Here is a 141,894-nt window from a genome sequence, read left to right as displayed (position 1 = left end):
ATTCCAGAGAGACTTTATTTTGTGTGTGGGAACACTAAGGAGGACAGAAGAATGTTTTCGTTTGATAATTAGCTTCACTTAGCCATTCCACAATGTGGATATTATTCAATAATTATGTTGTATAAAATAAATGCACAATACGTCTACATGTTCATTAAATACAGAAATTAATTTTTAGTAAAATGTTCCTAGAAGGCCAGGCATCAAGTCATGCCTGTAATCCTGGCTACTGAGGATGCTGAGATCTGAAGATTGTGGTTCAAAGCCAGCTCAGGCAGGAAAACGCCCTAAGACTCTTATCTCCAATTAACCACCAAGAAGTCAGATGTGGAGCTGTGGCTCAAGTGATAGAGTGCTACCCTTGAGCACCAAAGCTCAGGAACAGCACCCAGGCCCTGGGTCCAAACCTCAGGACTGCACAAATACTGTCCTTCACTTCTTTCCAAAGTCTTACAGCATATCACAGGATTCTTTTTTTTTTTAAAGCAATATGACAAAGTCATATCCTCCCAAGAAATGCTGCCAACTGGCCTTGGAGACAATAATCACAAAAGTTTCATTTCACAATAAAGCTCATATGGTAACCCTAACAGGTATGGCTCAAGAGGTGCTGCCTAGACAGCACCAGACTCACCAAGAAAATGTAAATGAAAATGTTAGGGGGCTGGGAAGGTGGCTCAGTGGTAGAGCGCTTGCTTCGCATGCATGAGACCCTGGGTTCGATTCCTCAGCACCACATAAGCAGAAAAGCCAGAAGTGGCACTGTGGCTCAAGTGGTGGAGTGCTAGACTTGACCTGAAGAGCTGAGGGACAGTGTTGAGGCCCAGAGTTGAGACCCCACAACCAAAAACAAAAACAAAAAAAAAGTTGGGAGGCGGGTGCCAGTGGCTCATGCTTATAAGCCAACCCAATTCAAACAGAAAAGTCTGTGGGACTCTTATCTCCAGTTAAGCAGCAAAAAGCTGAAGTGTAACTTAGTGGCTCATGCTTATAAGCCAACCCAATTCAAACAGAAAAGTCTGTGGGACTCTTATCTCCAGTTAAGCAGCAAAAAGCTGAAGTGTAACTTGGGCTCAAGTGGTAGAGTATTAGCCCCGAACAAGACAGTTAAGAGAAGCTGGGGTGCTGATGGCCCATGTTTGTAATACCACTGGAGATACTGGTTCAAAGCCAGCTTGGTTAGGAAAAAGTTCGTGAGGCTCTAATCTCCAATTAATCACTCAAAAAAGCTGCAAGTGGAGCTGTGGCTCAAGTGGTAGAGCACTAATGTTGAGGGGAAAAAAACTTAGGGACAGAGCCTAGGCCAATATATGTAATTGCTCATTTAAAATGTTTTATATATAGACACACATAGACACACACACACACACACACACACACACACACAATTGTTCCTCTGAAATTTGTATTTATCTAGCTGTTCTTTTTCTTAGCTAAATCAAGCAGCTCTATCCTGTGAGGACTTGGATGCCCTTAAAAGTTTGAAACCTGATTTGGTCCCTCTTCGTATATGGATGAACGCATATTGCATTGTTCATTTTCTATTCCTCCTTGATTTCCTTGCTGCCCACTCTCACCTGAAGCACACTTGAATGCCACTTAGCTGGGCTTCTCTTACAGATAATATTGTGCGGGGCAGGAGGGCGGCTGGACAATGTCCCTTTCTTTTCCAATATACCAAATTTATGATACTATAAGTGAATAAACTGATGGCTGCCTGAATCCTACCCACTATTAGTCTTTACATTTTGCCACTACTTTGACTATATCAGTTAGGTTTAGGTGGAATGCAAATTCTAGTTTTACAAACCTACAAGTGCCCAAAGCAAGAATTACTTCATGCCAAGAGAATGGCAAAAGATTATTTCTTTTTTTGTATATGCTATTTTAAATCTACCAGGATGCCCTTGACATAACTATTTAGATGAGGGCTGCGAATATGGCTTGGTAGATAGCTTGCCTACCATGCATGAAGCCATGGGTTCGATTCCTTAGTACAACACAAGCAGAAAAAGCCAGAAGTGGTGCTGTGGCTCAAATGGTAGAGTGCTAGCCTTGAGCAAAAGAAGCTCAGGGACAGTGCCCAGTTCAAGCCCCAGGACTGGCAAAAACAAAAACAAAAACAAGTATTTAGATGAATTCAAAGTCAAAGATAAAAGAAAATTCAGCCTTAAAAGCCAGTTGCTGGTGGCTCTTGCCTAAGCCTCGTTACTCAGGAGGTTGAGATCTCAACTATTAAGAAGATGAATTCAAAGTCAAAGCTAAAAAGACTTGGCCTTAAAAGACAGGAGCCAGTGGCTCACACCTGTAATCCTTGCTACTCAGGAGGCTGAGATTTGAGCCCAGTTTAAAGCCATCCCAGGAAGAAAACACTCTGAGACTCTCATCTCCAAGTTACCAGCAAAAAGCTGGAAGTGAATCTCTGGTTCATGGATAAAACATCAGTCTTAAGCAAAAAAACTAAGAGACAACACCATGGTCCTAAGTACAAGCCCCAGTACTGGCACAAAAACAAACAGAAGAAGAATACTCAGCCTTCGATAACTAAAGCTTAAACTACAGAAGTTTTTATTTTTAAGACAGGATAAATAACATCAACACACCCAAATACCAAAGCAAGAATTCACGCTATTTTATAAAAGACAAAACTGCAGTCAGGTATCAATTAAAAACCAGAACCACTGCGAAATGACCACTGTTTGGGGTGACACTGTCTATGTGCTTGTCTCAGGTATGCTGTGGCTGCATCCGTGTGGAAAGGCATGACAAGAGTGAAGCAATGCAGGTGAAATGGCAAGTGGTCAAACTTCGAGACCCTTTTCTCCACTTGAATGTGCTTGCTTTCTGCTTTTAAAAATCAGCAGGTCATTTTACAAAGAACCTTAATATCAAAGAATACTTTCAAAAGGCTAAAAGACATTTAAGGTCATAGCTAAAGTTGTACAGTGAAGTCTGGAGCGGGGAGATTAGGTTGTCAAAAGCCAGATTTCACACAATGGCAGGCACACGTGCTTGTGATAGAAAAGAAGACACTGATCTTAATAGAGGCTGGTCTTTTTCATAATACGTAGGAATTCTTGCTCATTGACCTCTCCGTCTCCATCCCGGTCAGCTTCATCAATCATTTCCTGGATGACAGTAAGGATTAAGCTTAGATTAATTCACAAACTAAACTAAAAGATGATTATGGAATAGGCATCTAAAAATGCTACGTGGAGAGATGATTATAGTTCACCAAATGTGGATCTGCCACCTTTTATAATAACTCACTTCCAGAAAAATTAGTGTAAACCATGTCATACAGATCAATTTGAAGCAAGCCCCCAAATCACTTTAACAGGAGGGATTTCTGAAACCTCAAATAAGTTCATTTGCAAATTTATGCATTTTTCTGGAAGCAGGGCTTAGGTTTGTGTGTCTTACAAAGCAGAATTAAGTTGTCAGCTGAAGGACAAGTGGACTGTAGCTTTCCTTCAAAGAGACACTGTCAGTTCAGAAAGTGTAATTCACAAAAGCTCAAAGGCAAGAATTCTGAGCTGTACATCAAGGCATTACAGACCTGCAGCTCCTCATCAGTCAGGTTTTCACCCAACTCCTTGGCCACCCGCTTCAGATTTTTGAAAGATATCTTCCCAGTTTCATCGTCATCAAACAACTTGAAAGCTTTCAGGATTTCTTCTTTAGTATCTTTCTCAGACTTGAACAAGTGAAACACAAAAATCCTGAGTAGTGAACAGCAGTTACTCATGGCCTACAGTGGCTCCTCCCACTCCAACCCCTCCATCCTCTCATTGTCAACGGGTAGCTCAGGTGTAGACTGGGACAAATGTTCAGAAGCCTGGTAAGTCAGGTTGTCCACTCCATGCTAACATTTTCTCCCTCTCTACTGACTGTCCCTATCCAGGAGGAACAGGTATGTGCTTGATGCATAAGCATCCAGTGTTTAGAAATAGGAATGAGGGCTCATTTTTTTTTGGGGGGGGGTGTGGACCAAAGTACCATGGGGGAAAGGCAGGCCTCTTGCAACTACTGCATCATGGCAAACCAGGGTTTTGCTTTTCAGTGTGCAGCATTAGATATCACTAAGTATTATTAGGTATTACTAGGTGTGTCCACTAGCTGCCTCTCTATGTCTTTCTCTTATTCAGAAATTTCCTGAGTTCTGAAGCCAAGAAGAGACATGCAGAAGAATTACTTTCTTGGATGTACTCCCTATCATATCCCCAGTCCTCTATGAGCACACAGTCTCAGTGATGGCCGTCATGATATAGGTCACAGGAGAGCAAATATCATCCACGGTAGAATAGGAGGTCAAAGTCAAAATTATGCAAACCCAGCGGTTAATCAGGAACTATGGGCACAGAAATGGAGGGACAAAGGGTGAACAAATGCAGCAGTGGTACTCACTGGAAAATGACAATTTGTGGGTAAGGGTGGGAGGGAAAAAACTGGGAGACAGTGAGGGAAGGGGTGACATTGTCCAAAAAGAAATGTACTCATGACCTGACATGTAACTGTAACCCCTCTATGTATCACCTTTACAATAACAATCAAAAAAGAAAAAATGAAGGGCTCTGTCTAAAAGACTATATAAAACAAAAGATAGTAGAATTTTTTTATAATATAGAAAAGTAGGCAGAGTTATAATTGGGGAAAAACACATTTAAGTGGATGAAGCTGGGATCCTGTTTGAGCAGAGAGGAAGCAGGGAGGGAACAGAGCAGGTGTTTTCCTTTTTTGTGTATATACCAGTACTGGGGATTAAATTTAGGGCCTCCAGCTTTCCCTTCACTTTTTACTTCTGGCTGGAACTCTATCACTTGAACCACAACTTCCACTTCCAGCTTTTTACTAGGTAACTGGAGATCAGAGTCTCACCAACTATTCTGTCCACATTGGCTTCACACTGTGATCCTCAGATCTCAGCCTCCTAAGTAGCTAGGATTACCAGTTACCAGTGCCTGGCTTACTTATTCAATTGCAGAGAACTGCTGTGAGCAATTCTGAGTTCTATACTGCGGCATTACAGCTTGCAGCTCATCAGTCACATCTGTGCCTCACTTTGCTAACTTACCATTTTCTGAGTCATCACAGTCAAGAAGTCACTGAAGTTCATTTTTCCTGTCCCTTCTTTATCAATTTCACTTATCATTTTCTTGATTTCTTCTTTCTTGGGCTCAAAACCAAGGGCCCTCATTGCCACCTACAATGAAAACATATCCCTCTGATAAGTACATGTAATTCAAGTAGGAGTAAAACTGACCATGGAGGATATAAACCCAGAATCTGATAAAATGATAAAAACAGGTGGGGAATGCCCTAACACTGATCGAATTTGGTGCTTGTAATCCAGTTTAATACTCTGAGGTTAGTAAAGACAGGAGAACAGCACAGTACATGTCCCATGGTTACTTTCTACAGGGAGGAGAGTGAGAACAGTGCAGGAAGACAAGGAGAAGACAGAGGAAAGGAAAGGCAGTAGAGTAGGAATGTGTATAGCTTGCCTTTAGTTCTTTCACATCAATGGTACCAGTTCCATCAGCATCAAAGAGATCGAAGGCTTCCCGGATTTCCTGTTTTTGCTCTTCAGTAAGCTCTGGTTTGGGACTCATCCTTTTACGCTGGGCACTTGATGTCACGTTTGTCTTCTTAAAATTGGAAGCCTTTTGACATAATACAAACATATGAGGAGAAAATAACCTAATATAGTCCTTATTTATTTATTTACCCAGTCCTGGGGCTTGAATTCTAGGCGTGGGCACTGTCCCTGAGCTTCTTTTGCTCAAGGCTAGCATTCTACCGGTTGAGCTCCAATGCCACTTCTGGCCTTTTCTGTTTATGTGGTAGTGAGGAATCGAACCAGGGCATCATGCATGCAAAGGCAAGCACTCTACTACTAAGCCACACTCCCAGCCCCTAGTCCATATTTTATGACAGTTAACAACATCCATATGTATTTTTAAAAGAATGCTTACTGACTAATTTCAAATGTTTGCTAAACAAGAGGGATAGCAGGTTTTACAATGAGTCCACAAATCTCGATTTCTCTGGATTTTTTAAATTATTGTTTTCAGAAACAAGGGGATCCCTTACTGTTTTTGAAAAACATCCCGAAGGAGAGCTAGCCACGGGACCAATTGTAGATAACTAACTGGAGAGAACAACTCTTCTTGAATATGGGGGTTCTAGTTCTGGAAAAGTCCTTGCAATGCCCACTCCGTGTTCTATTTACCATAAAGAAATCTGACTTTCCAATTACTTTAAAACTTGGCCAAAAGCTACTGACAGGTAAGTCAGCATCAAGGAATAAAATCCAATCTGGTTAGTGCCCTCAAGTCTTCTCCATTAAGTTTAAAGCATCTCGTAAGTGACCGTATGTAAATTGCAAAGTACACTTAACCACAGAACATTAAAAAAAAAAAAAAACTCCCTCTCAGCTCTGTACGAAAACTTAAGGCAGAGGGAGGCAGCCCAGAGGCCAGGATCTCAGTGGGATCCCGGCCTAAGGGGAACTTAAGTCTTCTGCGAGGGGGTTGGGTAGGCCAGGAGAGTCCGAGGGGCCGCTGGGGGATAGACTGTGGGTATACGGAAGACAGTGGCTAAGTGTAGGCCCACCAGAGTGTTTGGCGTTTGTAGTTTCTACCCTCCCCTTCCGGGATAGAGCCCAAAGGAAGGTCTGGCAAGCCAAAGCCGATAAAGACGCAGGGAAAGAAGCATGACTGCATTGGAGCCTCTAGAGCTCAGGATCGCCGCGCAGAGAGCAAGAGGGAACCCAGCACTCACCATGGCCGAAGGAATCTGCAGCCGGTTGTTACGGCAACCGCGTACACGCTGACTGGCGCTTTTCCCACTGCCCCGCGCGCGTGCGGCCCCGCTGCCATTGGTTTAAGACAGAAGTGGGTGGTGCTAACCTTGCAAAGCCGGATCGCGGGGGCAGAGGGCGGTGCGGTGACGACCGAGACCTGCCTTTATTGGACGAGGTCACGATAAAAACATTGATTGGTTAAACCGGCTCCGAACTTGGCCAATCCCCTTGCTGGAGAAAGCTCGGCTGATTCTCGGCTCACACGGGCGCGGAGAAAAGGGAGGCTCCGGATCTGTAGTGCACTGTGGACTAGCTCCAAGCAAGCTGAGGCTGGCCTGTAGGGTATCTACGGACAGGTAAGAGTCACTGTCTCACCCTTAGAAGCCACTTTGTATCGGCAACAGGCCTGGGAGAAGGGTTGGGTGGGATAACCTACGTCTGAGGGATGAGGGAGGGGCCAGAAAAGATGTGACCGGGGCTGTTCTCAAGGACAGCTCAGACCCTGCATGGGAAAAAGAGGGTGTAGAGTTTAAGAAAAAAAATCCCTTGAGATCTCACGTGAACCTAGGCAGCCTGGGTGGAGAGCTGGGGTTCTTGGAAATGAAAGGACTGACAGCTAGCATGGAGGGTCGAGAGGTCATCAGAATACAGCTTGACATCTAAACGTTTGACCCAGAAAAAAGAACAGTCCCCTCCTGTACATATTTAGCCGAATTTTGGAAGTGATGTGCTTCGGGAATTAAAAGGTTGTGGGCTAAATTGCAACCCCCTCGTGGACCTGAACATCCAGGGTCCTCCATCATCTGCTGCCCTTCAAGTTTAGGGGCAAAAATTTAGCCCAAGTTTTTCAGGCTGTGGGAAGGCTGGGACATATTAGCACTCCATAAATGGAACTTTTCCCCTTTGCTCCTTCCTCTTAAAGCAGTGAACCCAGTTCCAAAGCTGCTGTCATATCTCTCTCTCTCTCTCTCTCTCTCCCTTCCCCTCTCCCTGTCTCCCTCTCCCTTCCCCTCTCCCTCTCCCTCTCACCCCTTTCCCCTCTCCCTGTCTCCCTCTCTCCCTCTTCTCTCTCTCCTCTCCTCTTTGTCCCCTGCAGCTACTGGACATTGCCTTAGCCCCCTCCCTCAAGGTTGTCACTATACTATTTGGACCACACCTCCACTTCTAGAATTTTGCTGGTTAGTTGGAAATAAGGGTCTCATGAATTTTCTTTCCCATGCTAGCTTTGAACTATGATCTGCAGACCTCAGGCTTCTGAGATGCTGGGATGAAAAGCTGAGCCACCAGAAACTGGTGTGTTTTGTTCTTTGTTGCAGGAGAAGAATCTTCCTTTACTTTATTTCTAATGCTCCAGAGGAACAGGTTAGTTGCTTAGTAAACTTTGGCTGAATGACTGCTCATTAGTCCTCCACTTTCCCACCATTCACCTCTGTACTCAGCCCTGATCTACCAGGCTAATCCACCTCATGAGCAGCTCTGGTCAAGTCAATGTCCTGTTTATAGTCAGTGTCCTGATTATAGTGCAAAGTTCATATGAACTTCCTGCCTAGGATCATGCCTGCTAAACCTACTGACTTCCTGTCTCCATATCCTGTGCTGTAGTTTGGCTCTTAATTGTCTTTCAAAGGCCAATCTATTGAAGGTTTGGTCTCCAACCTGTAGTGCTACAGGATGATTGTACAATCTTTAGGGGCGGGGCCTTAGTGGACAGAAGTTAGGCCATGGGAAACATGCTCTCAAAAGAATTATGAGGGCTGGGAATGTGGCTTAGTGATAGAGTGCTTGCCTAGCATGCATGAAGCCCTGGGTTCGATTCCTCACTACCACATACACAGAAAAAGCTGGATGTGACACTGTGGCTCAAGTGGTAGAGTGTTAGCCTTGAGCAAAAAGAAGCTCAGGCCCTGAGTTCAGGGCCTGAGCTCAGGACTGGCAAAAAAAAAGAAAAAAGAATTATGGGACTCAGTCTCGTTTTTCTTTTGCTTACTGGCCACCATGAACTGAAAAGCCAGCTTCCTGCACTACATGCTCCCAGCATTATATACTGTTATCATCACAGATCCAAAGATCAGCACCAAGTAATCATGAACCAAAACTTCTAAAACCATGAGCCAAAATAAACCAGTCCTCTTTTCGTATTGGTTGTCTCAGGTGGAAAGTTGCTTAACCACGCCTTGCTTCCCAATCAGCAGGGCAGAAGCCTGACAGTAGGTGTAACAAATGCAAATTCTGCCTAGGGTATGTGCCAACTATGTGACCCTGAGCAATTCCTTTGACCTCTCTGAGCCTATTTCTTATTTATTAAGTGAGATCGAAACTGTCTACCTAATTGAATACTTTTTGAACCCTAATGGGATATGTACTATTTATAAAGGCCTGACATTTAGCAACTCTTCAAACAATATTAGTGCGTTTCTCTGGTTAATGATGGTCATTTCCCCTTCTGGCTGCCTCAGGCCTACAATCCATCTTCACACTATAGCCAGGATGATCTGTGGCACTCTGCCACAACCTGTGATTTCCAGGGGTATATAGTCCCTTCATGTTGTCAACTTTGCTCCCAGTCTTGCTCCACACTTGCAGTGATACAACTTCCAAAACATGCTGGCTCTATGCCACCAACTCATTCTTCCCACCTCACCCGACCCACCTGCCTACCTATATTCTGCAGGCTTATTCTTCTTGGTGACCAAACACTTTTGATTCCTTGTAACTCCCTGGATCCCCCACAGTAGGGTGGGCTCCTTGAAGGCCCTGCTGCTCTATTTGTTTTTTGCCTAGCTGACTTTTGGTAGCTTGTGAATGCAAGAATGAATGAATGAACGCTCACATGTTCTTTTACAAGTTATAGCTCTACTTTTATCCCTGGGGGCTTGATTTAGCGTCAGCAGCTCTACTTTTATCCCTGGGGGCTTGATTTAGCGTCAGCAGCTCTGGGTAATCAGTGGCTATTTTCTACTTGAGTGTTAACCAGATGCAATAGAGTAATCCAGTAGAGAACCATTGAAACCTAGGATGAAAACATTATGAGCAGGTAGGTGCCGAGGAAGCAGCTCATCTTTCCTAGCTAGTGGGCCTGCGCACAGGGGGCAGTTAAGCTAGGCTTTGAAGGATAATGGGAAGTTCACTGTGGAGAGGGTACAACAGGAGCTGAGATCACAGGCATGCTGAAGGTTCCTGAGTAAATTCAAAACTAGGCATTCTGAGTTCTCAAAGGAAATGAACAGAGAGACTAACTACACTGAAATATAAGGTCATCTCAGGTCCCTGGATTGTCCCTGTGTAGTACTGGGTCACCTGAGACTTCTGAAGACAAATACCATCTTAACCACTGATCCTAATCTATGCTTCCTCCCCTTTATCAGATGTTTGCATTCTGAAAACAGAGACCTTCACTCATTTTCTTTTTGTTGCTTGTTTTGTTTGCCTGGCAGTTTATTTCTTTTTTACAAGGTTCCTGCTTTGCAGTATTTTCTCCAGTAAATGTATGTGAAAGTATGTGCTGGCATAAAGTAACTCCTGGAGGTTCCCAGCTCAGTTCTCCATATCGGGATTCCACACCCAGTGGTAGTAATGAAACTCTGCTTTCCCTACTCCATCAGCTGAGTCTTTTGTAGACGTGCGTTTGTCCATTTGTTGTTTTTTTTTTAATCAGTTGTGGGGCCTGAACTCTGGCCTGGGTGCTATCCCTCAGCTCTTCAGATCAAGGCTAGTGCTGTACCACTTGAGCCACAGCGCCACTTCCGGTTTTCTGAGTGGTCTATTGGAAATAAGAGTCTCACAGACTTTCCTGCCTAGGCTGGCTTTGAACTGCGATCCTCAGATCTCAGCCTCCTGAGTAGCTAGAATGACAGGTATGAGCCACTGGTGCCCAGCTCCATTTGTTTCTTTTTTTTAAAGGCAGATCAACTCTGGCCATGTGCTCACGCTCGCTGCCTCCACTGCACTTCCTTTTCTATTTCTGGTATTGGGGCTTGAACTTAGGGATCCTGCTCTCCCTATGCTTTTTCTGCTTATGGCCTTTCTTCTATATCTAGGAGTAAGTAGTCCAGAACTTTCTCAGCAGGAATCAGATTGGGCTCCCTCACTTGTCTTCATGGAATCCTATCAGGAACCAAAGGGAGTAGTAAGGCAGGTGAATGTCACTAGTATGAGTTAGGTCTCTTTTTCCTAGCCTAGAACATTATCACAATGAGATGGTAAGTGCACATCCTGGTTTTTAAAGATTTGAAGACTCACATTCTAAAGGAAGCAGATCTGAGGCCTCTGCTCTGTAAACCTTCACAATGCACCACCCCCTTTTTAGGGTATTTTTCTTAATCATTCTGAGATCCCTTATTCTATGTATATACTTGGCAAAAGTGACATTACAGAATATGTACCATTTTAATCACAGTTTACTGGAGTGGCAGCGCCTTCCCATTGTGGTACAACCATCACCACCATTCACCTCCGAGCTCTTTTCATCCTGCAAAACTAAGTCTGTGCCCATCAGTGGTCATTCCCCTTCCACCTCCCACCAGATGCTAATCTCAGTCTCTGAATTTGATCTTTCATAAGGGTTCCCCATATGAGCACATGTAGTATTGTTCTTTGGTGGCTGGCGCTTTTTGTTTAGCATGATGTTCTCAATGTTCATCTTTTGATCTTAAGATGGAAGGACATCCATCATGATAGCTAATGGATTTTGTTTATCCATTTGTCCATCAATGGACAGCCAGGTTGCTTTCACCTTTTCACTATAGAAATTATTGCTGCTAGCTGGGCACTGGTGGCTCACACCTGTAATCCTAGCTACTCAGGAGACTGAGCTCTGAGGATTGCGGCTCAAAGCCAGCCCGGGCAGGAAAGTCCATGAGACTCTTATCTCCAATAAACCACCAGAAAACTGGATGTGGTGCTGTGGCTCAAGTGGTAGAGCGCTAGCCTTGAGCTGAAGAGCTGAGGGACAGCCCCCAGGCCCAGAGTTCAAGCCCCATGACCAACAAAAAAAGAAAATTTTGCTGCTATGCACATTTATAAATGCATAAATGTATGTTCCAACTCTTTACTTTCCATTTGGGGGGATATATACTCACAAGTGAATTTGGTAACATGGTAATTCTTTGCTTCATTTTTGAGGACCTACCACATTTCCACAGTGGCTGCAGGATTTTACATTACCATTGACAGGACACAGAGATTCCAATTTTTCTATATCCTCTCCAAATATGTGCTATTTTCTGCCTCTTGGCTCCAGATAGTAGCCCTCCTAATGGATGTGAAACATTCTCTCATTGTGCTTTTGATTTACATTTCCCTCAGGATATCCCTTAGTGATATTGATCTCCATTTAATATGTGTAGTAGCCATCTGTTCTCTTAAGCAGTAGCTTGTGGCTCACCTATCATCCTAGCTACTCAGGGGGCTAAGGTCTGAGGATCATAGTTTGAAACCAGCCTGGGCAGGAAAGTCCATGAGATTCTTATCTCTAATAAATTACTGGAATAGCTTTTTACAGTTCATGAAAGGGGTAGACCCTTAAACTCTGAACTCCTAGCCTGTGTACCATCTAATGACCACCCCAAGAGACAAAATAATTGAGACATGTAAGTGTCATAGAAAAAGCTGTAATTCAAACAACGTTCGTGTTGCAACTGGTAAATGAGGTTATTTGACTGCTTTCCAATTTGCCTCTAATCCAGGTCTATGATGAGTTATGGGCCCAGCCATGGCCTCCCTCACAGGAACAGGAGCTGGGTGCTTCAGCCAGCAGCTCCAGCTATGATTCAGCTATCTGTGAAAATTCAGCACCTAGGGCTGGGAAGGTGTCTCAGTGGTAGAGCGCTTGTCTTCCATGCCTGAGGCCCTGGGTTCAATTCCTCAGCACCACATAAGCAAAAAGAAAAAAGCCGGAAGTGGCGCTGTGGCTCAAGTGGTAGAGTGCTAGCCTTGAGCTGAAGAGCTGAGGGACAGCGCCCAGGCCCCACGACTGGACCCCCCCCCAAAAAAAAGAAAATTCAGCACCTGCCTAAACACTAACAGCTAAAGATGTAACACTAGTGTCTGTTTCTAACCCTGCCTTTAGGAAAAAAAGTTGATTGCATAAAGCCATACTTGGAACCACAATGGAACAAGCAGTTGGTGAACCAATCAGAGACCAAGGGGCACAGACTCTTCTGACAGAGGATATTCTCAAAGTGAGTACTGCCATGAAAAAGATCAGCAAAAATCAGGTAGGAGGAAGTCAGGCCCATATATATTAGCAAGCCATTGACATTGACCAGTATACTAAGAATGTACTTAAAGCCACCTGCTGGTGGCTCTCCTGTAACCCTAACTACTCAGGGGGTTGAGTACTGGAAGATCATGATTTGAAGCCAGCTCAGCAAAACAGATCTATAATATTCTATCTCCAATTAATCAGAAAAAAATGCCAGACTGGCCGTGTGGCTCAAGGGATACAGTGCCAGCTATGAGCAAGAAAGCCAAGCAAGAAATATAAGTCCCCAAGCTCAAACCCTGGCACCAAAAAATATATTTAATACATTTACTAAATTAGTCAATTCTGGGTATATTTTATAGAAGTTACCTATGTTTATTTAAGATATATCAGTTACTTATTCCTGCATAGCAAACAACATCACAATGCAATGGTTTAAAAGAACATCCAGCTGGGAGCTCATGGCTTATACCTGTAATCTATATAGCTACTCAAGAGGCTAAAATCTGGAGGATCACAGTTGGAAGCTATCCCAGGCAGAAAAGTCTGTGAGACTCTTATCTCAACCACTCAAAGCCAGAGTGGAGGCATGGCTCAAGTGGTAGAGTGCCAGCTGAGCAACTAGGAGGCCCTAAATTTTTAAACAATAATTTCTTTGGTCCTGACTGCAGTTTAGGCTGGGCACAGCTGGGGGACTGGCCACTGGTCTCCCCTGGCTCACTCGTAGCTCCAGTCACATGAGGACCCCAGGACTCACACATACTTCTGGAAATAGTAGTTGGGCTATCATGATACAGCTCTTTGTCTTCATAGGGTCTCCAATAGAGTACTCTAGGCTTCCTGGTAGATTGGCAGAAACTTTTCCAGAGGGAGGCAGTAGCAAGTGCTAGGCTTCCTAAGATCTGCCTGGTGTTGCAAGTCTTAGAAAGGACTTGAAGGAACTACTGAGCCCAGTCAGGCCTCCTAGTGTGTCTTCACATAGATATGCAGGCGAGGTGTTTATTTACATTAACTTTTAATGAATGTTACACTTTCAAAAAGTGATCGTGTTGCTGAGCACCAGTGGCTCATACCTATGGTCCTAGCTACTCAAGAGTCTGAGAGCTGAGGATTGGGAATCCAAGCCAGCCCAAGCAGGAAAGTACATGAGACTCTTATCTCCCATTAACCACCAGAAAATCAAAAGCCAGGCTAGGAATATGGCTTAGTGGTAGAATGCTTCCGTAGTATGCATGAAGCCCTGGGTTCAATTCCTCAGTACTACATAAACAGAAAAGCCCAGAAGTGGCGTTGTTTGAGCACAGAGAGGCTCAAGGACAGTGCCCAGGCTCTGAGTTCAAGCCCCAGGACTGGCAAAAAGAAAGAAAGAAAAAGAAAATCAGAAGAGGCACTGTGACTCAAGGTGGTAGAGTGCTAACTTTGAGCAAAACAGCTCAAGGGCAGTGCCCAGGCCCTGGGTTCAAGTCTTACAACTGACATTAGGAAGCTAAGATGTGAGGATCATGGTTCAAAGCCAGCTCAGGCAGGAAAGTATCTCTAATTAACCAGCAAAAAAGGTAGAAATGGAGCTATGGCTCAAGTGGTAGAATGCTAGCCTTTAGCGAGAATGCCCAATGACAGCCCCCAGACCCTGAGTTCATGCTCCAGGACCAGCACACACACACACACAAAATGTGATTACAGATCACCTAGTTCTTCATGTGGAGCTCAGAGAAAGGTCTCTTCTGGGCCTCTAGCTCAAGCCACTTACCACCTGCAGTTCCTTTTAGGTAATGTAAGTTTTGTTGCTATTTGGCAAAGCAGAAAAAAGATCATACCAAACTACCATTGTCACCAAATTTCAAATTTTTATCTTTTTCAGAATAGCCTCTTTTTTTTTTCACTGATTGACTTTGTAGGAAATGAGTTCTAAACTTAAAGTACTAAAAAAAAACAGCACTTTTGTCTTTTATACATATTCCGTATAAAATTGCTCTGAAAACAATAGGCTTGCTAAAAACAAAGTAAAATGAAAAGGATTGGATAATACCCAGTGGCCTTGATCATTCTCTTTATCTCAAGATTATATTGCAATTAAATTCATTGCTCTTCATGTCTTCCTTTCTTTTTATAGCTTCCCCACAGTAACCCGTTCCTGCGTGTGCCTACCTGGTTCCAGTCTGGTGTTCTCTCCTTGTCAGATTCTCTTGCCTGCTTTGGGCACATTCTCAAATGGCATTGGTTTAGTTTATTGTTTTGTTTTTGTTGTTGAGGGGGAGCTATCGTCTTTGTTTTTGTGAGGATATATGTTTTGGTTTTTGTTGTTGTAGTTTTTGCCTGAGAAAAGCACCGAAGGATCACATTTATAGGTGGTTTAATTCACTTGTCCTGGATCACAAGCATGGATTGTACCATCAAACCCAACAAATATATGTTAGTTCATTCTCTTGTCCCACCTTGTTGATCCCAAGAAAGGTTGTGGTACTAGTCACTGAAGTGCTATCAGGCTGTTTCAGACAAGCAAACGTGCCTGCCCTTGTCTCAGTGGCTCGTGCTGTGTGAGCCTGAGCAGTTTATAGCTTCTGATTCTCATCCTACTGGTCCTCTTGCCATCCATCTCTTTCCACAGGTGAAGAAGTGTACAGTGATAGGAGGCTCTGGGTTCCTGGGACAGCACATGGTGGAGCAGTTGCTGGCAAGAGGCTATACTGTGAATGTCTTCGATATTCGCCAAGGATTTGACAATCCCCGTGTGCACTTCTTTTTGGGTGACCTCTGCAGCCAACAGGTAATGGCCCCTGCAGCCTTTCTGATCTTCCCAAGCACTTCTGTGTTCTGGGGTCAGACACTGAAACCATGTGACAATTTTAGTGCCTGAAAAACAAACTTCCTTTTCAAGAATGTTAAAAGCTATGGGAAACAACACACACAACATTTTCATTACTCCCAATGAATATGTATGTGTGTGTATGTGGGGGGGGTGTGGGGAGGGGACACCGAATGTCATAGGAGAGCTATAACAGCTGCTGTCCATGCCTTAGTGAACTGAAGGGACTGGGTGTCAAGAAAGCCTTACCAGGAAGGTTTTGCTACACATGTCATGGGCTAGAATGTTCCATCCACTGCTGTGGAACACGCTGGTGCTGAGACATAGGGTATCCAGTTCCTTTTAATTGAGATCTAATTCACAAACCATAAATTTCAAAACAATTTTAAGCATGCAGTATAGTATTTTTCAGTATATCCACAGAGCTATGCAAACATCTCTCACTGTCTAATTCTGTAACATTTTTATAACCCCAAAAGAAAATCTTTTTTCCCCATCTACTTCCTGTTCCCCCCTCCTTCCCTTTCTCCCTCCCTCCCTCTTTTTCCTTTCTCTCCTCTCTCCCTCCCTCCCTCCCTCAGTCTCTCTCTCTCTTCCCTCTCTCACTCCTCCTCCCATGTCTCTTCCAATTCCTGACATCCCCCTTCTGTTTTCAGTCTCTGGATTTCCTCACTGGTCTCCTAGGATGTCATACTTAGTCGTTTCTCTTCCAACCTCAGGATTGCCCCTTCTCAAGCTCCTTTTCTCTGTCACTGCTAACTTTCATAGGCCCTAGGCTTTTTTTTAACCTCCTTTTCTTCCCCAACTACAGTCACTTTCATGGTGAGCCCTTCCTGAGCATAGATTAAGTACTGTCTAGAAGCTTCTAAGTCCCCAGCTGTCGCTGCGTAACACATGGCTCTCATACCCTCCTCTGACTATCTCAGCCAGGATAGCTCACAGGCATTTCTGCTTACCCAGCTCCCTGCCACGTCCTCCTCCCCTAGCACAGCAAGCTTATTCCTGTAATCTCCTCATGTCCATAAATGGCCCAGTATCTTCCCTTAGATTCATCCTGAAGTCCTTTCTCTCATCCCTTCCATCTCGTTTATCAGTAGACTACTGCTGACTCTGCTCTTAGTCCACCAACTTCTTTTCCCTTTGATTCGGCCACCCTGGTCTAACCCACCATCATCTGTCACTGTTAGAGGGATCCTTTTAATGCAGAAATTAGATCCCTTCTTCACTTCTCTGTGCAGAAGCCTTCAGTGGCAGCCTAATCCATTTAGAGCAAATGATAAAGGCGTACATAATGCATATTGCAGTCACGATGTGCCTCTCAGACTTCACTCCTCCCGCCTTTCCCTCATTGTTCTGCTCCAATGAACCACCAGAAAATTGGAATTGGTGCTGTGGCTCAAAGTGGTAGAGGGCTAACCTTGAATGAAAAAGCTCAGGGACAGTGCCCAGGCCCTGAGTTCAAGTTCCATGACCAACCAAAAAAAAAAAAAAGGAAAGAAAGAAATGAACATTTCAGGTAAAAGGAAACTGTACTTTGCAGAAGAATGCCAACTAATGAATATAAAGGGTATATACTCAAAGGTGAATGCCCTCGTTTGCCACCAGCATGCTGTGCGGTGTCCAGGCAGGGAGCATCAGTATGATGCAAGGAGGAAAGGTAATTTTTGGGTGGCCGGATTCTTTCAGCCTTTTATCAAATGATCCAACAGCATTGCCAACAATAGAACAAACCTGTGCCACCCAAGGTATACATGTCCTGACAACATACTACACTACTGTGCAGTTCCTGCCCAAACTATTATGTCTTAATGGAATCATAGGGAAATAGACAAATGCAAATTAATGGACAGACTGTAAAGTAGCCAACCTGACCCTTTGGCAAAGACAGAAAAAGAAACATAGGAAATTATTCCAGATTAAGAGAGATGGAAGAAACAGAAGGGCCAAATACAGTATGTAATAGGTTATGGGATATGAGACCCCTCCCCCCCAAAATAAAAATGACTACAAAGTACATTGTCAAGACAGAGAAACTTGAGACTAGAGTAATTGTTGGATAAGATTATCCAATGTGTTGGGATCTTCTCTATGTTCATTGTTTTCTGGTTATTTGAAAGAATATCTTTGTTCTTAAGAGCCAGGTGAAGAATTTCAGGGCACATACATGAGGTCTGCACCCGACTCGAGTGGTTTCTACATGAATTGTGTGTATACTGAGAAAGGAAATTGGGACAAAAATATCAATGGTAAAACAAGGCATATGATCTGTAATTGTCATATTCTGGTGACCTAGAATTCATTACTTCATTAAGATTTGGAAAAATGGTGGCATGCTGTCACTCTCTCTTCAGTTACTCAGATCTTTGTAACTGACCCAGATTCAATGGTTGATTTTTCCCTTTACTTAAGTGTTTCACACACACACACACAAATATTTTTTTGCAGTACCAAGGCTTGAACTCAAGGCCTTGTCCTTGAGCTATACTCCAGCCACAGTTTCATAAATAACTCTTACTGTTTTGTGTGTGTGCACGTGCCAGTAGTGGGGCTTAAACTCAGGGCCTGTCACTGCCCCTGAGCTTTACTGCTTAAGGCTACTGCTATACCACTTGAGCCACACCTCCACTTTTGGCTTTTTGGTGGTTTATTGGAAATGAGTCTCATGGACGCCCTTGCCCAGGCTAGCTTTGAATCATGATCCTCAGATCTCAGCCTCTTCAATAGCTGGATTACGGCATGAGCCACCCGCATCCACCTAAATAATTCTCATTCTTATTGATGATCATATTGTCCCTTCTTGACCAGCAGAAGTTTCTTCATGTGGTTTGGGGCTCTCTTATCATATGTCTAGTAGCTTGGTAAACTTCTTTACCTTCTCATACTACATGATTGTGCTGTGTATCTTGTGTATCTCCTGCCTCCAATCTGCAACTAGCCATTTCCCCCAGGAGGGTTCCCTTTTATTAGCAAATTAAATGTACCTGCTTTTAAGTCCCTTTTGGGTTGCTATGTTGTGTCTGGCTTCTTCACAGGTAGAACTACATGTTTGCATTGCTTGTTACAGTTTTTTTAATGCTGTGAGACTTTTTCTTTTTTTGGTCCGGTCGTGGGGCCTGAACTCTGGGCCTGGGCGCTGTCCCTCAGCTCTTCAGCTCAAGGCTAGTGCTCTACCACTTGAGCCACAGCGCCACTTCCGGCTTTTTGCTTTTTGCTTATGTGGTGCTGAGGAATCGAACCCAGGGCCTCAGGCATGGAAGACAAGCGCTCTACCTCTGAGACACCTTCCCAGCCTGGTGTGAGACTTTTTCATGGAAGCTATATTTCTATGAATTCACCTTCTCAGGTGGGAGTTTTGTCTGCTAGATCCCCTGAACATGTAGAGGGGTATTGCATCCATCTATATCACAGGCTTCTCATACTCTAAACCCATTTCTATTGGGAACTAGTTAATGGGGCAGGGACAGTTAAAATCAATTAAATTGCTAGGTGCTGGAGGCTCACACCTGTAATCCTTGCTACTCAGGAGGCTGAGATCTGAGGATCGAAGTTCAAAGGCAGCCTGGGCAGGAAACTAAGATTCCCATCTCTAATTAACCACCAGAAAACCGGAAGTGGTGCTGTGGCTTAAGTGGTAGAGTGCTCACCTTGTGCAAAAGAGCTTAGGGACAGGCCCTGAGTTCAAGCCCTATGACCAACAAAAACTTGGTTTCTGTCCATGTACTTCTGTATTGCTTGACTCTTTTACAAGAGTATGTTTCTATGTTTATAGAATTTTGAGTCAGCAAGGGACCTACTAGCGATAGATTGGAGAGTGAAAATATGAGAAGACTGTTGACCTGCCCAAAGGTAGAGTGATTCTTTTGTCTCTGTTTGCTTTTCTAGGACCTGTACCCAGCTCTGAAAGGTGTTAGCACGGTTTTCCACTGTGCATCACCGCCACCATCCAGTAACAACAAGGAACTCTTTTATAGGGTGAATTTCACTGGCACCAAGAATGTCATTGAAACCTGCAGAAAGGCTGGGGTTCAGGTAAGGGGAACTGCAGGGAGTGTTGTCAGGAATATGCGGTGGCCTGCGGGGGGATTCTACTTACTGTCTTCCTCCACTCACCCAGGGTTTCCTCTTAAATGTTGTAAAGATCTTAGAAATTCAGCCCTGGTGGTCAGGAAGGATCACTTGCAAAGGCCAATTGGGTTTTTAATATTCTAACTGCATGCAAATAGATCATCTGAAGATCCGTTAGGTTCTTTGATCAAAGAGCTAGGAAATTTAGCTATTGCTTGTATTTTCAATTGTGATTGTCTACGTGACCATTTAAGTATGCCTTTCAACCATTTTGTAGTATGCATTCCATGGCATTATGTTCACATTGTTGTGCAACCATTATCACCATCTGTCTCTAAAACTTACCTTCCTACCTAACAAATCCTATGCCTCTTAAACAGTGTAATCATGACTCCCTCCCCTTATCCGCTGGCTACCACTGTGTCTTTATGAATTGGACTACTTTACCACATTTACATGAGTGGCCTCATACAATATTTGTCCTTTTGTGAGTCTCATTTCACTTAGTGTAATGTCTTCAAAGCTCATCTGTGATGTAGCATGTGTCAGAATTTCCCTTTTGAGGAATGACAGTTTCTTCATTTTCCTTCATCTATCAGTGAACACCTGTCTTCCTTTAACCTTTGGGCTGTTACGAATAATGTTACTGTGAACATGGGTGTGCAAATACCTGTCCCAGTCCCTGTGTTCAATTCTTTTAAGTCTATACCCAGAAGTGAGATTCCTGAGCTTGGCCATAGAGTAATTCTCTGTTTAACCTTCTGAGGGCTCACCACATTGTTTTCCAGGCTTTACATACTTGTGCATGTGCGTGCATGTGTGTGTGTGTGTGTGTGTGCATGTGCACGTGCACACGTGCCATCTGGTCCTAGGGCTTGAACTCAGGGCCTAGGCAGTGTCCTTGAGCTTTTTTGCTCAAGACTAGCACTCTACCACTTGAGCCACAGCTCCATTTCCCAAGCTTTCCTTATGTTTTATTTTTTTATTTTTATTTTTTGACATTTTTTTTAATTGTGAACATACTGTAGAGAGGAGTTACAATTACATGGCAAGGTAATGAGTACATTTCTTATCAAGCATTGTTGCCTCCTCCTTTGTTTCCCCTTCCCATCCCTTCCTGTCTCCCCCTATCCCCACCCCACCCCCCTCCTTATGTTTTAAAAGAGAAAAACATTATTAGGTGCTGGTGGCTCACACCTATAATCCTAGGTATTTGAGCAACTGAGAACAGGAAGATCATAGTTTGAGGCCAACCTGGAAGAAAGTTTCCAAGACTCATTTGTAACCCATAGCTGGGTACAATGGCATTCAGCTGTCATCCAAACCTACGTAGGAAGCTGAGATTGGGAGGATCAAGGTTCTAGCCCAGACAGAAAAGTCCACAAGACTCCATCCATCTCAGCAGAGGGAAGCTAGATATAACAGCATATGCCTGTCATCTCAGCTAAGATAGAAAGCCTAAAATAGATGGTTTGCAGTCCAGACCCTATCTCAAAAGGAACCAGTGAAAAGTGGGGCTGTAGGTGTGGCTCAGTAGTAGAGCATCTAGATAAGATAGTAAGTGTGGAGGAGGAAAAATACTGTGTTTGCTTATAGCAAGTAGAAATGTATGATTCAGGCCTGGGGGGATATGCATTCCCACCAGATGGTAGCTTGCTGCATTGTTAGCAATTCTGGTCCTCAGACAGCACTCCCACCACTGAGTGTAACAGCTCCCTGATAGTGGTGTGTGCCACAAGGCAGGGTAACTAGGAGCAAAATTTGCAGGGATCTGGGGACTTTGCTCCTTGTGAGTATTCTTCTAGTTGCCAGCATATTTATTATCCAGTGGCCCAGCAAGAACAGGTAGCCAAAGAAGTCTTCTGGGCTTCCATCAGTACAGTAAGAAGCTGCTACGTACTATAAGCAGCTTGTCATAGGTATTCTTGTCCTGCCTGAGCCTCTTCCTGGGCTCTCCCTTCAGCAACACTGGCCTCTACGTGTGCCTTTACCAGAAAGTCCAAGTCTCAGCATGGGGCTCAGTATGTGGTGATTACAGATCTCCTAAATGGCTAGGACTGTCGGTGTGAACCACTGGGGCTCAATTGGGATTGTTGTAATTGTACTGAACTAGGTAATTTCACACAGACTTCATAATCTTCCAAATACTGAGTCTTGCTATCCGTATGAGATAGCTCTCTAATTTAATGCCGTTCAGTGGAGTTTTATATTGTATTTCATAAAGGTTTTGCATGCCTTTCATTGCATTTATGCCTGTGTATCTCATTTTTGATACTTTATTTTAAACTACATGTTTAACTATGGCTAATGTTTAAGACTGGTTATTATATTACATTTTCGATCATTGCTAAAATGTAAGAATATGGTTAATTTTTGCATATTGAATTTGGATTCCATAACTTTGCTGAACTCTAATGTTTTCTGTATGTTTAAGCACATGGTTAATTTTTGCATACTGAATTTGAATTCCATAACTTTGCTCCATTCTAGTATTTTCTATATGTTTGCCTATGTTTTCTGTGTAGATATTTTTATCGTGTGGGAATGATAGCACTTTGATTTCTTCTTTTCAAATTGTTACAATTCTGTGTTTATCTAATCCCACCACTCTGGCTAGGATTTCTAGAAGAATCTTGAATAAAAGTGGTAAAGGTGTGATGTTACCTGATGGTGTTTAGTGTTGGATGAGCTACTCTTAACCAAAAGCTGAGGGCTGTAATAGCTTTCTTCTTTTCTTTTAATTTTGTTTTCTTTTTGGATAGTGCTTCAGGGGATTGAGCTCAGGGCTTCATAGGTGCTAGGCAAGTGCCGTGCTTGGAAAGCATTTCTAAAGTTACATGCGGGCACATATGCATGTATTTACATGTGTTTGTACATGTGTGTTTACATGCAAGGTTAGTATCAGACTAACTAGTGAAAGGGGTTGTTTTTTTTGTTTTTGTTTGCTGGGTCTGGGGTTGAGTCTGGGCACTGTCCCTGAGCCTCTGGGTGCTCAAGGCTAGCGTCCTACCACCTGAGCCAAAGTATCACTTCCAGCTTGAGTCTTATGGGGACTTTTCTGCCCAGGCTGGATTTGGACCGTGATCCTCAAATCTCAGCCTCCTGAGTAGCTAGGATTGCAGGGGTGAACCACCAGTACCTGGCTTAACCAGTGAACTATTACAGATAGACATCTCCCTAGAAGTTTATGGCGATGAGAATAAAACCATGAAATTCATTATTTTAGATTGTAATGCTATAATGTGTTTGGAACCCGCATAGATGTGAGAGTATTGACCAGTGAATTCACTTTAGAAGATATGAAATGTGCTCTGACTAATGACTTGTGCAGAGTGCTTCATGAGTGGGGCTGGGAAAGAAAGCTGGGACTAGGAAAGAGGTGCCGTTTCACTCTTGCTCATCCATGACCCCTGAGCTGTTGGCATTGTAATCATTCCTGACATGTTTTCCTTTAAATCTTCCTCTGCCAGAAACTCATTTTAACCAGCAGTGCCAGTGTCATCTTTGAGGGCACCGATATCAAAAATGGAACTGAAGACCTGCCTTATGCCATGAAGCCCATTGATTACTACACAGAGACTAAGATCTTACAGGAGAAAGTACGTATTTTGAACTGGTCGAATAAGTGGACAGCTGAAGGGTTTACATTTCTAAGAAAAATGCATATGAACATAGGAAGTTAGTATTCTGAGGCCCAAATGACAAACCTTGAAATTAAGATATGTGGGTAAAATGGAATTTAAAAATAAGAATAGAGGGGCTGGGAAGCTGGCTCAGTGGTAGGTAGTGCATGAGGCCCTAGGTTCGATTCCCCAGCACCACATAAGCAAATAGAAAAAAAAAGCCACAAGTGGCGCTGTGGCTCAAGTGGTAGAGTGCTAGCCTTGAGCTGAAGAGCTGAGGGACAGGGCCTGGGCCCAGAGTTCAGGCCCCAGGACCAACCAAAAAAGAAAAAAAGAATAGAATAGCTTAATGCAGACTAAGAGTAGTGTATTTTCTGTGGATTGTCTCCTTTAAGCCTCACAAGGGTCCTTTTAGGGCAGTATTACTATTGTCAGATTACACATGAGGACACTGATTTACATTGGGATCAAGAGACTTCATCCAGGGACACCTGATTTTCACGTAGCTAGCTTCACCAGCAATCTTGGTTGAGGCTGCCAGGGGTCCAGGAAAGTTCTTTATGTCCATCATAACCTGTCCCTCAGTTCATTATAACCTGAAGACACTGGCTGCTCCTGAACTGCAGACAGCTGGCCTTCACTAAGTACCTCTACTCAACATTTGCAGTATATTGCTCCCACTGAGCTTTGCTCGCCAAATGAGTACTTACTGAAATGGAGCTTGATACAGAACCAATACTAGGCCACCTATGCTGCTGGACACTCTCGTAACTCACAACTGTTCAGTTACTTTCAGCTCACAAAGTCACAGCAGAATCTATGTCGGGGGACTTGAGAGTCTTCCCAAACCAAGAGTGCCCTTTAGGAAGCTGACGTCCTGCGTCTAGACTGTGCCTACATGTGCCATGGCACTCTCACTAGCTCTCATTCCAAAGCCTTTTGTGGGCCCTGAGACAACTTTAGTTACCCCAGAAAAACTATAAACTCTCCTCTTGGGGTGCTGGGACTCCCCCCCCACAGCTGAACTCACCAGGGCTCAGCAGCTCCCGGCAGATGGCATCAGTCTCACTGGCATGGGCTTTGTGGTATTCAGCTAGAAGTCATTATAATCCCTGTTTTAACCGAGCATGGAACAAATGGTTCAGGAAGTTGTCTTTCTTTAGACACAAAACCCATTGCTCTTTATAGCCCTGCGTCACTTAACAGTGCACACAGCTTCTGAGGAATGCATAGTAAGTTGATTTCTGACACTGTGGAAACATCATGCACTTAGACAAACTAAGATCATCCTCAATGATACATTTCTTTCTTTCTTTCTTTCTTTCTTTCTTTCTTTCTTTCTTTCTTTCTTTCTTTCTTTCTTTCTTTCTTTCTTTTGTTAGTTGTGGGGCCTGAACTCTGGGCCTGGGCCCTGTCCCTCAGCTCTTTAGCTCACCACTTGAGCCACAGCGCCACTTCTAGTTTTCTGGTGGTTTATTGGAGTCTCACAGACTTTCCTGCCCAGGCTGACTTTTGAACCACGATCCTCAGATCTCAGCCTCTTGAGTAGCTAGGATTACAGGCCTGAGCCACTGACATCCAGCCTAGATAATACATTCCTAAGTGACCACCATGCTATGCTATATGCATCTGTTGTTGACTAAAGTGTTATGTGATGCATGATGATTGTGGCCTTGTGTTCTAGCATTCCATACAACCTCACAGAATGCATTCATTCATTCTCTGTCTCTCTCTTTTTTCTCTCTCTCCCTCTCTCTCTCCCTCTCCCTTTCTCTCTCTCTTTCCCTCTCTCTCTCTCTCTCCCTCCCACCCCTCTCTCCCTCTCTGCAATGGTGACAGAAAGAACAGCTGCCTCCTCTAGAGTATTTGCAGCTCATGTCTTTTGGTGACCTGCTGTTGCCCTGTTTCTCCCAGGCCATGAACTTCACACCCTCAGCCCTCTCAGGCGCATCTTCTAAGCCCACTTTGGTTTGTGTGAGTCCTCTCCTACAAGGCAGTACAATCAGTATGGATTGAGCAGCCTGAGCCTGGGGGAGATGTGCAGCCAGCACATGTCACTTAAGTCAGGAGTCCTTTGGATGGTGGCCGCCTCACTTGAGGCTCATGGCTGACTCATGAACAGGAACGCTCACATGTTTTCCACAGACTGCTGCCACAGTCCATCTGCTGGATGCATCTGTACATTCTAACCTTTGAATCCAAATCTAGGCTTTCAATGTAGTCTTGCTGGGTTTTATCCAGGAATCTCCTGTTTCATCCTGTTTGTACCAGTGGCTACTGTGAGTTATCCCAAGGCAGATAATCAGGAAGCCTGGTAGCCTACATACACGCAGACCACATTGTCTGTGTGTGTCCCATGTGCTGCCCACCCAGCGATGTGCCATCTTGACTCAGGCTGAGAGTTCACAGTGGACATCTTCTTCTGCTCTTTTTCAGGCAGTGTTAGATGCTAATAATCCTGAGAAGAATTTCTTAACCATAGCCATCCGACCTCATGGCATTTTTGGTCCAAGGGATCCTCAGCTGGTCCCCATCCTCGTTGAGGCAGCGAAGAAGGGCAAGATGAAATTCATGATTGGGTAAGTAGGCCCCATTTCTTCTCCAGCACTCCCTGATCCAGGTGAACACACATGCAGAGAACACTTTGTGAATGGTGTTAGTGTCTTAGACTATTCAGGCTGCTGGAGCAAAATACCTCAACCTGGGTAACTTAACCAACAGCAGAAATGTAATTGCTCACTGTGCTGAAGGCCAAGAACTCTGAAAGCACTGCATCAACAAGTCTGCTGTCAGGTAAGAGTCTGTTCTGCATAGAGTTCCCTATTGTGTGTCCTCATGTGGCACCAGAAAAGCAGGCTCACTCAAGCCTCTTTTATAAGAGCACTGATCACATTCATGAGGGCAGCGCTCTCATGGCCTAGTCAGCATCAGAGTCCCCACCTCTTAATACCAACACAGTTGAGATTAGGTTCCAACATGCAGACCTTGAAGGGACACACATTGAGTAACCTCTTACCTATATATTCATTTTCTCAGGCTGCCATAATAAATTACCACAAACATAATGCTTTAAACAATAGAAATTGTGGGCTGGGAATGTGGCTTAGTGGTAGAGTGCTTGCCTAGCATGCACGAAGCCCTGGGTTTGATTCCTCAATACTATATACACAGAAAAAGCCAGAAGTGGTGCTATGGCACAAGTGGTAGAGTGCTAGCCTTGAGCACAGAGAGGCTCAGGGACAGTGCCCAAGCTCTGAGTTAAAGCCCCAGGACTGGCCAAAAAAATAGAAATTGAATTTCTCAGTTATGGAAGCCAGAGATCCACAATGCAGATGTTGGAAAGGTTCGTTCTATCAGCTGTGTGAAAGAATCTGTTCTATGCCTATCTAAGCTTCTGGTGATGGCCATCAATCTTTCATGCTCCTTGCTTGTCAGTACATCCATCACTCCTCACTCAGTTACTGTTTTCATATGGCTGTCATCTCTCATTTCTTTGTCCAAATTTTCCTCTTATAAAGACATCAGTCATTGGATTTAAGGCTCATCCTGCTCCATAATGACCTTAGCTAATTAAATGTGCAAGGCTTCATTTCCACCTAGGGTCACATTCATAGGCTCCAGACGGACATAAGTTTTGGAAGGACACTATTCCCTTGTATCTGTGTATCCTCTCAGGCAGGGTGGGAAAAACCTTTCTATTCATGTTTGGAAAGTAAGGAAAGTGAGCCTCAGAGGGGTAACAATTGGCTTAGAGTCAAGGATTAAGGCCCTGACTGTTTGCACCTAGAAGGAAATTTAAGATGTTACAGTCCTTCCCAAAGAGAACAGATGGCCACGGGCCCTAGAACTGACAGTAAGTGTGACTGTCTCCCAAACATGTCTTTTTCCTCCATCTCTTTTGTTCCTCCTCCTTTCCGTTTATTTTTTTCCCTTTGGTGCTGGTCATGCTGGAATGATGTAGACAAGGACACTAAGCTTCCGCAGTCATTGTTGGCCCTAGAACTCCTGGTCTAGGGCCCTCATCTGTTATAGGCATCCAGATGGGCAATGGTGAGCACTCTCAAAGTACTTGTGCTGTAGATGGCAGTCTTGGAAATGCCCATGTCCAGGAGCTCTGCTGTGCTCGCAGCCAATTACTCCCATTCTCACTGAGCCATTCCTTGTACATCTACAGAAATGGGGAGAACTTAGTAGACTTCACCTTTGTGGAGAATGTGGTTCATGGACACATCCTGGCTGCAGAGCGCCTCTCCTACAATGCAACCCTGGGCGGGAAGGTAAGGCACCTGCTTCTCCGGGCACTTTAAGGTCCCCATTGGCCGCAATGGAGGCCCTCTAGTTGGGAGCTCTGTATTATCATATATCACATATCTTGGGATAACCAAAATGCCAGAGCCAATGAGCTGGGTTTGCCCAAAGACTCAGGATACTGTTCTCAGTGGAGCCTGTCTGTCAGTGTAAGCACCCCAAGCTGGATCCTATATCCATTGGGCAGGGTGTGTACTCCTCACTGTTTCTCCGACTTCACCCTCCAGTGTCTATTTTTGTCTTGAGTCACACATGCTCACACTGCTATCACCCCCCTCCATTGGGTGACAGATGTGAATCTCTTGGACTTTGGTGTGCAGCATGCAGAGCAGAAATTGATAAAGCTGCTTAGTCCCCTGACCCCAGGGTTTCCTGTTTTCTCTTGTTTCTCACTCCTGAATTTGGAATCCCTCTATTTTCAGTCTTCTTTTATTCTGAATGTGTGCTGTTTTCCCACTTATAACCTTAGGGTTGGTTGGGAATAGGGTTAGTGTGGCTTGCTCTAGAATAAGCATAGCGTCTTTGGGGAATGCGATATGGACATGAGATCAGTTTTACCGTGAGCAGTAATGAAATTAACAAACATAACCTTTCCAAGTTCACTTATAATTCTGCAATCATACATCTAGCTTTCATTGCCTTCCCTCCCCACGCCTGAATGCTGTCCATTTGCAGACTTGAAGGCAGACTGTGTCATACACTATAGCATCTAAGTACATGGGGAGGTCTCATATTCATTCACCTCATTGTTCAGCTGTTCTGACAAAGAGCTGTGACTGACACGGAATGAGCCTTTCTCCCACAATAGGAGTTATGAGTTGAGCTGCCGAGTGTGGCTGAGCTTAGGGGGCCCCGGCTGCAGGGCGGAGGGTTCTAACTTCTTGTTCCTTCACCAGGCATTTCACATCACCAACGATGAACCCATCCCATTCTGGACGTTCCTGTCTCGTATCCTCACAGGCCTCAACTATGAGGCTCCTAAGTATCACATCCCCTATTGGGTGGCCTACTACCTGGCCCTCCTGCTGTCTCTTTTGGTGATGGTGCTCAGTCCTGTCATCCAGCTCCACCCCACTTTCACACCGATGCGGGTCGCACTGGCAGGCACATTCCACTACTACAGCTGTGAGAAAGCTAAAAAGGTCATTGGCTACCAGCCTGTGGTCACCTTGGATGAGGCCGTGGAAAGGACTGTGCAGAGTTTCCATCACCTGCGGAAGGTCAAGTGAGGCACCCGGGAGAGCAGCCAGGCCACTGCCTGTGCTCACCTGTCACTGATGAACTAATTAATCTCCTTCCATCAGCTTTCTTCTGAGATTACAACCCTCTGACTAGTTAGAGGGAAGCGTGTCCTGTCCCTTCCATGACTGGGAGAGTGAGAAGAACAGCAGGCACTGGATTCCTGTTTCTTGAAACAGGAAGCTTCCTATTGTGCTTTGTGCTCTCTTTGTCCCCCTGGACTCCCACACATTCCTTCCCACAAAGACCATCCTGAAGTCACCCGTTTCGTCCCAGTGGCCTTTTACATGATCCAAGAGGCCCATTTGCTGATGAAGGCTGGGGTACCAGATTCTTTCCATGCAGGCCAATACGAGAGTGGAAGCCATTAGGCTCTGTTCAAGGGACTACACCTTACCAATAACCTGGAAGCAAAGCAGAAGTGATAGACACATGGCTGAGATTTCCAATGTCGATATGTTTTATAATCACAGCATAAATGAATATAATCCCCATTAATCCCTGAAGGGAATGACAACCCTAGTTTTTCACCTCCTACTGTGCTTTCAAGTTCTCTTGCAGGGACAGTTGTAATACCTGCCTACTTTTTTTTTCCCAGAAGACATTTCCTTTATCAATAGCATCCTGTCATCCTTGTTAGAATAAGATGGTGATCTGACCCAGCAATGTGACATACATGGAAACTGTTCGCTCCTCCCTAGTGGTCACCACCAAGCTAGGAGACCCTGAGCCAGAGAGAAGAGCCTCTTTCCTCTCCATGGAGTTTTGACAGAACGCTTCAGGCTCACTTCCAAAGAGTAGCAGTTTTTAACATTTCAGCTTTTTCTATTTTCTCATCATATTCAGCTTATAGAACCTGGTTTCTTCTCAGACTAATGGAAATAGAATAATATTAAAGAATTCTAATTTTCTTCTTTGTGTCTGTCCAAGGGTAGGGAGGTGGGTGGGGAGACTAAAGGGAACGTATGCAAGCCATGCAGCTCATGTTACTGAATTATTAGCTTTCACTGAGGAGAGACCAACCCAGCTAGGCCCACAGGACAGTGAGATACAAATGTAAGTAAGACACTGTCTTAGGCAGTGGTGTTGACCTGGTGTTGAGCCTCTGTAATACCGGACATGACATGATGTTCTCACTTAGGATGAATGGTATGAATCCCCAAGGAAGTGGTCCAGCTTTGGCAGGGCAGGTGGTGCATTGAGATGAACCTCAAAGAATAAAGAAATGGCCAGCAGATCCAGACTCTTGGTTGACATTTCAGGCTGAAGAATTCAACAGCTGGGCCTAGTTTAGTTAGCAGCATGTTGTATTTCTCAGCAGTACATGAAATCATGGTGTTTCTTGCACTCATGGTTGGCTTCAATTCAAAGGGAACAGGCTAGTTTGGGGTAGGAAGCTGCAAACAACAAGGTGAAGATGGATACAAGGGAGTGAGCTTTACTCTATGTGCCTGAGAGACATGTAATAGTTTACACAATTGGCAGTGTGCTCATGGAGGACAAAAACCAAGGAAATGCTCCTGGCCACCCTCTATGGAGCCTGGGAGAGCAGAGAGGCCCATGTAGTGACATGGAAGTAGATTGGAAATGAAAGCTCAATGGAATGCCTGGAAAGAAGTCAGAGCTCAGCACAGAAAGGGAAGGCCCAGCTTATAATGGAACAAGGCTGAGTTCAGCCCCAGAGGAAAAGTACAGGTGTCATAGACAAGAGACCAGGGCTACCTGTGAATGTGGTCCAGGTAGACACTGAAGTAGAACAGTCATGAAAACAGTGACCTGAAAGATGAGACAGGTTAATTACGAATAGACCAGAGGAGTCTTCTGGACAGACCTTAAGTTCCCAGCAGACCGAGTACATTTCCTCTGTGCCTAGTGAGGGCTTTCATAGTTCCCTGTGTTCCTCACCAAGCTCCACACCCCTTTACAGGAAATCAACAGCCAGGAAACCCTGTTCTCTGTTATCTGAAGTGCTCAGACCCTACTGCAGACCTACTACTAACTTGAGACTGAAGTTGGGCCTGGCACTCTTATGTCCACAAGCTCTGTGGGTGGTTCCAAACCAATGAACTGTCCTCCTGAGGTCACTGAGCCCAGCCTCAGCCTTGCCCCAGCCACTTCAAGACAGAACTTGCCCCAGGCCCATTTCATCCCCACCCATTCCATTCCTGATGACTGATACCTTGAAGTGACTTCCTGGAACCCATCAAGACCTCTGAGTCTCTCGTGTGGCACTTCTTGTCTGGAAAACCAGGTCCAATGGAAAGCAGTTTTCTCCCAGCTTGGTGATAAGCTAACACCCCATTGCCAACTTCTTCCCCATCATCTCCACTGCCCTCGTTCAGCATGTGACACCATCTGCATCTTGGTCAACTGTGTGTGGACAGATCACATCTCCTCCTTAGCCTACCTTCTAGTGTAGTTTCTATATGCATACCAGGGCATCAGATCTATAATAGACCTAAAGTCTGTTTCTCCAACAAAAATGATTTAGCAGGTCCCAGCGTTCTCTAAGCTCCTCCTTCTGCTTCATTTGGACTTCACCACTGCTGTGTTCCAGCCCAGCGAGGCCATGGTTTCCCATTCTTGCCTTGTCCTACATACCTTTGCTTAGACCACCCAGCTGCTGACATCATCCTTTCTTTGCTGTATTCCCCAGGCCCAGAATAGCCAGCCTTTCCCCACCAAATCCTGGACTGTTCTGCCTTTTCTCTTTGGATTTCCAGCCTGTGGTTCTTGGTTTTTTGACTTCCTCTCATATGTTCTCTGCTTGCACTCACTGCCCACCCCTCACCCCCTCCCTTCATCGGGCCAGGGGCTCCTTGGGGGCAGAGCCAATCTATATCCTTACAGCACAGAATGAGGGCTCAGGCAATGTAGGTAATAAACTCCCTGCCTTGGAATCTTAGAGTAATAATCAAGGCCACACAAAAAAAGATCACATCCCAAGGAATTTGCAGCTACCTGGATGGGATTGGAGCAGAGGTGCCAGACCCAGTATTTATATGTGGATTTGGGAGCTCTCTTAACTGCACGAATTGGACACAGCATGTCGTTTAGTAATAGACACAAAACTTTTACTATGTTAGAAGACGGCTGCAGCCTGTCTGTGGGGTGGGGGCCAGCACCTGCAGGGAAGCTTGCTTTGGAGAGAGAGTCCAAGAGACACAAATCAGGAGGAAGAGTGAACATCTGTCCCTTTTGTGTGTGCTCTTGAGTGGACTATTTTACTGCAGGGTCAGTGATTTCAAAACGGAAGGAATGGAAGCCATGTGGAGGCAGACAGTCCTCCAGCCGCAGCCTTCCAGGATTTCTGTCTACTCACAAGGAACTTGGCTTCCTCCCCCTCAAATATTCTTGGCTTGCTGTGTAGAAAGTTCTCCCTCCTTACACTCCTTCCTTCCTGCACCCCGACCTACCCATCCCCACTGAGCCAGTTTATACCAGTGCCATTCCCCTGCAGCTCCACCTGGCACCTCCTGGGTCCTCAGCAGAATTCTCTGCTGAGTACCATGGGGCATCTGGTTGTTCTTCGAATCTCCACCTCCAACATCATTTCCTCCTTACAGCTCCCCTCCCCTCCCTGACAGGGCTCTGTCCTCTGGTTTCCTATATGTCCTTCAAAGCACTTCCTCATATACAGAAAACCATCAGCCTGGCTATCCAGATTTCCTACAAACCTCTCTACTCAAAACGCAGGGGCTTTCCATGTCTTCCTAGGAAGGTGCCCAGTTTAAGTATGCTGAGACTGAAAGGAGGTAAGTTACTTACAGAAGATACCAATTCCCATATTGGCCACATGGGGGAGCTCCAGAGAAATGAAACTACAACGAAGAGCACTGGGGGCATTTAACAGAACCTGGGTGCTATCTTGGGCTCTGATCTCCTAGGCCAGCAGGCCCCAGATTAGCCATTGAGATTCAAGCTGTTTACTGAAGCAAAGGTGCCCAGGCAGGGAAGAAGGCTGTTACGACACCGAACACCATTCAATCTGATGCTCTAACCTGATGGAACTTTGAGGGGAAGAAATGGAGAACCTCCATTCTAGCATGCGCCTCATTTTCAAATAATGGTGTACCCAAAGTAGAGCTTTCCCTTTGCCAAGCCTGCCTCCTATCCACTCAGCCCCAGAAAATTACTTATCAGCTCCTTGGACTCAGAATTTTTCAGAGAACTTCTAGAGTAAAGCTACTTGTGGGGGGAAAGGAGGGAAGAGAAAAAAGGCAACCTGTCTCCCAATTCTTTTGAGTTTCCCTTTTTAACAGATAACTAGCATACACACATGCATGCGTGTTTGTGCAAGCATGCACACACATACACACACACACACACACACAAAATCAGTTTGTGGTATGATCTAGCAGTTCCACTTCTTGATACATACCCAAAAGAATTGAAAGCAAAACCTCAAGGAGATTTTGTACAGCCCAAAGGTGGAAGCAGCCCAAATGTCCATCAATAGATGAATGAATAAATGTGATATATACGAATGTTATCCAGCCATGAAAGAAAAGGAAATTCTGGAACATATTACAACACGGATAAAACTTTGAGAAAAAAAATCATATTAAGTGAAACAGGGACAAATCCTCTATGATTCTGCTATGAGGGACCTGGAGTCATCCAACCCATAAAGACAGTAGTAGAATAGTGGGTCCAGAGTCTGGGTGGGGAGTTCATCTTTAACAGGACATTGTTTCATTTGAAGAAGATGAAAAGGTTTCGGGGGTGGATGGCAGAGGATGGATGTTCAAAAATATGTGAGTGTGCTCAATGCCATGGAGTCTATAGTCTGAAATAGCTAAGGCAATAACTTGTTTATTGAATTTTGTTAATGTTTCTTTAAAAGAATAAGAAAGGGTTATGAGTGCACAAAGAGAGGTCACAAGAACAGTATCAGGCAGGGTGTTCGATGAGCCAGCCCTGGAAAAATGGCATTGATGTGGCCAGCTTGAGAAGAGGAAGAATGGCTTCCACCTTCCAAGCTAAAGGAACTCCCATCAGGTTGTGCTCAGAGATTAGACTATGAGGGTTAAGGACCTTGGACTTGATCACTCCCTCACAAGTGATATAGGTGACATTTGTGTTAGAAGGTGGGGAAAGCACAAGGAGAGGAACTGGAGGTAAGGGACCAGTAAGGAAGAGAGTGTGTCTGCCCTGGGGAAGTGGTAACAGGGGTAAAAAGAAAACATTATTGAGAAACGGTTTTGTATTTAAATGTACAGAAGTGGTTCTGTATGAAGGAAGAGAGAAGGGACAAACATAACTAGTAGATCCAAGCTTAGAGGAATTAGTGGCTAGCTGTGTCTTTTGCTGGACTAGGGACCTAGAATATTAGGGCAAGACACAAGTAGTGCAAAGGAAAAGACTGGACCCTGTTCTGGCCATGGTGAATTTGTTGGACCATTGGGGTTTCCAAATGGAAGTATCTATCAGGCAAGACATAGTTGAAGTGATTGGATCAGTGGACAATGAAAGGAGGGACCTTGAGGACTAAGAGATGAAGCAAAACCTAGGGTGCCAAGCAAAGGGCCAGCAGTGTGAAAGATGAAAGCTGAGCAGGGTAATGGAAAGAAAGACTTCTTAGCCAGCCCAACACATTTCTGTACCTTGATCCTCACAATGAGTGTGGTGGGCCAGCAAGACAGATTATTGTCCCCACTTTGTGTGGGGAAACCTGAAGTCTCAGAGGAAAGGAACTTTCTCAAAACATACAGCTAGTTCAGGGCAGAGCTGAGCCTTCATCCCAGGTTGGTGGCCCTACAACCCGCCATCTATGCCCAGTGACCTTCCAAGGACGAGCCGGACCTCCACCCCCCTCTCCTCTACACTGCTTGGAAACACTGGATGTATTCATCTCCAATGGTTTCTGTATTACATTACTATCAAGTCAGTTACTTCATATGAACTCATGATACTATTTATTTTTGTAGTGCTGGGGAATCAAAAATCCAAAGTCAGTTGTGTGGTCTAAAAGTCAAGCAATCATCAAGGCTAGTTTCTTGTGGGGTCTCTGAGGTGAAAACACATATTCTTGCGCTGTAAAAATAAATAAATAAATAAAGCTCTATCTGTCACCTGTTCTCCTTGGCTTGTGGCCCCTTCCTCTGTCTTCAAGGCATATTACTTCAATCTCTAGTTCCACCAGGATATTTCCCCTCTAATTTTCTCTTGTGAGGGTATTTGTGATTACACTTAGGTTTCACCTAGAAAACCTAGGATCATCTCTCCATTTCAGGAGCTTTAATTGACATCACATCATCTGCAAAATCTCTTTTGCCATATAAGGAACAGTTTTAAGGGATTAAGACATGGGTACCTTCAGGAGTCATTATTTGTCCTACGAAATGGCTAGCGCGATACCTGAGACTCAGCAGAGGGATCCGCTGGCTGGTGAGGTAGGAGGCAGGGGTATCATTGTGTTCTAAGGTTTGCTTGGCAAAACCAGTCAAGCATGAGATTCTGTCTGAAGCTCAGCCAAGGCAGGGAGACTAAACTAGCTCAGGCAGTAGAAGCAGATAGAGTTGAGTCTGAAGCCCAGTCACTGTGGGGCTCCACAGACAAAGGAGGTTACTTCACAGTCTGCTGAGGCATAGAAGATACTGGGGCCCAGTTATGAGACTGGACTGCAGATAGAAGAGAGGTCAAAGGGTAGGCAAGTCTTAGCAGGTTCAATTGTCGCAAATCCAGGAAAAGCAGTCCATCAAGCTGACTAGAAGAGGCAGGCTCTTGGGTAGGGTGCTGAAAGGTTGCTTACCCAATGCCCCTGCCTGGCTTCCAGAGACCTTCAGTAGACTGTCTCCCAAAACAATTCCAACCATTCACAAAGCCAGTTTGGCACCTGTTAATTATTGTGACCCCTGTTGAGAGATCAGCAAAATAGGATGATACTGACAAATGTCAAAGGCTCTACCTGAGAATCCAAGGGCCTGAGTATGCGCTTTGCCTGCCACTGCCTCCACCCTGGGGATTCGAACCTCTTCTAGTGAGTCTGGGCTGCAGGCTCTAGCAAAGGTGAAACTCACACTTAGACACATCCATTTGTACCACCATTTTGGAGGCAAAATTAGCATTTAGGGGAGGGAAACTCAGAGGCTAAGCCATGGCCTCCCAGTTGAATACCATCCATCCATAGTCCAACCAAAGAAGCTTCCAATGTGGGCCCAAGTGGCCCTGAGACCAAGCCTGCAGAGACACCAAGGGCACAGCAGGCTGTTGAAATGTAGAAAGAAGGGAAATGGCCACAGGAGATCAGAAGGGCACTGAGCAACAAGCATGTTGATCCCCTGGGAAATAGAGTCTTCATCGATACATCAAGATAAGTCTAGGGGACCCTAAGCAAATAAGATGGTGTCCTCAGAAGAAAAGGAAATTGAGCCAAGTAGTAGTGACTCACACCTGTAATCCTAGCTATTCAGGAGTCTGAGATCTGAGGATCACAATTGGAAACCAACCTTGGGAAGGAAAGTCCATTAGGTTCTTGGCTCTAATCAATAAAAAGCTGGAAGAGGAGCTGTGGCTCAGGTGGTAGAGTGTTAGCTTTGAGCAAATAAAAAAACAAAAAGCTCAAGGACAGCTCCCAGGCTCCAGGACCAGCCCAAAAAGAAAAAAAAAGAAAAGGCAATGGAGAATGGACACATGAGGAAAGACAGTCATTTGAAAAAGGAGGCAGAGACTGGAGTGATGTGTGACACAGCAAGGAACAGGTGGAGGAAGCGGGAAGAAGCAAGCAAGTTTCTCCCTAGAGCTTTTGAAAGAATGTGGCCCTGCTGACACCTTGATTTCAGACTTCTAACCTTCAGAACTCGGAAGCCATTTCTACTCGTCTAAACCTTCCTGTTCTGGGATTTGTTTGCTCCAGCAGCCCTAGCAAACCCAGGCCCTTTCACGTGTCTGCCAACACCACCCTCCCCTCCTCCCCCCCCCCCAGCCACACAGAGAAGGGTGGCCTGACTCCTCACTCAAAGTCAGTGCTCTCTTAGCCTCTCTTAGCTTGCCACCGTCACTCCAGCTGTGAATAAACAGTGCTCCTCATCTTCAAAGCACTTTGGAAATACTAATTAACTCTCAGTTAATTGGATGAAATAACACGAAGCTCTAGTGACATCATCTCCACTCTGTGCCCAGATTTAGCCACAAGCAAAGTCTGGTGACTGCTGGGCTATGAGCTCTGTCTTGTGGTAACATGTTGTGCCTTTCCCATCCCGCAGAGCACGGCTGGGGAACACACCTCAACTCTGCCAGCCTCAAAACTGACCAGCTGTGTGCCTGCACACATACATGGCTTCTGTGTGCGCATGAGTATTAAGCCCACAGCTTAGTGTCCGCACGTGACTAAAATGGTCTTACTGCCATTTACACAAATGCCCCTCAAAGTGTTCTTCCAAGTATTCGCCACACTAAGCCTCCCTTCCCCCATGACCCTGAGGACCTTGTAGTCCCTGCCTTGTAAAACTAAGCAGAATCCCTCTGCTGTTCGTGTTCAAGACCCCAGTGAGCAAGTATTACTTGAATCGGGCAAGTAACTGCTTGCAATGCCCGAAGGCAGGAGCCTGCCGGAAATCAAAGGCACTCTGGGCCAGAAGCCAGAGGGGGGGTGAAACCCAGCCCAAGACCCACGTGACATGGTAGAAGAAGGACAGGGATAGTGCTGTCCCCACCATGTCCAGACCTTTGGTGGTCAGACAGTAGGCGTGCCATGGTAAGCAGACTCAGGAGACTGACTGGGGTTGGAATACTACCTTCAGCTGCTACTAATTAACCTGGTGATAGCGATACTCCAATCCCACATCTCCCCTTCATCCTTCAGCCATGACTAGGAACACAGTGAGCCAGGCGGATCTGTTCTTGGCACTGCCTACTAAAATCCTCACCTGTGTGTCCTAGCAGATAAGACCTGCACATCATCAGAGATACAAAGATTATCTTTGTTTAATAACAAACAAAGGAAGGCCGTCCCTCCCCAATTCTCTTGGAATCTTTCAGATTATGAGGGGGAGAAAACTTTAAAACTGCAAAAAGCACAGGAGTATTTGCTCTCATAAACTTTAACTTTGTACTCAAGCATAATATATATTAAAAGAAGTATATTTCATACACTACGTGTGTAACTCACAGAGCATATGCTTGAAATTTGGGCTCACAGCTTTAGAGGCTTCAGTCCATCGGTTGCTTCCATTGCTTTGGGCAATGGTGGAGGGGGCACATGTACCCTCAGACCACTCCATCCAGTTTTTTATAGAGCCAAAGCATTCCCCTTGTGACCAGAAAGCAAAAGAAATGCATTGTGAGATCCCACAATCCCCTTCAAGGGCCAGTGACTCATTGGCTACCCACTCACCTTCATGATAAATAGTAACAGTGAAGTGTTTACTTGACTTCTGTGAGATGTTCTAGAAAATTAAGGATCCTGAAGAGGGGATAGTAGGAACCCTGGACGTACAACCTATTGTTGTACAGCTGGTAACTTTGGCCTTGAGCTGGCATCAGAAATGGAGGCAATCTCAAGAGATCTATGCTAATTCTGGGTAACTAGGATCCGAATTAAATTTAATTGGAGGACACTCAGTTGGTATGTACACATTTGGGGTCAGAAGTGTGACTCCAAATTGTTCAGACCCTGGTTATTCAATTAACTAATCTAAGTCTTGCTGTGTAAGTATTTGGCAGACTTGATTAAAGTCTGCTATTAGTTCACTTTCTGCAGGAAGATTGTCCTAGAGCATTAGCGTGGACCTCAGCCAATCAGCTGGAAGGATTAAAGAGTATAGCTGAGGCTTCCTTGAGAAAGAATGACTTCTGTTCATGGGCTGCAGCATTGGTACATGTCCAAGAGCCCGCTTGCCTTTCCTGGTGGCCTTCCTATGAATTTTAGATGTCCTGTAGCGAGCAGCAACTATCACATAAGCCAGTTCTTTGCAATAGATCTTTTATTTGTGTCTTCCACTAATTTCATACTGATTCACACTTTCAGTCCCCAAACAAAATCTTTAGACCCAAGTTTCTGGGTAGTGAATTCTGTCACCCACCAGAAACTAGGAAAACAGGGTACCTTCCTTAATAGGAAAAGCATGGAAGAGAAAAAAAATGACAGTATCTAGTCCGACTTATTAAAATAGATTTTACAATAAAAAACAACTGAACGAAGTCTTAGCTGTAGTGACAGTGTTTTATTTCATGAGCAAGTTAGTATGGGCCAATTAATGGAAATGAAGCAAGATGGAATTGAGATTGGAAACAGTGCAGGCCCACTATCAAACTGTTAAATGAAATGCACATCCCGTCAATGACTTCATATCCATATTGTCCTTGGCATCTTCATGCCCCAGAATTCAAAGCCAAAAAACATGGTTGAAAATGCTTCCGGGGGGGGGGCTGGGAAGGTGGCTCAGTGGTAGAGCACTTGCCTTGCATGCATGAGGCCCTGGGTTTGATTCTTCAGCACTACATAAGCAAAAAGAAAAAAGCCAGAAGTGGTGCTGTGGCTCAAGTGGTAGAGTGCTAGCCTTGAGCTGAAGAGCTGAGGGACAGCGCCCAGGCCCAGAGTTCAGGCCCCACGACTGGACAAAAAAAAATGCTTCCTGGGTTTGCAGCTTCTTCAGAAATATCTAGGTATCAGCTAAGCCCTGGTGGCTCACGCCTGAAATCGTACCTACTCAAGAGGCCTTAGCCTGAGGATCTGAGGATTGGAGTTTGAAGTCAGCCCAGGCAGGAAAATCCATGACACTCATCTCCAATAAACTATGAAAGGCTGGAAGTAGAGCTGTGGCTCAAATGGTAGAACACTAACCTTGAGCACAAAGGCTCAGGCACAGCGCCCAGGCCCTGAGTTCAAGTCCCAGGACCAGCACAAACAGAATGCAGGCATCACTTTGCTGCTGTTCTCAATCCTTGGAATGCACTAAGCTTAGAGAGTTGTTTAAAATGTGAATTATCTCCTGGGGCAAGTTAATGAACCCATCACACTCGTTTGTCTCACGTGTGCCAACTGCCTTGAATTTCTGTCCAGACTCAGTTACTTCCCAGCTCTGTGGATTTCGATGAATGATGTCATAACTCTGAGCCTCAAAATGTCCTCCTGTGAACCACATGGGATCCCTACTCCAAAGGGGAAAGTGGTGGTTCTTTTGCCCACCCGGCAGGGTACCACATGTACTGGTGGCACATGTGTTTGGACAGCCTGAATGGAAAGGAGCAGCTGTGCTTTGCTCAGCTCCAAGACAAGTCCCTCTGCAAAGGCAGCAGCTGGTTGAGAGAAAAGACAACCATGGGCCATGTCCTCCTAGGGGCTGAGAACGTACACTCCTCACTCTCGTTACGAGCAGCCAACCATTGGAGGTGGGGCTACCAAATTTAGATTATCTCCAGATCCTTCTAGAAAGATTCTACTAAAAAGCCAATCCCATACTTCCTGTCCAATTTGGCATTGTGCCACACATTTGTGGCCCATACCATGTGCACATTGTGCGTGAGATTTACACGGGGAATCGCGGCATGTTACATCTGCCTCTTACATTGCAGGCCTGTGGAATTAATTAACTTAATTACGTACCTGAATGAATTTTGAAAGCCTCTGTCCAGAGTGACAGAAAGCAGGGGGATGCATCCCCAAGTGTGATTTTTCTCAGGAAACTCAGTAACCAAAGCACCTAGCAACATTCCCAGAACAGAGTAAGCCATTGATAAGCATCAGCTCCATTATTGGTACTGCTAGAGCAGTTCCCATAGTGACCCTTGACCCATGGGTTTATAAACATGAAAAGTAGGAGGTGCAGGCTCTGAGTTGAGACCGCCTAGGTTCAAACGGAGCGCCAAGCCTCACCAGGTGTTTACTCCTCTCATCGGCAAAATGGGGGTGAGAGACAAATTTATCTCACGGAGGGTTATAAAAATGGAATGAGATGATATGGGGAAAGTGCTTGGCGCAGTACCTGCTATACACCAATTTAAATCAATGTCAGTAAAGTATGCGCCCTCAGACCACTCCAACCAGTTTTGGCAAGTTGGCTTTGCCCATCCATTAACAGCATCATGGGAAACTGTCAGAAGTTTCTGCTCTCTTGAGGTTACTAAAACTCACAGAAGATAGATTTGTCCATCTCGGACTTGATTTCATCCTCCCTCATCCAGGGAAGTCTCCTGAAGGAGGCATTTTCTGCCTCTTGCAACCTGAGAATTCTTGAAGAATGGGACTACCAAGGCATTCCTGCAGGCTCCTTCCTTGCGGGGGCTCCTCAGCGGCGCTTGCTGGGGCTTCTCCATCTTCTCTGATTATTCTGCATACTCTCAGCAATTCCCACACTGCCTAGGTCATGTCTTGTTTATCCCCTGTGGTGTCAACGGGTGATCACTAGTTGCCCCTACCCCCAAATGCCTGGCCTTTCCCCTGGATGGCCCCATTCCTCTCAGATTCTAGTGTCAGTTTGTCTTGATTAGCACACAGCCCCCTCTATTCACTATCTCTCCCAAACCAACTTCATTACCCAGCCCTCACAAGGGCAGCTAGAAGAAAAGATCATGTTCCTCAGTTGATTCACATAGAGGCTCGAATTCTTGAATATACGAGTTGTGCAAGTAACTGATACAAGCAGCACCCTCCCCTTCCCAGCCCAAACACACTCTGATCTAAGTCCAGTCCTCCAGATCCAAACAAACACCTGTCCTGTGTGGGAATGGGAACTCCAGTTTTCAAGAGAAGAGGGCTGGTGAAGCTAGGAGTCAGGGCCAGGGAAAGGGAAGATGAAAGTATATCCTAGGCCCATAGTAACATTTCTGCTGGTGCAAGAAATCTACATCAAAGTGGCCACAAGATGAGCTAATAGAAGATGGACGAATGTGACTCCACACTCCCTGTGTGGAATCTAGACTTCATAGGGAGAGGCCCACCAATGCAATTTTCCTGCTGCCTTGCCCTTCATGGGCCTCAGGACCCCATTTAGGATTAACCTTGAGCTTAGAAATGCAGGCATTTGCAAAAATGGCATGCCCCTCTTAGAATGGGTTTGGAGGGAATGGGTCTGTTACACAAATGATCCCATCCCCTTGTCCATAACACTTTCTGAACATTTGGTGTATACCTGACCACAGCCTGTGAGCAAAGAAGACTTGGGAGTGGGGGGGGGGGCGGAGGGGGAGAGAATGAGCATTGGCTTCTGTCTTTGCAAGGGCTATGGGAAAGATGGGAAAACCAAATGGGACAGCCACACAGTGCGTTCTGTGAAGGGACTGACCATTCCGGATAACCTGCCTGTCATCAATAGCTAAGAAGAGCAACCATATGAGAAGAGAGAATCCCCTTCTGGTGATCTTTGAGAAGCAACCACTTTCTACAGTCAAGTTATGCACTCAGTCTGGCTTTGGTTTTAGATACAATTAGTTCTTTCTCAGGTGAGTGTGCCCTCTGATTCTGTTCATGTTCACCATTCCTCTGTATTTCTGATTTTGCAAACTTTATTTCTTCGTAGCTGTCATCTTTATAGACTTAAAAGTGCTTGGTTAGCAAAACAGGCTGGTTTATTACAAGAGCTTTCTGGCCTCTGACAGCCTGCTGGCTTTTTGCTTGTTAATCCTTCCTCTCTGGGCTTAGGCGAGGTGGGGGCTGGCCTCTGCTTCCAGCACACAGGGTGGAGGAGCCCACAGCTACTCGTTTTATGGGGGTGACACACATTGCTCTTGGCTGAAAGCAGCACCCAGAAGCCGTGAGTAGCACCAGCTCTGTGTCTTGAAAGTTTCCCCAGCCACAGAGAGGGAGGGATCTGGCATGACTTAAGTGGGCTCCTTGTAAAGTATTTGGGGGCCTCGGTATGGCCGTGTGGGCCTACAGTTGCTGTTGCAGGGGCTGGCAAGGCTAGCCTGGGTGTTAAGAATAGCACCCTTTTTTGTTTTTATTAGTGCTTTTTATTATGGAAGTAATACACTGTCATAAAAATTCAAAGAGTACAGCAAGAAGTAGAGAAAACTCAAAGTACCTTCCCACTCAGCCCACACAACCCCACTGCCTTCAGGCAGCCACTGTGATCACTTTCATGTGAAACCTTCCAGATCCTTTCTATGCATATGCAAGCACAGGGAATCTAAAACTGCAGTTTTTGAAAGGTGCTTTTTTAAAAAGAAAAGATGCATGTTTTAAGAAGTCAAACGTTGTAAGGAAAAACAGAGAAACAAAAAAAAAATTAAAGTGACTGAAAATCCATCTTGTAGACCACAGCAAGTAGTAACATTCTCCAAGGGCTTTCCTGATGCCTTTCACAATTTTAAAGAAATGAAATCACATTATCCATGCTGTCATGTTTCTTACTTTCATGCAAACTGATTTCCCCTCTTTCATTCAGCAATATGGTGTAGATAATATTCCACATGTGTAGAGATCTAAAATCATCATCCTGACTTGTCACAAATTGCCTAGTTGTAAATTTTCAATGTACCTCTTGGTGGAAAGGAAGCTTGGACAATGTTATAATGAGCAGACTTGTACTTAATTTTCCCCCATGATGCAGTTACCATGTGAGGATAAATGTTTAAAGGAAGGACTGTAACTGAAAGCCATGGCAGGTTAGCACTTTGTACCCACTGCATTGGCAAAATGCAACACAGGTGACAACACTAAGTATTGCCAAGGGTATGGAGCACTGGGGACACTTAGGAATGAAAATTGGGTCAAACCATGTTTGGTCCTGCCTCAGACCCACTAGTGGGCAAGATCTGGGCGGTGAGACCCAAAACTCTGGGTTTGAGAATTGTTAGAGAATCTCTTGCCCTGTAACTGGAGATATATTCAAAAGTGTGCAGAACACTGCTGTTCATAATAGCAAAGCAACTAGAAACAACCCATTCACTGGCCAAACAATGGAAATGGCAGGAGTGGTCAGATTTGGACTTATTGGGAAGGTGGTAGGATTTGCTGGCAGATTAGATGTGGGGAGCAAGAGAAAGTGAAGAATCCAGGATGACAGCAAAGACTTTGGCCTGAGTTACTAGAAGGCAATGTCACCATCAACTGTCCTGGGATCAGTTGCAGAGAGAACAAGCTTAGTTTGGATTGGGACATAGAATATGAGGCCCATGTGAAAGGTATCAGAATCAATATGGAGTTGCTTGTGTCAATACTAGCTCCCAAAGAAAATAAATCTGGGATTATAAAGGCAGTGTTCTTACACCTGATAGGAACTATCACAAGGATGCCATCACCTTATATAAGAAGTGTGTCTGGGGGGGAGGGGGGAGGCTGGGAAGGGATGTGAAGGGTAAACCAAAGGAGGAGGCTGCAATGCTTGGTAAGAAATGTACGCATTATCCTGCCCATGTAATTGTAACCCCTCTGTACAGTATGTTCACAAATAAAAAATAAATAAATTAATTAAAAAAAAGAAGTGCGTCTACCAGGACATCTGCCCAGCCACCATCCTTTCAACCTTGAACCCACACCTCCCTTGTTATTAATCATTGTGGCCAAAGATTATTATTGAGTATGGGCTGACTCTAGTAAAACAATTCAGGTGGAGATATTGAATAGGCCAATATTCTGTCCCCACCCCAACATGTCACCACAATAGATGTTGACTAGGATACTATAGATGGCACTCTGGAGTTCAGGGAAAGGTTGACATTTAGAGGTCACCAGCCTGCGGGTGATGTTTTGAACTGCATACAATGAGTATGATAGAGAGAAGTTATAAGGACTGAATCCCGGATCCTTCCAAAATCAAGAGGTTGTCCTTGTGGAAGGAAAGGGAGTTGAGAAGCGGCCACAGAAGACAATATAAGAAGCCCTTGGTGTCTTGTAAAATGCAAACCAAGAACTGACACTTGGATTTAGCAATATGGGAGGGGGGTGGCAATTGGTGAACTTGACAAGGTTGATTTCTATCTAGTAGTGGAAATGAAGGAGAGAAGAAAAAAGGGGAATCAGACTTGATGAGTGTAGATAATCCTCTCAAGGATTGTTCCTCTAATAGGAAGAGAAGCCATCAGTGGAGAGCAACTAAAGGGGAAGATAGGGTCAAGAGAAGGTTGGATTTTCTGGGGGTAGAATTACAGCAAGCATGTATGCATGATGATCAGACGAATTCAGTTAAGAGGGAATAATTGATGACCCAAGAGAAAGGGAGAAATGTTAGGAGTAGGCGATGAGAGATAGAATCTAGGGCACAAGCAGACAAGTTGGCCTTTCATCTGAGAAAAGGACAGGTTATTCCAGAGTACCAGGACAGGAGGCAGAATACGTAGGTAATGGTGCATCACATTTTACATAATATACAAAAATGCTATTTTACGTATATGAGTGCATAAAAACAATCTGTAGCAATTGATATGCTAGATCAAAAGAAGTCCTCAGCTTTCATTTTCTTACATATTTTAAGATCACCATCCTGGACTAATTTATACTCCCACTCTCGGGGGCTATGGAGCATGAAAGTCCCATTTTCCCACAGCTCAGGTAACTCTAGGCTTTGTGGTCCTTTTTCAGTTCCCCATCCATGAGACTGAGGTAGAAATGACTGTCTTTATTTACATTTCAACTTCATATGTTTCCTCCGATGCCAGCTGCTTTTCTTGTTAGATTTATTTTAGGAAGATTAAGCTTTGTGCTATCACATGCAGTACAAACAATGCTTCACTATTTGCTATTTGTCTAATGACAGTTATGGTGGGTTTGCCATACAGAAGTTTTTAATTTCTCCATCTTTTCTTTTATGGTTTCTGGTTTTCATGACATACTCAGAAAATGCTGTCCCCACCCCAAGACTCTTCTAGTACTTTTATGGTTTCGTTTCTTACATTAAATTTTTGAGCCATCTGGAGTTTATTTCAGTGTGGAGCATAAAGTAGGAAGTCTAGCTTGCTTTCCCTGAATGACCACTTGATCCAACATCATTTCTGAAATGGTATGCCTTTAATGCACTGATTGGAATCCACCTTCATCATACACTGCATTTGAACGAACTTTTCTCCCTTCCTTCATATATACAGAATACATCTGCTGATGGCACACAACCAGGGCTCAAAGGAGACTGAGTATGAGGTGTGAATTGTGCATGCAAGAGGTGGAGAGAGATGCTGTACAACACACTGGCCACGCCAGGTAATGAGTACTACAGGAAGTGGAAGACACAATCCCCTAAGTCTTTGTAGCTCTGGACAACTTTCTGCTACAAGCCATGACCTTAACCCCACAAGAGAGTATGGTGGTTAGCCAGAGCAGGGAGACCTACCTCAACATTAAGGTCTAGAAGCAAGGCAAGTCTTAGGTTAGAAGTCCAGTGTGTCAGGAGCTTAGAGCCTGAGGAGGTAGGGGCCATAGCAAGCACCAAACCTACAAAAGTAGAGAGAAGGAACAGTCTCAGAGGCTTCCCTGTTTCCAAGTTGGACAGAGAGCATAGGGAGAAGTATGACGGCTGCTTTGCAGACAGCAGATAGAGTAGGTCAAGAGCAGAAGCCAAAGAGCAGTGAGCAAGAAGTATGTGAGCAAGGACACCAACATGGAAGTGGGCAGAAGTGATGAGGCTCTGGATATGTTAGTGTCAGAACTGCAGTGAGGAGTTGCTGGTCCGTTGGATTCAAAAAGAGCCATTGATAATGAAGTCACAGAGGGAAGAAAGATTCGGAGGGCCCCAAACAAGGCACATGTTTAGCTTGAGGGATCTGTTCGACATTCGCAGTGATTTCAAGCAACAGCATTTGCAGAGGCAAGCATTCATTGTGTCTCTAGCCAGGTGCCAGAGGCTCACACCTGTAATCCTAGCTACTCAGGAGGCTGAGATCTGAGGATCACAGTTCAAAGGCAACCTGGGCAGGAAATTCTATGAGACTCTTATCTCCAATAAAGCACTCACAAAACCAGAAGTGGCGCTGTAGTTCAAGGGGTAGAATGCTAGCCTTGATCTGAAGAGCTGAGGGACAGTGCCCAGGCCCAGAGTTCAAGCCCCATGACTGACAAAAAAAATGTCTCTATTCTAACCTTCATAATGACTTCTGGAGGTAGATGTTCGTACTCCTCCTTCTACTGAAGAGGTTAGACATTGAAATCCAGAGAGGACAAGTAACATACCCAAATGCATACAACTGTTAATTGGCACATCTGAAATTTGTACCCAGACAATCTGGTTCCAGAGTTTATGAGCCTGACTTTCATACCTCCAGATAAAGTAAGGTGTCAAGGAAGCCAAGAAAGGCAAGTTTTTCCACAAGGAAGGAGTGATCCCCTGTGGCTAAGAGGTAAATGAAGGCAGGAATGTGAACATCAGGTTTGCAACATGATGATCCTTGGTGACACAAACTATCTTAAAGCTGTTGTAGGGCTGAAATCTGAATGGAAATGTGATGATGAGTGAATGAGAGAAGCACATATAGTGAGAGTTGCTAACTCTTTAGAGTTTCACAGAACGGAACAGAAAAATGGAGAAGTAAACTGAGGGGATGGTGAGGTCCAACTGAGATTCATTTATAAAACATGGTGGGAAGTGCTCCAAATGAGATAGGTACTTTTTCATGTGGTGCATGGAATGCAACACTGCCAAGCAAGTGCTCTAGCACTGATCTACATCCCCAGGAAGACGGACGATACAGTGCAGAAGAAAAGGAGTAATTACAAAGATAGAAGTCCTTGAAAAGGTCTGTCAGGTCTCAGATTCTCAGTAGAATCTAGGATGTTATATTGGTATAATTTTGTACAGTCATATGACCATTGCTAGCCTGATGCATTGAAACACCGCAGGTATTTCAGATGCATAGATTTGTCCAGATGTATAAGGCAGAGGTAACAGAAGGACAGTGAGGCCAGAAAGATTAGGATGTTGACAAGCCAGCAGTTGAAGTGATGGGCCCTGGACTCTTAGCCAAGTAGGAAGGAAAGTGAGGACAGAAAAGAGCTGGTGCATGGAAAAGGAGAAGAGGAACCTGGCTGGAAGGTCATTAAGAACTTGGAAGAGCATTGTCTTAGAGGTAGTTGAACAAGTTCATTGGAAAAAGAGATTGTGTTGAAAAGTAGGGGACTACCTTACAGACTCTAGAGGTGACCCCAGTACCCAGGCTGCCCCTGGAGAAAGTTGACAGGGTCTTTGGAGATAGGAAGGTGGGAAAATTAGGAAGCTTTGTTGGGGGAGGGGGCTGGCTGGCCACACTCATAGGTATGGAATTCATGTACACACTAACCTACCTCACTCCTAACAGCTCTGCTTCCAGTCACTTTCACATACTGCTGCCAAGGCCAATTGACCTGAGCTTCAACATACATGAGGTTTTCAAGCAAGGATACACTAGTATATCCAGAGATTGGTGGGCACAGGAGAAAAGAGAGCATCTTCTGGCAAGAACTGTAGGGGACTTCGCCTGATGGACAGGCCCTTCCTTCAAATAAAGAGGAAGTGGAGAGTTCCCATGAGAGGGAAGCAGAGCATATAGCACCGTCCAATGGAACGTTCTGCAATGATCAACCTGTCCTCTGTCTCTGCTTTCCAACACAGTAGCCATTGGCCATGTGGGGCTGTGGAGCACTTGAAATGTAGCCAGCATGACTGAAGAACAGATTTTCCAATATTTCATTGTAATGCAATTAAACTCCAATACCAGAGCCCCTGAGTTGGTCTCCTTCCCTCAGGGGACAGATGGAACTAGTTTGGAAGTCAGGGTTCACAGCCAGGCATGGTGGCACTCCCAGCACATGGGAGGTAGATGCAGGAAGATTGTGAGTTTGAGGCCACACTGGGCTACATAGCAAGACTGTCTTAAAATAACGATGTCAGGCCAAGCACAGGTGGCTCACACCTTTAATCCTAGCTATTCAAGAGGCTGAGATTGGAGAGTCGAAGTTTGAAGCTAGCCTAGGCAGGAAAGTCCCTGAGAGTCTTATCTCCAATTAACCAGCAAAATGTCATAAGTGGAGCTGTGGTTCAAGTGGTAGAGCCATACACCCTGGAACCCAAAAGCCCAACAACGGTACCCTTGTGTGTAGCCTGTAGCTCAGTGTCAGGCCTTGTAGCCCAAGGTCCTAATCAGAGCTGGGGGCCCCATCAACCTCAATGTCCACTCTGATGTTTCCATCTCTGAGCATGCAGCAGCTCCTACATCTTTCCTCTTCTACGCCCTCACTCAAAATACCCAGTAGGCATCAGTCCTGCCAGAGGGTCCGTGGAGACCGGACACTTCTGGGACAGCAGCAGGGCCTTGGGGCAGGGGGGGGGGAACAGATGGGTGTGGGGTTGGGCTAGGCTCTAAGGAGGAACCCAGCTGAAGGCAGACAGCCTCTGAATTCTTCAGGCGGAGGCCAAGCTGGGACCCTGAGCATGGCCCTACGCTGGCCAGAAAGGGCTGAGCTGAGCTTAGAGGATGAAGGGGGGAGGCTGGGCAGGGAGCCCACTGTCTCCTCCTCATCACTTCCCTTCCTCCTCATCCCAGGAGCCTCCTTGCCGGCCAACTGTACTAAAACTCCGGAAAACCATGGCGGGGAGGTTTTCCAATTAGAACATTCTTTTTCCGATCTGTGGATGATTCTTAAAGCAGCAAAAAAAAAGAAAGAAAGAAATAGAAAAAAAGCCATTCTTCAGGGCTTGTGGGAATTATCTGCCAACAAGGCCTTGGCTCCACTCGTGCACTCGTGCTCTGGAGGCCTGGCCAGGGGCTGCTTCAGAGCCAGAGACAAAAGACACGAGTGTGTGTTCTAGGGCATCAGGTCATGCAGACCAGCACTACTAGTGACTGCTTCCTGGCCTTATTCAAAGCAGTGGATTTGAAGAGCAGCAGTAGTCCAAGCTCCAGGCTGGGAAATGTAAGGAGATGCATGATCTCTTCACTGCTCCCCCCCTCTCCTTGCATCTCACGTCCCTTCATTGTAAGATGGGGTCACTGTTCCCGGTGAGGCCACAGTGGATGGGCGAAATGATCCATGGGTTCTGTCCCTGGGGGAGTGACGGCTCTGCTTCCTCCCTACACTCAGAACAGCTCCTGCTTGGGACTGGGTCTGCCTGGTTTCTGGCCCATGCAGTGGGGGCACTTGGCAAAGGGCAGTGTGTTGCATGCCAGAGAGCAAGGAGCAGGACCTCACTCCGAAGAGCGCAAGCACCAGGCATGGCAGGAGGCCCGAAGGCAACAGCGAGTGGGTGGAGGGCTCACCCTGTCTGCTGAGGGTTTGGAGCAGCTACTAGCAGAGGAGCTGCTTCCAAATGGGAACAGGTTCAGGCTTCCAGAGGGCTCATTCTGGGCCAGTCCTGCCTGGTGTGGGGACCCCTGCCTCGAGGGAATGCATCCTGCTGGGTGTCTCACAAGTCACCCAGCAAGTGGAAACCAGTTGAAGAGCTTCGGAGGATGAGGTGGCAGGGCGGGCCTGGGAAGGAGGGAAGGGAAGAGGGGATTAGGGTGCAAGCAGGAGCCCAGCCCTCCCTACAGAGGAACCTCAGCACCCCAGCCTCTAGGCAGCTGGGTGGAGACCCATAGAGAGTCATTTCATGCAGAGTTTAGTCTCTGTTCTTGTCAGACTAGCTCTGTGATTTTTGGTTAGCAATCTACCCTCTCTGGGCCTCAGTTTCCCCATTTGTCCAACTGAAAAGTTCAAGTTGTTTTAGTCTCCAGTCTTCTGTGATGTAGGAACACTTCCCAGGTCATCTTTAGGGCCTGACAGCTTTCAAGGCCCTTCCCCATTTCCCCTCCCAAACCTAGGAACTCTTCAGCTAGATTGGCTTGCTTTAGCCCTACTCCCAGCCCTCTAGATGGAAATGGGGCCTCCCTTAGAGCATAGGAATGCTGGCCTATTCTCTCACCTAGCCACCTGTTCCCCTCCCCATCTGCGGGCTTTCATCTGGCCTCCCTCAGTATAGGGTTACTACCTGCCACTCTGCCTCCACCTTTCAGACCTTTTACCTCCTGTGATCGTCCAGGCTATCCTGAGCCTACCGTATTTGGAACCAGCAGGACCTTGCCGAGAGGGCTTGCTTATGCTGTTGCTCAGGCCCCTGAAAGTATGACATTGCTACTCAAGCCTTCATGAGAAAGGCCAGGGCACTGGCCAATATTAGAGCTAAGGCTAGGGACTAAGACATAAAAAGATAGGAAAGCAGAGAAGGACAGAACCAAGGTCAGGCCAGGTAGAGGTAGAGCCTAGTCTAGGAAGCAGCCAATAGCCACTGGAACTTGAGAGGAGTCCAAGGGAAGGTTCATGAGGAAGACAGCATGACAACTGAGAGTGTATGGGAGATCACCTGGTATCTTCAAAGAAGAACTGTCATTCCAAACAAAGTGGGTATCTTGTACAGGGGGAGCGGCAGTGTTAGGAGAGCTCTTGATATATCTGAGTCCTTGTCACTGGGTATGTCTGGTGCCTGAGGAGGCTAAAAAAGACAGTATGGCTGAGCATTGGTGGCTTATGCCCTCCATCCTCATTATTGGGGAGGCTGCGAGTAGAAGGATCACAGTTTAAGGCCAGTCGAGGCAGAAAAGTTCTTGAAACCGTATCTCAAAGATAACCAGCAAAAACTGGGTTGGGGGCATAGCTCAAGTGGTAAAGTACCAGCCAGCAAATATGAGGACCTGTGTTCAAACCCTAGTACTACCAAATAAACAAATGTCTGTAGGGCCAGATCCTGGTGACTCATGTCTATAATCCTAGCTACTCAGAAACAGATCTGAAGATTGTGGTTCGAAGCCAGCCTGGGCAACCTTATCTCCAATAAACCACCAAAAAAAAAAAAAAAAAGAGCCAGAAGTGGAGCTATAGCTCAAGTGGTAGAGCAGTAGCCTTGAACAAAAATGCTCAAGGACAGTGTCCAGGCCCTGAGTTTAAGCCCCAGAACTGGCGCGCTCGCGTGCACATGCGCGCACACACACACACACACACACACACACACACACACACACATAAAAGCCAGTAGGGGTTTGGAAGACTGGCAAGTGACTACAGGTGGTTATGGAAGGTAGTGGGGGTGGAAATCATCGTTGGGACATTCTGCTGGGGCAGTGAACAGGTGGGCAGGGCAGGGCAGGGCAGTTACCATTCGAGTCAAACCCGTTTGCAGGCAAAATCCGCTGCAGGGCCTGGCAGTCTGGCCAGGAGGGCGGAGTTAAGGAAAGGCTGGTCTCTTTGGCTAAAACAGCATGGCAGAGCTGTCTTGGGAAGGGTTTTGCATCATCGGGGACATAAGAAGGGTTCGAGACTTAGCTAGCCCTTGGACCCCACTCACTCTTTCTCTTTCTCTTTAGCTGGCCCACAATGACTTAGAGTGAGTGGAGTGAGTTTGCTGTTTCTTGATGACAGCCTTGAGAGACAAGTGTTCCCATCTCCCCATGACCTCTGATCCACCAGTATGTCATCTGCATGAGGAAGACAGACACCAGAGGAGTGTGACACACTCTAGGATGCCAAGCCACGCCCATGACCACCAAGAGCCACAGCGAGGAAAGGGAAGGTATTAGATGCCAGCCACCAGGCTCGGCCATACCATATTAATAAGGAGCAAAACACTTGACAGTAAGAACCATAGATGAACTGGAGTGACTTTCTATACAATTCCCTTCAGAACACACAGTATCCCTCCTTCCAATGTGATGACCCCTCCAAGAGGAGCCCCTTCCTTTCATGATCTCAATTTCCTATACTTTGCACAAATGCCTCAGAGCTGCTGGGCTGGTCTCTGTGACCCAGTGGTGAGTCAGATGAAGTCCTGAGCTCCCAATGCTCACTGTGCAGAACAAGGAAGGGTGATAGCTACTGTCCTGAGAGGGAACTAACGTAGTGCATAGAAGGAAGTGATCGGCTTGACTGGGTCGCAGGCACGAGAGGGTTTGGGAATACTTGAGGGAACACTTGAAGAGTAATTGAGTTCACTAGGCAGACTTGGGATACAGGAAGGGCAGTAGAGGAGTGTGGGCAGCTGAAGGTACAAGGAGACATGATGTGTTCAGAAGACACAGAAGGCCACCGTGAATGTACTGTACTGAAGAAAAAGAACACAGTGGGTGGGCTTGCAGAGAGAGGTCATCCACAGCCAAATCCTTGGGTCATGTTCAGAACTTCAGCTTTGATCCCAAAAGCTATGGGAAGCAATCGAGACGAAGAGGAGCATAGTGATATTCACCCATCTAAGCGTCTCAACTGATTTCGAGGCTGTAAAGCCAGCAAGGAGGCTGAGCCTGTGGCCATGGAGAGGAGTGGGTGGATTTGAGGGCCTCTGGGCTACAGACTCACACCACCCGAGTAAGGAGGAACTGTTGTGTTGGTTGGTCCATTCTTTTGATTCCTGGCTAATTCATTGCTTGGGCTGGCTTAAGTGTCCCGTCTTGTGGAGGGACTTCCTTAGCCTCACAGGTGGTGAGAGAGTTGGTGGTGGTAAATTTGTGTGTGTGTGTGTCTATCTGTCTGTCTGTCTGTCTGTGTGCTGGAAGTGGAGCTGGCACCTGCAGTCAGGGCGTAGGCATGGTCTGGGCACTTTTTTTCCCCTCAATGCTGACAATCTATGGCTTAAGGCACAGGTCTACTTCCAGATTTTTAGTGGTTAATTGGAGATGTGAGTCTTGTGAAGTTGGACTAGCTCCAAATGGTGATCCTCCTATATCAGCCTCGTGAGTAGCTAGGATTACAGGCTTGAACCGCTGGTCCTCAGTTTGGAGCTTCCTTTTGCTGCTCTTTCCATCATAGCCCTCAAACCAGGACCAAGCCTGCCATCACAGGGACTGTTGAGCAGCTTAAATGAATGACATGTATCCCAGTGCTTGGAGTCTGGAGCCTGAATGTGTCTTCGAGTCTAGTGTGTGAGGTAGCCTTGTTTATTGTGTCTTGAAGGGGGCTGCACCCCTTTCCCTGCATAGCCTTCCAGGGTGTCAGTTGTCCTGGGCCTGATGCTGACAGCAGCAGCTCCCTCGCTGCTTTCCCCTCCTTCTCTGCTTCGTAGACTTCCTGCATGATCTCAGCCACCAGTACTCCCGCCCCCTCCCTGCCTGTGTCTGGGATCTCCATCTGTAAAATGGATCTAGGCACAGTAGTTGACAGAATTGACCCGACAGCATCTGTGGAAGTCGTTGGCCCTGAGCCTGGGCCAGATTTCGGCAGGCGCGGGCAGGGGCGCCGCTAGGCAGCGGGGGCCCTTCACGTGGTGGAGGCTTCCTGGCCCGGGTACCGCGAGCCCGGAGGAATTTGCCTGGAAGTTTTCCACGCGGCGAAACCTTCTGGAGTTCTCTCTGGGTTCGGCGTGGGGAGCCCGCGCCTTGATTTCTCCCGCAGCCCCGAGGGGGCGGGGCTGGGAAGGGGCGGGCAGGAGGAGGACACTGGCGGGAGAATGTGCGGAATGTGCCAGGCGCATCTACCTACCCTAGGAGAGGGCAGAGGAAGGGGGCCGGACGAGGGGAGGGGCGAGGGGCGAGGCTCCGGGCAGCCGGAGAAAACCTGTTTGTTCTCCTGCGGGTGAGCCCAGTCCGGGCCTCCTCGCCTCCCCGAGCGCTCCCCGCTGCGTCCCGCTCCCAGCAATCGCCGCCACCTCGGTCTGGCCAGGTCCGGCACTGCCCACTCGAGGGAGCCTACGTCCGGCGCCCGCCCGACCCTCCGCGGGCCCCACAAGCTGGGCACCTGTTCCAGGTAGGGCTGTCGACTCGCCGTCCCAGGCAGCCAGACGGGGAGGCAGCGAGGGCCACGCACCCATCCGTGTCCTGCAGGATACAACTCGGGACATCAGTTCTCTCACCCATAAGTCCTTACTTCTCCAGGGAGGGGGCAGGGTGATCCTAGTGTTGATTGCTTCGAAATTCAGGGAGTCTGACCCCCCCCCACCCCCACCCTCCACCCCGCAGCACTCTTATGTCCATTTTCGAGATGAAAAATCTGAACTGTCTGGCTCACCTGGAGGAACTCCTCACTGGTTCAGAACCTATGGAAGAGGAGTTGATGGGGGTTTGTGATGAACATGTGCTGGGCACAGGGCGATCTCAGGGAGGGCCACGGGAAAGGAGTAGCTTGTGCTCAGACAGAAGGCGCCGAATCAAGTGTCACTGTGGTGCTATCAAGGCAATCTGCAGCACACAGGCTCTGTGGCTGGATTGTTTTGATGGGGGCAGGGGGAGCCAAGAGCCTTGTCCTCTTTGGAAAGTCAGAGTGATACCTTGCCTCACATAAAGGCTGAAAGCTCAGATCCTGCTGTCTGCTCTGCTACTTGCAAGCTTGGAGGCTCCCTGGGCAGCTCCATTGGCCCAGAGGGATAATATGCCAGGCAGCCTCTCACCAGAACTGCTCTGAGCAGGGATAAGGTAGGTGGTGAGATTGTGCCTGGGCTTTAGGACCTAGGAGATGTGTTCACCTATAGCATTTAGTCTTAGCACTGTGGAAGGTAATGAAGAAACATCTTAGGATGGAAAAAGACAGAGACAGAGAGGGAAGGAGGAAGACAAAGAAAGACAGAGACACACAGAGGGAAGGAGGAAGGCAGAAGGCCTTTCCTGCCCAATCCAGCACTGATCAAAGTTTCTGACACCTAGTATTACTCTTGCCATGGTCTCATGGCTCTTTTGACTTCTGCCTGCAGCCAGGAAACAGGGGTGGTTGATCTAAACCTAAATGAAGCTTTAGGGTAAAGGGCCCTCGATCTGTTTGTATGTGTATGTGTCTGTCTGTATGTCTGTGATGTGTGTGTGCACGCACGTGTGTGTCTGTGCATGCACACAGCCACACAGAGCTACAGAACCAAGTTGAGGATGTTCAAGTGCCTTCCCAGGGCCTCAACTGTCACATCTGGGAAAGCAGGGTCAGCTTTGGTGAGCAGAGCACAGGTGCATTGACAAAGAGACAATGTTCTACGGGGCTTGGTGCTTGTATCGTTCCCCTCATTGTACCCCCAGCACATTCACTCGAACATGAAAAAGAATAAAACCATCTCACTTGCCCTACCTTGTCCTCTTTGCCATTGTGGCTAGCAGAAGGTACCCAGTGCAGCACTCAACACACTGCCAGTGCTCAAAATCTGTTCTTTCTGTCCTCTGGACACTCAGCACGTATGGTACTGCAGCTCTAGGAAGTAGAAAACATTGGACTCTTCCCCTGGACCAGGGAAGCAACTCTGGCTAAAAAGCTAAGGGCTGACTTCCTGGAAGAAGAAGACTTAGAAGCAGGATCAGAAGCTCAAAATCTGCCAAATCAAGGCCTACACATGGTTTGGAGTTGCTTGACTCTAGCTTCCACTCATTCCTGAAAAGCCAAAACCAATTTTCCTTAGTCTCCAAAAATGTTCCTGTGAGAGCCAGACAGTGCAGGCTGGAAGAGAGAGCCTCGTGCCTGGCAGGGAGGAGTGACAGGAAGACAGATAAGCTACTTTGTAAGGAGCTGAATGGTAATGGCAGCAGTGATTGCTTGTCACTGGGACAAAGCATTCTGGATTAAGGGCAGTGGTCCAGCGCAGCCAAAGCTGTACCTCAGCCTCACTCAGGCTGCTTTGCTTTCCCGTCTTCTGTCTCACTCCCCCTGTTATAGCCTTCTGAGATCTTGCAGAGCAGGGATTCTGGCCTCCCCGTGCTGACCCCAAAACCTGGTGAAAGGAAAGCATCCACACCTGTTCCCCTCAACAGTCTTCAGTTGCATGCCAAGAAAACACCCCCAATTCAGGGTTTGATCCATTGTAGAAGTTGGAAGCCTGCTCTTCTTTCCCACTCAAGTCTCCCCAAGTGACTGATTCCATAGGTGTGAATGCCGCCTCAAGGCACAGCCTGTAATGTAGCAGGCCACATGGCACACAGTGGGCCTCGCTGAGCCCTAAGGCCGCATTCATTACCATTCCCCAGGTGGTATGGGGCAAGAGCAGTGCCATGGAAGACGAAAGCTTGTCTCTAGGTCTGTGGAACTCAGAGAAACGTCTCAGCTGCCACCCTAGGCCTTTGGGTCCCCACAATTGGGACAAAGGGTTTTGCATTCATCCTCCCTGCACCCACAGACAACTGGCTGATGGCAGAACAGGGCAGTGCACTAGGGACTGGCAGTCGAGAAGGAATGAATTGTCCAGCATCTTGCTCCTAGTGGGGGATGTAATAGGTGAGGTTAGAGATGAAGAGGACAGCACCAGAGGTTATACTAGATTCAAAGGAAAGCTCAGCTACCATGTAGCTGTGTGCAACCCGAGTGTGCCACATGACCTCAAGAATGCTTGCGTTTCCTACTTGTATGAAAGCAGCTGGGTGTCTAGCTCAGAAGCTTAGGGGGAACCTCTTTCAGAAGCTGGTCAGGATGCACACTCCCTCCCACCCCTGAGGAAACGAGTTTGAAAATCCTTGATAGCTGCATGAGTGGTGCAGATAGTTTCATCATACAGTCCTTGGTGCTTAGGCCGAGTTCCCATGTCAACAAAAGTCTGGTTTGTTTTCTTTACTTGTTTCAAAGAACTCCTGTAACTTCCCACTGCTGACACATTGCCTCCTTTCTGATTGGGGTTATCGAGGGTCATTTTTCCTGAAGGGAAACTGAGGCACAGAAAGGGACTTGCTCTGGTCCTTTTTGAGGATGTGGAATGGAGTTTTTGATGCTCATTGAAGCATTTAAGGGGCATTTTCTGCTCGCTTTGCTTGCTGGGATGGCTGGGAACCCAGAGGGCAGACAGGGAGGTGGGAGGGGCCAGGGCTAGGTGGGAAAAGAGGAGAAAATAAAAGGATCAGAGGTCCTGTACGTGTCCTTCCCCAGGGCCCGTGACTACACTGAGATTCAGAGGTGAGGAGGCAGAAAGGAATCTGGAGCTTAGGCAGATGTCCCAGGGGGATTTAGTTTCTGGAGGGACCCAGAGGCCACTTTCAGGAACAGTCTGGGAACAGGCTGCCTGGAGCACCGACCGCATGGGCAGTTCCCCAACCATGCCTATTATGCCTGCTGTGTTGCCCCTCTTTCTGCAGAGCTTGTTCTTGAGGTTACTGCTGGTGGCTTAAAGTGGCTGTGGACCTCTGGAGCCACACCCCAATCAGAGGGGAAGACCTGGGCCAGTGCTGAGCAGACCCCCAAGCTGCTGGTGGTCCCTGGCCTTGGACACGTTTGTGGGTCCATGTCAGGCACTTAGGTCCAGCCTCCTTGGTGTGGTCCTTGTGATCACTGGCTCCGCATGCCACTTTCTGATGACTAGGTCACTTTCCCCGAGAGCTTGATGTGGCAGAGTTGCTAGGGAGAGAGCAGGCTCAAGAAGGGGATCCCTGCAGAAAATGCTTACATCAGACCCTGCCTGGTTTAGACTGGAACAGAAAACCACAACACAAACCAAAACGCAGGACTCGTTGCACCATTTCTGCCCGCGTGAGCTCCTACTCATTTTTGCATACTTTAGGACCAGAGCCAAGGGCGCCTCCTTGGGAAATGCAGCGCTTTGGCAGGGCCACAGGGCCGTTCTCCCCTCCTCTGGCTCCTGGCTCCTCAGCTCTCCCCAGTACCCAGGCCAGCTGTTAGCTTTCCATAAATGCTTGTTGCAGAAAGGAAAATGTGACCTTGGGCAAATACTTTCTCCTTTCAAGGCCTCCATCTCTTAGTGAAAAGTAATGGGGGATAGGGATGAGAGTGGGAAGGGAGGGACTAAGAGGACTCTGAGTCGGAGCTGGACAGGAAAGTGAGAAAGGGCCGGGGCCGGGGAAGGGGGCGAGTGGGGGAGGCAAGGAAGCCCTGGGAGAGAAGGAGGCTGTAGTCTTGCCTCCCAGATCTAGGGTGAGGTTTCATCTGGGTGCTAGAGGGGCCTCTGGGTAGTCCTTACCTTTTGATCTTCACCTCTAAGATAGACCTAAAGCAGTTGGCTTTGGCCAGTGTTACTCAGTCCTACCCAGAGGTGGCAGCAGTGAGGTTGTATGTGACATTCCTGGGCATGGGAGGGAGAAAGAGAGAGGGGAAGGTGAGGTGGGGCAGGCCCCACAATTTCTAAACTTCTTTTTGTGCCAGTCCTAGTGCTTGAACTCAGGGCCTGTGTACTGTCCCTTAGCTTTATTCCACTCAAGGCTACTGGTTTCACCACTTGAGCCACAGCTCCACATCTGGCTTTTTAGTGGTTAATTGGAGATAAGAGTTGCACAGACTTTCCTGACTAGCTTGGCTTTGAACTGTGATCCTCAGTGTCAGCCTTCTGAGTAAGATTATAGGCATGAGCTATAATCTGGCCCTGAACCCCTTTTGGTCCCCTTTAAGCTGCCTTATGTACAGATAGTGGTAGCATCTCTGCACGACTGACACCTTGGTTCACAAGCTGCAAAAACTATTGTGGGGTGAGGGATGCAGAGGTTACCAGAGGCTGGAGGAGCCCCTGAGTTCCTCAGGGTCCTTTCTCATGGTACAGCCGACGAGGTGAGACAGTGATAGCACTGGGATTAGCTCATGGAGTCCTGCTGGCCTCGCGCAAACCCCTCTACAGAGGCGCTTCAGAGGGCTCTTCCCAGCATCCTTTGCTGCTCCTTGAGGCCACACCACTTCTGAAATGATCCAGTCTCCCCTAAGCAACTGCTTGTGTTCAGTTTACTGAGAGCCAGAAAATGGATAGCGGAGAGCCAGGTGGAAGCCTTGTGCCCCAGGAGTGGCAGGGGGCCATGGCTACCTTTTTCCCTCAGGCTTCAGCTCCCCACCATCTTGGGAAAGAGCTGGCTTGCTTCGAAAATCTTCCTTCCATGGTCCCTTCAGCAAGACGCCGAGAAGTCTAGAATCTGGGGTGTTGGGGTGGGATGGCGGGAGGTGAAATTCCAGACTTTCATGCAGAAGTCATTTACCTGTAAAGCACATTTACAAATACCACCCCCCCCAATACTAGTTCTTTTTCCATATTACATTTTTTCCTCAGCAACCAAAGTCTCTTCCAGCTCTTTTTTCCATTTGGTGAGCCTCCTTCCTGCTGTCTTGTTGGCCTCTAGGCAGGAGCCTCAGGGACTGGACTATCTCAAGCAGGTCATGAGCTCCTGCAAGAAGGGAGGCTCGTGTAGCTCCTGGGAGGTATGTGCTGAGCAGCAAGTTAGGGGGGGCAGCGGGGGACAGACATGATCCAGCTGTTCCGCCACTGCTCTGCTGGGCCTAGCCCTGTCTAAGGCCTCTAAATCACTTTTTTATGCCAGTACTGGGCTTTGACTTCAGGACCTCATGCTTTTGCTTGGCTTTTACTCTCAAGTCTGCCACTCTACCACACTTCTCCTTCTAACTTCTTGGCAGATAATTGGAGATAAGAGTCTCATGGACCTGCCGAGTGCCAGTGGCTCATGCCTGTAATCCTAGCTACTTGGGAGGCTGAGATCTAAGGATCACGATTCAAAGTCAGCCCAGGCACGAAAGATGTGAGACTCTTATCTCCAATAAACCACTAGAAAACCGGAAGTGGTACTGTGGCTCAAGCGGTAGAGCGCTCGCCTTGAGCTGAAGAGCTGAGGGACAGCGCCCAGGCCCTGAGCTCAAGCCCTACGACCGACAGACACACACACACACACACACACACAAAGAGTCTCATGGACCTGTCTGCCCAGGCTGTCTTCAAACTGCAATCCTCATATCTCAGCCTCTCAGCCTCCCAAGTAGCTAAGATTATGAGTATAAACCACTGGAGCAGGTGGGGACAGTGTGAATGGTCCCTTTGCCTCCTCCTGGAAAGAAAGCAACCTGTCTAATGATTCTGTTGAAATCCCAAGATATTGGGAATCCGAATTCTAGGATTCACAAGACCTGGACTAGGAGGCTGCATTATAAAATGGGACATTTCATCATGCCAGCGTTTTTGGCACAGAGAATCTGGCTGGCTGTTTAAGTGCTGGCTTAGGTCAGCCTGGGTCGAAACTCTGTGAGCCAAGTGCATACCTTGAGAAAGAACTGGATGGGGATATCCAAGTACTCTGTGTGTGTGTGTGTGTGTGTGTGTGTGTGTGTGTGTGTGTGTGTGTGTGTGTGGTGGGAGGGACATTCCTCAGCCTGCCTTGCACTTCAGGCTGTGTACGCCCAATACCCTTCCCAGGCAAGCAGGTGGAATATCAGCTTGTCCTTATACTTCCTGCTGCAGCTGAGGAGGGGGTAGCCATAATGCAGCCAAGGTTTTCTCCCTACTATGCTAGGCTTTTGGTCCCACCCACCCAAAGTAGCACCCCATGGGGTCCTGTCACATGGGTGATCAGCAGAAGGTGCTGTTCTAAGCAAGAGGTTTGGGAGGGGAGCTATGGGAGCTGTCCCAAGCAGACTGGAGCTTCAGGGTTGTCTCCTAGAAGGGCCAGAGGGGCCTGATCTAGTTGTTGGAGGCTCTCTTGCAGATTTTTTTTTGTCGGTTGTGGGGCTTGAACTCTGGGCTTGGGCACTGTCCGTATGCTCTTCAGCTTAAGGCGAGTGCTCTACCACTTGAGCCACAGTTTCGGTTTTCTAGTCGTTAATTGGAGATAAGAGTCTCACAGGTTTTCGTGCCTGGGCTGGCTTTGAACCGTGATCCTCAGATCTCAGCCTCCTGAGTACCTAGGATTACAGGTATGAGCCACAGGCACTGGGCTCCCTTGCAGATTTTATTTACGAAATGTTTAGTCCTGTGCCCTTATCCAGGTGGAGAATGAAGGGCCCATGAGGAGAGACTAGGTGTCCCAAGGGTTGCAGAGCTGGGATGAGAATGCTTTCTCCTTCCTACATACCAGCCATCTTCTCTGAGATCCCTCCATAAGCAGTGCCCAGCTGAGGGACTGGCACTGGCAGTATCCATGAATGTCTAGGGACTTGTTCCAGGGAAACAGAAGACTTTATCATCACCTTATCACTGTCCTCCTGACAAGATGGGAGCACTGTGTTTTTCCTGATGGGAAGGGGGAGTGCTAAGAGCCTGTCTCCCAACTATTTAACTATTTTGGGACTCTGCCTATTAGAGCAAGTTCTTGCCCCAAAGCTACATGCTTACAGACATCCTTTACCTAAAATATGGCCTGATGTCAGCCCAGCAATGAATCCCTGGGTTGGGTATGTCAAGTCTTGATGGCTCATCCAGATGCTACTTGACACGTGTATTTGGCCACTGGGCTGCATGTTCTTGCCTTGCCTTGCCACAGAAAGCTCATGCCTGTGGTCTTGGGCCCAGCAGGGCAGAGGGCTAGCTGCCTTGCCCCTGTCTAACTGCTTGCTCCACCTCTGCAAGAAGCCACTCCATCTCAGCTGTAACAGGGGGAATTCAGGAGGGAAAGGGTTCTTCATCCTACAGTGGGCTAGTGTGGAGGCAGCATTAGAACCAGAGTGAACACCCTGGGATGCTATCAGTCAGAGCCTACACTAACACAGATAATCAGAGCAGGTGGTCTTCCATGTCCATGTTTTCTGGGCTCCCACTCAGCATGGAACTAGAGGTCTGGGTTTGGGCAGTTGCAAGGTGATGTCTCAGTCTGAGGATTGCAACCTATCTTCCTAGACACTTCCTCTTCTTTTCATAAGTAACCAAGAGTGACATTGGACTGTGGCTGTATCCCTGGGCCAGGGAGCAGTGGGGCATGAGAGCTCCTCTAGGAAGGGAGGTGGCCCTCATGAGGAATCAAATGTGGGGGGTTAGGGTACAGCAGGGGCTTGGACAAAATGTCCTGTCAGTTTCAGAGGCAGAGCACATCCCTGTGAAATGCTTTTTCTTGGTGCTGCTCTTGGGGCTTGAATTCAGGGCCTTGTGCTGTCCCTATACTTTTTTTTTGTTTTTGCTCAAGTCTAGTGTTCTACCACTTAAGCCACAGCTCCACTTCCATTTTTTGCACATAATTAGAGACAACAGTCTCATAAACTTTCCTGCCCAGGCTGGCTTCAATCCTAGGATCTCAGCCTCCTGAACAGCTAGGGTTAATAGTGTGAGCCACTAGCACTTGACCTACTTGTGTTTTTATCTCATTCTCCTTACTCATCAGCCAAGCATATGTGTCACATCTTCTAACCCCCTCAACGTGGCTCCCTCTAGCCTTGAGTGCTCTACATCCATTAGCTCTTTTGTACATTAGTGGGTCAGCTCTTGCTCTGACTTTACTCTGATGGTCCCTAACTCTGAGGTGCCTGGCTTGTTGTGGTCAGGAAAACACAGGCTCTTTGCAGGCCCCTCATTCCCTCCTTACTTCTATCTGCCCAAGACACTGATATGGAAGGTGTTAGGGAAGCCAGGCACTAAGCACATTGATATGGAAATTCCCAAAGTACCAGAAATTTTCTCCCAATCAAGGTAGAAGTGGAAGTCATGGTACGGAAAAGGTCCACAGAATGGATGACCTGACTAGACAGGTGCTTGTGTGAATCATTTGGAGATTAGGACCCCACCATTATCAAAGTACCCAAGTCACAGCATGGAAAATTCCAGACAGGGTCACCTGCTCTAATTTGGGTGCGTCCTGCAAGAAAGAGGCTCTATGGGCAGGTCCATGGACTTGGTGGCTCTGCACTACATTACAGATGAGGAGACCTAGGTTCAGAACCAGGAACTTCACAGCTGTGTGACAACACTTTAGGAAGAAGAGCAGAGTTGTGAGCAGAGGTCATAGCCTATAAGAGAGTATTTGCCTTCTGGCTGGGCCACCTCCAACATCAAAGCTGATGGACCAGGATGACTTAAGTTTGTGGAAGGAACCCCAATCCCAGCAGTTTGCTCTTGAACTTTTTCAGAATTGTGGATCTCAGGCACGAGCCTGACAGAGGCAACAGAAGGCAGGGTGCACAGCGAAGTGGAGGCCTTGCTCTTCTTCAGTCGGTTTCGGGAGTAACATGCTGATAAGTCTAAGCAGCTGGCAAGTCGGGGGGCATAGTCAGGCTATGTATTGGCTGGCCCCAATGCTCAGCTTTGGAGGAGAAAGGAGAGGTGGCCGGTAGTGGGTGTGCCCGGATCCTGTCCCTTTACACCAGGAGCGTAAGATGCTGTCATGCATGCGGTTAGCAGGGCTCCTATATGGGCCACAGCTCAAATCTTTGGGAGTATGGTCCTGGGCCAGCCCCTGACCTATCCTGGGTTCATTTGGTCATGGTGAAGCAGGAATGAAGTTGTAGTTAATGCCTGTGGTTTGCAGCTGTGCTGCCAGGCGTCCGTGTCCCGTTCTCTGGACCTTAATGCAGAGTGCTGACCTGGCTCGTGGGATGTACTGTGTGATGGGGGCCAGCTTTGCTAGCACTTCCCAGGGCCCCATGTGGCCTAGTGCCAGGTCTTCTTACAGCATGGCTTGGAACTGGCGGCAGCTGGAGAAAAGCGGAAAAGTCTGAGGCAGACTATAGATGCTTCTCCCAAGGCTGACTGACTCTATACTTGCTATTTTTACCCTAAGTGCAGAGAGAGCAGGTCCTGGGGGAGTAACTATAGGGCCATAAATATTTTGTGGGCCATACACATCTGTGCCAGGGACCTCACTATCCCGCTTCTCCCCGTTCTGTTTATATGAAGGCAGAAGCGTCTGAGGCTGTGCTGAGCACATATGCCCACAGAGGACAATACTCATCAGTCTGGATACCACACTTTATACTTTCTAGATGCAAACCTCACAGGCAGGGAGTTCTCGTTGTCTCTTTGAGTACTTTGTTTTCTGCATAGACCCTGACTTACCAAGGATTGTGGAGCCTGCCCTGAGTGTGTGTGTGTGTGTGTGTGTGTGTGTGTGTGCTGTACAGGGATTCCTCCTAACCTGATCAGTGCTTCTGCTCAAAGCAGGGAACAGATCCTTTAGTGGGCCACGTGTGCACTGTTTTTCAGCCATCTGTCCTAGTTTGTGTCCCTTGCACATTGAAGCAAAGAATGTGGCTTCCTCCCTCAGGGATATTTCTACTGCTTCTCTTGCTGTCATGACCTCACTGTTGGATCAAGCTCCAAAGGCACCTGCCTCAAAGTCTGCAGGTGCTCAAGTTCCTTCTATAACATTGTGTTGTATTTTCGTGCTCCTTGTGCATCTTCCAACGTGCTTCAAATCATCGCTAGATTTTTTATAATACAATGGCATTGCTATGCGAATGGTGGTTATTCTGTGCTGTATAGATGCAATTTTTTAGTACTTTTGATCTGAGGTTGGTTAAATCTACAGACTATATAGGAAGACATGTTAAATTATAGATATAGATATAGATATTTGTTGTTTTTTTTGGGGGGGTCTGGTCGTGGGGCCTGAACTCTGGGCCTGGGTGCTGTCCCTGAGCTCTTCAGCTCAAGGCTAGCACTCTACCACTTGAGCCATAGCGCCACTTCAGGCTTTTTTCTTTTTGCTTATGTGGTGCTGAGGAATGGAACCCAGGGCCTCATGCATGCAAGGCAAGCGCTCTACCACTGAGCCACCTTCCCCGCCCCAGATATAGATATTTGTGTATGTGTATAATTTGAAATAGTGTGTGCTTGATTGGATTGGCCATACTATGTTTAGTATGACTGTTGGACTTCTAGATTATTCCCTTGGAAACACTAGGGAAACATCAGGAGGTGAGTGAGACATGGGGGTGGATATGGAAATGTAGGATTGGAGTCAATGAATGCTATTGGCAGGAAGGACAGATGAATGCAGGATGACCAGGAAAAAAGTTGGCCAAGTGCTGGTGGCTCACGCCTGTAATCCTAGCTACTCAGGAGGCTGAGATCTGAGGATCGTGGCTCAAAGCCAGCCCGGGCAGGAAAGTCCATGAGACTCTTATCGCCAATAAAAACCACTAGAAAACCGGAAGTGGTGCTGTGGTTCAAATGGTAGAGCACTCGCCTTGAGCTGAGGAGGGCACGGACAGCGCCCAGGCCCAGAGTTCAAGCCCCACAATCGACAAAAAAAAAAGAAGTTATCTCAGCCTGAACCAAGAGGGGAGATGGGAGAGTATTGCAAAGTGAAAAAAGATGGCAGGTCTCTGGCTAAGACTTAGAAGCTAACCCCACTTATCAATCCACCTGATTAAGACAGATCAACTTAAAGGTTTTTTTTTTTATTATTCCAAAGAGCTGCCCTTCTCTTCAATCTACTCTACCAGTGATTTTTTGATTTATTGTCTTATCCAAAAAGAAACTGGACTTCTGAGATGCAGCCTGTTCCAAGAGAAAAAGAGAGAGAGAGAGAGAGAGAGAGTAGCCCATGCAGAAGTATCAGCCCTGGTGTTTATCTGCTCCTGTCCCTGCCCCTTTGGCCTGGGAGTTGCCAATGGCCTCTCTGCTTATGTCATTCTGCACATGTATAAGTCTATATTGATTTGAGAAATAGCTTATGTGCTTCAGATTTGACAGAAGACGTCTAGGCAGCATGGCCATTAAATCTATCAAGGGAATCTAAGGAGCTCCTGAGTCTCATGCTGGGCCTGGGATGGAATTCATGTGTGAAAACCAGTGGCCACAGCCTCTGAGGTCCTGAAAAGGAAGAATGTCCTTGAGGTTCCCTGAAGAAAGTAATCTAAATCAGCAAGAACAGCTTGACAGGGTTAGAAAGACCCTGTGAGATCAAGTAGTACGAGGTCTTTGCTTGCAGGTGCAGAGTTAAAGCCCAGATAAAGCAAAGGACTCCCACAAGTTCTCCAAGTAGCACCAGGAGACCAACGACCAAGATCTCAGGCTACCTGGGCCTGCCTTTACCCCTGTGCCCCAGCCTGTAAGGCCACTCCCTAGGAGGCCAGGATAGAGACAGTTGGATAATTGGGCCTATGCAGCTGTAAGATCACCTGTGGAATGAGATCTTGACAGCAGTCTGATGTGGCAGCTGAGTTCAGTGCAGGGGCTGGGCATGCAGGACTCCCATCTTCCATGATGAGGTGCCGTTCCTGGCATGCAGTGGGTTTGGGCTGCCTGGACTGCTCATTTGGTGCAGTTTATGGGAGAGCCAGCTCTTGCTGACGTGGCTAATTTGGTTTAGTCTTGGCCCCTTGCCCTGCCCCTTTTAGTGTGCCCCTGACTTCCACACATGTCCAGGCTTTGCCAGCTGGCAGCAGTACAGAGCTGGCAGAGCCTAGCCCCGGAGGGGCCCACAGGGTGGCAGCCCCTGGGGAGAAAAGCTGTTCCTTCCCCAGAACTGTGCCAGCACAGCCCGGCCCTCTCTTCTCACCTGCTGACCCCTCTGAGCCTCCCAGATCCTCTTTTGAAACCACTCTAGACAGCGAGTAGACCCACATCCTAGACCATTGGTATCCTTGCTGCTCTGAGTCACTCCCAGCCTGGAGGACAGGTGGACAGCCCTCGAGTTGTGAGGGGCTCAGAGACCAGCATGGCCCACCCCTTGCTGCCTTTCCCCCACCCTGCAGGGCACAGAGGAGGCAAGAGGAAGAGCAAAGCAAAACACTAATGTGGGGCCTGATCAGAACTTCACCCTCATCTGGTCCTGCTAAGAGTTAGCAGTGAGTCTCTAGGCTTTCCTCACTGGAAATGGAGCCAAGCCTAAACCAAAGAGAGCTGCATTACCCCAGACCATTTAAGTACGGACCCTCCCTCTTCCAGCAAAGACAAGTTGAGAGTTACTGCTACTTGGCTCCTGACCAATTGTGCAATCATCTTTCCTGTCCTCACAGAAATCCTGAAAGTCAGACTCCTAGTCCCATTTTACGAATGAAGAAATGAAGCTGAGGCTGCATGGAGAGATTGTCTGACCTGTCCAAAGTCCATCAGACAGCTACTAAGGGTTACAGAAATGGTCCAGCCCCAAAGCAGCTGATTCCTCAAGCCCTGTCCTCCCTACATGCGTGGAAGTCAGGCCACCTGATTGCCCTGAGACCAGCTCCAGTCCCACCTTCTGAATCCAGTTGGACTGTCTTAACCCCATGCCAGTCTCCAAGACCCTGCAGAGGCTCCCTTGCTGCCAGCAGTCTCCCCCACACTACCAAGGGTACAGAATGAGGTCATTGGCACTCATTAGGAAGTTCATGCTTGGCCCCAATCAGTGATTTACTTGAATAGACAGTTCCTGACAGCTTGAGAGCTCTGTGCCCTCCAGGTGAGCTGTCCCATGCAAACAGATAGCGGTGTCACTCCCCAGTGGTAGGTACAGTGCGTGCTTGCTCCCTGGCCTTTGGCCTCCAGTCAGGACTCCACCAGTCTTTGCCACCCCCCATGGCAAAGGAGACCGATTGATCTTCTTGTGCTAGAAATGACTTAGTGACTCTATTAGTCTTCTTTCTGTTACTGAGGCTGGGAACTTTATAAAGAAAAGATTGGGTTCGCTTACAGTTCAGGAGGCTGGCATGGTGTGGGCATGCAGTTTGGCTCTGCTGAGTGTCTCTAGGCTGATGACATCACAGTAGCAGCACAGCATGTGAGAGGATGAGCTCACACAATGAGATGGGAAGCCAGAAAGAGACTGAGGCCTGGCCAGACTCACTCCTTGATAACAACTCAGCCATGTGAAGTAACTAGAGTTCCATATGAGCTACAATTCATTCCCACGGAAATAGCCCCACTGTGAGTAAGCTTCACCTGTTAAAGGTCCCGCCACCCCTTACTACCGTCACACTGGGAAACCAAGTTTCTAACTCATGAACTAGGGATTAAGCCACATCCCAACTATAGAAGTGACCCACAAGCCATCGCAAACATATGAAGTTACTAACATATGTTTGCCTTTGTTCCCAGGAGCTACAACTGAATCAACTGAGAAGGAAACTGCGCAGCAAACACCATGAGTATCTCAGCTCTGGGAAGCAGCACCAAAGGTGAGCTTAGGCTTCTAGGTGCTCTACTTGTCTTGTTCCACATAACCCACAAGGGCCATGAATGCTGCCCAGGCAGCAAAGGGAGGGCAAAAGAAAAGAAAAGAGGCTGCAGGGCCTTGGGGCTAGGGTTCCCCTTTTAAAATTGTGTGGTCTTGGCCCTGCCAGGGAAGCCCCTGCCTCCAGGTGAGGAGGAGCGCAATAATGTCCTCAAGCAGATGAAAGTTCGAACCATACTGAAAGGGGACAAGAGCTGGATCACCAAGCAGGATGAATCCGAGGGCCGCACCATGTAAGTTCAGGAGGGAGGACAGCAATGGAGTGGGGCTGTACAATCCATGGGGCCTCAGCCTTTTGGGGGGAGGCTCAGGGGCACTTTCCCTTAGCGCTCACTCCAATCGTGACCATTGGCCAGTCAGAGATGATGGAGCATGGTGAAGGCAATCCAGCCAAGGGCAAGCAAGACCTAGAACAAGTCACAGAGTGGGAAAGCTCCCAGGTGCTAGGGCACCTATGTGCTCATGCACCAGTGGAGGAAGGTTGGGAAGGAGAAGGTGAGGTGGGAATGGCGACATCCAGCAGCCTCTACGATGGAGGCCACAGCGTGACAGGTGATGGGCGCCCTTGGGGGCCAGTCTTTCTCAAGGCCTCCTGCTTCCCCCCTCCCCCACCAGAGAGCTGCCTACGTGTCGGAATCGGGCCACATCCTTTTCATCACCTGGGGAGGTCTCCAAGGCCAGGTAAGAGGTGGTGCCCTGGAACTTTGTAGTACCCTGTAGGTGGGCCCCGAGGACTCTTGGGAAGCAGAGAGAATGGGCCATGCACAGGGGACACATAGAAGGCCTGAACTAAGCAGGGGCAGGAAAAGCAACACTGAGTCTTTTGAAATCCATAAGGAAGGTGAGGCTTTTCTGCTGCATTTCCCTCTAGGGAAAGGATCCACTCCCTAGCCTTGCAGTGCAGGAGCAATGGCACTGACTTGCCTTCTGGGCTATGGCTTCAGGTGGCCATGGGATAGAAATTATTAACAAGGCTGGGATTCTAAACTTGCCCTGCAGAAAAGAAGATCATATCTCTGAGGGTTCTCAGGCGGTTTTGATTCACTGGTGACTCAGTCCTGCCTGTCGTCCTGACTGCTGAGCACACACAGCACTTAGCCTGCCGGGGGAGCCTTACCAGTTTGCTCCAACTGTCCCCTTAAGTTCAGACTAACAGCTGGCCACATGGAATTGGCCTGTATTTTAAGGCTTTTCCATCAGAAGTTTGGGCACATCCTGCTGGCATCGGGAGGCACTCTCCTGAATGACATGCTCGGTCCTTGTTCCAAACTGCTGGCAGTGGCATCGGGAAGGGGGGGTGTTGCAGGTCATGGTAGAGGCAGTGTGGCCCAGAGGGCAGATTCTAGTAACTTCAGCCTTGCTTAATGACTCAAAATTTCTACTCACTGCCAGATCCTTTGTTGGGCACACAGGGTATAGTATTCGTTGAGACCTAGATCCTCTCTCTAGGGGCCACATTCCTTCCAGGGACAGGGGCTCAACTTAAGTAAAGCGATATATCCTAAGGAGACAAGTGGGAATTAGGATGGGCAGCACTGGCACGGAGTCCTAGCTTCCTTAATGTATGACAGACATTCACTCATATGAGCCACCTGGCTCAAATGGGTCTCACTGTAAGTGTTGCTGCAGGTTGACGACCTTGTGAAAGACAGGGTGTGTGGGGATGAAGAATATTGGGCTTCTGCATTACCCTTTGACCTGACCCCACTGCTCTAGCCCAAAGCCTTTCCATTGGTGGACAGAGGGACTGTCTACCCCGAGTGCTTGTCTCCATACCAGCTCTAACGAAGGTTTCTTGGAGGTGCCCTGATCTCCTGTCCCTGAGCCCAAACCTAGACATTTTGGGGAACCTTTATCCTGAATTCACTCACTTGTGAGAGCAGACAGCAGGACGGCTGTCTGTAAGAAGAGCTGAGGAGAGCTCTCCTGCAGAAGCGTAAGGACCAGGCAGACCAGGAACAAGCTGGACTTTGGGAGAGACACTTCTGCAGTAAATGAGCAGCCATAGAACACACGTTCCTAGGCACAGGAGTCAGCGCCATGCTGGGCCTAGCCACAAAAGAGCTGTGGCCGCTCTTCCTGGGAGAGACTGCGAGCAACAGATGGAGGGAGCACCTGGGCTAAGGGTATGGGGATGTCTGGCTCCCCTCAGTCTGCTATACTGCACACCCATAAGCCAATAATACCCTTTCATGCACTTGGGGACAGGATTTAAAAAAAAAGGTGATCTGAGCCTCTAAGGGAGGCTTCATTTCACTTCCTACCTCATTTTCTCACAGCAGGCCTCCAAACACAAGGGCTTCTTCTGGTTATATCATCCGGTAAGTGCCTGCAGATCCCTGCCTGCCTTCCCATGCCACTTGTGCCACCCCCTGACTTCTCAACAACATCTGGGCTCTCTTGCAGGGGAGTGTTCACCAAGCCCATAGATAGCTCGTCTCAGCCCCAGCAGAACTTTCCTAAGGCTAATGGAGCTCCAAAAAGGTATGTCTATTGGGGTACTGACCTATTGGCTGGAAGGAAAGCATGATCCCTGTCCAGATTCATGGCAGAGGGAGGGCTGTACCTCCTGCAAGTGACGGTGTGTGTGGGAAGATATCCTGACTGGCTCCCACAGCAGCCTGTGCAGTGTGGGGCACAGGCATGAGGATGCAGCTGTGAGGAGCTGAGCCAGAGGTCCGCTGGCCCGACAGCTGACACTGCATATTCTGGGATCTTGGCTTTAGCCAATCAGAAGGCTGATGGGGCATATTATCCAAGCTCATAGTGTGAGGCACAACTGGGGCTCCATCAGAAAGGAAAGGCCAAGGAGACTAGAGGACAGGAAGGCACAGTGAATCTGTTGGCAAGAGGTATCTTTCAGGGATGACAGCAATGAGGAAAGGCTACCAGTGCCTTCCTTTCCCCCCCTCCCCCCCAGCCATCTGCCACTCACATGACTGTTGGGCTGTGTGAGTGAGTCTGGGAACAAGAGAGGGCCTATGCATGGGTACATGGGAACTCTTTGCCTCTCCAGTGCTACCGGACTGATGGGAGCGGGTAATCCCCGCCCCTCCTCCTCTGGCTACAAGATGACCACTGAGGATTACAAGAAGCTGTAAGTATGCACGGTCAGACCCAAATTTTGAGCCCACTAATTGGGCCTACTGAGAGCGGTTAGACACTTGGCTCCGAGCAATAGATGGGAAACCTACTCTCATGGACTTGATAACCCTTGCCAGTTGCAGCTGGGATCTAGTGCCAACCAGAGTCCCATAACACTGGATAGCTATACATAGTGGTTTTATTTTTGTTTAATATTTGAGGCAAAGTCTCGCAGCATTGTACTCTGGATCTTCATGTCTCAGCCTTTTGCATGTGAGGATACAAGCCTGCGCTGCCATGCCTGGCTTCAGTGCACTTTTTGACTACAAAAACATTTCTAGGAGTGCAGGGATCTGGAGAAAGGAGCATGGGCCATGGGCATGTGACTGTTGCTGGTGGGCTGTGTTTACTGGGCAACGTGCTGTATCGCTCTAAGTGTGACGCTCTCAATCTGGGCTAGGCTGGCCTGAGAGTTTGATGATCCTTGAACTGTTTCTGGCCCTGGCAGCATATAGATATGAACATTTTTTTGTCTCAATCGGACTTGTTTCTAAGATGTGAACCTTTGGTATGCCCCCTCCCTCAGGATTCCCCTTGGGATTCTTAGCAGAGGCCCCCACTTAGGAAAGGAGAATCAAAATAAAGCTATAAGTAGTGCCTGTACTTCCCAGGGGCTTTATATTGCTGGTCCCTCATTCCCATCATCCAGTGTTGAGGAGTAGATGGCCCATCATTCTAGGGAAGTGGTGAGTTGAACTGGTTGTAGAGGGAAGGGGATGGGGAAGAGTGCCCGCTCTCAGGAAGGAGGAAATGGTGCAAGCTAAGGCCCAAGGGCAGCAGTAACAGCATATAGATGTCCAGAAGCAACACCACAAAGAGTGGCAGGCTGTGACAAGGAGCAGGGGGGAGGCGGTAGGAGAGCCATGACTGCCTCTCCTCTTTTCCCAGGGCACCCTATAACATCAGGCGCAGCTCCACATCAGGAGCTGAAGAGGAAGAGGTGCCGTTCTCTTCAGATGAGCAAAAACGGAGGTAAGGGTAGTGCCTCTCACGGGCAGGACAAGGGCCTGACTGTCCAGGCTGCTGACAGGAATTGCCCCAGTTGGTGCGACTGAATGTACCACACATAGGCCAGCAGTAAGTTCAGGAGGAAGCTTCATTTGTAGGTTCTTCAGGAGATTCTATGTTTGTTAGAAAGTGTCTTGAGAAAACTGAACAAAGATCTCTAGGATAGGGGCTGTGTACAGCACCCTCTATGCGTGTGTGTGTGTTGTGCCATGTGCAAAGTCCTAGCAGGCCCTACACTGCACTCAGGAGGCAGGAACGCGCTCTGGGATTTTGAATGTAACTTTACCCACAAACTGAGGCTCTGCTTTGGGTCGACATCTGGTCACCCATCTGTGGCTCTGCTGACCCATCGGTGGCTCAGGAGCATGGGAAAGGCCCTTTGCTGAAGGCCTAGAAGAATGACAATCATAGGGAAGGAACTACAGTACCTTGAGCCGGAATACTGCAGGTGAATAATGCAGGAGCTAGCACCTACCTTGTATTGAATGCCTGCTTTGCAACCTGTTAGATTTGTGCCCTTAAGCAAGTCAATAGAGTCCCCTCAGGCCCAGTGAATGACAGAGAATAGATAGCACCCACGTGCCAAGGTGGGGCTGTCAGCATCCAGGGCAGGGCTGGGCACACACCGTGGGCTTGGAAGCAGTCCACATTTCTTTTGGAATGGTCCTTGCAGCCGATGCCATTATGGCTTCCTCCCTCACCCCCACGGGGTGGTCCTGACTCATTCTCACGACATCTACACTACACTGGCACAGTGTGTCCACTTTACCACGTGTCCCATGCTGCTCCAGGTCAGAGGCTGCAAGCAGTGTAGTGAGGAAGACAGCCTCCCGGGAGCACTCCTACGTCCTGTCGGCGGCCAAGAAGACCACTGGGTAAGTGAGACAGCAAGGAGGCCCAGCAGGCCACATGTGTGCGCTCTGAGCCTGGCCTTGCACCACCTGCTCCATGCTCTGGAATACTTCCCTCCTCCGCAGGCCTCCAGTCCCCTTGCCTGGTGAAAGGTTGGGTTGTAAAATTTCCAAGGGCCCTCCTCCTGGGACCTTCTCAGCTTCTTGGATGTGCTTTCTAGAAAACGGAGGGAGTCTCTCTGCCCCTCATGAGGGAAGCTGTGATCTGGGTATAGGAGGGTCACCTAGAAATTTTTGGGGTAAGAGGCTGTGGTCACTGTCTATAGGCTCTGTCTGCTTCCTTTCCAGAAGTCCTACCCAGGAGATCCAGGCCCCATTTATTGCAAAGAGGTAAGTGTCATCAAGGAAAGCCATGGAAGCCTGTTGTTGCTGGCCATGGTAGAAGGTTGCCTGCCAGCAGGAGCGTGGGGAGACAGGGAAGGAGGGGGATTACTTGTAAAAGGCCAGCGGCTAATCAAGTTGGGTCCATGATTCAAGATGGTGCCACCACATTTCCCAGGCACTCTGACAATGTGTTGCTGTTCTCTTGACCTCATTTGTGTACCTCCAGACATAGTTGGGTCCAGAGGCTTGCTACTGAGCATCTCTGGCTAGCTAAGCTTCATGCCTTTGCTCTACCCATTGTCCAAGATCCATTAGGAAGTATCTCCCTTGACCCCAGCAAAAGTCTTCTTGCCTCTTATCATACACTCTGTTTTTACTCAGGAACCAGAGCAACCAAGAGACATTCCCTGAGAGGTGACCATGACATTAGAAATGAGTCCTAAAGGGCAAACAGGATGTCAGGACATTCTAAGAGAGTGAAGGAGGGGTGTGACTATGTGAGACAGTTCCCGCTCTGGGTGAGGAACATTTTGGAGAGAGGCTGAAGAAACTTCTATAAACTTGAGTCTCTTAGGGACCTTTGGTTAGATGGACAAGGAAGGCCTTCGAGGGAAGGTTGTATAACAAGCTGAGAACTGAAGTTCAAGGAGGATCAGCATGCTAGGTGTTCTAGGCTGAGGCCCAGAGGCCCAGAGGTGGGAATAGCTTGCTGTGTTGAATGACCAGAAAGGCTGATTAGAATATCACATGCATGGGGTAGTGACAACACAAAGTAAGTGATAGAGAATAGTCTCACTGTGTCACTAACTGTATTTGGTTATTGTGGCTGCTGTCAGAAAGTATCACAAATTGGGTGGTTTAAAACATCAGAATAGACTAGCTCCCAGCTATAGAGGCTAGAAGTCTTAAGTCAAGGTGTTGGTAGGGTTGATCTCTTCCAGCTTCACCAAGGGAGAAAGCTTCTGGTGATGGCTAGCAATCCTTGGTGTGCCTTGGCCTGTACCTCACTTGTTCCAATCTCTGCCACTGTGTTCACATGGCTGTCTTTTCTTTGTGTGTCTGTGTCTGTCCAGATCTGCCTTGTCTTAGAAGGAAATCTGTCATTAGATTTGGGAGCCATTCTAATCCAATGTGACCTCATTTTACCTTGATTACATCCCCAAAGACCCTATTTCCAGATGTGATTGGAATCCCAAGGAACATGGATTGTGTATGTGCCAGTACTGAGGCTTGAACTCAGAGCCTAGAGGCTGTCCCTTAGTTTTTTTTCCTCTAAAAGCTAGTACTTTATCCCTTGAGCCACAGCTCCATTTCCAAGTTTTTGCTGGTTAATTGGGGATAAATGTCTCATGAACTTTCTTGCCTGGACCACCTTCGAACTGCAATCCTCAGATCTCTACTTCCTGAGTAGCTAGGATTCCAGGAGCGCACTACTGGTAGCTAAGTAAGGAATGTGAATTTTGTCAAGGTACTATTCAGCTACCAACGCCATCCTTACCATGAGCTGCAGGACCTGTGTTTCCCAGCCTGGGCCACTTCATGATCACCTCATTTGGGCATCACTGAAAGCACTGGAGCCAGTAGGCTCTGGAGCAACCAAGATGACCACAAGTGCCACTTTTCCTCTTGCCTGCAGGGTTGAAGTGGTAGATGAGGACGGCACTTCTGAGGGGAGCCGGCAGCCACCTACTCTGGCAAGACCCACTTCTGGCTTGAGCAGGTAATGAATCAGTCATCTCTGCCACTCAGATGCTAGAAAGCCTTTGCTGGGCCTGGGTTCACTGTCCCCATGCGGCCAGTGGCAGAATGACAGGGAGCACAAATCAGTAAGAGCTCATTTGAATGGATGTCCCAGGGCTGAAAAGAGCAAAACAGCCTGCCTCCAGGGAGGGAGCGCATGGTTCTTGTCTGTTTAGTACTTATCTGTGTCACCTTAACCCTTGCACGGCTGAGCCTCACAGTGGCAAAGCATCCCAAGAAAATGTACCAACTGGAGGGCTTCAGATGGCTAGCCACGGCTGCCATAGCGTGTTCTTGTTCAGCTTGCTCGTGGTGCTGCTATAAAGTGGCCAATCTCAGCCTGCCCGAGAAAGAAGCTCTGCAGTCCCTAGCACTGTTCACGGCTGCCCTCTTTGCCAGTGCAGAGGAGTGTGCCTAGCCCCACCCGTTGGAAGTCAGGAGTCCAGGAGCTGGACTCAGCCACAAGCTGGCTCTACCCTGTGTGTTAGTCAGGTGTTTCCCACCTGCCTAGTTGGCTAGGCCTGCCAAGGAGAGAAGGTCTGGCAGAGTGGTGACAGGGCATGGGGCAGGCTGAGCCCTGCTTATCTCACTCCAGGCGGGGCCGTGATTTGTCCTGATTTCTAAGCCCTGAGTATCCAGGTAGATAATGGTGCTCTCTTGTCTTCAGATGAAGAGCATCAATACCTCCTTGTACTTTGCACTGAATAGTGCTAAGTCCTCCAGGGAGTGCCACTGCCTGCTTGCTGCAGTTGAAAGCATCTGCCTAGATTGAGAGCTTTGTCCAAGCCCAGTTCTGCACCTCTGTGGCACCCTGAGAAACACCTGAGGCTAGAAAAGGAGAGTGTATCCCTATGAGTCACTTCCTGGACCACAACTGTCTATTCTAGCTCTCCTGGAGCCATTTGACACCGTCCAACTTGAGCTTCCACCACTTTTAGACATGTGACCCTTCACTGTGTGCCCTACTCCTCCCATCAGCGCTCCCATCCATAAGGGATCTTTGTTTGTGCCAGTCCTAGGGCTTGAACACAGAGCCTGGACCCTGTCCCTGAGCTTTTGTGCTCCAGGCTCCTGTTCTACAACTTTGAGCCTTAGCTCCACTTCTGGCTTTTTGGTAGTTAATTGGAGATAAGAGTCTTGCAGACTTGCCTACCCAGGATGGCTTTGAACTAGAAACCTCAGATCTCAGCCTCCTAAGCAGCTAGGATTACAGGTGTAAGCCACCAGCACCTAGCCGTAAGGAACCTTACAGCTTGGAAAAGAGAGTTGCAGAGCTCCTTGTCAAACAGTATGTAGGAGCCTTAGTGGTTGACAGGGTTAGGTCAGCAGCCATAGACAGGAACCACAGACTGGACAGCTTCAGCTACAGAAACTTCCTCATGGTTCTGGAGACTGTAATCCAAGACCAAGGTGTATTAAGACTTGATTCCTCCTGAGGCCAGTCTCCTTGCCAGGTAGATGGTCACTTTTTCTTTGTGTTCTTGAATAATTTTCCCCATATATATGCCTACAGCTTCATCTCTTCTTCGGAGAATGCTAGCTATAGTGGAGAGGGAGCACTTTAGTGACCTTACAGTACTCTCAGAGCCCTGTCTCCAAATATCATACACATCTGACAAGAGCCATCCCACAACACTATACATTTTAATTTCTCTTCATCTTTTGAAAAAAAAGGAATAATTTTAAGATGCCTTTAATAGAGAGTACAGGTGGACGTTTGAGTAGTACTATATGACAGATTTGAGAGGCAAAATTGTCTTGCCTGAGTGGCCTTAGGAAATGGAGCTCAAGCCAGATTATGGAACATTCTACATTCCACAGCTCTCTAACAGAGCAGACAGAGGAATTTTCCCATGTCAGAGTGTGACTAGTTCGAAAAGCTGGAGATGGGTCCAAAGTCTTAATAGTAGGCTCACCTTGATGCCTTCGACACTTTCCCCCTCAAGTTCTGCAGCCAAAACTAAATACGCAACCCACAGCTACTTCCGTTGAGCTGCTGGCCAGTCTTGAGCTTCTGGAGAGTCTTGTTCTCTGACTCCATCAATCAGATGCTGCACTGGGCTGGGCAGTCACCAGTGGTTCCCCCCCAATGCTTAGTTCCTGTCTCTACCCATCTGAAAAGCCCAACCAGAGGGGTTGACTCAACCAAACTCTGGGTCCTAACAAAGCAGGTGGATGTGAGGGCTATATGTTATATCATGGCAGTGTCCTCCCTCATCCTGACCCTCCCTCATCCTGACTCTAACATGTCAGTCCAAAGGTTACCTTCTCATGACTCCAGTGCGCCCTGTGAATTGAGCTGCTTGTCCATCGCTGTGTTGGTCATGCTTTATGAGCTCTCTGCCTCCTGAAATCAGTGCAGGGCCTCAGCCTTCTGGGTTCTGGTCCTATGGTATTGATCCCATGATGCAACCTGACAGTATTTAGGGAACAGTGAGTAAGAGCATGGCTTCTGGCACAAAATATAACCCTGGATTTGCCTCCTGTTGGCTGAGTGACCTTGAGCAAGTCCCTTTACCTTTCACTACTTTGATTTTTTTTCATATACGGCATACAAAAAGCATCAATTTTTACTCAAGATTGTCTCAAGTAAGTAGGATATCGCATTTCAATATTTAGCCTACTGGGCAGTGGTATTGATAATAGGTTTGCTAATTTGCAGAACTTGCAGAAAGAGCCTAGTATTGCCCCCTACTGGTAACTACGAGAATCGCAACTAAGTGCATTGAGAAGGAATTCCCTTCCCTACCTCCACCCCCGCCACCTCTTCTCTCTCAGGATGGCTGTCAGGATGGGATAATGTGCTCTATGGCACAGGTCACTGTCACTTCCATTCCCACAGGTGTACAGGGACATAGTGGGTGTTCAGTGATCACTTTGGGGATTCAGGAAATGCCTGCTATCCAACGGTATGCAATCTTCCAGACTGCTCTTGCTCAAATGAAAACTTCATATAGCACTAGAGCTCTCTACAGATTATGGTTTGGGAAGGTGGCAAGGCTTGTCTGGGGCAACAGATAAGGAGAGACAAGATGGCCTCTGTATTCATCTGCTGAGACTCTAACAAAATGCCAGAAAGTGGGTGGCTTGAAACCATAGAAATGTAGTTTCGTTCAATGTGAGAGGCCAGAAGTCTTATCAAAGTTGGCAGAATCATGCTGCTTCTGCAGATTTTAGGGGAGAATCTGCCCCAGGCCTTTCTCTTAGCTTTTGTTGCTCACTGTCCATACCATTCCTTGGCTTGCAACTTTTTACTTCTGTGAGTCTTTGCCTATGACTTCATGTGGCCACCTTCTCTCTCATGTGCCTCTATACAAATGTCCCTCTTCATCTAAAGTTGCCTTCTGTCTTTGTAAGGAGAATATGATCACATCAGTTCCCACCCTACTTCAAGCCAATCCTGTGGCTTCTCGTTGCCACACAGATATGGTCTCATTTCTACCCAGAAGGCCTTGTTGCTGTGCCTGAGAGAGTTCAAGGTGCAGTGTGTCCGCCTTTCTACTCCTTCCTCAGGGGCCTGAAGGTAAGGGGCCTCAGATCAGCTGCAGTACTCAGAAGGTTCAAGGTTAAAGAGCAGATGAAAGCCAAACCAAAGGAGGAGCTTGGTGGGCATGAATGTCCTGCTTACTAGTCAGGAGATGCCTGAGGGAAAAGGTCCCTGGATGCTACACAGATGGGGAAGTTGGAGGATTTTCCCATCATCAACCCTCCAGTGTTTCCTTTGGCCTGCAGCTTGAGAGGTGAGGAGATTGTCCGCCTGCAAATCACAACACCCAGGGCAGGACTCCGCGTGGTGGCCCCGGAACTGGAAAGCATGAGGTATGGAGAACTCTGATGTGACCCTGTTTCGTTCTATACTATCCTTTTTCTTTTTCTTTTCTGTTTTTCTTTTTTTGCATGTTGGTAAGGGGGCTTGATCTCAGGCCCTCCAGCTCTTACTTGGCTTTCAGGCTCAAAGCTGCCTCTCTATCACTTGCGCCACACCGCCACACCTCTACTTTGGGCTTATGGGTGGATAATTGGAGCTAAGAGAGTCATGGACTTTTCTGTTCAGTCTGGCTTGGAACTGTGATCCTCGGATCTCAGCCTGAGTAGCTAGGATAACAGATGTGAGTCTCTGGCACCTGGCTCCTGTATACCATTCTAGGGAGACAGGATGCAAATGACGAGGCCTGCCACCTGTTTTTGCCACTGTGGGAGCTGAAAGATTAGTAGGTGCCAGTAATCCTGGGTTTTCTATCCCCAATTAATTCTTTCACTGAACACTGAGTATGAAATGTGCACTTGGGCCTTGTGAGGCTGCAGTCAGTCGCCACAGCGGGATCCAGGGATGGTAGGGACCCTCTGAGTCAGAGTGACCGCTTCTATGTCTGATGATGGAGTCAATGCAGTCATGGCCAATGCTAACCACACTGTGTGCCCCAGCCCACAGGAAGTGACAGTTTGGCTGGGCTGCATGGGGACACTGGGTTCATGTAGCCTCTTGTAGCCGCTGTGGTAATTGCTTTGCCTGTGGTGGGCAGGGGGGAGCACTGGTAACTGGGTAAGATTCCTGAATTAGCCTGCCTTTGTCTGTCCTCAAGGCCCCCCCCCCACCTCCAGCCCAGGGCCACAAGTAACCTGGAGTACAAAGGGCCCAGCTCTTTCTGAGGGAAGCAGAGGACCGTACAGGCAGGTGACAGGCAGGCAGCTTTGGGAGCCGTGAGCTGAGCCCAAGAGAAGCTGGATGAGCCACTTGTAAAGCCCAGAGTGTAGGGAGGGAAGCAGGATCATACATCAAAGGTGATCCCTTAATCCCTGCAACACTGACAACTTAGGGAAGGCTTCCTGGAAGAAGTAGCTTGGAAAATGAATCAAAAAGTCATCACTAGGTCCCTTTATACTGCTCCTTGGATCCTGCTTCCTGCAACACACTGCTTTCCATTTTATTCTGTGTTGCTTCAAGTTCCACTGTCCCCCCTGGGGTTCTGACTGCTTCCACCTTAGCTATCTGCCATTGCATTCTACTGTCTCATCCTCAGATGGCCTCCCATGAATCTACGTGGGTAACTATTGGGAAGTCATTAGCTCAAGGGAGACAGTAGATGCCATGGGAAGAGAACAGATGTAGGTAGCCCAGCAGGTGGCCAAGTGTGTGGACAGGGAGGAACTCGGGGAACCCAGACATTTAAGGGACAGAAGGGAGGAGTGGTGGCAAGGACGAGGGAGTAGCCACGATCAGCTAGGACTGATGGCGTCCTGAGATGACGGTGATGGCTGACTTCCTCGCAGCCTCAAAGACAATAGCACAAAGGTTGAGGCTTGAGATTTAGATTAGCTTACCTGGCAGGCAGCATCATCCAGAACTCTGAACTCAAGCTGGGTTCAAATCCCACCTCTTCCTCTTATCTGTAGAACTTGGGGCACGCCACTCGGGCCTTCCAGACATACGGTGGCTTACCTGGAAAATGGGAATATAAGAATATAACAACACTGCCCATGTCCTGGGGTTGCATAGAAAGTCATAAGGACAGGGTGTGCTCCCCAGTCAATATTATTAGCAATGAGGTTTTGTGGACAGTTAGTTAATCAATAGGAGATACTAAGTTCCTTTTCCACGACTGGCATTTGAGGATGACGTAACTGGCTCCCCTGGCGTGTAGGTGGCTCCTGAGTGGTTAACTCACATGTCTTTCCTCCATAGGTCTTCCCCAGGCCACAAAGACAAGGAGGCACCTTGCTCTGTAGGACTCAAGAGAAATTCGGCTGGTGAGGAAACCTTCAAGAGCCCCAACACGGACTCTAAAAGGTAATGCACTCCAGGGAACAGACTAACCCAAGAACACAAAGACCATGTGCACCCAGCAGAAGGCCTCTATAGCTCTTGGTCTAAGATCAGCAGCTGAAACTGGGACCAGTACTATTCCCGGTGTGCCCTGTGCAATTGTATAGGTATTTAGTGAATATTTGTTATAAGAATTAATGGGGCTGGATGTTGTGGTACATGCCTGTAATTCCAACATTTAGAAGACAGAGGTAGGAAGATTACAAATTCAGAGCCAGCTTGGGCTGCATACTGGTGGCGCACACCTACAATCATAGCTACTCAGGGGAAGGAGATCTGAGGATCCAGCTTTTTGAATGTCTGTGAGACTCTTTTTTAAATTTTATTTTATTGTAAAGATGTTGTACAGAGAGGTTACAGTTACATGAGTAAGGTAGCGAGTACATGTCTTGTCTTGTTGAACATTGTTACCCTGTCCTTTGATTTCCTCCTACTATCCCTTCCCTCCTGCACCTCCCCAAGGTCCATAAAGACTTTGATCTCGAGTTAAGCAGCAGTGAAAAGCTGAAGTGGAGCTATGGCTCAAATAGTAAAACACCTTCCTTTAGAGCAAAAGCTAAGGAATAGCACCTCGGTCCTGAATTCAAGCTTCAGTATGGGTATACACACACACACACACACACACACACACACACACACACACACACACACAGTGAGAGAGAGAGAGAGATAAACCAGCAAGAAGGAAAGAGAGAGAGAGAGACAGGGAGAAAGAAAGAGGGAGAGAGGAAAGGAAGGAGTGAGGAAAGAAAGGAAGGGAGGGAGGGGGGCCTGGGAAGGGCAGCTTTCTGCTAAGAACACCCAGTGAACCGAGTTCTTGGCCCTCAATGGGTTCCTTCCACTCACCAAAAGCTGCCTCACTTTCTATGCAATTACTCTAGAACAAATCGTCTTTCCCAGGTTGACACTCAGAGGAATTCAATGACCAAAGAAAGTATGGATGTTTATAGAACATCTAGCAGAGACTTGCCTGTGGAGAAAGGGAAGCATTTGGGGGCAGAAGGTGAAGGATGAGGAATCAGAGCCATGATGAAGAGGGATAAGCCCAGAGGGGATGGGTGTGCCTGCTCATGCCACAATCACCCTGCAAACCTCTGGGTTGCGTAGGGAAGAATGATGTGGTGAGCAAGGACTGCACATCCCCATTTCCTCCATGAGAATTTGAACCCACTCTCCAGTCTTCTCAGTGTGGCACCCTGGAGTCCCAGTCAGGGCTCTGGTGTTTGGGAAATAGAGCCCCAGATAGATGGAAGAACCTTATCTCTGCCTTCGATGGCCTAATGCCTTGCCCCATGCTCTCTTGCCCTGTTGGCCCCCAACATGTCCTCCTCTCCAAGTTTCCTCCTTGCTCTGGTTCTTGCCTCTGTTCCTTATCAATCAAGTCTGAAAGAAACACAGAAATACTTGTTAGACTCCACTTGGTGTTGGCTAAACTCTTGTCAGAGCTATGTAGGGAGGAGGCAAGCAAGGGCCTGCACTTCCGGTCCTTGAGACCTGCCCTCAAGACTTGTAAGTTAGGTAAGGTCAAAGAGCAATCGCAGTCAAATGCTTTTCTCCTTAAACAGATCAGCTATGCAATTGAGTGATGGCACCGAGGAATCTGGAGCCATAGGGTCTACACCAGAAGTCTCCATTGGAGAAGACAATGGCTCTGAGACAAAAGGGTAAGGTGTTTGTGACACACAGGTACTCTCAAATCTCTGGTGGTAGGCCAGGCTCAAGCTTCCAAACTGCTAAGGCTGCTGGGGGGATGAGGGGGTGCCTCTGCTAAGTTGTTGGGATTGCTGTGTGCTGCTTCTCCCATGCCCTGCCCCCAACCATCTCCTTTGTCTTGGGCTTCCCACTTCTCTTGGAATTACTTGTGTTCCAATCTTGCTTCTTCTTCCCCCAGCACTGTCATTTGGCCCTTAAGCTCCCGCAGAGCATGTACAAGGCCTAGCTACTAGACGAAGGTCTGTCCCTTAGCTGGGCCTTGCCTTGGGCAGATAGAATGTATGGGGAATACAAAAGGGACAAAGAAATGGATGGATATATGAATGGTGGATAAATCAGTGCCATTTTCTTTCTGAGCACTGAAGACTATGGGAGGGAGGGGAGCTATTCCCCTGCCTTCTCCCATGGCAGTGCAGACTGCCTCAGTTTATTATTGGCTACTGCCAACTTTTGGTCCAATATGATTGGCTCTGGTTCTGGGTGCTCTGGTTTTGAATATTTATCTGGGCCATCTTTCTTGATCATGCACCCTCACCAAAGGAAATCTTTGCTTTCTACTCCTATGGAACAACTTCCTCTTCCATTCATTTTCATACATTTGTTCAATCATTGTGTGTAATCATTATAGTTACACAACTGGTATGAATAGGCTTGGGGACAAACATGAGGGAGTCTTAGTAAATGTTACTCAAGTGGAGGGCACAGATGTGTGCAGGCGACACGGTACCCTGTGAACATCAGTATGCGTAGTTTACAGAGACAGAGGATGTGGCTTCACAGCAGGGATCCTGGGTAATAGAGGCCCAGGAAATCTGGGTAAATACAGATGGACCGTGAAAAGGTCCCTGTGCCTACAAATGACCACAAGATCCAGTAAGAGCAGGGAGCATATTAGCATGTGCTATGGTTGAGGCAGTATTTGCAATACTTGGTCATGAGTTCATTTGTTTCTGTTAGAATACTTTCAAGACAGATCTGATGCTTTTTCCTAGTTTACTGATAATAGAGCAGTGGACCAAAGAGGTCAGGCAGTGTGCCCAAGGTCACACAGCTAGGAGAGACTAGCAGTAATTGGAATCCAGACCATGTGTTTCTAGGTTGCTGCACTTAACCAGTAGGCAACACTGTCCCACGTGTCCTTTGAGCAGTTCCTCATCTTTGGGGACAGAAAGCCACTTTTTCAGGACAAAAAGTCCTGAACTTGGACCAGCTTGGCCTCCTCCAACAGGTGGGGCTCAGGTGCTAGCTCCACCCCTTTGTTGGGTGATCAGGATGTACATGGTGCCAGCTGTCACTCCTGTGAGCCTGGACCAGCAGCCATCAAGTAAGAGTGTGGCAACTTCCCCAGGGACCAATCCCATTGCCAGACCCAGCCCTCAGAACTCATTCCAAGCTCCAGTGCCCACAGTTCTCAGCTCCTTCAAATGTCAGATACTCACAGCAGGGCAGGGGCCTGATCTAGAGCTACTGGGGGCAATAGGAACAGTGGGACAGGTGATAAGTCTATTGGTCCCAGGACCTTTCAGCATCAACCTCCATGAACTCACCGTGAGGTGGTAGGGAACCAGAAGCGGAAGGGAGGACACTGGGAGGCCACCCAAGAGAACACATTGTCCTGAGCACTGTCAGTGAGCCTGTCCCCAAGGGACTGTACTGTGGCTCACCAGGTAGGAGGGAGGGAGAGAAATCCCAAGGTCAGACTCAGCAGAGAGAGCTGAGTCCAAGGGAACATGTGGCTGGAAAGGACAGATGGTAGCAGTGGTACAACTGAAAAGCCATCCACCCCTGACAGGCACCGTTCCGTTTGCCTGTGAGAAGGCGGCAGGCAAAGAGGAAAAGTTGGGCCCCAGCCAACCTCGGTGGCAGACCTCAGCGGTCCTCTCTGTTTTCTTCCCTCAGCTCCAGTTCCACTTCAGCCTCTGTTGCCCTGGCTGATAGCAAGGATGGCAGTGTAGCAGACCTGGAGGCTACCAAGGCAAACTCCAAGGGGTAAGGAAGGCGTCAACAGGCAGTGCTGAGAATCTGGAATGGAGCGAGAAAGCATGGGTATGCAGTAGCCTTTGTCTAGGAAGGTCAGGCAGGAGAGCTGGCCTCAGGAACAGGGCAAAGAAGGAAGCCCCAGGGGGAACCTCGCAACAAACGCCTCGGAGGCCAGGAAGCTTTCTGTGAAATCCTATTGCTTCCAGCTGGTTAGTGCTCCCAAATCAGGAAGTATCACCCTCTTTCAGTTTGGTCCAGGCTGGAACAAGACAAATCAAGTATGGCTTTGTTTGCAAGGAGTCCTCATGCAGTCTATGTGGAATAAGGGGGGAGGTTGGATAAGTTGTGGACCACATTTGAGCAACACATCAGTACTATAGCAGGGAAGGAGTCTTTGGTATGGTTTAACAGAGAGGTTGTTTTTGAGGTTTTTCTCTTCATTAGATTCCTATGAATAGGAGTCCTACAAACAGTGAGAAGAGGATCTAGGAAGCTCAAAAGAACCCAGTGTTTCCTCTGTGTATAGCTGTGTGTGTGCAGAGATGTGATGTGGGTCTTTGGGGGAAGGAAATGATGGGAGAGATGGCTTTTCAAAGTAAGTAGAGCTCACTGGCTTTTTGTGCACAATATTGTTAATGACCACAAGAGCAAGTTCACTTTGGGGCACCTGTTGTGTTCACAGTATCCCGTCGAGCGGCCCCTAGTCTGTCCAGGTTTATGCCTAGTTAGAATAAAGAGTTAAGGGTATGTCTGAGATAGAAAGGTGATGGTGACTGAAAACTTATATGCATTCAGAGTAGAGGTGATTCAGGTAAGGAAAAGGAAGGGACAAAAAGATCTCAGCTAGCTTTGTTATTCAGAAAATGTGCACTAATTTTGCAAAATGTTCAACATTTGAGGCAAGTACTTTTGAAATTGGCATCTGTTTCTTTTTGTGCTGGTCCCGAGGCTTGAACTCCTCATCTGTATGCTGTCTCTGAGCTTGCTTGCTTGATTTAGTTTATTTTTAGATCAATACTAGCACCCTACCACTTGAGCAACAGCTGTACTTACTACAGCTTTTTGTTGTTTAATTAGAGATAAGAATCTCACAGATTTTCCTGCCCAAGGTGGGTTTAAACTAGATCCTCAGATGTCAGCCTCCTGTTTACAATTGTGAGCCACCAGATCCTCGCTAATAGTTAAACCGTGTGTGTGTGTGTGTGTGTGTGTGTGTGTGTGTGTGTGTGTGTTTGCCTTGTACTAGCACTGGGTCTTGAACTCTAGACTTATGCTTTCCCTTGCCTTTTCTGATTAAGGCTGGTACTCAACCATTTGAGCCATTGCTCCATTTTGTTTTTTCTTTTTACAGCTCTCAGTCTCTTCTCTTTTCCTAGCTAGGTGGTGAATATCTTCCTGAGCTAATCTCCCCTCTTCTTCACTCCAAGAGTGATCTAGTAAATAAGGCATCTAATTTCCACAACCGAGGGCTGGAGATACTCTCTCTTGAAAGTTAGAGACTAGACATGCCAGTCTACATGAATATCATTCACTACACATGACAGCACCTCATCTCCCAACACACACAACGGATATAACAAGAAAAAACAGTAATAATGCTGAGGTTGCCAATTCCTGCTCTTTCACATTCACGATCTGCTTGTGAACAGTCAGGCTGTAAACAAGAAAAGGCGTGGACCTGAGGGTAGCCGAACCTGACAGAGACGTCATATTACGCAGGACAGGCAGAAGGCGTGGTCCACCGCTTTGGCGAGATTTCCTGGCGGCTTGCGCGGAGCCACTTGTGAGTGCGCCTGCGCAGGCCGCCATTTCCTGCAGCCGAGAGCTTGGGCTGCGACGTCTTTGGGAAAAGGCGCTGGTCGGGAAGTCAAAATGGCTGCTCGGTCGCGATCCGGCATAATGGGGCTCCTCCAGAGGTCGTACCCGCGTCGGCCGGTAGGTGGCAGGCGAGGATCACAAATGGTGTTGGCCGCTCCGTGGCCCCTCCCCCACACTGCTGGGCTCCGCCGCCCCGCCCCCAGGGCCCAGAGGAGCCGTCCCCAGGGACAGCACGATGCGATGTGCGCAGGGAGGGGGAAGAGTCAGCAGAAGAGGAGAGGAAGAGATCGCAGTGGGGCCTTGTCCCCAGAGGACTCTGGGCAAAGCCCGAATGAGGGGCAGGGGGTGGGGAACTGGCCTGTGCCCTGCAGCTCAATGATAAGGGACTTAGAAGTTTGATGGGGGAGCAGGCTGGGCAGGCGACAGCAGGGGTGGGAGGTTACAGAATGCTTGAATTTTGCCTAGGTTATAAAGCTATTCCAACTGAATCTGTAGATATTCTGCACTATACTAACTTTGTTCTGCTCCGTTACATGGATAGGAAGAGATGATACAGTACACTGGTGGCACTACACTCCGATGCTTGAGTTCAAAACCAAAGTCTACATCATTGACTACTTGTGTGGCCTTGGAGGTATTATTTGTTACCTGTATCCCTCCATTTCCTTATATGGATACTACTGGTCATAATATATTCTGTCATATAGACTTGTGAGGACTTCATGAGGCTGCATTAGGACATTTCTAAGCACAAAGGATTATGTCAAATGCTGGTTTTACAAAGGCTTCAAGTAAAATGAAACACCTCTAGAAGAATGATTCCCTTAGTCAGCCAAACAAGGGCCCTTAAGAAGCTTGTCTCTGCTTCCCTTAACTAAATTTATTGCTCTGAATTCATTTGATAACACATTTCCTTCCTGTTGAAGTGTTGTATCAGACTTTGCATGTAAAACGTGCTATTTTTCTCCTTGTTATGCAGCAGGTGTGGGTTTTACATGAGAAGCAGGTGAATTCTAGTTTCTTTCACTCACTGAGAACTCTTACCAGCACTAGAGGAATCTAGTCCAGATAGTGCCACAGTAGAAAGGGACAATGTCCTGTGGAGACTGTGCTTATGTCCAGAATTAGCAATGGGCACATTACCCTCCTGGATCTTTAATTCAGACTAATTCCTACACCCACACAAATGGCTTCCGAAAATCCAAAGAACTCCAAATATAAACCTGATTCATAGCCACCCTCATTATTACCTATCAGTAACCACTTAACTTCTAGGCAGTTCACAGACCCCAGACAAATTAACAAAGAAATAAGATTGTTCTCCTCCCCCTCCCCATATTATATTTCTCAACAATGCTGCTTGTGTTTGATTAATATTTCCTATTCTTGACCCCGATGGATTCCATCTCTTAAAATCAAAGTAGCGCTCCTCCAAGGCCTAGGATAAAGAGTTGTTATTCATCCATTTCTCCTTGTGTTGCACTGAACCCAAGATTGCTCTTTTTCTGTACGTTTGGGATTTTCTTTGGGGACGGGTGTGTATGTGCCAATCCTGAGGCTTGAATCCATGGCCTAGGAACCTTCTCTGAGCTTTTGCTCAAGGCTAGTGTTCTACCACTTGAGCCAGACCTCTATTTCTGGCTTTTGGAGGCGGGGGGGGGGTGGATAGTGTCTTGGAGATAAGAACCTTACAAACATTCCTGCTCAGGCTGGCTTTGAACCAGGATCCTCAGACCTCAGCCTCCTGAGTAGCTAGGAGTGCAAGCATGAGCCACAGGTAGGTGCCCAGCTTCCAAATTTCTCTTTTGAAGAAACTTGGTTCTGGTCCCTAATTTTGAGGACAGCTTCTATCACCACACTTCTACAAAGCACTGTGAAGCTGCAAGTGTCACTTGGTTTATTATCCCTGCCAGGGAGTTTTAGTTTCTCTTCAGTGAGGCCAAAAAATGACATCATTTTTGGACATAGAAGTCCCTGAAAAGCATGACCATCACCTTCCGTGTTAGTCCAGCATGAAAACAGGAAACCTATTTAGTATGAACTTAACTTCCTTAAATAAATAAGAGTGCCAGGGATGGTGGTAGTTGATGGTTTTGTCTTGGGGTCACCCACCACCAGCTACTGGAGGCAACCCAATAGTGCTACCAAGTTGCTTTAGGTTCAGTTAAATCTGAGTGCTGGGATGGTGGGCTCAGGTGCCCTTGGCCTAGGAGTTCCTAGGATCAGGAACAGGAATGGTGATGTGAGGGCTACACAAGTGGAAGATGAATGACCAGCATTTCCTCTTTCTTTCCCTGCTGCTTGTCTTGAGAATTCAGCACAGGTGTGATGTAAGGCCAGGAAGAACCCCAAAGAGTTTCCAGCCCAAGACAGCTGGGGAAGAAGACACTCCCTGCTGGATTCAAGTGCCTTTGTTTATTATCCACAGAGGCTAGCTTTTTCCGTGATAAATGAGGAGCAGTGTGCCTGGCTCCCCCCTGCTGCATCCTCAAACACATGAGCCCCTCTGTGCCTGCAGGAGCTGATGGTGAGTGTGGCCAGGGGAGCAAGGGCTACTTCCACCAATCATGTGCTTCTCTCTCAGGATCTCCGCCAGTTATGAGATGAAGATTGTGGACCCCAAGATCAGTGAGGCCTCGCCAGAGAGATCTGGAGCCCCAGGAGCTGTCAGGGAAGACACAGCTGCACCCGCTGAGCAATCGGAAGATCCCAGTGCCTTGGAGCCCCAGAGCAGCCTCAGCAGTTCGGAGCAGTGCGTTGAAGTGCAGAGCTGCAGCAGCAGGTGAGGTTCTAGCTGCCCTGGGCATCTGCCAGCTGGAGCTGAGGGGTTCTGTCAGGGGCCACAACCCAGGTAGAACTTGCTTCCTCCACTCCCATGCCAGCGTCTTGACATATTATAAAACCCGGTGCTTGTGCTGCTGCCTTGTGAGCAGGATCCTAACAGCTACTGCTAGGCTGGCTGCTTATGGCTTGAGATGCAAGGCTGGGGTTGTAATAGGTGGAGCTGTGTGAGCACAGGTGTACACACACGAATCCCCCGTGCCTCCCAGAGTTCATGTGCATGGCAGGTAGGGCGTAGGCTGATTTTGTGTGCATAGTGGTACTGTGCAAATGTGACAGACATCACTAATGACAAACTATAAGGGACAGGGATGATTGGAAGTGAAGATAATACCATGATAAGGCAGTGGAAGAAGGTCACAGTGAGAGGACTCAAGCGTGCTCTGAGCAGGTGGGAGTAGAAGTGACAGGAGATTGATTGGCATGTTGGTGTGTGTGCAGGGGGAGGAGAGAAAACATGATGTGACTGGTGTGGGTGGGAGATTTTCAAGTGTCTCCTTTTTCCACACAGCCATGCACATAGAACAGACTCTTCCACCCGCTGTGCCTCCATTGCTGTGACTTTTAGGAGTAAAGAAAAGAATTAGCTACTTCTGCAGATCAGTGTGGAGAGCTGCACACCTACCATAGAAACACTTCCCTGGCCCACAAGACAGGACATGGTGGAAGTGAAAGTGTGTCCTCCTGGGGGTCTTCTTGCATAAGTAGTCAGGTAGAAGGGCATTTCAGGGCCGGGTTCACCTGTTACAAACATTTTGTTATTTACGAATGTACTCGCTGGGTGTCGGTGGCGATACCTGCAATCCTAAGCGAATCGGAAGGCTCAGACTTGAGGATCCAACTTCAGATCTACCCTAAGAAGGGAAATCCAATTAACCAGCACCAAGTCAGAATTGGAGTTGTGGTTAAAGTGGTAGTGCACTAGCCTTGAACACAAAGCTCAAGGACAGTGGCCAGACCTTCACTTCAAGCTCTAATACCAACACAAAGAAAAGAATACTCCATGCATCCTTAGCTCCTTGGCCCTAGGCCCTCCAGGGGCCCAATCCAATGACACTGTGTACACAGCTCTGTCCCCTGTCTCGTCATTCTTCATACCTTGCTCAGTGTTCACACAATCAGGAGTATGGAAAAGGGCTGCAAAGAAGGTGATTGGTTCTTTTTTTCCTCTAGGGTGAGGATAGGTCGTGGTGTCAGGAAGGGTGTTCCTTGCAGGTGACATTGGAGCTGCATTGGAGGGCTAAGATACTGTTTGCCAAATGGATATGCTGGAGGTGGCTTTCCAGTAGAGGAAAGGGAACATGAAGCACGGTGGCCGTCGTGACAAGGGAAGTTAACTCCTCTCCTGGGAGAAGGCACCTTCCCCTGGGCACAGGGTCCCCAGGACTGCTGAGAGTTGCTATACAGGAGTGTGTCAGGACAGATAAGTTGTAGGAGGGTGAGGCTAGGGAGGTACAGGGCAGCATGAGGTCCGAGGTCCATGAGGAGGCCTAGAGAGGGGTGATAAGGCTGCACCATTGATAACTGACTGAGGGTAACAATGAGGAAAATGGGGTGTTAAGGCTGCTCCCTGGATGGCAAGGCTGGGTCACTAGGTGGAGGGTGAAAGCAACTAGCAGAGAGTGAAGAGGTAGGGATGGTGAGGTGTGGGGACCAGCATGAATCTGAAGTGCCTGGAGGCAATCTGAATGACAGGGTCCAGTATACCATTAAGTAAACGGGTGTGGAGCAGAGTGTCTACCTGGCTGAGAGCTGACACTTGTCAACATGTAGGGAGTAATGGAAGGGAGTAGGTGAGGTAGCTTGAAGCATGTCTTCAGAAGCCAATGGATACCAAGCCTACATTCTCTGCTTTGCCTCACCAGCACCCAGAGCCCTCATCCAGCCTCTGTCCATGGGGTTTGGGTTATAGAGGGAGATTTGGGAGCTGTACATCCAAACCTTTACCAGTAGACATGTATTCCCATTTCTGCTCTTGCTTTGTCTCAAAAACAAAGAAAAAGGCCAGGCGCCAGTGGCTCATGCCTCTAATTCTAGCTACTCAGGAGGCTAAGATCTGAGGATCGCAGTTCAAAGCCAGCCAATGCAGGAAAGTCCGTGAGACTCTTATCCCCAGTTACCCAGTAGCAAAGCAGAAGTGGTGCTATGGTTCAAGTGGTAGAGCGCTTGCCTTGAGCTGCAATGCACAGCAACAGCGCCCAAGCCGAGTTCAAGCCCCACAAACAACAACAACAAACAGAGAAAAAGAAGGGCATTATTGGCCTCCCGAACCCCTAATCAAGTATACAAAATAAAAAGAGGTAAAGTCAAGTGCTGGTAGCTCATGGCCGTAATCCTAGCTACTTAGGAGGCTGAGATCTAAGGATCACAATTTGAAACCAGGGCTGGGAAGGTGGTTCCGTGGTAGAGCGCTTGCCTTGCATGCACGAGGGCCTGGGTTCGATTCCTCAGCACCCATAAGCAAAAAGAAAAAAGCCAGAAGTGGCACTGTGGCTCAAGTGGTAGAGCGCTAGCCTAGAGCTGAAGAGCTGAGGGACAAACCATCCAGAGCAAGGAAGCTCCTGAGACTCCTATCTCAAATTAACTACCAAAAAAAAAATCTTGAGCTCAAGTGGTAGAGCACTAGCCTTGATCAAAAAGAAGCTTAGGGACATTACCCAGGCCCTGGGTTCAAACCTGAGGATTGGCAAAAAGAAAAAAAAGAGGTAAAAATCAATGATGTTGACAGGCCTAGGTAAGGAAGAGGATCCATAGAGAGGGTGTGAGAAGGAAGACTTGGGATAAATGGAAGAATTAGATAGGGGTGATGTCAGTGCCATGGCCGCTGCCTTGGGGAAGAGGGTTAGGGAGGAGGAGAGAGTGATGTTAGGAGTGTGAACCAAGGCGCAGTGCAATTGCAGCTGTGGGAGACAGGCGGGTATCCATAGCTCCCGGGTGGCAGGGAGGGATGGCTAGATATGAAAGCAACATAGTAGACAAGCTGAGTTTGCTGCTGAAATAGAAGACAGCAAAGGAGAGGGAGGACGGTTGCTGACGTCATAGCATAGTCTCAGAGCTGTGGGAAGGAAAGAAGCCTCTGTTTTGTAGACAGATGAGACGTAGACCGAGAAAGGTGTCAGCCAAAAACTGGGGACCTTGAAAAACATAGGGATTTTGATTTTTTCCCCCTCAGGAATTTATAAGCTGCCCCTGCCATAATTAAACAAAATGGCACCTAGTGACTCTTGTGTGTCCAGCCAAGTGCTCTAAGCACTGGGGACACAGACAAGGCCACACTATATGACAGGGGTCAGGGCTGACTTGAAAGTATGAAGAGAAGAGACCCCATGGGAAAAATCAAAGGAACACCCAAGCTAGCTGAAGGGACAGGACACCTCGAGGATGCAGTTTTCTGGGTGGTGAAAGGGATCCGGGAGACAGGGAGATTCTCCTGTGCTAATGTGTGGTTTGCTATGGCTAGTTTATGGTGACAAGTACGGGAACTGATGTTGGCCAAGTGATGTACAGAAGGATGTCAACGTCATGGGTTAAGGAGGGGAGGGATGTGGGACTGAAGTTGAGGGAAACACTGGTTTTGAATAGGACGTTTAAGTGCTCAACACATCCCAGCTTCTACCCCTCCGTCCTCCCTAGGCAAGGACGCCAGATGTGACCTGCTGAAACAAGATGGGGGGGAACAGTTTACTGAATGACACAGGACAAAGGCCATCCGGACATTTATTAGCTGCAAGAGGATGGGCCCTCCCTTAGATTTTCATCTGCAAAAAACAGGATGAAAATGTTACTGCTTCATGATAATAGCTGTGACTATTGTCAGTCTCTAAAAGGAAAGTGGCCTCTACCTTGGCTCTTGGGGACTACATTTGAAATGTTGCAAAGAAGAATTTTAGGACCCATCAAAGTAGAGACCAAGATAGTTTATTTCTAAAGCCAAACCAATAATAGTATACAACCCAGATATGGATGTAAGTACATCCACTAAGTAACTAAATGGGTGCTCTAGCATCATGGATATTTATGGTGGAAATATGGGCAGGGGTTAAGCTTAAATTTATTCCAGTTTCAACTTCAGCTTTGTTCTCGTACTTTCTGTCATTCTTGCAGTTATCCTAGTTTTGTTGTTGTTGTTATTGTTGTTGTTGTTGTTAACGGTGTTGTTTTGGTGTTCTGGGGCTTGAGCTTAGATCTTCAGTGGCCGTCCTTTAGCTTTGTCACTCAAGGCTGGTGCTTTACCACTTGAGCCACAGCTTCACTTCCAGATTTTTGCAGGCTAATTGAAAATAAGAGTTTCATAGAGTTTTCTGCCCCAGCTGGCAAACAATTGGGATTACAAGTGTGATCCACCTGCACCCAAGTGTCTGCTTTGATATAATCAATTGCACCCATTGATAACAGGTGCCATCAGTTTCCTAAATCTAGGCAATTGTGACATCAATGTTTGTTTTTCTTGATCATCCTTTTAAACAAAGTATGGGTTTCATCAGGTGCTTCTTTTAAGACAAATGTCTACCCTTGACATAAATGTTTTTCTTCTTTGTATATTGTTTGTGATCAATGGAGTTGTTTAACCATTTTTTTCTCCCCAAAGTTTTTTTTTCCAATATCTTTGCTGTTTTCCCAGAGTGTACTACTAATTAGTTGAGTAAGTGTAAGCAGGAAAGGTCAGAAAGCCTTAAAAAAAAAAAACTGTGAGGGAGTACAAAGCTTTAAAAAAAACTGTTTTTAATAAAGCCATTCATTAACATAATGTTTATCTCTCAATTCCTGGCTCTAGTTTCCCACCACCATTTACTTTCCTTGAGCTATACTAGTTCACAATAAATAAGCTGGGATGGAATGGGGGTGAGGAGCGAATGGGGTGTGCCATCTCTGAATGCAAACTGGAGGCAAAACATGTATGCCTGCGCATGCGTGCACAAAGATCATGGGCACTTAGACAAGCGTGTGTGCGCTTGCGCACGCAGCCATTTCACACATCGGAGATCTGGGGCTGGAGTGCTTTTGTGGAAATGCAATAGTTCTGAAGGTGAAATGGCTGCCAGATCATAATCGTCCTCAGCTGCGGGGTTTCTCTTCAGGGTGTACCCGAGATGGCCAGTAGATGGCGTTTGAGGATCACAAATGGCTCCAGCCGCTCCTCTGGGCCCCGCCCTAGCAACAGTTTTCACCCCATCCCCCTCTCAGTGGATATCGCAGCCCTTTTGACTATCCAGTGCCTACTAAAGAGTTGTACCTGCTCTCTCCTTTATCGAAGCCTCCGCAGCAGCCTAGGCTAAAACCCCGTCTCAGATTCCCAGCCCAGACTATGCTCACAAAGCTTCTTAACCTGGGAGCCTGAGGGGAAGGCTGGATGGATTAGGTCGTTATGCCCCTCCCTGCAATTCAACAGAACAGCTTGTAACTACTATGAATCTTTTTTTTTTAATGATCATTAAGTAGTTGCATAAAGAGGTTGCAATCCCCTAAGTCAGGTTATGAGAACGATGCATCTTGATGAATGCATTGAGTGTTTTTAAGAGTGTGTGGTAGGTTGGAGACTCAGAAGGACTGGAGTAAAGGAAGATGGCAGCATCGTGTGTTTCCAGTCAAAACCTCAAAATTTTAACACCTCACTGAGCTCATGAAGGGTACTTTGCCTTTTCCAATAACAAGACAGTAACAGAGATGAGTTCCCTGGAGGAAGCAATTCCCAGGCTTCCTATGGTGCAGGGCATGCCTGGCTCCTTTCTGCCGCTGCCCCTCTGTGCCTGTGACAGCTAGTGTGCCCGGAGCTCACAAGGGCTACTTCCACCCTCCCTCCAATCGTGCGCTCTCTCTCTCTCTCAGGATCTCCACCGGTTATGAGGTGAAGAGTGTGGGCCCCAAGATCAGTGAGGCCTCGCCAGAGAGATCTGGAGCCCCAGGAGCTGTCAGGGAAGACACAGCCGCACCCGCTGAGCAACCAGAAGATCCCAGTGCCTTGGAGCCCCAGAGCAGCCTCAGCAGTCCTGAGCAGTGCGTTGAAGTGCAGAGCTGCAGCAGCAGGTGAGGTTCTAGCTGCCCTGGGCATCTGCCAGCTGGAGCTGAGGGGTTCTGTCAGGGGCCACACACACACACACACACACACACACAGAGCCTGTTACTCTCTGAATGGAGGCAGAGACAGACCAAAAGCAAACAAGTCAGGATATACTCCTCACAATACTCCTGCACAGCTTTCACGTGGAGCCATAGTGTGACATCTCTTAGGCCAAGGCTAACAGCCAATTGGAGGCTGTCAATGTGGGTCAGGGGACTTCCGACATTCATGGAGTTGGGAGGTCCCAGGGGAAAAACTGAGATCTGAGGATCAAGATTTGAGGCCAGGCTGGGGAGGCAGTTCAGCAAGATTCTATCTCCAAGTAACCAGCAAAAAACCAGAACTGGAGGCACAGCTCACGTGGTAAAGCACTAGTCCTGAGCAAAAAAAAAAAAAAAAAAAAAGCCAAAGTCCTGAGTTTAAGCCCCAAGTACTAGTCTGAAAACAAACAACAAAAACAAACAAAAAACATCTATGAGGTAGAACCTGGGGAATTCAGATGCAGTAGAAAGCTGCAGTTCTAGGCTCTTTGGCAGTTTATATCAGTTGGTTAAGGCTCCTGGGTGTGGAGAGGGTATCTAAGGAAACTTGGACATACAGTGTGGTCTCTGGATGGATCGTCACATATTAGAAGACATAGAGGGCTGGAGAAAAATATCTTAACTTGATAACATTCTCCCCAATCCTGCAAGGTGACCTTCACCTCCGTCTCTGTGGTGGAGCTTTCTGGCCCCCACATCCAGCTTTGGTTCGTGGGAAGGCACCTTTGGCTCCTGCCCCAGCAGGTTGTAGAGTAGAGGCTTTTGACCCAAGGGAGGACTTCACTCCTCAGGATTCCCTCAGTCCTTGTGCTTCGAAACTGTTCTCCTGCCCTCTCACCTGATGTTGATCCATGCCCTCGCTCTCACCTCTCTGGTGGTTCTGTGCCTCTCAGTTCCAAGAAATGGCCTAAAAGAGATTACAATCCAGACAGTCGGCCCAGCACCTGCGTTATTAGTCACAGTGATATGCGTCCTGTCCTGCCGTTTTACCCCCAGTAAGCCAAGAAAGGAAAAATCGTGCTCTGACAGGAAGGGGCTCAGGATGGTCAGGGAAAGCTCTTGTACTGATGAAGCACTTCAGCTGTAAGGGCTTGCCTGTAAATAACCTGGGAAAAAGCAACTTGGGCAAATTAGACATGAGCCATGTGGCTGAAGGGGAGACAGTGAGGGGAACAGGACAGGAGCTAGGTCCTAGGCTAGGGAGAGGACACTGTTGAGAGGAAAGTGGGATAATTCCTCCAAGGGATGGACAGCAGTGTGTGTGTGTGTGTGTGTGTGTGTGTGTGTGTGTGTGTGGCGGGGGGAGAGCTCCTGCAGCTCTGGTTACAGTGCTGAGCAGTTGCCCTGGGATTGCTTTTTGAACCGTATCCCTTCAGTTCAGCTGTCTGCTCATTCTTCTGGACACGGATCACAGGATGCTTGCCACATGTTCAAACTACTCAGCCAGACAAAGTTCAGCTAGACAAAGTTCATCTTCTTTTTTTTTTTTTTTGTGGGTCCTGAGGCTTGAACTCTGGGCCTGGGCGCTGTCCCTCACCTCTTCAGCTCAAGGCGAGCGCTCTACCACTTGAGCCACAGCGCCACTTCCAGTTTTCTGGTGGTTTAATGGAGATAAGAGTCTCACGGACTTTCCTGCCCGGGCTGGCTTTGAACCGTGATCCTCAGATCTTAGCCCCTTGAGTAACTAGGATTACAGGCGTGAGCCACCGGCACCTGGCCTTCCTCTTCTTCTTGAAGAAAATTCTCTTCTTATTCTTGGCTTTTGCATTTTATTTCTCCCCTCCCCACATATACCTGTGTGTCCAAGTTCCTGTGGGGTCTCCCCTTCCATCCACTCTCTTCTCTGTATCCCTGCTTCATGGGGCGCTACAGGAGTAGTAGACACAGGATACGCAACGTGCGGTAGACAGGCAGGTCCCTAGGTGTTCTCTCTAAAGCCAGCTCTCTTGGGGAACTGCAAGCCAATCAGTGTGGCTGGGGGTTTGGTTGCATACGACTCAGCTTGAGACTGGGATGAAGAAGAGCTAGGCAGGTACCAGGTCATGACTGCTCATTCTGAAAGCATTTGGACTGTCAGGCACTGGATTCCCTGGCAAGAAAGTGATGCTCCAGAGCTGGGCCAGGTGCAAGAGCCATATCCACAGTAAGGAAAGAGTGGCAGAGAAGCCCATGTCAGCACAGGGCTGGGTGTGCCCAGCACTGGCCCATGGCTGAAGCACAAAGGAAAAGGTGATCAGTGGTGCCTGACAGGAGGTCTAGAATGACATCAGGCATCGTGCAGACTTTGGCACAAGAAGGTAGAGTGTGGGGCAACTAGAATTTGGGCAGAGAAAGGCCTGGGAGCAGCCTTGGAGTTTGCATCCCAGGACCGGAACCCTCTGTGGCATGGAGTCTGGCAGGAGCCTTCCTGGAGGATGTGCATCTGACTTTTGTCCTCATCCACATCTACATTCATTTGGCTTTCTGCCTTGGCCTTGTATTCTGCAGACTTCTCTGCAGGTCTGGGAGAGGGACTGTCTGCCTGACTAGGAGGCGAGTTGCTCTGTGTCTTCCTTTCTCTGTCCTCACTGTCATATCGTTAGCATCCCCACAAGTTATTCACAGAGGTCCGGGACCTGAGCTTCAGTCAGGTTGGAAGATTGGGGTCTCGCAGTGCCGAGTCAAGGTGTGAGTTGGGCTATGTCTCCACGCAGTCCAGCTGCTTTTCTGTTCCATAAAGCAACACGTTCATTTGTTGACCTCTGAGCACATGACATGATTGTAAAGGGAAGGACTGTGGGAGAAAGGATGGAGAAAAGAGAAAGTTATGGGCTATGATCTAGTGTATTATTGCATACATGAAAATAGTACAGTGAAGTTCACTAAAAGCTGAGGAGGGAGAGGGTTAACAAAGAGGAATAGAAGGGAGTGAATTTAGCTCAAAGGACACTGTATTCATGTATGTAAAGATGACAGTAAAACTCCTTTGCACAATTATTTTATGGTAATAAAAATGGGAAGGAAGGAAATGCATATATCAATATCTATCTAGTAGCAAATGATTAGTGAGTTGTAGGCATGGTTTAAGAAATACTGTTTTTTTGCTGGGAAGGTGGCTCAGTGGTATAGCACTTGCCTTGCATGGATGAGGCCCTAGGTTCGATTCCTCAGCACCAAGCAAAAAGAAAAAAGCCGAAAGTGGTGCTGTGGTTCAAGTGGTAGAGCGCTAGCCTTGAGCTGAAGAGCTGAGGGACAGCGCCCAGGCCCAGAGTTCAGGCCCCATGACCGGACCCCCCCTCAAAGAAAAAGTTATAAGAAATACTGTTATTCTTTAAAATCCATTGAACTAACAGTCTTGACATCAGGCTAGAAAACTCGGCGTGAAGGAAATGCCCGGCCTGTGTCCCAAGCCAAGCCTGTCCTCCATTTCTTTCAGGGTGAAAAGTCCATCAAGCTGCATGGTCACGGTGACTGTCACGGCCACTTCCGAGCAACCTCACATTTATATTCCGGGCTCCTCAAGTGAATTGGAATCCAGCCCAACCACGTAAGAAGGGAGACCTGCCATCGCAGAAGGGGTTTTCTGGGTGCATGGTGGCAGCTTTCTGTGTTCTCCTAGGAAGCAAAAGACTCAGCTTTCATTTCCTATTCCTCCCTTGTAATGCTTCCCACAATGGGTTGACACAGTTCTGTTTTAGTCCCCCTAGTATATTTACTAGCACCTTTGACCTGTTTGCAGGCCTGCATTTGGCTCTCTATCCCCTTTCCCTATCCCTGTATAAAGCTGAGATGGTGTGTGCATGGCATCAATGGATGCAACCAGCACCAGGTCTCCGCCACCCATGCGACCTTGCTAGCATGCCCATGAAACATGCCTGTGTGTGTCTCATTCATCCACCCACGGCCTCACCTGCACCTCTGGCCACCTCTTAGCATGCAGGAAGGGAGGGCATTGCAGGGAGTCTGCTGAGAGAAGTCGTGTGTGCTCAGGGGGTGACTAGAGGGCCCTATGCTAACATCTGGCAGTAGGCTGCAGCATGTAATGTGAAAATGAGGGCTAAGTGTGAGCCCTACTGAGCCCAGCATCATGCAGAACCTTGTTCCCAGTGCTCCCAGAGGCCTGTGTGGGATAAGGGGACTTCTGGGCCTGGGGACCTTCAAGAAGGAGAGAGGGCTTAAATTTGACATGGAAATGGTACAAGAGCTGAGGGCCTTGAGGGAAGGTACCAGATAGAAAGGGCTGGAATGGAAAACAATTGAGACTTGAACAATATTCTGGTTGTGGGTAGAAGAAGAAGACACAGCTACAGAGGAGCAGTAGAAAGGCACTGGCAGGAAGTGCAGGAGTCTAGCAAGAGGGTGCTGGCATTGAGGTCAGCATGGAGGAAGGCTACAGGATCCTCTCTCGGTCCAAACACAACCTACAGGCGGAGCTTTTTGTGTGGATTTTTTTTTAACTGTATTTTTTTTGTCTTTTCTTTTTTGGTACTGGGGATCGAACCCAGGACGTTGCGCTTGCTAGGCAAGCGCTTTGCCACTGACCTACATCCCAGCCCCAGGCGGAGCTTTTTGCCCATCCACAATGGTCTCAGTAACTTTGTCTGTTGCTGCTTGTGGAGGCTGGTATATACAAGCCACCAGCATCTGTAACCTGCACCTTCCTGTCACCTTCTACACTTCTGGTTCAAACATGGTTAGGGGTACTGATCTCTCCAGGCTACATCCAGTCCTTTGGAATGTTCTAGTATATTTCCTTCTGTTTTTTTTTTTGTGTGTGTGCTTCTTCAGCAAAGGCATTGTGTTTGTGAAGGAGTACATGAACGCTAGTGAGGTGTCTTCTGGGAAGCCAGCATCTCCACGGTATGGCAGGTAAGAGCATGTTCCAGATCCTTCCTTGTCATGGCCTTCTGCCAGGCCTTGTGTTGCCCTCATTCCTGTATCTGATTCCCTTTTCCAGGGCTCAGCTCTGAGTAGCTTCTGGGTAATCTTATTGTTGAAAGGACATGTCATATGATTTGCCAGTGACATGACTTTCTGTATTTTTTAGATGTGCTGCATAATTGGTGCCTTTGACTTTTCGCCTAACAGTTAGATCATTCTATATCCCGTACCCAGTGCCTCTCTTTTCTGTTTGTCTTTGTCACTTTCTTTCTTTCTTTTGTCAGTCATGGGGCTTGAACTCTGGGCTTGGGTGCTGTCCCTCAGCTCTTCCGCTCAAGGCTAGCACTCTACCACTTAAGTCACAGTGCCACTTCTGGTTTTCTGAGTGGTTTATTGGAGATAAGAGTCTCACGGACTTTCCTGCCCAGGTTGGCTTTGAACCATGACCCTCAGATCTCACCCTCCTTAGTAGCTAGGATGACAGGTGTGAGCCAGTGGCACCCAGCACTTTGCCACTTTCTTTTGTTGCAGAGATGGTGGGGCCCTTAGGGTTATCTCATTGAATCCATCCTGTTCCAGATCACAGGACTCTTGTCTTTGGCCCCATGTTCTTCCTCACCAGACTGCGTCAGTTGAGAGCACATGAGTAGTACTTGATGTGTATGTACTTTTCACTAGTCATCTTTTCAGTGTCTCCTTGCTTTCTGAGGGCACATAGAAGGCCATCTCCATGTCACCTCAGTGTTTTCCCACCTGCCCACATGGAGGCAGGGTACCCGGGGCCTCACAGAATGTGATATCACTGCAGGGCTGAGGATGTTTTTGTATGTGCTTGTTGGTCCTAGGGCTTAAACTCAGGGCTTCGATGCTGTCTTTGAGCTTCTTTTGTTCTAGGGTAGCACTCTACCACTTGAGCCATAGCTCCACTTGTGGATTTTTGGTAGTGAATTGCAAATGAGACTGTTACAGACTTTCCTGCATAAGCTGGTTTCAAATCATGATCCTCAGGTCTCAGCTTCCTGGGTAGCTAGGATTATAGGCGTGAGTCACCATTGCCTAGCTAGGGGTGAAGATTTTAGTAACCAGAGATGAACATCCTGGGCTTCTGGAAGTCTTCTACACTGGCTTTCACTATGGCTGGAGTGATTGATCAGCATGAGCAGCAGCGTGAAGTTCCAAGTCTCAGATGACCTCTCACTGCTTGGTTTATTTTAGATAAAGATGCTTTCTGAGTTGGAATGTGTCCTTGAAGTATATAATCCAGTGGGTTTGGGTATATTCACAGAAGTATGCAACTGTCACTATCCCATTCCAGAATAGGATTGTTACCTTCTCCCAACAAAGAACCCGTTGAACCCTTAACAGACCCCCTACTGCCTCCAGCCCTGGACCACACACTCCTCTGTGTTCTGTCTCTGTAGCCTTCTTCAAGGAGGGTCTAAGACGAGAAGTGACGCGTATGAAGCTTGCAGCATAGCCGTAGGTGCTGTCTCTGCCCTTCCTTCACTGAATCATGTCCCATTTTCTTCTTTTTCACTATCAGTCTGTTAAATTTCATTAATGGACTCTTTTTTGAGGGTTGGTACTAAGGCTTGAACTGACGGGCCATGCACTCTTGCTTGGCTTTTTCACTCAAGGCTAATGATCTACTGAACAAGCCACAAGTCCATTTTTGCTGGTTAATTGGAGATGAGTCTCATGGATTTTTCTGGGCTGCCTTCAAACCATGACCCTCAGATCTCAGCCTCCTGAGTAGCTAGGATTACAAATGTGAACCACCAGTACCTGGCTCATTCTTCAATCCTTGACAATTAAATTTATTTTAAAATTGAATTAAACATTTAATTACAATGTTATATCTAGTGAAAACTCTCGGACTTTTTCCTTAGCAGGCAGTGAGTACTGTGTAGTAGTCTCCTGCTTTCCCTTTTTGCTTTCCCTTTCAGGAAGCTTAGAGAAACTTCATGCTGACAAGAAATCAGGTCCAAGGCTGAAAAGTCAACTCATCTTTTATTCAGGGTTGCACTATAGGCAGGTTGACTGGTCTCTGACTAGCAATTCCTCAATACCTCATGGGCACCAAAGGAAATGGCAGCTCCATTAGGGGGTTTTGAGGTATGTAGCTAACCAGCTGTTTTCCCGGAAAATATTTGCAAGCCATTAGTTTTTTTTATTAAATAAAAACAAACAGTACTATTGAAAATGAAAGGTGGGTGTTGGTGGCTCACGCCTGTAATACTAGCTACTCAGGAGACTGAGATCTGAGGATTATGATTCAAAGCCAGCCTGATTAATCACCAGAAAACCGGAAGTGGCACTGTGACTCAAGTGGTAGAGCGCTTGCCTTTGAGCTGAAGAGCTCAGAGACACCACCCAGGCCCAGAGTTCAAGCCCCACAACTGACAAAAAAGAAAAGAAAAGAAAATGAAAACATGGAAATGAAAAGTTCCACCTCATGCCTAATCCTACCATATAAAGGAAGCAGAGATGGCATGCTGTACACTTCTCTTGCCTTTCCCAGAAATAGTGTCTGCTTTCTGCTGTTAGTGGGCTCCAGGTAACTCACAGTGTAATCCAGACACATACATGAATGGAAAAGCTCTAGTCTTTTTCTATTGGTCAGTAGAACTGAAGGTCTTCTTGTATCCAAGAAGCCATGTCATCTCCCTTCCCAAGGGATCTTGTTTATCCCCATGAAAGGGTTCTTCATCCAGATAATTAAACCTCCTTGGTATCATTATGCCTCTTATGGTACCAAGTGCCATTTAGGATTATGAGTGATGCCTGTCAGTGTAGTTATGTCTCAGCTTGAGGCCATGAATTCATGAGAGAAGTGTCCCCTGCTCATGATGGTGTTTATGATCTGACTCCCATCTTTTGCTCTCCATCATGTTTCCAGTGTCAGCAGTGCCGAGGACTCGCTTGACATGGAGAAGAAGCTCCCATACAACAGCACTCCATACTCTGAGAGGTACGTCTACTTTCTGACCAAGGAGCTTGCAGTTCCACATACAAAAGACAGTGAAGAATATCTCTGCACTGTATCTGTTTGCTTTAGTCAGCTTCTTCGTGATTTCTGATCTATTAGAACATCTGTCACACAGTGTAATACACTATGTAGGGTGGTGCCACTTTCCTCAGGATATCACTCTTATGGCAACTCAAGCCTGTGAACCCAGTTCAAAGCAAAAAATAGACACATCAGGCAACCAAGAAGGGAAGTGGTAGTGTCTGAAAACCCAGGGGTCACTTCCTCAGGAGAGGCAGTTCAGATCAGAAACTAATGAGCCACTATTGCACATTTAATCAGAAGTCAAAACTACAAAACGAAGAATGCACAAGGGTATAGAGTCATTGAATTGAATAAAGGGCCTGTGACTCCTCACTCACCAGTCATGAAAGGCACTGCCAGATGATAGCACAATCTTAGGATGATTTTGATAACAAAGAATTCCTACTTTTAAATTCTTGGAATAAGAGGGAAAAGAACATTTGAAATTGTATCCATTCTGGTTACAGTGAAGAAAAGAAGAGTAAGTTATGCAGGGAGTTGGTGGCAGAGCCATAGCTAAATCCTACTGCCTAACTAGTCCTAATGCCTTCTCATTTACTGCTAGCTCTAAAGTGCTGTGAGGATGTTCCAAAACCATGGCTAGACTTGGAAAAAATGGAAAGAAGGAAGAGTTGAAAAGAAAAGAACCTACCAGATGCTGGTGGCTCACGCCTGTAATCCTAAATACTCAGGGGGCTGAGATCTGAGGATTGCAGTTTAAAGCCAGCCCAGGCAGGAAAGTCCTTGAGACTCTTATCTCCAATTAACCACCATAAAACTGGAAGTGGTGCTGTAGCTCAAGCAGTAGAGTGCTAGCCTTGAGCTGAAGAGCTTAGGGACAGCGCCCAGGCCCAGAGTTCAAGTCCTACCACCGGAAAAAGAAAAGAAAAGAATCTTTTAAGTCTCTCCTCTCCCTAACAGAATAGTCAGAGGAGCAGATGAATGAACAAGGCCATAGAAATCCTTTCCAGGATGGCTGAAGAAAGAGCCAAACACCTAAATCCTGGGCAACCACATATCACTTAGTAAACCACATCACCAGGTGAATTCTTAGCACAAATGGCAATATACTAGTCTGTTACCTGTTGCTATCACAAATGCCTGAGGCAGAGAAGTTTCTAAAGAAGAGAGGCTTCTTTAGCTGACAGCAGTGGAAGCTCAAGAACATGACACTAACATGTTTGGCTAGGGTGAGAGGCCTCGTGGCATCACAGGATCCTTTTTTGGGGGAACTGACCTAACTATGAAAGATCTACATTGCTCTCTTTCAATGACCTAATTATATCCCTGAGGCCTAACTCTTAAAGATCCCACTGCATGTCCCAATACCATACTGAAGACCAAGCTTTCAGCACATGAACCCTTGGGCACACACTCCAACCAGAGGAGAGCAAGTGATTAAAAACATAGGAATGAATCAATTGTATAGGGTTAAATGGAATAAGGCAGATCAGATAGCCTAGAGCTCCCCCTCCTTGTGGTACAAATGTTAATCCAGAATCAAACATTTCTGGTCAATTGCTGAGTTTAGAGGAAAGCAGGAGATTCTCCAAGGACAACCTCAGGCGTCAGTGTCAGGTGCACAGACATGTGCACGTGCGAAGGAAGACTGAGTGAGATAGAAGGGCTAATGCAGTGGATTCCTCTTGCTAAGGCAGGGCTCTCTTGCAACACTGATACCTACAAAGAGCTCTGGCCAATAGGAAGGTGGATGGCTGAATGCAGCATACCATGATAATGCTGGGCTCTGGCAGGACCTGAGGAAGCCACGCTGCTAGCACTTCCCTGGGTCCTGTGAGAAGGAGGTATACATCTCTAGAAAAGAGCACCCATGATTTTAGCCTGGAGGAGCAGAGCAAACGGGAGCTTTTGGTACATCTTATGTGAAGAGGAAAAGCACAGGTGACTGTTACAAACAAAAAGGTGGATCTACCAGGCACCAGTGCCTCACACCTACTCAGGAGACTGACATCTGAGGATCCTGGTTTGAAGCCAGTCGGGGCAAGAAAGTCTGTGACACTATCATCTCCAATTAACCACCAACAAACCAACTCTCTCAACCAGTGCCAGGTACTGGTGGCTCCCACCTATAGTCCAAGGTACTCAGGAGGCTGAGAACTGAGGATCACAGTTCCAAGCCAGCCCAGGTAGACAAATCAGTGAGATTCTAATTTCCAGTTAGCCAGCAAAAGGCTAGAACTGGAGGTATGGCTCAATTGATAGAGCATAAGCCATGAGCAAAAATAGCCAAGGGAGATTGTGAGGCCCTGAGATCAGGCCTCAGTACCAGCACATAAAACCAAAAAGAAACAAACCAGAGCTCCTGGAACGCGGTTATGAATCACCCCAAAAGGCAGTATCTTCAACATTCACATGATTAAAGCAGGTTGTCCAAGCAGACTAACTGCGGGATCAGCCTAAGAATACAGAAGCAGAAGAGCAGGGTTCCGCAATCCCAGGCATAACATGGAGAAGGGCTGTCACACAAGACTAGTGGAGAATGGGTTAGACCTAGGACTCAGGGCTACGCTCCTAATTGTGCACCACAGAAATAAGGAGCAGGCTGGATATGCTGAGAGGCTGTAGGGCTGGCTACATCAAGACAGTAGGTCTTGTTGAATCATGTCAGAAACCTAAAAGACAGCTTTATCACTGGCTTCTTGTCTTTCTTCTTACAGAACAACTGGAGGTATCTGCACTTACTGCAGCCGGGAGATCCGAGACTGTCCAAAGATTACCTTAGAACATCTTGGCATCTGCTGCCATGAATATTGTTTTAAGGTAAGATGGAAGAATGGTGCTGGTGACATCCCACTGAGCATAAGAGTGGCATGGGTTCTAGAGGATTTGAAGGCAGTTTGCTGTCTGTGAGCAAGTGTGAACTGTCTTACATGTGCTGCAGGACTGAGGAAGTGAAGGGGAATTGGTAGCTGCACATGGCTAGTACCAATAGGAGAGACAAAAGTGGTCTTCTTCTCAACAAAGGGGCACTAAATATAAAGGTCCTAAGATGGAAGCCTGGAGGGTGCTAGCTGGCATTGCTAGTGTGGCAAATATGAGGGGGAGAATGAGAAGAAAGGAGGAACTGAGCCAGTCTCCGGTGGCTCACGCCTGTAATCCTAGCTACTCAGGAGGCCGAGATCTGAAAATCACAGTTCAAAGCCAGCCCAGGCAGGAAAGTCCATGAGACTCTAATCTCCAACCACTCAGAAAACCAGAAGTGGCGCTGTGCTCAAGTGGTAGAGCACTAGCCTTGAGTTGAAGAGTTCAGGGACAGCAGCCAGGCCAAGAGTTCAAGCCCCATGACCAACAAAAACAAAAAGAAAAAAAGAAGATTCTGGAGGTAGCTGGAAGCTGCACTGTGTACAGTGCTCGCCTAACATTTAAGGGCCTGCAACAAAGCCCCAGCAAAACCAACTAAACATACAAGAACAATTAAAGGAATCCCCCCCACACACAAGCATGAGTTTTTTGTCTTATGTTTGAAGTTGAGTTTTGCTTCTCTCCTTCCCCTGGTGTCTGTACTTGGGTTTGTGCTCAGGGCCTTTTGTTTGATAGGCAGGCACTCTACCCCTTGAGCCATGATTCCAGACCTTTTTTTCTTTAGTTATTTTTGTCAGTAGGGTCTTATGTGTTTGCTCAGGTCCAGCCTAAGACGATGCTCCTCATACCTGAGCCAACCACACAGCTGGGATCACAGACGTGTACCACCTGATTACGATGTGGTCTCATTAACTTTCTGCCTAGGCTAGACCTGAACCATAATGCTTCAGATCCCCGCCTCTGGAGTAACTAGGCATGAGCCAACACACTAGGTTGTTTTTCTTGCCTTGTTTTATTGTCTTCTTGGAAGTTCAGGCTGTGCTATGGGCTCACAGCATCTGCCTGCCCCCTTCCAGCTTTGAGTACTGACAGCCACCTGGCTTTCTCTTGCAGTGTGGCATCTGCAATAAACCAATGGGTGACCTCCTGGATCAGATCTTCATTCACCGAGACACCATCCACTGTGGGAAATGCTATGGAAAGCTCTTCTAGGTGGGTGCCTACAGCCCATAAGATAAGCAGTCAAGAATCTACCAGAGGGAAGAAATTTGTCTAGGTCTCTGCCTATGTCTTTCCCCAGGACCCTGCTATCCCTCTCAGCCTTTTGGTTCAGAGGGCCCTGAGTACTTGTCTTGTGCCATTTGACACTTGAGGTCTTCAGTAGCCTGGGTACTACTCCATGGGGATACTTCCAAGTTGGCCTAGTCATAGTCTCTTCCTGTCCACAGTACCTCCCACCCAGAAGCTCATCTGAGCTCTGTATCTCTGGGATGCCACTGGACCTCTGTTAGTCCCATTTTGTGACAAGGAAAAAGAGTCTGGGGGCACACCTAAAACACCTAGCTGGTTTGTAGTAGAATCAAGACCTTACCCCAGGTCTTCAGACTCCAGTTGTGGCCTTTCTACTCTATTCTTTCAGAGCCTTTTGAACACTTTCTGCCCAGCTTTAAATCCAAACATCAGAGCCTGGGTATTGAGTAGACTAGCCTCTAAGCTAACAGTCAGTGGGATTTCCCCAAGTATCTGAATACAGAGCAGGAAATTTCCCTTGAAGGCAACTGGAATGGGTAGCAAGCAAGCTCTTTGCCCCAGCTATATGCTGGTTGCCTTCTCTCCAGAAGATGCTTTTGAGTTGGACTCTAGCTCTTGAGCACTGGGGATGACAGATTACCTGCCCCCAGGGTCTGTGGCTGAATGTTGGGTTAGATGTTTATTTCCAATATCATACTTCTGTTTCCTTTTAGCTCCCCACCGGCTGAGCAGAAGCTGATGAATCCCAGACAAGTTTGGCTATCCCATTGCCTAAAGTTACTGGCTCCTCTCTTTCTCTCTCTCACTGATCTCTTCATACTTCTACCCATCTTAGATTGAACTTACTAACATCCAATACTGAATCTTAATGATGCTACACCAATTACTTCTGTGTGTAGTTTTTATAGCTTAAGAAATCTCTTTACAGCTATGAGTTCATTTCAGGCTTGAACTCCTTGATCAAAGGATCAAATAGGAACTGCATTTTGGCTTCTCTAAGACATACTGGCTTTTTAACAAATGCAGCCAATCTGGATGTTAGGCCTGGGCAGAAGTGTGGGGCTCAATGTGCTGATTCTCTTGAGGCTTCTGAGGGACCACATTGAAAAGTACTGACGATCCCTGGTGGGTAAATTGCAGGCATTGAATGCTAGGCATTAAATAGGCTAATGGCTTGTCTATTTGCCATATGCATTTAAAAATTTTTCCATCCACATTTTAAATTAGTTGTTTTACATGGAGTTATGTAGCAGATTTTAATTACTTCCTCCTATCTTCCTTTCACCATATTTGTTTTTCTGTGAAGGTTTGTGGGTATGTTTTGAGAAGTTTACCCAGTTAGACCTAAATTTAATAGAGTATGACTTTAGGGATGTTGATAGCTGATTAATATCTTTGCCTTCAATTCCTACTCGCTGAGATTGACACAGAAGTCCTCTCAACTAGCTTTTAGGGTACATAGACCCCAGCAAGGTTAAGACGAGAGAAAAAGCAGATCACATTTCCTAAGGCCTCTCCACATACCAGCTGTTATCAAAAAGTGAAGGCATTAATCTCTGTGACCATCCTGAGGAGGGGGGTGGGCATTTTTGTCCTCACGTTACACAAGGTAGTAAAGCTCAAGGAGCTGGCCTGACCTTCTGCAGAAGCCTGTGCAGAAACACTGCAGCCTCTCCCCACAGCCCATGCTTTCTCCAGGAGCCAATTGATTTGGTGTTCAGTATATGCCAAGCGCTGTTTGGAGGGCACCTAATTCCCACCATGCAACACCACCCTATGAGTTTCTCATGGAGTATACTCTTACAGAGGGGAACATTGTGAGACCAACTTCTCCTCTAAGCATCAAAGGGACTCCCTAAAATGCTCCAAGAGTCAGATTGCCCTTTCTCCCTCTCCTCCCTTTTCTATGAAAATTCCTCCAAACCAAAGCTTTCAAGTGGGATCAGATTTAGTTCCCAGATCTTCCCAAAGAGGTGCTTGTCTAACCAGAGAAAAATCCAATAGGCCTGCTTCCCTGACCACAGAGCCTTCGGTGACCTGATTTCCAGTCCAACTTCTGTCTCAAGGTAGCCACAACTACTGAGGCCCTGAGTTCAGAGAACACAGGAATCTGTTGGCTGGCAGCACACAGGCAGGCCCATCTGCACAGTGTGCTGACTGCATGAACTTGACTGTACTCTGCTGCCTTTAGCCCCAACAGTAATTTGTAAGTTCTTTGAGTGAAAGCGAGCACCAGTGGCTCACACCCATAATCCTAGCTAATTGGGAGACTAAGATAGGAGGATCATGGTTTAAAGCCAGCCTAGGCAAGAAAGTCTGTAAGACTCTTTATTGCCAATAAACTACCAAAAAAGCCAGAAGTGGAGCTGTGGTCCAATTGGTAGAGTGCTAACCTTGAGCAAAAGAAGCTCAGGGACAGTGCCCAGGCCCAGAATTCAAGCTCCAGGACTGGGGGAAAAAAAGTTGTCTTTTTTAAAAAATTAAAAATGAAGGCCTCTTCTCTTGATCTTATTTGAACATGTCTTTCCATCTTTTCACATTTTCTGAACCCTATGCACAATGATTTGTGGGCATATTCTTCCTGCCAAATTAGTAGATCGGAACGTGTCATTTATTTGTGTAGTTGTGCATATGATTTACTCTGAAAGATATAAAACAAGTTGGCATGGTACACTCTGTACTCACACTACATGAGCTAGTCTTCCTGAAGTCTGATTCTCGGCATGGGTCTTGGCACATGATGAGCACTAACACTCAGGTGCTGAATGAATGGGAACAAGAGAAAAAAGCCACTCTTCGGTGAGAAGTGCTATCCCAGAGTATCAGTGAAGGCCCTTAAAGTAGAACATAAGGTAAAGAGACCTCAGATAGGCTGATTTCTCCACTTCAAAGTTATACTCTATCATTAAGGGAATTTAGAACCAAAATGTAAGATACGAAAAGACAGGTTGTAAAATGAATTCTGATTTTGATCCAAAACAGCTTCTTTCATTTCTTACAAGACACCGAAATCTGTAGACATAAGGAAGAGGAATGGTTGAATTGTTTTTGCTTTCTTTTGAATTGCTTAGTGTTTCTAATTATACTTGCTTAATCTACATTAATGTACACAATTACAATAAATGTTAAGCTATTACACAAGCCAGTGTTAAGCTTTCCTTTGTTATGAGTAATAACTTGGTGTGTTCTACTATGTGTATAATTTACCTGAACTCATTTTTTCTACACAAGCAGCTACATACTTGATATAAAGTATTATGCACAAGTAGTGGAGATATCTAGACTCAGCAAATGCTACTAAGGAACACAGCATTCTTTTGGGGAGCATCCCTTTATGAGTGCTATTACATACTTGGAGTGAGCAGGAGCTCAATTCCTTCCCAGTGTGTCCGTAGACAGCCTTAGTTTTACAAAATGTATTCTTCAATTCAGTTAACAATCTCTTCACCTTTAATTGTCACCCATGATGGTCTGTAAAACCTCTCCTATATACCAGTCCCTAAAATAGATGAAGACACTTCTCAGGGGCTCATATTCTGTCAGTTTTTCCCATTTAAATAGCATTGGTCCCTTTTCTTCTTTGACCCTAATTGTTTTCATATTTTTTATTAGCTTCCATTAGTTACACAGGAATTAACTTCAGCATCACATATCCACATCCCTGAAACTAATTCTGAATGCACATGTCTCAAAGGCCCTCTCCAAAGGTGCCACCCAATGTACACTGGAACTTGCTCCTCTACGTATGTACCAATCACAAAAGCTGCTTCATCTTGTTCCTTATGATCAATACCCCAGACTGTCTGAATCCTGTTGAGTTATCATTCAGCCTATCAAGTGAGCCAGGCTTCCACATTTTGTGTCATCTGAAAATGTACCCAGAATGCCATCAAGGTCTTGTTCCAACCCAGGGTCAAGAAGTCCAAAGACAGAACACGTGGCATTCAGAGAACTCTGTCCACCACTGAGCAAGAACCTAAGCACTGTTCTAGTGTCCCTCATACCACTCTTGATCACCATACAGAGGGTATGACTGGGAAAGGAGGGAGTACGAATTCACAGAACGAGGACTATATCAGTAGCTCCTAATTACGTGTTGCTGTCTCAGCCGGTGATGGTATATGATACAGAGTAAAACAGGGTGACGTCATGAAAAATGACTTGTTGACCATGTTGCCACTAAGCAAGTGGATTCCACTATTGGGCCTATGTGTTCCTCTTCCTGCTTTCTATCCGCTCCCTTTCCCCTGGGAGTATACTTACAAGGGCTCCCTCCCCATACCGTCTAGTGTGCTGTCCTCTGGAGACTGTGTTTTGCTCAGGAAGGTCATTGGCCTGTAAATGTCCTCCACTTTCTCAAACATGTGAATCTTCTCTTCGCAGTACCATCACGGGGAAGATGCCAAACCTGCTTCCAAGTGCCTTGTGCTCACTGTTCTCTGCTTCTGAATGTCTCCCACTTCTGGCCCTTTGCCAGAGCCCTCTACCTGCTCTCAACTCTGCCACTGAGTTTTGACCTACCCAGACATTCCATAGCCGAAGAGTTCTGCCAGTGAGGCCTGTCTACACAACGCCTTCTTCCTGTGAGCATCCTTTCTCTAAAGCATGCTTTCTTCACTTAATTTCACTAAGGCTGTATTGCTTTTTGTTCCTAGAAAAAAAATAGATTTTTCTGTTGTTTCATTGATTTTTTTCTGCTATTTTCTACTGTTTCCTTAATATCTGTTCTAATCTTCATCGTTTTATTTTCTGTAGTACTTACTTGGGATTTAGTTTTAATTTCTTATGTCCTCAGTGTGCTTGGAAGTCATAGTTTGCTGTTCATTCCTGAAGCTATGAAGTTGCATACTAATTTGTTTTCTTTAATGTGTGTGTGCAAGTTTTTCTCTCAGTTCTGCGTTAGCTGCATGTTTTTTTTCCTTTTCATTTGTTTCAGAAAATTAACTAGTTTCCCTATTGACTTTGACCTACTGTGGAGTGTGCTATTAAGTATGGATTCCAGGTAGGTGCTGGTGGTTCACACCTGTAATGCTAACTACTCAGAGGCTGAGATCTGAGCATCTTGATTCAAGGCCAGCCCGGGCAAGAAAGTCCATGAGACCCTTATCTCCAATAAAGCCAGAAGTGGTAGTGTGGCTCAAGGGGTAGAACACTATCCTTGAGCAAAAAGAAGCTCAGGGACCGTGCCCAGGCCAAACTTAAGACCCAGCAATGGAAAAAAAAAAGAAAAACAAAATAAAAATATTATGGATTCTAGTGGGGCACTGGTGGCTCATGCCTGTAATCCAAGCTACTCAGGAGGCTGAGATCTGAGGATCATGGTTCAAAGCCAGCCTGGACAGGAAAGTCTGTGAAACTCTAATCTCCAATAAACCATTCAGGAAACCTGCAGTGGCGCTGTGGCTCAAGTGGTAGAGTGCTCACCTTGAGCTGAAGAGCTCAGGGGCAGCAGCCAGGCCCAGACTTCAAGCCTCACGACTGATCAAAACAAACAAACAACAAAAAAAATAGATTCTTTAACTTTCTGTAAACAGATTTTTAGCTTCATTCTATGTAGGTCAGAGAATGTACTTTGCATGACTTCAGTCCCGTTAAATATATGTAGGGTTGTTCTGTCACCTTGTCCATTGCTCTGAATGTGCACTTCAGGGATATTCTCTCTGAACAGCTACTTAGTGTGGATCTATGATCACTATCCACCCAGCCTTTTGCACTTGAAGCCTCCCTGGAGAATTGGCCCTGTGGCTAGGAAAGCCATTTCTGCCTTGCTCTTCACTTTTGAAGCCCACTGATCACTGGGCTCTGCATTTCAACACTCTCTGGAAACAAATCTTTTTCAGACCAACTTATGCCCTTCAATTGTAAGTGTGCTTTGATGTAGCATACATAATGCTCTGCTGCCTGGTCACCTTCTTGTCTGTCCACTAATACTCTTGATCAGTGCCACAAGAAATGTGCCACTTGAGTGTCATCATACCCAGTTCAAGCCCCAGTGCTGACAGCGTTAAGGAAAGAGAAAAAATAGATCAAACATTCTACAACTAAAAATCATTATAATAAGTGTTCAGAAGAGAACATGTAAGATGTGGAAATGCTGTAACAGAACAACCTATTCTGGGCTGATTGATCAGGAAAGCGTTGCCCAAGGAAATGATATTTGGCCTTAGTATGAGTTGCTAAACACGGGGAGAGTGTTTTCCAAACCATCATTTTTATGTGTATGCTGATCTTGGGGATTGAACTCAGAGCCAGGGTGCTGTCCATGAGCTTTTTTTGTTTTATTTTTTCTGCTCAAGGCTGGTGCTCAACCACTTGAGCCAGAGCTCCACTTCTGGCTTCTTTGGTGGTTAATTGGAGATAAGAGTTTCATGGACTTTCTGGCCCAGGCTGGCAATCCTGGCCCAATCCTCAACCACCTGAATAGCTAAGGTTACAGACATGAACCATCAGCACCTGACTCTGGTCCCTCTTTAATGGTGCTCTACATTCAGTTCCACCAGCAAGGCAACTCATTCCTTTCACAGTGTGCCAGGTCTTCCATTGGGCACAGGGAATCCATTAGGGAGTATTTAGTCACAGAGTGGCCATTTCCTTGTGAGACAGACAGGGAGCAAACCCCCTTCAGGAGTAGACAAGAGCTTTATGTAACCAGAATTTTCAGGTCAAGAATGGTGTCCTGGGGTAGGGGACCTCCGAGCTGAAGCCTGAATGAAGAAGTCATTCATTCATTCTTTCATTCATTCATGCAATAAAAGAATTCCAGAACACTCACTGTTGGCCACACGCTATAATGGGCCATGACAGGGTGATGGGTGGAGCTGTGAGTGAAGGCAGAGGTGTATTGGAGATCCCAGAAAGAGATGCTAGGAGCCCAGCATGCCTGCCAACGGAAGCTATAGGCAATAAGCAGAGCCAAGACTGAGACAATTGCCATGTGGTCTATAAGCACAGGATCACAGGGTCAGGGTGAGGAGTACTCCAGCTCTTGGGATCTCATATTCCACCAGCACTCCCTGCATACTGGACATGGAACTATGTGATTTAATATTTGCTCTAGTGGGTTTTAGATTGGGCTTTGTTCCCATCTATCCTTTGTATGCCCCTATTCCTTGCTTTGGGAACTGTAATGATTACTCCGGGCCACTGTATGTCTGAAGCATGTAATTGATTTTTGATTGGTCATTATAGGGGCTCACATCTAAAAGTTTCCTGTGAAACCCAGAGGAGACTTTGGATTTGAACTTCTTTGGTACCAGTACTGGGACTTCAACTGAGGGCCTGGACTCTATCCCTTAGCTTTACCCCTCAAGGCTGGTGCTCTACCACTTGAGCCACAGCTCCATTTCCAATTTTTTGGTGGCTAATTCTATATGAGACTCCCACAAACTTTTTTGCCTGGGCTGGTTTTGAACCGTGATCATCAGATCTCGATCTCAGCCTTCTGAGTAGCTAGGAGTATAGGAAAGAGCCACCAGCTACTAGGTTGGCTTTGAACTTTTGAGCAATGCTGAAACACTTAAAACTAGGGACTCATGAAGACGGTCTAAGTGTATTTTATATTGTGAGATGGACATAAGATCCTTTGGAGGCCAGGGGAGGATGTACAGAATCCCCCAAATGCCCATGGGCTAAAAGCTTGGTCCCCAACTTGGTGTTTCTCTGCCTAATTGTGGATTGGAGCATCTAAAACTATGAATCACACTACATTTTGTGAGAGGGCTGTGTAGACTTTTGGGAGGCCAGGGACAAAATTCTATGGTTTTGAGCAAGGATGACTCCCCAGAGCCCATATGTTATAGGGTTGGTCCCTAACTTGACTCTGTTGGAAAGTAGTGGAAACTTCAAGAGGTAGAGTCTAGTGAGAGCTCTTCAAGTCATGGGGGCATGCCTTTCAAGTGGATTGTGGGGCTCTGCTCTCTGCCTCTCTCTCTCTCTCTCTCTCTTTCTCTCTCTTACATCTAAAACATAAGGTAAGCAGTTTTACTGCACCATGTGCTTCTGTCACGATGTGGTCCTAGTCACAGGTATAAAAGCAAAGGGACCAATAGAGGGGACCGAGGAAACCTCTAACACTGTGAGCCAAAGCAACTCTTTCCTCCTTACAAGTTAATCATCTCAGGTATTTGTTTTCATGTTTGAGCCTTTCCAAATTCATCTGTCAAAGTTAACCATGCATTGAGGAATGGTAATTGCCTCTTTGGTGTGGGCCTCCTGAGTAGCTAGGATTATAGATCTGAGACACCGGCACATGGCTTTAACTAGATTTTTAAGGCCCAATCACAAAGCTGAACACTGCTAGTTCATACCTAGCCACTCAAGAGGCTGAGATCAGAGGATCATGACTGAAAGCATGCCCACCTGGACAGAAAAGTCTGGAGATTCTTATATCCAGTTAACCAGCAAAAGCCAGAAGTGGAGCTGTGGCCAAGCGCCAGCCTTGAGATAAAAAGCAAAGCAAGAGTACAAGGCCCTGAATTCAAGCCTTAGTACTGGCATTAAAAGATATCCCTATCATGAATCAAGGTCACATTGAGGTATTAGGAGTCTGAAATGGAAAATACAATTTGGTGGGGAGAAGAGAGAAAATTGAGCCCACATCAGTACTTTTTTGCAGCGTCATTTTCTAGAATAGCAATGAATGGGGATGATTGTAACTACTGGTGTTTTCCAGGATCATAGTACTCAAGTGAAGGTCAACAATGAATAGGTCACTGGTCCTGGTGCCAGGCAGGACAGGTGCTGTCACCCACAAAGGGTTCACAAGGCCAACTGCCGTATAAGGGGCCACCATGCCCAGGGGAGAAGTCATGCCTCATGCTCCATGGAGATGCAGTAGATGCCTCGCTTTGGAGGGGTTTACCACAATTGACCAGGGCTTTTAGTGGGGAAAATCTTTTTTTGGGGGGGGGTTTCGGTCGTGGGGCCTGAACTCTGGGCCTGGGCGCTGTCCCTCAGCTCTTCAGCTCAAGGCTAGTGCTCTACCACTTGAGCCACAGCGCCACTTCCGGCTTTTTTCTTTTTGCTTATGTGGTGCTGAGGAATCAAACCCAGGGCCTCAGGCATGCAAGGCAAGTGCTCTACCACTGAGCCACCTTCCCAGCCCAGGGAAAATCTTATAGGGCAGAGCACACACCTGTTTTAGAAGTGGCCAATAAAGACCTGTGATGGCATAGATCAAAGGCTCCACCATTAGGGGATCTTGGTCCAACCTCTGAGCCCAAGGAACTGGCTGGCAGGTGCTTAGGCTTTTTTCCTGCCCACATGACTCAGGTGAAGGTGCCAGGGTTCTGGGAGGGAGTGAGCCCCATCAATGGGCCCAGAGTGAGGGGAGAGAGACAAACGCAGTCATTCTGCTCACGTGACATCTGAGGTTTAGGAATGGGGTGGCCTCCAGGGATCGGTGCCTTCTGACCAGACACTAGGCTTTCGGTTGGCCAGGGCCTATGCGGGGTCAGGCTGCATAGGGGAGGCCCTCACCTGTCGCCCCCACTGTGGAGGAAGGGGGTGGAAATGACCACAAGACACTTGAGAGTGGACAAGCAGGAGCAGCAGCAGAGGGAGAGGAGCAGCTCACAGAAGGCCAGGCTGCAGCTTGCCTGGAGAAACCTCAGAGGTCCAGGACTGGCCTCTGGTTGGTGCTTCCTGCCTTCTGGTGGCATGAGCTAAACGCACGGTGCACGGTGACCGAGCAGCGGTGCTAAATACAGTCACTTTCTGAAGGACCTCAAACTCAGACCCAAACTTGTCACCTCCCCGCCCTCAGGCCCAGGGGGACGATTGATGGAAGCCCATCAGACAGTCACAGACTCACCTGCACGCGCATGATGCCGCACAGGCCTGTTGTGCTCAGGGGAAAGGCACAGAGCTTCCATGGGCTAGCTGACTGGCGTTAGCCCCCTCCCGGCCTTTGTCTCTGGTCCTGCTGCTCCAACCTGAAGGGGCTCCTGGCAAGTTGCCATGGAAACTGTGTGGCTCATGATGGGGACTATGACCAAAAACCTGTGCACTCCCTCCTGGCATACTTCAGTGGGGAGGATGGAGTTGGTCATGGATCTAAAGGCAAGGTCAGGTCTACTGTTTGCCTGGGCAAGATCACTTCAGTCTTCTGAGCTCCTATAAAAGCAGCTGCATGCAGGAGCATCTTGTCCTCATACCCAGGCTGATCTGGGAACTTTCTCTAGAGTGTCAGCCTGGGATCGCACAGATGGCCAGTCTGATCTCACTGAATGCCCCCAAATGCCCCCCAACACCCATGGTGCTGCCAGTGATCTTAAAGCCCTCTGACCCTTGTGCCCTTTCAACATCTGATCCACTTATACCTGGGGCCTCCCCAAGTGCCCTGGGAAGCCAGGCAGTCACCAGCTCTGAAAACCATCAGCATGCTGTTGCCTGACTTCTGCTCATTTTCTGGCTCCCACAGCCCCTCACCAGTCTTGTCCTGGGCATCCCCAACGTTAACCCAGAAGCCCCCTATGCACTCCCATCCCAACAAACATGAGACTCAGCAGGGAACATGCATGAAATTTATTGAAGAGAAACATTTGCTGAAAACCATTGAGAAAAGATGACAATGCAGACAGTAACTTCCACCGCCACTGAAGGATACCCATCTCTCTCCTCCACTCTTGACAACATCTTTTATTTACCAACTCCTCCTTGTCAACACTCCTTGCTGAGAGTCTCAGATCTGCCTCTTGCCAATACAGTGGCCTTTGGCCATGCCCCCTCACTTCAGAAGTCCCTTTTCACTGTGTCTGGCACAAGACAGTCCCAAAACGCTGGAAAGCATAGCAAAGAACACCACCCAAGTCACTCCTGGTCAGTTCGTTTTGCCCAATGTTGAAGTTTGGGTCACTGGTAAGTACTTTTTCATACACCCTTTCAGCTGGCTCCTGAGACTGGTCTCTGAGCCTCTGGAAAGGAATTGCTCAGTGAACATAGGAAGACATACATGCACGCACATGCACGTGTGCGCATACACACATATGCAAGAGAACACCAGGTAGCTTGGCCTGTGTCTGCAAGAAGAAACCAGAGGTGGACTATGGCACTAGACAGAAGCAAGGAGAGCCTGGGCCCCAACAGAAGTTCTCATTAGCTGGCACCTCCAGGTTAGCTGATGTCTTACAGATACCTCCAGCTCAGCCACCCGAGTTGGCAGGGTACAACCTGCCCTTGGCCTTATTAGTGGCTGAGTTGTAACTTGCCATGCCAGGCTCCAGTACTCCCTGCTCATTATCTCCGGTTCTGCAGTCTCCCTGCAGGAACAAAAAGAACCAAACGACCCCACGCCACGTCCTCCCTCCTCTGCTGCTTCTGTTAGAACAAAGGCTGCCCAACACACCCACTCCTTCCCACAGCAGTTCTACAGAACTGTCCCAAAGAGCTTCCCACCTCCAGCGTGCCTATTTGTAGCATCTCCTGAATCTTTGGTGTCCTTCCCACACAGCCTTGTCAGGCTGCAGGGGAGGAAACTGCCTCTGGGTGGCTCTGGCCTCCCAAGGCCTTTGGGTCTAGGGACCCAGCCTTTACTCAAGCAGGGGCTCCAGGATTCTGCCCTCCTGGAGTTCCCTTGCAGCAGTGCAGATGATCCTGAAGATAGGCTGGACTATGCAGCTTCTCCTGTTGGGTCTTCTCTCTGTCCTGAAGCCCTGGCTCCTGCACACTGGCTCTTTCTGGCTGTGGCTTCCCTGAGGCAGGCTGCTTAATCCCCAGTGTGGCCTCACATTTAGTGAGGCTTAAAGCAGAGCCCGCATGGGGAGCATCTGAAGGTGACCTGGTGATGAGACCAAAGCCCTCAGCCTCACCATCTTGGTCCTCTGTTTCACTGTGGTCTACCTCAGGGAATTGGCTTTCTTGTGGGCTGGGTATGTCAGCTTCCTGGATATGTCCCTGGCCCTTCAAGGGGCCCCTGAGTATGGCCTTCACTGAGCTGGGTGAATGTTGGTCTTGGTTAGTGTCATATTTTCTAGTTGGTGGAGGGTGACAGGATGTGGTGTGGGCCTGGCTGCCCTGCCCTTCTGCTCCCATTAGGTCCCTTGTTACTTGTGTGGGCTCCCTAGTTCTCCTTTCAAAGTGTGCCTGTGGCCTGCAAGGAGAAGGAAGGCCTGCATCTCCTGAGCCCTTGTTTCCTAGGGCTTGGGGTGGCTCACAGCCCCAGGCCCCTCCCCGTTTCCCAACTCTATTTTAGGCTGGACAGTCTCAGGTCCTTGGTTTGTAACCTCACTCTGCCCTTCTTCTATTATACCATTAAGCACTGTTCGCCTGCGCTTCAGCGTCCCAGGTATCATTTCATGTGTGGTCTGGGTGCCACTCTCACTAAAAGTCACCGTCTGAGAAGCAGTGGTAGTGTTATGGACACTGACTCCTGCGCTCTGTCTGGTACCACCCCTTTGTCTTGCCAAAGCCTCTAACCTCTGCTTCTCCCTCATCACTAGGATGGTATTCTCACGCTCCTCTTCATCTCGGACAAGCTTCATAAAATCCAGGAAACAAGGTGGGCACCCTCGCTTATCTAAGAGCTCAAGCTTACCCCGGAGGCTGGGGGTCATGGACACCTGAGATAGGACATGCTTCAGACGAATCATATCTGCATTTTGTATTAACATTGGGCTTTTCTGCACAGCTTTCTGCAACAGGGGCTCTAAGCGCACCAAGAAAGCAGACATCTTCTCTGTAATCTTCTGAGAAGACTGCAGAAACCTGAATTGGGATGTTCTATAATCCTCTTTATCCCCAAAGATCTGATTCAGGGTGTCCAGGCACTGCTCCACAGTCATGGAGTTGTCATTGGCCACGAGGGGCCGAATGATCGCCAGGGCAGGGCCACGCAAGCTCTCTAGGAGGCGTCGCCTCTTCTCTCCCTGTGACACCTGCCACATGCGTATTATCTCAGTGACCTGCTCTAGCCAGACATCAAAGGGCTCTTCATTTTGACCTGGGTAAATGGTTCCCGAAAACACTTTGAGTTTTCGGTACCATGTGTTTTCCTGCAGAGGCTGCAAAGATAATGGTGTGGGGTCGCCTGCAGCCTCTGGGCTTACCCCCTCTTCCACGGGCATCATGCCAAACCCCAAGGTTTTGGCCACATCTACCATTCTCCGGCCCTCATCTTTGAGAAAGGAGTTCAGCTTATGTAGAAACTCCTCATCCGGGTTACGGGGTTTGACTATCACTTCCCAGGTCCCCCCATTTCCTTTGATATGAGTGGGTATCGTAGCATAATTGACAACATCAACCAATTCAATGAACACTGCCTTAGCATTGTCTTCCCTCCTGAAAATCTTGCCTGCCACCCTGTACTCACACAGCGGATGTAAACCTGTCTTCACAGTCTCCTCAATCTCCACCTCATTACAGTGCACTGGGATACCCACAATCAGCAGCGCCTTTTGGGGATCCACGTCCATCCCCTTGCACCAATCCTCCAAGAGTGCCACAGCCATTGTCCCCACTCACTATTATCTGGCACTACAGCAGTAATAAGCTCACAATCTTAACAGAAAGAATTCTACACCAGTGCCAACAAGACAAGTAGAAGGGTTCCGGGTTTCCACCACAGCCTGTAATACAGATGGGAAAGAGCATAGTTAGTAATTCCACCATTCCCTACTAACGGCCCTCTGCTAGAACCTCCCCTTAGAAATTTAGACTCTAGGCTTTCAATGTGGTTCAGTGGTAGGGTGCTTGCCTAGCATGCACTGAACCCTTGGGTTTGATTCCTCAGTACCACATCAACACAAAAAGCCAAAGTGGCACTTTGGTGAAGTGGTAGAGTGAGCAAAAGAAGCTGAGGGACAATGTCCCAGCCCTGAGTTCAAGCCCCAGGACTGGGGAAAAAAAGAAATTAATTTACTTTTTACTCCCTACACATCCCACAATCATTTTGTGCAGGGTGTTTGCAGGAAATCCCCCCCCCCCAACCTACCGTGCTGACCTCCTACTGCTGAAGGTTCGCCCTTGGAAGTTTCGGGACTGTACTGCTATAAAGACCTGTGGTGGAAAAGGCCAATGTCAAGAGACAGAGTGTGATGTCAAATGTAGTGGACATACATTTCTGGAAAATTTTCCCATGGTCCAGTTGGGGTGTGGGAGTGCAGGTCACCTGGTATCGTCCTGGCACAGGACTTGTGTGGAGCTCCACTTTGAGGAATGTGTGATAAGTGATAACAATGGCCACAGCTCTGAGAAATGTAAGAAGAGCAGTAGGTGTGGGGAATGGGAGACCAAGTGCAGTGTTTTTATGGAAACTTAGATTGTGGACTTTTATTAGCAAGCATGTTATACAGCAACGTTAAGATCCTTGGAGAGTACCAGGTGCAGTCTCTGGCCTCCAAACGATAAAGCATCCTGGTAACAAGGGGTGGCGAGATGAGTATTGAGGAAAGAGTATAGTGCTGAGAAAACAAGAGTTTGTGGATTCAATGTGTGTGAAAGCTTGAAAGAGAGGCAAAGGAGAAGTGAGAAGGGTCAACACACACCTTGCACTATAGTCTGGGCATACAGAGCAGTGTGTGAACCATGGTAGGCAGCCCCTGCCCCTTTCTGCTATTTGTCAGGGTTTCTGAGTCCCCTCCCGTGCCAGCCCTAGGCCGCATAAGTCCTCACCGCTGTTGGTGTTGCAGTGCTAGACTGTCCTGGAGGTGGTTAGCTGTAATTTGGCTGGAGCTAGAAGGTCATGGGCTTCCTGGACTCGGGTAGTCAGTCTCTGTGTCACTGGAGCTGTCCAAGGTAAGGAAGCAGGTGGTTTTTCTTTTGGTTTTGTGCCTTGTCGTCCTGTGTGCTCCTGTTCTGGAGAAGGCATACCAAAGGGGAGTCTGTACAGAAGTTTCCACCCACCCCATACAGGGAGGAAGTGCTCAATATGGGATAGCTGGTAAGACAAAAAGAATCCCAAGGTCTAGTGGATCTCCTGGCCCTACTACACATCGTACCCATGCAAAGTGGAGCTCACCGGAGCCCACTCATGCTCAACTTCCCCACACTAAGTCATTAGGTAAACCCTTGCCCCCCCCAAAGGTGGGTGTGGTAGGATCTGGTTACGAGTCTGAGGCAGACAGGTTGCTTCAAATCCAGAAAGTGCACGATAGCTTAGGCTACACAGTGAAATCCTATGTCCAAAAAATAAAAATAAATAAGTAAAAGAATCCTTGCCTAACGATCCATATTCCTTCATATAAGGCCCATCCCCATCTGCCATTTTCTCCACACTGTGCCACACAGGAAAGTTCCATATAAAAAAATTGAAGGAGCCAAGTACCAGTGGCTCACGCCTGTAATGCTAGCTACTGAGGAGGCTGAGATCTGAGGATCACGGTTCAAAGCCATTCCGGGCAGGAAACTTGTGAGATGCTTTTCTCCAATAAAAAAGTATCAGAAAACCGTAGCATTCGCCTTGAGCAGAAGCGCGCAGAGACAGCGCCCGGGCCGGGCCCCGAGTTTAAGCCCCACAACTGACCCCTCCCCGCTCCAAAAAAGAAAAGAACAAACAGGTACAAAAAAATGTGCATTTTTACCACATATTACTTCATCTAAGTTCCCCTAGCCACCGTTTTCTTCACAGCCTAGGCAACAAAGTGAGACCCAATATTTAAAAACTCTACCTATAGTCTATATTTCCTCATCTACCGCCGCACGCCCGCCCCCGCTCACCCCCCTCCCCCTCCACATCAACGGCCATTCCCCAGCAGGGAGTCAGGGGTCAGGAACAGCCAAGGCCGAATCCCTCGCCTCAAAGTACCAGGCCACTGGTACTGTCCACCAGACCTGTAGAGCACCACAGAAAATAGTACAGCTCTTTACTGGGTGCTGTGGCTAGGGTTGGGCCTGGAACCGAGCAGTATACCGGCTAGAAACGTCTCCTGAGCTCCTTCGCGCTTCTGCCTCCACGTCAGCCACCGAACACACTAACCACCAAGCCGAAGCGGCAGCAATTTATACTAGCTGCCCCACCCCCCACGGCATAGCTGCACACGACCCTCTTGCGACTGCGCATTGGTGATCTTGCCCTGTTCTCCCCTCCCCCACGCCCACCCGAGTCCTCCTGCATAGAGAACAAACTGATTTCCATTGTACAGTGTCTGAGTCCAGCTAATTTGGCCGAATGGATACACCCACGGTCTTGCCAACCCAGCAGCCACTGTGGCTCTGCTTGGACGGTCCCTCCTTAGACCGTACACGCACTTGTAAATTCAAACTGTTACTAGAGGGCCGAGAGCAAAATGGAGGGCCAAATGCAGAATGGAGCACTGAGTACAAACTCAATGACCACATACACATCTGCCACTAAAGACAGCTCTGTCAAAAAATACAAGCCAATGTAAAATGTAGGACTGGTGGGGACTTTAACCAACTCAAAGGTGAGGACTTTGCTTATTTTTTATTAGGCTGTATACAAATACTTCTAACAGGGACACAAAAATTTTCACTGCTTACTAACAAATGAAAAACCTCACAGAAATTATATTCTCTTTATTTTCTCATCGGGTATGCCCCATCTAGCACCCAAACGGCCCTCTTGCCTTTCACAAGCAAGTTACTTCCACAAAGGAAAAACTTCCATGTTAACTCAGCAACCCCAAATTACGATCCTGGAAAAGACTGTGCAGATGGCATACAAATGAACACACTGAAAGTACACATTTCACAGTCAAAAGTCGAAGGTATTGCAGAACAGATTTCTTTGGCCTTATTTATGATTTAAAAGATTACCCTTTTATAGAATGTCCTCATTAAAAATATTAAAAACACACAAAAAAGGCCACTGACCAAGGCATTTGCATGTCTTCCCACCTTATTTATTTATTTATGCAGACAAAATTCTGAAGGTAACCAAATGATCAAGATATTTGCAAAATTACTAGCCCCATTTATTTACTTGCTAGTTTTCAGACAAAATTTTAACTGTCACTGACAAACATACTTTTTCAGACAAAATTTTAACTGTCACTGACAAACATAATTGAAGTTTATTTGTTTATTAATTGAAAGCAAATCTTAAGGATCATTGACCAACATATTTGCACAAATGCCTTCCCACCTTATTTATTCATTCGTGTATATATTTATGCAGACAAAATTTAAAAGCACTGAATGATCAATGCATTTGTAGACACAGCTATTAACACTTGTTTATAATTTTATTTATTTTCATAGTACTAGAGGTGAAACTCAGGGCCCATGCACATTAAGCATGTACTCCATCACAGCTACATCCTCAGCCTTTAACTGCATCTGTTTTCTATGTCTCAGATGGATAGCATACACCTCCACTCTTGCTATTCCTAATAAGAACATACCTTGGACATTCTTTTAAATCAATCTCCTCCTGATGAGGAAAAGCATAATGAGATAGTACTACTAGAGTTACAGATTCAATGTGATGCATTACCTGCAGCACCAGTCTGTGCTGTCTCCTTGCCTCCACCACCTACCATTTTACATCACGTTATCATGGCAGTCATTATGGGAACAGGTCATACTCGCCTTTGAGAGACTGCATGCTCCCATACTCAGACTTCCCTTTACTTCATACTAATAGAAAACTAGCTTCCTCTCGCTTCTTCCTTACGGTATAAGAAGTGGGTAAGGAATGATAGCAGTGTTGAATTTTACCTGAATCATGTGATAATGGAAACAGTGTTCCTACCTTTCTGCAAAGAAATGTTTCCCCATGTGACTTAGATTAAATTTAAGGAATGCCTCCCTTATAATCCATGACAAGCCCAGACCAAGGTCCTTCAAATTCCTGTTCTTTTTTTTTGGGGGGGGGTCATGGAGGCTTGAACTCTGGGCCTGGGTGCGGTCCCTCAGCTCATCAGCTCAAGGCAAGTGCTCGACCACTTTGAGCCACAGCGCAACTTCCATTTTTCTACTGATTTATTGGAGGTAAGAGTCTCATGAATTTTCTAGCCTGGGCTAACTTTGAACCACGATCCTCAGATCTCAGCCTCCTGAGTAGCTAGGATTACAGGACTCAATCACCAGTGCCCAACTAAATTCTTGTTCTTTTGTGTCATAAATGATTAGTTGAACATCTTCCTACCACTCATCAACAGGATCAAAATCATTGCTAGGCAAGGTTTGAGGTAGTTTCTCTTCTTTTTTTAGACTCAAACTTTAGCCCACTCTTGTACCAAGGCAGCAGACAGCAATAGAGGCAACCTCTAAGAATAGTCTGTTCCCAGGTAAAACATTCTCTTCTACATTCCAGAAATCCCCATTCTCACACTATATTCTTTTCAACCTTGTTCACTCTTCCCTTTACAACAAACCCCTTTCTTGCCTAATCAAGAAGTATTTTTAGTATTGCAACATTTATCCTTTCCTCCTGACGGAAAGCCTTTCAGGTAAAGTCTCCTCATTAAGGTGATTCATTCTTTCCTAACCTTTATTGAGGTATGGTTGAAAGTAAAAAAAATTCATAGATTTAGTGTGTATAAAGTTTTGATGTATGTACGTATTGTAAAATGTTTGCTATATTCAAGCTATTCATCATTCTACTGTTATGTAGAATGTTATGGAAACAATGAGACAAAATAGATCAGGGAAAAATTTAAAAAACTGCAACAACATCTGGATTGGGCCCTGTGTTGATGGTTTTAAAGAATGAGTCCATGGACACAGAGGGAGAAGAAAAATGGCAAAGACTTGTTGAAGGAAAAGATACTCAAAGCTCACACTAGATGAGAGGGTTCCCAAGCAAGAGTCAGTGCTTTTTGGAAGTGGATTGTGCTGAGAAGAATAAGGTGCATATCCAAGAAGGAGGTATAAGACTCTATATAATTTAACAGCCCATGCCCATAGCAGTCCCCAGACCCAATCAGAGGCTCCATGCAGCCTGCAGGAGCTCTCCACATGTCGTTCAGCCCCTCTGACTTGGTGCCTATTCCATTGCACACTTTTAGGGCCCAACCTGTCTACTGTTCCCATGTAACTCTTTCTGGGGCAAGAGGCCATGAGATGATGTCTAGACACTGTCATGCATGATTGATCAAGGCCATGGTGAGAAACAGAGTCCCTATAGAAGGGGGTCTTTGCCCTGATTGCATACCCAGGCCTTTTCTGCTCTCAAAATGAATCATGGAAAACAGCAGAGAGGAATTCAGAGGTAAACATTGTATTAATGCATAGCTAAATTAAAAATACACAGTCTTCACCCTCCTAAGTAGCTAGGATTATAGGCACAAACCAATTAGCTAGCAAAGCAACAGAAGTGGAGTTGTGGCTCAAGTGGTAGCACCACCCTTGTGCAAAAAAGCTAAGAGATAATGCTCAGGCCCTGAGTTTAAGATCTCAGATTCCTGAATAGCTAGAATTACAGGTATGAGGTATCAGTGCCTAGCTGTGATAATTAATCTTCACTGTCAATTTGATTGGTTTTAGAAGTGCCTAAAGCATAAAGGACACCTCTGGCTGTCTTTATGAAAATCAACTAAGGAGGAAACATTCTCTCTGGATATCCCAAACTGTGGGATGAATGACATTTAAAAAGGGTAAGAGGAGGAAGCCCACAACTACAAACATTCTCTCCTTCTCTTTCTTTCTCTCCCTGTATCTCTGGTTCATGGCTGCCATGAGCTGAGCGGCTCTATATACTGCCTCACAACAAATGTAATGAAATATTTGGTACATGACTAGCAACAGTCATCTACACATAAGAAATATACGTATATATATGTATATATATATAATCCTATATAGTGATTAAAAAAGAATACATAGACTGCCAAGGCACAATAAAATCTTTTTTGTCACTTTAGCAGTTTTTCATGAATGCCTGATCAATATAACCAAATACTCAAGCTTTCTGGCAAATTGTGACATTTTTCCTTCATCAAATCAGATTCTAAATGATGTCTTCTCAACCTTAAACTCTGTTTGAGACTTCATAGAGAGCCTCAGGAAAGAAGAATCTGTTCTTTCATCTTGGCAAATGGGAGCTAAAATAATTAGGTTAACTATTATATAAGTTGCAATGGGAAATATTGTCAAATTCTTAAAAGGTGCTTACCTTTTCCTATATTCCTATCAATAAAATGTTATTATCATTAAAATTTCAAAAAAGTGATCTTAGCTCCCATTGGGTTATAATCATAGTTAAAATAGTTGCAATCATACCTACTTTGTAGCTGTGATGGAATACCTTGATTGTTTATTTGAACTGGATTAAGGGGCTGGGAAGGTGGCTCAGTGGTAGAGTGCTTGCCTTGAATGCATGAGTCCCTGGTTCGATTCCTAAGCACATATTTATGGTTCAAGTAATAGAGTGCTAGCACTGAGCACAAAAAGCTAAGGAACAGGGCTGGGAAGGTGGCTCAGGGGTAGAATGCTTGCCTTGCATGCATGAGGTCCTGGGTTCAATTCCTCAGCACCAGAAAAAGCTGGAAGTGGTGCTGTGGCTCCAGTGGTAGAGTGCTAGCCTTGAGCTGAAGAGCTGAGGGACAGGACCCAGGCCCAGAGTTCAAGCCCCACAACCAACAAAAATAAATGAACTGGATTAAGGGAGATTCGGAGATTAATAAAGCACAATACTGGGTGAAGGCATTTCCAGAGATGATTAAATTATTATGGTTCTGCTCTAATGAATTTAAGACTATTTTAAAGCTATTAATGACCTCAAAATTTGAAAATGCTATTGAAAGGTGGTAGATCCATGGAAAATGGGGCCTGCTTGGAGAAGAAGGTCACTTGGGAACATTTCTTTGCATGCTACATATTGCTCTGGCCCATTTATTAAGTTACTGCTTCTCTCTGCTTTCTTTCCATCATGATATGAGTGCTTGGTTACCCCCTCCCTGCCATGATAGATGAAACTTTTGAAACTATGAGTCTATATAAACATTTCCTCTTTTTATTTTCCAGGATTTTATCACAATGATGGAAAGCTCACTAACATGTTAGTTCTGCTTATGTACGCCTATTCCTAGTGGGTCCTTTTGTCTGAGTGAATGATTCCAGAGGATAGGGGAAGAGAGAGAGAGAGAAAAGGGGGAAAGGGTGATGGAGAGGGAGAGACTTATGGTGTTCAGAACTCAAACTCCTGATTGTCTACAACAGAAAGAAACAACCTGTAAGATACAAAAGACAAATCTTACCTTCATTGCATTGGTGCCTGACACTAACTTTCCTAATACTAACTAGAGTTGTATTACGTCACGGCCCAGTTCAAATCCTGAGGAATGGAAGTTACATACTTCAGGAAAATGATAGTGCCTTTTTAGGAAAAACATTTCCACCAATCCCCATATTTCTTGACACAATACCTGGCATACCATGAAAACCCTAAATATGTGAAGTAATAGGAATATGTGAATGACCCATGCCTTCATTGCTCTCATTCTGTTCTCTGAAGCAATTCTCTGGGCCAGCCTACATTCCTGAGTAGTAATTTACAGAGCCCATGGGGGTGAGTGGGAAGGTAGGAGGTCAAGCTCTCTGGGTGAAATTCTTATCATATTACCTTTTCCATGGGGGATGGAGGCAGAAAGTAACAGCCACATAGTCCCAAACATGGCAGAAAAAAGGCTTCTCTTGACTAATGCCTACAGAAACAGTCACATTGTCACTTCAGCCAGTTCTTGTGTTCATTGGGGAAGCAGTCCCAAAGTTATACCTTATGTTACGTTTCTTACATTGCTCACCATGAAACTGTATCAAGCAACCTTCTATATTCCCCCCATTGTTAGCCTGAGCATCCCTTCTATTTCTGATCCTTGTGGTCATTTGCTGTGCACACTGGAAGGTAAAGCCCATGAAGAGTGTTCTTGTGGCCCATTTACAGATGAGGAAGGAAGAGAGACCTTCTGTATGTCATGCAAAAATGTCTGCTTAGTGCTAAATAACCTCATCTTTGGCTGTCTCAAAACGCATTCTCCAATGCAACGAATTCCTAGGTGGCAAAAGAGGCTTTTGAGCCAGGAACAGTCAGTCTCTGCATGATGTGGAGGTTCTTGGAATAATGAGGTAGACTTGTGCTTGCATAGGGACCATGGGAAACTACCTATCCTATCTTTCTGCTCTTCCACTAGGTCGTTCTGTTGATAGACAGCCAATGGAAATGCTTGTTCCCTAGAAGTTTCAAGTCTTGCCATATTAAGCCCTGACCAAATAGGTTCTGTTTTCACAGCAGTGCTGACACCTCCATGTGTTCAATCATTTGCCTTAAAAAAAGACATTTGAGATCTTTCTCTCTCATGTACCTGGGGCTTCTGGGAGAACTGAGAGGCTCAGGGGACCTTATGCCCAGACTGCATAGTTCTGGAATCCTGAGATGCCTGGCTGAGGTGCATTCTTGGACCCCTTGTTCCAGGGCTTTGAGGCTGCTTCTAGAATCAGCTCTGCAAACTGGAGGCCACATTTTTTAGCCTTTCAGGGGAGTTCTCTACACTGTGAAGTTCTCTGCAGCAGCACTCACAGCGTTAGAGAAAATTAGCAGGCAGCCAGGGGGCTTTGTTTGAGTAGGAGGCCAGAGTGATGGCAGTCACCATGGAAAGAGATTAGACTGCTGGCCCTGACTGGCAGTGGGCACAGAAGGAGGTCTCACACATACAATTGGAGAAAGTGGGGCTTCCTGGCTGTAGAGAAGAATCCAGACTGCTGACGAAGCGTTGGCAACAGAGGCTCAGGTAGCAGTGAGAGAAGAGAGGCTCTGGCTCTGGTAAGGGGTAGGAACTCCTGGCTCTGGGTATGTGGAGCACAGTAGGGGGAGTAGCAAAAAGAATGAGGACAAGAATAAGAACAGAAATGATCACACTGCTGAGACCAATGGTAGCAAGTGCTACCACTGGCACCAAAGAGACCAATGTCTCCTCTGTCATTAGGCTAATCCTCATCCTGAAAAGGCCGACCCTTAACTTGTATGCCCCTTAGTGACCCAGCGGTCAAGCAAGTGTACACTACCATACTAGCCATGCTTTCTGTGCAGAGGCACAGATGTGTCCCAAGCCTGGACAGAGGTCCTGGCACAGCTGGCCAGCCTTTTCCATACCCGGGTATGTACTGTGAGCTTCCTCCCATGCCAGCCAAGGCTCCACTTGTTTCTATCCAGTGTCATGAGCTCAACCTCTGCTTTCTTGGTGTAGATCTAGGCTGGCTGCTTGCCACCAGTTCACTTAGACCTGTGTGCACACGTGTGGGTTATGTTCTTCTCTGAGCACTTCCTCCCCAGAGGCCCCAAGCTCAGTCCCAGGAGCCATCAGGAAAGATGGACGATGAAGGCATGATGCTTCATGGTGGTTCAGACATTAGCCTCCATCGGGAAGATCGGGAACATAGATACTTGGGGTTCTGAGCAAAGTGTCTTGATGTTTCCTCTGCTCCATGAGGCTTTGTTTGCTGTGATTTCCAGTGTCCTGGGACTATCCTTTGCTAGCTTTGGGGCAAGATCACACAATGGTGGATGATCCCTTTGGAGGATCTCCTGGAGTGACTGGCCATTGCAAGAGGCCATCATCAGAGCAAGAGGCAGATGTGGGCCCTCAGCAAGAAGAATAAGGTGGCAAGGGCCCCAGCATGGGAAAAGTGAGGCACCTCATCAGCAGTCCCAGGAGGAGTAAGGCCTGGGAACTGTGGCATCCATTGGCCATTAAAAGTTCCCATGTGTGCTGTTACCCCTTCTCAATGTTTTCAACCAATGATTTTATTTAATAAATTTCTTGGATGTTTAAGTTTTGTCAGTCTCTACTTTGGGCTCCTGAAGGAAGGTTATGTTAGGCCTGAACATGGTGGTGGAAAAATGGTGGGCAGGTATACTCATCCTACAGGGCGTCGAAGGTTCTGCTTATAGGCACAGATAAGCACCATGGATGATATGCTGCTAGTCCGTAGAAAACTTCTGGAAGAAACTTCTGGCTACTTGCATCCCCGTGTCATGTACAGAGACTTCTGGGATGGAAAGGTTGAAAGGAGGGTACAGGAAAATAGACAAGACTTTAACTGTGTCTCAAAGGTCTTGTATATGTATGTGTCATATTATTTGTGTGTCCATATCTATCATCTATCTATCATGTATGTAGCTATCATCTATGTGTGTATCTATGTACCTATCTATCTAATGTAGATATAAATAGGTTATGAGAGGGAAAAGATCGAGTGGGAGAGTGAATAGTGAACTTTGTGTTTGCTAGGGAAAGTAGCACCACTTGAGCCATGCTTCCAGCCCCTTTTTTTGTATTGATTATTTTCGAGGTAGGATTTAGCTTTATGCCTCGTTGGTCTGGGTTGAGATTGTCTTCCGTTTCAGTAGTGATGACAGGTTCACCTCTGTGCCCACCCACTATTTACCCCATGGCTGGGATAACAGGTGCTTGTCACCACACCTTGCCATTGGGTCAGATGGAGTCTTGCAAACTTGTTTTTGCTGGGTCTGGACTACAAACAATCCCCCATGTCTGCCTTTAGGGTACATATATTTTTAATTATTTGGTGTTTTTTATTATTATCTTGCGCCTAAGCTATGGTACTAGAGTGTTTATAATCTCTGGGAATAGTGACTTGAGCTATACAATAGATGAGTGGGACATTACAACCACACACACTGTCAGGAATCTGAGCATTGAACGCCAAACTTGTTCACTGGAGCATATGAGAACTCATTTTTCACTTGAGCCTTAGGCGCCTGTTCCTATTCCTAGGTGAGTTGCAGCGAGCATGTGCGCGCCTGCGCGTGTGTGTGCACTGGGGGAGGGGGCGCTCCGCGCCTAGACCACCGATTAGGTGTGAGTGCGCCTGCGCAGGCCGCCATTTCCTGCAGCCGAGAGCTTGGGCTGCGACGTCTTTGGGAAAAGGCGCTGGTCGGGAAGTCAAAATGGCTGCTCGGTCGCGATCCGGCATAATGGGGCTCCTCCAGAGGTCGTACCCGCGTCGGCCGGTAGGTGGCAGGCGAGGATCATAAATGGTGTTGGCCGCTCCGTGGCCCCTCCCCCACACTGCTGGGCTCCGCCGCCCCGCCCCCAGGGCCCAGAGGAGCCGTCCCCAGGGACAGCACGATGCGATGTGCGCAGGGAGGGGGAAGAGTCAGGAGAGGGGAAGGACTGGGCACTCATGGACCCTTAGGAGGAGGGGGAGATCGCTATGCCAGCAAGAAGCAGAAGAGGGCTTGACCGTAGCGGACTTAGCTAGGACGCCTACTGGAAACTTTGCGCAGCCCGACTTAGGGACCAGGAGCTGGCTCATGCCCAGGGGCTCCGTGATGATGGACTTAGTAACCTATGTGGTTGATGAGGGGCATGCATGGGTGGGCGTGGGGTGATGAGATTCTTAAGAGCTCGGAATCGTGGAAGGCCTCTTTATGGGAGGGACTAGAAATAGATGAATAGACAATACTGGGGGTTTAGCTGGTTCAGTGCTTAAGGACCGGGCTTCTTAAATCTGAAACTCGTGCCCATTTCACTACCCTCTACTGCTTCCAGTTTGGGATTGGCTCTTGCTGCCAATGCTATGGTGAGCCTGTGACAGTCAGTTCAAATGTGAAGGATGAATGCGCTGAGGCGCGGTGGTTGTCCCACTTCCTACCTCGTAGATGCCTGTTTGGACACCGCGACCACTTCTATTACATTTAGAAATCTAACATTACTATTATTGCCCAGAGAAACTACTTCTGTTCTTTAATGTTTAATTATTACACTGGGAATGACATCCTAGAAGTGACTCTCCATGATCACCCTCTGTGTAGCATGTTCCTGGTCTAGTTACAAGAAGTCAGGCACTTTCAATTAGGGCATTGGTGCCAAGCAGCCAGTAGAGCCCAATAGCATCTTTTCCCCACAGGCTCTGCTTTAAAAGAAAAATTATTACTTCCAGCAAAACCCCTCCCTGATTAATGACCAGCAAAACTCAGACTACTTTGTCCTTTGTCTTTTGCTTACTGAAGTCTTCTTTTCCCTAAGTAATATAAGTGCACAGAGAGTCCACCCAGCATGTATTTCCCCTAGAAGATAGCTTTTACTTTTCACCTAGCCTTCACTCTTTCCCTTGAGTCTCACATCTCAGCAAGCTGATAAATAGGTGAAGTGCTCTCTTTTTTGTTGTATAATGGTGATTCAAACCAGGGCAATTCTTTTCCCCCCATAAAAACTCTTACCCCTTCCCTAGAACTAACCACAATGAAAACTCAGGCTACTTTCCTTTCTGCTCACCCAAGCTGACAGGCCTGTTCTGCTCTCTTCAGAACTATCAATTATTTAATTAAAGACATTTTTTCTTGGCTTTTGTGTGTGTGTGTGTGTGTGAGAGAGAGAGAGAGAGAGAGAGAGAGAGAGAGAGAGACAGACAGACAGACAGACAGACAGACACAGACACAGGGAGGACAGTAACAGACAGAGACACAGAGATGGACAGAAGGACAGAAACAGACAAAGACAGAGACACAGAGATGGAGCAAAAGATAGAAGCTGGGGGAACTTCAGTGTCAACATCCAAAGCAGTTTTTAGATGTAGGTCTGTCTTTTCAGGTTACCTTAACACTCAGGAAAACCAAGTGGAAGTGTGTTAAACTATACTCACTCACATGGCCAGGAGTATAAGTTTAATACAATATCACAATAGCCAGGTTTCTGGTGAGCCACAGTTGTAATAATCATAGCTGCTCAGGAGCCTGAGATTGGAGGATTGTGGTTCAAGCCCAGCTTGGTCAGAAATGTTCCTGAACACTTGCCTTCAATCAGCCAGCAAAAACAAACAACATTACATTTGGACATGATAAATTAAACAAGACTCTAAACATTCACACAATTCTTAGGAGAAGATTACAAAGGCTCAATAGCTATGTGCATATGATCATAAAAATGTTTATCAAAATGAACTCCAAGAAATGGAAACAAGAGGGTTTTTTGGGTTACTTTATTCCTCCTCCTTTGTCTCTGTTTTTGATTTCTGTATTCGTGTTTTGCATGGAAGTTTATCTGCTTTGGGGAGGGTAAGGGGGAGCACTGAAACAGTGGGACAAAGGGTAAACAAATGCAGCAGTTGTATTCACTAGTCACTATGCTGAAAATGAACTGTACCAAACTTGTGGGTGGAATGGGAGATAAAATTAGGAGACAGCAAGGGAAGAGGTGATACTGTTCAAAAAGAAATGTACTCATCATCTACATTATATAATTGTAACCCCTCTGTACATCAGCTTTATACAAATAGATCAATTAATTTAAAAAACTGAGTGGACAAGTGGTAGAGCGCTAGCCTTGAGCTGAAGAGCTGAGGGACAGCGCCCAGGCCCAGAGTTCAGGCCCCACAACCGGACCCCCCCAAAAAAAAACTGAGTGGAGGTGCAGCTCTCAAGTGTTAGAGCATGAACCTTGAACGAAAATGTGAAGTGACAGCACCCAAGCCCTGAGTACAAACCCCTCATTGGCACCTTCCTCCCCACAAAACAATATTAGAATGGGCACTGCAAAACTTAGAACCACAAACACTCCAAAAAAATCTTAAAGATATGTAATAGTCTCCAACAATTCCCTTTAATTTGTTCTTCTATACTTTGCAGACATCGAGTAGTTTCTGGAGAATGGCTGTCCACTGCCACACGCTAAACCAAGTAGCATCCTCATTTCTGATGCTATATGTTAAACATGGGGTCATTTTTCAAGCAGGTTCATAAAGCCTTATGTGTAAGGCTTGTGGATGGGGGCCACAACGCAGCCATTTGTCTTTTACTTTGGAGTGGACATCTTGGTGTATCCCAGGTAGGCAATGATTTGACCCATTAGGGAAAAGAATAGTAATTCAAAACCATAGGGCTAAACAAAAATCTTTATTCACACCTTGCTTCAGGGCCTTGTTAACTCTCCTTCCCTCTTTCATAATACCCTTCAAGGAGATACAACACTCAGAACATTATGCAGACCTGTTATACTGACACCAAACAATGGAGACCTTAGTAAGACACACTTATTCTAGAAGGTGGGAGATAAGTCCTAAAAACGTCAGGTAATTGCCACCTTACTGAGCTTTTTCCAGCTCTGGTATCAGGCATACTAATATCCTCTCCAAAGTAAAAGACAAATGGCTGTATCATGAGCCCCTCCCACTCCCCAAGAAGCAATGGTGTGCTGCTTTGGGTTCTGGGGAGAAAAATATCACAACTCTGGGGTGACTGCTCTGGTTCAAACACTGTGTGGCAGTGACACAGAAAGCTGAGAACTTTGAGGGGCCAGGAGCAGGAGAGCAACGTACAAGGCAGGGTGGCAGGGGAAGAAGTGCTAGGATCATCCTATCTGACAGGCCCTATGGTGCGAGAGTGAGGCTTGGGTAGGAAAGGATGCAGCATTGGGTTTAAGTCCAGCCCCCTCGGGAGAATCGCCATGCAGACCCCTAGGGCTCTGGAGGACAGCCATTCCACTCCCATCAAAGAATTATATGCCTTTGTAGAAACAGTTTCTGGTGAGATTCTGGGTCCCTCTAGAAATAATACTTGACCATAGGATGTCAGGTGGCTTTTGTGTCTCAAACTCCCTATTATGAGCAGAGTTCTATCAGATGCCTGTCAGCAATCCGTTATAGGATTGAACTGGTACATAAACCAGGTAGGGATATAAGTGCAATTGTATGGACAGCAGGGTAGACTCCTTGTTACCATCACAGTTATACCAATGCCCTCCTCTCAGTTCATGTCTTGGATCATGTGATCTTGTAGCTAGGGAAGGGGAAATGCCCATGTTCAGTTTATGGAGGAATTGACTCAATGGCTGAGGATAAAGGAGCCTGGATACACAAGCATATGTATGAGCATGAGAGGAAATACACGAATGCTCATCAGAAACAATCAACAATTGGACATGGCACCATTAGTCCACATTATGTCCCTCCTTTCTTGGAAGGACCAGGCTTTTCTTTCTTATAAGAATAAAAGCCTATTCTGAATATAATTTTTTTTCTCCCCTTCTAGCAGAACTTCAGTCGGAATCACTATCCAGGGACCACCAAAGTGTGTGATATAGATCTGGAAGCTCCCAGAAGATGGCATCTTACTAGGGGACATGCTTCAGAGTGAAGGAAGCGTGTGACAGGACCTATGACCTAGAATGCTCTGCTGTCACACCTGGCACCAGCCATGAGATACGTGATAGAGGTAGAATGGCCTGATGAAGGTGCAGCTAAAGCACAAGCTCAGCACAAATACTCTGCAAGAAGGAGGGTGCTTCTCCACAGTGTTCCATGCTCAATCATAGACCTCCAGGCAGCACTTTGTTCCCGGGAGCAATATGTTGGTCAGGAAACTAAGGGATATAAGCCACAGAGCCCAGTGACTTAGCCAAGAATCATATCCTCACCTCTGGGCTGTGTAGAGATTCTCAGCCCTAAAGACAATACATTTTCACCAGGAGGTAAAGCCAGGATCCCCTTGTACTTATAGCTTTGACTGCTGAGTGGGAATTACTGTGGTTCACTGGGTCCAGAGACGAGCAAACCGGAAGTCTCACCATCTTGGTAGGGGTGATAGATATTTACCAAAGAATGTTAAAATCGGGGCAGGCAGGGAGGAGGAACATATAGGGGACCTAGAAGAGCTCCGTGGGTGGTCCTTGGTATTCCTTGTCAGACTGAGGCTGTGAATAAACAAGTACAGAAATTTTGGCCTGACATGAGTGTACATACCAAGGAATCAGCTCCCCGGGGATGAAGGAAAGTCACTAAGGCTGCAGAGATGAGAGCTAAGGGTGAGGGAAGTGGATAGTGGAAGAGAAGAGTGAATGGGATTATGAATACTTGTTGCAATCACAGGGCCAACCATATCAATGGAAGCTGGATTTTGTCCTACCAACTTCTGTTTGCCTTCAGAAAACCCCACAGGAACCACGGAGGAGCTGCTCCATATGCATGGGTCTCTGTGTTAGAAGAGGTGGCCTGTGGCAGCTATGGGAGTGTACCGCTGACATGTTTCTTTAAGGGAGCCCTTGCCACCAGGGGTACAGTTAGCTGACAGTATTTGAACCAAGGCCATGCCATTTCTAAGGACCTGCTAGTTAATGGCTTAGCACAGCAGAGTACTAGGGTGATTTCTAGCCAATGTAAAACTCTTCTGTAGGAGTCCGAGCTATTGCCAAGACCTTCTCAAAATTCCATATCTCCTCTTCTTCTTAATTTTTTTTTTGTCGGTCATGGACTTGAACTCTGGGCCTGGGCGCTATCCCTGAGCAATTTCACTCAAGGCTAGTGCTCTGCCACTTGAGCCACACCACTACTTCCGGTTTTCTGGTGGTTAACTGGAGATCGGAATCTCACAGACTTCCCTGCCTGGGCTGGCTTTGAATCACAATCCTCAGATCTAAGCCTCCTCAGTAGCTAGGATGACAGGCGTGAGCCACCGGCACCTGGCTTGTCTGAATATCTTCTGTCAGCCCTTCTCCTGTATCCCTCTCTCCTCAGGTATCAGGCCTATATTGATCTAAAGGCTCTTCCTGCTTCACTTGTGGCTTTTCCACTTTGTCTTTCTCAGTAAATCTCTTGCACTCTGTTTTGCTTCCTGCAAGATCCAAACTGACATGTTTACTTTGCTGTTGGAAAGAATGCCTCCAAATCTTCCTCCACAAAGAGGGTAGGAGAACAGCCAAAGCACTCTTTGCTCCTGTAAATTCCTTCCAAAATCATCTTTGAAATGCATAATCTTCTCTTTAACAGCCTCCATGGGATGGTGTTTGCTAAATTGGCTTTCCCATCTTTTATTACAGTCAGCAGTATATATAGGGATTTGGAGGCTGAGCAAGGAAAAATATGACCACAAGGGGCAATAGCACAGAGAGATCAATTAGGAGACAGCAGTTTGTACAAGAGGAGACTGTTCAGATTCTTAACGAGGAGAGCTTAAGTGCATCATCTGAGAGGGGAGGAAGGTATAAGGGACTCTTATGGAACAGAGATATTAAAAAAAGAGTTTACATAACTTGGCAATGCCATTCACAAGCACACTAAGGAATCTCTGGGTAGAGTACTGACTCTTGATTATTTGGTGTATTTAAAATAATTGAACCAGGTGCAGGTGGCTCAGGCGTGTAATCCTAGCTACTCAGGAGGCTGAGATCTGAGGATCACAGCCAGCCAAGGCAGGAAAGTCCATGAGACTCCTATCTCCAATAAACCACCAGAAAACCGGAAGTGGCGCTGTGGCTCAAGTGGTAGAGTGCTAGCCTTGAGCTGAATAGCTGAGGGACAGCGCCCAGGCCCAGAGTTCAAGCCCCATGACTGACAAAAAAATTGTGTGAAATTTGAGTTTGGATGATACACATTGTGCAGGGATTTACTTACTGGCCTCAGATTTGAACTGAAGTCATGTGAAAATAGGCAGCTTTCAAACTAAAAGTCCTTGAATAGCAAAGGCTGTTCTATGTAAAAAGAACACTTTTGCAAGTATTGCAACACTGGACTTCAGTTTATACTGCAAAACCATAGTTACAAAACACAGTTTGATATGGCCACAAAAATAGACATGGAGACCAATGAGACAAAATAGAAGACTCAGCCAGGCGCCGGTGGCTCACGCCTGTAACCCTAGCTACGCAGGAGGCTGAAATCTGTGGATCTCCGTTCAAAGCCAGCCTGGGCAGGAAAGGCTGTGAAACTCTTATCTCCAATAAACCACCAGAAAAGTGGAAGTGGCACTGTGGCTCAAGTGGTAGAGCACTAGCCTTGAGTTGAAGAGTTGAGGGACAGTGCCCAGGCCCACTATTCAAGCCCCACTACTGATTAAAATTAATTAATTAATTAATTAAAAAATAGAAGACTCAAAAAACAAACCAAATAGTTATGACTATCTGATTTTTGACAAATGAGTCCAAACACACCCCACTGAAAAGACAGCCTCTTCAACAAATGGTGCCAGGAAAATTTGTTATCTACATATAGTCAAGCCTCAATTCCTTCATCTGTGTAAAAACTAAGTCCAAATAGATCAAAGATCCTACAATGAGACCTGAAATCTTGACACTTTACAGGAAAAGTTTCACAGGGAAAACTCTTAAGATGCAGACAAAGCTACTTATTTTTTTAAATAGGACCCCAATTGCCCTAAAATACAAGCAAGAATCAACAAATGGGTTCACATCAAATTAAAAAGGGTTTGCATTATCAAAAGACAAAGTCTTGACCAACTATTCAACACACAAAGGATTAATATCTAGAATATACTAAGAGATAAAAAATGAATCAGCACAAAATCAAATAATACAATTAATAAATGGGCAAACAAATAGAACAAAGTTCTCTAAAGAAGAAACACAATGGCTAATAAATAAATGAATGAATGTTCAACATCCTTGCTATAAAGGATATGGCCATTATAGTTGTACCCACAGAAGGATATCTAGGCAAGTGGGGGCAGAGGGTGCATAGGGTGTTGGTCATGGGACCCATCAGGAGCCACACAGTTTCCATGGCAGGATAAGGGTAAGGGCTGGCAAGGGAATAACACCAGTCTTTGGTAGCTCTTTGTCTTTCCCAGGGACAGAGTGGGCTTGTGCATGCTGTAATGGCTGAATAGGTGTGACTGGAGTGGTGTGAGGGAGTAGGGGAAGGTATATATAGATGATGTGGGCATGCACGGGAGCAGATGTGTTCAGGTGAATTTCCAAGTATGTGAGACTAAATGAGAGTGAAGGTATGTGATTGTCGATGCCTATGTGTTGTCGAGAGTGTGGGTCACTGAGAATGTGGGGGAGTGGGTGTGTCTGAAAATGAGAAGGCTGTGAATCAGTGAGGGCATATACTGTGTATGAGCATGTGAGTATGCCATTCTGTGTCTGAGTTTGTGTGGCTTTGAATATGGAATGTGTAAGTGTACCACTGAATGAGTATGATTTGCTTGGCTTGTTTGTTGCGATTTGGTCTTGCTAACTTTTCTCCTATGCTGCCCTCAAACCACAATCCTCCCCATGTCTACCTCCAAAATAGCTCTATCAAGTACCATATCAGTGCTATAATGTCAGTTTAATGGTGCTAACTCTGCGGGATGTCAATTGTTACTTCTCTGTAACTTTGAATTTGATTGTGAATATGGTTTAATAGTTATGTTAGGGGATATTACTGATTTCTCTTGCTTGAAATTACTATAGATAAAGTAGTGGTTGTGCTTTCCTTTTTACCTTTTTTTTTGGGGGGGGTTTCGGTCATGGGGCCTGAACTCTGGGTCTGGGCGCTGTCCCTCAGCTCTTCAGCTCAAGGCTAGCACTCTACCACTTGAGCCACAGCGCCACTTGCGGCTTTTTTCTTTTTGCTTATGTGGTGCTGAGGAATCGAACCCAGGGCCTCAGGCATGCAAGGCAAGCGCTCTACCACTGAGCCACCTTCCCAGCCCCTTTTTACCTTTTTATATGCTAAACTTTGTTGAATTTTTTGTATGTGTGTGCTAGTACTTGGGGCTTGAATTCAGAGCCTGGGCATTCTTGCTTGGCTTTTTTACTCCAGGATGGTGCTCTACCCTGGAGACACAGATGCATTTCTAGATGGCTGGTGGTTCATTGGAGATAAGAGTCTCATGGACTTTTCCTGCCCAGGTTGGCTTGGAACCAAGATCTTCAGATCTCAGCCTCCTGAGTAGCTGGGATTGCAGGTGAGAACCACCAGTGCTAGCCATTGAATTTTTCTATATTTAAATTTAATTATGAGGAGCCCTTGTAAACACAATTGCTCAGCCTATGTTACACTCATCAGTTCAGTTTCCAGAGGTGGACTCCACAAACTTGCCCTCTTAGTCATACTTGCCACTGGTTATCCTTCTCCATCTATTACACTTTTCACCTCACAAGTGGTGTTTATCCATTTGGTCCCCAAATGTAATGCTTTTGTACTAGCTACCATACCAGATAGTGGAGACACAAAAGCAAATAAAACATTTCTACTGCCCCAGGGTCAGTGACTAAATTCAATTGGGAAAGCGTTCATAAACTTTTCAAACTGAACATATTCTACCTA

General features: G+C 46.9%; 4 protein-coding genes across 7 annotated transcripts; 2 read left to right on the top strand and 2 right to left on the bottom strand.

Moving 5' to 3' along the window:
- Nucleotides 1-2,545: 2,545 nt before the first annotated feature.
- Cetn2 (centrin, EF-hand protein, 2) lies at nucleotides 2,546-6,867 on the bottom strand. Its single transcript, XM_013025991.1, has 5 exons — nucleotides 6,784-6,867; nucleotides 5,505-5,663; nucleotides 5,075-5,203; nucleotides 3,560-3,697; nucleotides 2,546-3,128 (listed from the first exon to the last, which is right to left on the bottom strand). The coding sequence occupies exons 1-5, from the start codon at nucleotides 6,784-6,786 to the stop codon at nucleotides 3,039-3,041; spliced, it is 519 nt and encodes a 172-aa protein (XP_012881445.1). The 5' UTR covers nucleotides 6,787-6,867; the 3' UTR covers nucleotides 2,546-3,038.
- Nucleotides 6,868-7,078: 211 nt separating this feature from the next.
- Nucleotides 7,079-29,958, top strand: Nsdhl (NAD(P) dependent steroid dehydrogenase-like). Of its 2 annotated transcripts, none has more exons than XM_013025939.1 (8): nucleotides 7,079-7,161; nucleotides 12,873-12,984; nucleotides 15,616-15,774; nucleotides 19,696-19,842; nucleotides 23,349-23,477; nucleotides 25,938-26,080; nucleotides 27,676-27,778; nucleotides 28,706-29,958. In XM_013025939.1, the coding sequence occupies exons 2-8, from the start codon at nucleotides 12,913-12,915 to the stop codon at nucleotides 29,036-29,038; spliced, it is 1,086 nt and encodes a 361-aa protein (XP_012881393.1). In that variant the 5' UTR covers nucleotides 7,079-7,161; nucleotides 12,873-12,912; the 3' UTR covers nucleotides 29,039-29,958. The 2 variants fall into 2 exon arrangements, with proteins under 2 accessions (XP_012881393.1, XP_012881394.1); XM_013025940.1 differs by lacking the exon at nucleotides 7,079-7,161 and adding an exon at nucleotides 8,091-8,167.
- Nucleotides 29,959-54,446: 24,488 nt separating this feature from the next.
- Nucleotides 54,447-109,358, top strand: Znf185 (zinc finger protein 185 (LIM domain)). Of its 3 annotated transcripts, XM_013025911.1 has the most exons (23): nucleotides 54,447-54,597; nucleotides 68,468-68,547; nucleotides 68,713-68,836; nucleotides 69,219-69,284; nucleotides 70,886-70,924; nucleotides 71,010-71,087; nucleotides 71,620-71,700; nucleotides 72,636-72,719; nucleotides 73,547-73,630; nucleotides 73,955-73,996; nucleotides 75,627-75,710; nucleotides 79,463-79,549; nucleotides 81,414-81,518; nucleotides 83,120-83,218; nucleotides 85,167-85,256; nucleotides 89,650-89,847; nucleotides 95,733-95,930; nucleotides 99,421-99,531; nucleotides 100,773-100,853; nucleotides 103,765-103,836; nucleotides 106,596-106,698; nucleotides 107,854-107,952; nucleotides 108,705-109,358. In XM_013025911.1, exons 2-22 carry the CDS (start codon nucleotides 68,514-68,516, stop codon nucleotides 107,950-107,952), a joined length of 1,959 nt encoding a protein of 652 aa, XP_012881365.1. In that variant the 5' UTR covers nucleotides 54,447-54,597; nucleotides 68,468-68,513; the 3' UTR covers nucleotides 108,705-109,358. The 3 variants fall into 3 exon arrangements, with proteins under 3 accessions (XP_012881365.1, XP_012881363.1, XP_012881364.1); XM_013025909.1 differs by lacking the exon at nucleotides 89,650-89,847; XM_013025910.1 differs by lacking the exons at nucleotides 70,886-70,924; nucleotides 89,650-89,847.
- A 10,764-nt stretch (nucleotides 109,359-120,122) lies between these two features.
- Pnma5 (paraneoplastic Ma antigen family member 5) lies at nucleotides 120,123-121,436 on the bottom strand. Its single transcript, XM_013025914.1, has one exon. The coding sequence runs from the start codon at nucleotides 121,434-121,436 to the stop codon at nucleotides 120,123-120,125; it is 1,314 nt and encodes a 437-aa protein (XP_012881368.1).
- Nucleotides 121,437-141,894: the final 20,458 nt, after the last annotated feature.

This window comes from Dipodomys ordii, unplaced genomic scaffold, assembly GCF_000151885.1.
Source record: "Dipodomys ordii isolate 6190 unplaced genomic scaffold, Dord_2.0 Scaffold89, whole genome shotgun sequence".
In the NCBI taxonomy this organism is placed as follows: Eukaryota; Metazoa; Chordata; class Mammalia; order Rodentia; family Heteromyidae; genus Dipodomys; species Dipodomys ordii.
The sequence above is the reverse complement of the archived record's forward strand: the minus strand, read 5'-3'. Positions and strand labels throughout refer to the sequence as shown.

Coding starts and splice junctions, on each gene's coding strand:
- Pnma5 (XM_013025914.1), bottom strand. CDS start 121,436: ATGGCTGTGGCACTCTTGGAGGATTGGTGCAAGGGGATGGACGTGGAT.
- Znf185 (XM_013025911.1), top strand. CDS start 68,514: ATGAGTATCTCAGCTCTGGGAAGCAGCACCAAAG. Junction 75,711..79,462: donor CCCACTTCTGGCTTGAGCAG/GTAATGAATCAG, acceptor TTTGGCCTGCAG/CTTGAGAGGTGAGGAGATTG. Junction 81,519..83,119: donor CCCAACACGGACTCTAAAAG/GTAATGCACTCC, acceptor CTCCTTAAACAG/ATCAGCTATGCAATTGAGTG.
- Cetn2 (XM_013025991.1), bottom strand. Junction 5,204..5,504: donor TTGATGTGAAAGAACTAAAG/GCAAGCTATACA, acceptor TTTTCATTGTAG/GTGGCAATGAGGGCCCTTGG. Junction 3,129..3,559: donor TGACTGATGAGGAGCTGCAG/GTCTGTAATGCC, acceptor ACTGTCATCCAG/GAAATGATTGATGAAGCTGA.
- Nsdhl (XM_013025939.1), top strand. CDS start 12,913: ATGGAACAAGCAGTTGGTGAACCAATCAGAGACCAAGGGGCACAGACT. Junction 15,775..19,695: donor GTGACCTCTGCAGCCAACAG/GTAATGGCCCCT, acceptor TTGCTTTTCTAG/GACCTGTACCCAGCTCTGAA. Junction 26,081..27,675: donor AAGATGAAATTCATGATTGG/GTAAGTAGGCCC, acceptor GTACATCTACAG/AAATGGGGAGAACTTAGTAG.